This window comes from Aotus nancymaae, unplaced genomic scaffold (genome assembly GCF_030222135.1).
Source record: "Aotus nancymaae isolate 86718 unplaced genomic scaffold, 86718_ANA_hifiasm-v0.15.2.pri h1tg000063l, whole genome shotgun sequence".
NCBI lineage: Eukaryota > Metazoa > Chordata > Mammalia > Primates > Aotidae > Aotus > Aotus nancymaae.
Window position 1 is genome coordinate 1813024 of NW_026988477.1, and position 137013 is coordinate 1950036.

The 137013-nt window shown below is 60.2% G+C and overlaps 3 protein-coding genes across 10 annotated transcripts; all 3 read left to right on the forward strand.

The window, feature by feature from the left end:
- Window positions 1–14033: 14033 nt before the first annotated feature.
- CCDC187 (coiled-coil domain containing 187) lies at window positions 14034–61430 on the forward strand. The gene is made up of 23 exons (XM_064366090.1): window positions 14034–14176; window positions 14569–15050; window positions 17980–18078; window positions 20904–21005; window positions 26945–27079; window positions 27610–28748; window positions 29178–29272; window positions 32736–33331; window positions 34030–34123; window positions 37873–37970; window positions 45113–45189; window positions 45525–45635; window positions 46815–46939; window positions 47483–47574; window positions 52427–52503; window positions 53028–53155; window positions 54165–54252; window positions 56299–56417; window positions 56634–56688; window positions 57611–57762; window positions 60014–60162; window positions 60848–60933; window positions 61230–61430. The coding sequence occupies exons 1-23, from the start codon at window positions 14034–14036 to the stop codon at window positions 61428–61430; spliced, it is 4443 nt and encodes a 1480-aa protein (XP_064222160.1).
- Window positions 61431–74320: 12890 nt separating this feature from the next.
- Window positions 74321–114109, forward strand: QSOX2 (quiescin sulfhydryl oxidase 2). Of its 7 annotated transcripts, XM_064366091.1 has the most exons (14): window positions 87917–88138; window positions 88521–88583; window positions 91599–92013; window positions 93024–93124; window positions 94959–95007; window positions 95845–95950; window positions 96101–96191; window positions 98006–98151; window positions 100954–101085; window positions 101301–101430; window positions 103213–103335; window positions 104832–104982; window positions 108575–108763; window positions 111291–114109. In XM_064366091.1, exons 3-14 carry the CDS (start codon window positions 91974–91976, stop codon window positions 111815–111817), a joined length of 1785 nt encoding a protein of 594 aa, XP_064222161.1. In that variant the 5' UTR covers window positions 87917–88138; window positions 88521–88583; window positions 91599–91973; the 3' UTR covers window positions 111818–114109. The 7 variants fall into 7 exon arrangements, with proteins under 7 accessions (XP_012300662.2, XP_064222161.1, XP_012300665.2 ...); XM_012445242.3 differs by lacking the exon at window positions 91599–92013 and having other exon boundaries at window positions 87919–88138; XM_064366092.1 differs by lacking the exon at window positions 87917–88138 and having other exon boundaries at window positions 88347–88583.
- Window positions 114110–115543: 1434 nt separating this feature from the next.
- LHX3 (LIM homeobox 3) lies at window positions 115544–123177 on the forward strand. 2 transcript variants are annotated; one of them, XM_064366028.1, is made up of 6 exons: window positions 115544–115622; window positions 119782–119953; window positions 120659–120861; window positions 121518–121669; window positions 121757–121922; window positions 122756–123177. In XM_064366028.1, the coding sequence occupies exons 1-6, from the start codon at window positions 115544–115546 to the stop codon at window positions 123175–123177; spliced, it is 1194 nt and encodes a 397-aa protein (XP_064222098.1). The 2 variants fall into 2 exon arrangements, with proteins under 2 accessions (XP_064222098.1, XP_064222097.1); XM_064366027.1 differs by lacking the exon at window positions 115544–115622 and adding an exon at window positions 117531–117624.
- The last annotated feature ends 13836 nt before the right edge of the window (window positions 123178–137013 follow it).

A 137013-nucleotide genomic window follows, 5' to 3' on the forward strand; every position in this document is an offset into this window, starting at 1 on the left:
GCCAGGTGAGCGTCCTGGGGAGAGGACGCAGGGAGTGTGATGGCCAGGTGAGCATCCTGGGGAGAGGACGCAGGGAGTGTGATGACCAGGTGAGCGTCCTGGGGAGAGGACGTAAGGAGTGTGGTGAGCAGGTGAGCATCCTGGGGAGAGGACGTAGGGAGTGTGATGGCCAGGTGAGCATCCTGGGGAGAGGACGCAGGGAGTGTGATGGCCAGGTGAGCGTCCTTGGGAGAGGACGTAAGAAGTGTGATGGCCAGGTGAGCGTCCTGGGGAGAGGACGTAAGGAGTGTGATGGCCAGGTGAGCGTCCTGGGGAGAGGACGCAGGGAGTCTGATGGCCAGGTGAGCGTCCTGGGGAGAGGGCGTACGGAGTGTGATGGCCAGGTGAGCGTCCTGGTGAGAGGGCGTAGGGAGTGTGATGGCCAGGTGAGCGTCCTGGGGAGAGGACGCAGGGAGTCTGATGGCCAGGTGAGCGTCCTGGGGAGAGGGCGTACGGAGTGTGATGGCCAGGTGAGCGTCCTGGGGAGAGGACGCAGGGAGTGTGATGACCAGGTGAGCGTCCTGGGGAGAGGACGCAGGGAGTGTGATGACCAGGTGAGCGTCCTGGGGAGAGGACGTAGGGAGTGTGATGGCCAGGTGAGCGTCCTGGGGAGAGGGCGTACGGAGTGTGATGGCCAGGTGAGCGTCCTGGGGAGAGGACGCAGGGAGTGTGATGACCAGGTGAGCGTCCTGGGGAGAGGACGCAGGGAGTGTGATGACCAGGTGAGCGTCCTGGGGAGAGGACGTAGGGAGTGTGATGGCCAGGTGAGCGTCCTGGGGAGAGGGCGTACGGAGTGTGATGACCAGGTGAGTGTCCTGGGGAGAGGACGTAGGGAGTGTGATGGCCAGGTGAGCGTCCTGGGGAGAGGACGCAGAGAGTCTGATGGCCAGGTGAGCATCCTGGGGAGAGAAGCCACACAGTGTCGGATGCACATCCCAGCTCCACTTCTCAGCCTGGAGGCCCCGGCGCTCTCTGTGTTTCCCGCCCATCTCCACCTCCAGGTCGGTTTCGAGGCCCAGCAGTTAGAATGGTGGCTGGCATATGGGGGTCACTCAGTAAATGCATCTGTGCTGGGCTGCAGGCCTGGAAGGAGTCTCAGGGGCTCTTGTATCTATCCATGACCTTGCACTGGGTGGCCGGAAACGACAATTTACTCCCTTGCAGCTCGGGGCCCAGAGCCCGGAATCGGGGCTCACAGAGGAGGGGCCGTGCTCACCCAGGCCAGCTCTGGAGCTGCAGCGTCATAGGCCACGGCCGTGTTGCCGCCGTCTCTGCCTCCGGCTCCACGCAGCCTCTCCTCCTCTCCCCAAAGCTCTGGTCTTCGTTTCTTATGAGGACACTCATCATTGGATTCAGGGCCTCCCTAATCTAGGATGGTCTTAGCTTGAGGTCCTCAATTACACCCACAAAGACCATTTCCCTGATGAATCCCCACACGCGGTTCCCAGGGCCAGCCTTTGGGCAGCACCCCCACCACACTCACTTCTCCCTTGCGCTGACTGTCCCGTAACTTGGATCTGGTCACGCGTGTGGCTTTGCGACTTTCCTGTGTCACTTAGCATGTCACAACGGCTTCCCTGGGTGTCACTGCTGTGGTTTGAATTTGTGTGTCCCCAGCCTTCATATGTTGAAATCTTTTCGTTTTGAGGTGGGGCATTTGGAAGGTGCTAAGGTCACCAGGGTCCCCATCGCAGCACCTGCTGACCAGCGAAGCACTCTGCCCTTTGTCCTCTCACCTTCTGCCGGGAATGGACCAAGCGAGAGGCACCCACTGGGAGGCACAGAGCAGCCCCCACCCCCACTGAAGCTGTTGGCACCGAGGCCCTGGACTTCAGCCTCCAGAAGTGTGAGAAATGAATGTGTATTTTGCATCAGTGACTCACGCTCAGGTATTTTCTTCCGGCAGCAGGAAAGGACTAAAACACATCAGGGAAAGGTCTTCACAGCCAGGCACAGGGGCTCACAGCTGTAATCCCAGCACCGTGCGAGGCGGGCACAGGGGCTCACAGCTGTAATACCAGCACTGTGGGAGGCGGGCACAGGGGCTCACACCTGTAATCCCAGCACCGTGGGAGGCGGGCACAGGGGCTCACAGCTGTAATCCCAGCACCGTGGGAGGCGGGCACAGGGGCTCACGCCTGTAATCCCAGCACCGTGGGAGGCGGGCACAGGGGCTCACGCCTGTAATCCCAGCACCGTGGGAGGCGGGCACAGGGGCTCACGCCTGTATTCCCAGCACCGTGGGAGGCGGGCACAGGGGCTCACGCCTGTAATCCCAGCACCGTGGGAGGCGGGCACAGGGGCTCACGCCTGTAATCCCAGCACCGTGGGAGGCGGGCACAGGGGCTCACGCCTGTAATCCCAGCACCGTGGGAGGCGGGCACAGGGGCTCACGCCTGTAATCCCAGCACCGTGGGAGGCGGGCACAGGGGCTCACAGCTGTAATCCCAGCACCGTGGGAGGCGGGCACAGGGGCTCACGCCTGTAATCCCAGCACCGTGGGAGGCGGGCACAGGGGCTCACGCCTGTAATCCCAGCACCGTGGGAGGCGGGCACAGGGGCTCACGCCTGTAATCCCAGCACCGTGGGAGGCGGGCACAGGGGCTCACGCCTGTAATCCCAGCACTGTGGGAGGCGGGCACAGGGGCTCACGCCTGTAATCCCAGCACTGTGGGAGGCGGGCACAGGGGCTCACGCCTGTAATCCCAGCACTGTGGGAGGCGGGCACAGGGGCTCACACCTGTAATCCCAGCACTGTGGGAGGTGGGCACAGGGGCTCACATCTGTAATCCCAGCACAGGGTCTCTCCCCTAAGCCTCTGCTGAGTGTTTCCCACCCTGGGCCCAGTGACCCACTGCTGGGTGCCATGGAAAGCCTGCGATCTCTGCAGCAGCCCCTCCCCACTTCTGCAGGCTTCGGGGGCTCCTCGTCCCCAGGCCCAGGGCCTCTCTTGGTCCCTGAGAGTTTGCCTGTCTGCCACTGTGGCCACTTTGTGGGCGAGCCACTGGCCAGCAGGGGTGGCTGTCACCCGGTGGGCTGGACAGGGTCATGTGCTTGGCTGCTCCGTGTCTCAGCAGACGCTCTCTGGAGGGTACAGACGGTGATACAAAGACCTCACCCTGTTCTGCTCCCAGGAGCCCACCCACACCCAATATCACTCTGCCCAGGCCTCCCAGGAGCTCCCACCCCACATCCCTCTTTCCAGGCCTCCTTTCCCTGAGGGCTCCATCTTTTCCTGTAGGCTCCTAACCAGCCAGAGAGGCCATTTGCCGCTGCCCATGACTGTGTTTCTATTCTCCTCCCAGGCTGCTTCCCTTCCCCCATGTGAGGGTGACCAGGTGATACCAGAGCCCCCTCAGGGTGACTGTGCCATGGCTTCCAGGGGTTCCCCCGAGTCATCGGCATGCAGTTGCACCCATTTCGGTGTTTCCTGAGCCCACCCATCCATAACCCAGGCCTGGCCAGCTGCCCTCCTCCAGCGGTCCGCAGAGCAACACCCTGGCTTCTGAGTGACACCCCAACCACCAGCAACACCCCGACCACTAAGCAACACCCTGATCACCAAACAACACCCCAGCCACCAGCAACACCCCGACCTCTGAGCAACACAACGACCACCAGCAACACCCTGACCACTGTACAACACCCCGGCCACCAGCAACACCCCGGCCACCAGCAACACCCCGGCCACCAGCAACACCCAACCACCAGCAACACCCTGATCACTGAGTAACACCCTGACCACTGAACAACACCCCACCACCAGCAACACCCTGACCACTGTACAACACCCCGGCCACCAGCAACACCCCAAACACCAGCAACACCCAACCACCAGCAACACTCTGATCACTGAGTAACACCCTGACCTCTGAGCAACACAACGACCACCAGCAACACCCTGACCACTGTACAACACCCCGGCCACCAGCAACACCCCAAACACCAGCAACACCCTGACCACTGAGTAACACCCTGACGACTGAACAACACCCTGGCCACCAGCAACGCCCCAAACACCAGCAACACCCTGGCCACCAGCAACACCCTGACCTCCGAGCAACACAACGAACACCAGCAACACCCTGACTGCCAGCAACACCCTGACCATGAACACCCTGACCTCTGAGCAACACCCTGACCACCAGCAACACCCTGACCACCGAACAACACCCCGGCCACCAGCAACACCCCCAACACTGGCAACACCCTGACCACGAACACCCTGACCACCAGCAACACCCAACCACCAGCAACACCCTGATCACGAACACCCTGACCTCCAAGCAACACCCTGACCACCAGCGACACCCTGACCACAAACACCCTGACCTCCGAGCAACACCCTGACCACCAGTGACACCCTGACCACAAACACCCTGATCTCCAAGCAACACCATGACCACCAGCAACACCCTGACCACAAACACCCTGACCTCCGAGCAACACCCTGACCACCAGTGACACCCTGACCACAAACACCCTGATCTCCGAGCAACACCATGACCACCAGCAACACCCAACCACCAGCAACACCCTGACCATGAACACCCTGACCTCCAAGCAACACCATGACCACCAGCAACACCCTGACTACTGAATAACACACCGGCCACCAAGCAACACCCTAACCACCAGCAACACCCTGACCACTGAACAACACCCTGACCACTGAGTAACACCCTGACCACTGAACAACACCCCAGCCACCAGCAACACCCCAAACACCAGCAACACCCTGACCACCAGCATCTCCCGAACCTCTGAGCAACGTCCCATCCACCGCCCCTATAAGATGAGGCAGGCCTCAGAATCTCTCCAGGTTTCCAGCCACCTTGGCATGGTGGGTGAGTGCTGGGCACGCTGCTGCTACCGGAGGCCACTGCCCTGTTGGGTGTGTGTGTCTCTTGAAGGCCTTTTCTCACCCAGCCCTGCAGCATCAAGTCACTGAGGGGCTGTATTGATGTGGCATCTGAGGGAGGCCCCAATGGTCTGGGGCAGGGCAGGTACGCATGGCCCCAGGGCAGGACAGCGAGCCAGTGTGGTTGGCCATGTCAGGTCTGGAGTGCAGTCCATTTCTGATCACCATGGAGACTTGCCACACCCCAGGCGCTGGCCTGGACCAGTGAGCTACACAGAGCGGTGATGGCACCCGGCAGCCTTGCTCCTCCCAGAGCCTCATCCTTGCATCTCCCTCCCCCGGGGTGGGGCTGTTTTACTTTCTTTTCTGGGCCGAGAAGGGGTCTAGTTTTGTGGGCTCCCCTTCGCCTTCCCCATGGGAATCATAACAAGAGCTGTTAACCTGCAGACCAAGGGTCCAGTGTGGGGACCCCAATGCCCCTCCTACCACTTGTCAATCTCAGCTTCTCATTTAGAGCCCGGGGCAAAGACTGCTGCAAACTGCAGTTGGGCAGAGCTCCACCAATGGCTGCTCTGACGGGGCCACGATGACAATCTGGGTCTCTGGGTATCCGTGTCACCCCCACCCCACTGTCCTCAATATCCAGCAGTCCCCCCATCCCAGTGCAGGTCCCATAGATCCTTGTGGAGAAGGGCTGGCCAGAGTATTGCATGTCCCTCCCGGCCACCTCTTCAGTCAGCGGTTCCAGGTCGGAAGACTGGCTCAGGTCCAAACCCCAGCAAAGACTGTGACTTTTGATTGGGGCCACCGCCTTCAGTCCCCCGTCCTTAATTTACTCTGCTAGTACAAGTTAACAACTGTCCGTCTATCCTGCCTCAGGGACACCATGTTCTAGTCATCTCCATAACTCTCTGGGTTGATGCCCCTCTGACCCTGCCATTAATTAGAATATTTGCAACTTCCTGACATTTGGCAGTTAAGCATCACCCTCCGGCCTCTGTTATTTTAGGATCTTCTCATCTCTGTTGCTGTCTGTAACAGCTCCTGGCCTGCAGGGAAGTCCCCATTGACCTCGTTGGAAGTGCTGGTGTCTGTCTGACCAGCGCCAGCCATATGGCCTTAATCAGTCATCAGTGGTCTACCCTGGAGGACAAGCCTTTGGTGGATCTTTCTGGATACATGGTTCACGGTATTTCCAGCCTGCCATGCTGTGGACTTTTCAAGAGAACTCCGGGAGCTAGAGACAATGTGGAAAGACCTTTACACTTTTCCAGGAAAACGTCTCCCAATTTGGACTTCTATACCTAGCCAAACTAACCACCCAGTGCTTACCTTCAGGCATGCGTCCTTCCTCCTGGGGCCACTTGAAGGACATGCTACCACCATCAAAGCGGTCTAACTACAAAGAGAAGAGGGCATGCAGGAAACAGGGGGTACCCCTCGGAGGAGATGCACAGTGAACCCCAGAACGACCCTGCTGGGGAGATCCTGTGATGCCACCCTGCCTCTGGCGTCAGCCAGTTTGGACCAAGGGAGAAGATTCTGGAGGAACTTCTTCCAGTAGACTAAAGTGATAATGCCTGTCTCACACATGTGCGTGTACATGGGAAATTTACGCAATCGGAAGAAAATTTGAGGTTGTTCATAAGCCCCCAGAATTACACAAGCCAAGGGGAAAACAAGAGGAAAAGTATTCGTAGGACCCCACGAGGCCAGCTGTAAATAGTGTTTTCATGTACATTCTGAGTATGGAGTCTATCAGAGCATGATGCTGTGAGGATGGGGAGGGACACAGGTGGCCAGACAAGCTGCGAGGTCGGGGCAAGGGGACTGCCTAAACCCGACAGAGCAATAGGAGTTTGTTTTTACCAGCACAGAGTAAATGCCAAAGGAGTCAGCTGGAAATGGAGTGCTTGCTTCTGGGAGCGGGGAAGGAAACTATTTTTCATATGAAGCCCCTGGGGCACGGAGAAGCCCGCACACACACTGCGGGGAAGGACTCACTGCAGCCTCTTCAGCAGCAGAGCAGGGAGCAGGGAGGGCTCTGCTTTTTATTGAGGTGGGGTCTCGCTCTGTTGCCCAGGCTGGAGTGAGGTGGCGCGATCTTGGTTCTCTGTAGCCTTGCCCTCCCAGGCTCAAACGATCCTCCCACCTCGACCTCCCGAGTATCTGGGACCACAGGCATGTGCCACCACACCTGGCTAATTTTTTAATTTTTTTATAGACATAGGGTCTTGCCATATTGCCCAGGTTGGTTTCAAACTCATGGCATCAAATGATCCTCCCCCGAACCTCCAAAAGTACTAAGAATACAGGTGTGAGCCACCACGCCCAGCCAGGGGCTCTCTTTTGATCCACATGAGGCCACACACAGCTCCTGCCAGAGCCCTCCCCTGAGCCATCTGCGGGGCCTCCCCCTGTGGACATGGAAGGAGGCTGCTTTGGGGCTGGCACAACTGCTGGAGTGCACGGGGACCTTCGGCCTGCACCTGGAACGCTGGCCCCGGGGCCCGGGTGGGAGTAGGGCCTGCTGAGGGCTGGGTGAGGTCTGAGCTCTGTGACCACGCAGGCTCTGGTTGGAAACGCCGTGAACCCTCATGAGCCCAACACCCGGGGCAGGCCCCAGTGGCCGCTCCCTCTCGTCAGACAGCAGGTGAGTGTAGGGAGGAGCTGGCATGGCCCCATGGCAGCTCTGGCGTCTCATCTTGTCCCCTTGGGGGCCATAACCCAGCATGGAGGGACGCGGGGAGGGCGTGGTCCGGACACGCGCAGTAGGATTTGCCTCTTCCTGCAGGCCCAGCTCTGTGCTCACCCTGTCCAGGTGGATGTCCTTCGGCTTCTCTGACATTGACGGACAAAGTCAGCCTGTCCCCAGCAGCCCACCCAGAATGGCACAAACCCGAGCCCATTCTCGGTGGGAATAAACCCTCAGGGGCCTCATCCGGGATCGCCGGACACCTCTTGGCCTTGTGGCAGAGGCGGAAGGTCCAGGAAGCTCCTGCAGGGGCCGCCCCTCCCCAGCCCCCTGCCCAGGGGTAGGGGCCACCTCCAGCAGGACCTTACCTGGGGCAGCATCCAGCAATCTCCGGAGGCCCAGGGACTGCTGCCCCCCAGCTGCCTGCAGAGGGGCAAGGCACCCAGAGTGCTGGAGAGACCAGGCCACCTCCCAGCCTTTGGCCCCAACCCGTCTGAACACCAAAATGAGTTTCTTGGCAACAGCTGTTTTCCTAGGGTGCTTTTCTGTGTTGGAGGGACACATTTTCTTGGGGGCAGGTGATGGGTGGTAGGGACCCCACCCCCTCCATTTGCAGCACAGCCCTGCAGGAGACCCCACCGGGATGGGGAGAGGGTGCCACCTGCTGGCACCCCATGGCCTTGCAGGTCCCCTGGCAGAATCTTGGATTTTCAGGGGTCAGACAGGCTGCCTGCCCATGAGGGGACCCCTGGGCCCCAAGGCACCAGCTTTGGGAGTGGGGCGGGGAGTGGGGGCAGCACATCCTGCCCCACCCTTAGTTGAAAAACTGAAGTCTAACGGCCTATGGGAAATTCGGGATCCGAGGACCCAGAAACCCAGCACCCTGAGTAAGGGCAGTGGGGCTTAGCAGGAGAGGGCGGCGGCCCCCACAGCCCCCCTGTGGCTCCTCCTCCCTGACTGACAACCCAGCCTGGCTCATTTTTAACTTTTTTTGGTAGTAGATAGGTTCTACCCCAGAGACGAGTGGCCTTTGGGTTGGGTTTGGTGTCAGACTCAGCCGCGCCTCCGTAAGTCCCGCATCAAGCCGGAACTGCCCCACGGGCCCCCCCTCAACCTCGAGGTTCAGAAGCAGCTCCGGGCTGGAAGACTGCAGCGCAGGGCCCTGCTGGCTGGGTGGGGGGTCCCTGGGGAGGATATAGAAAGGAGGGGTGCAGCAGGCTGGGAGGGCTCGAGGGCTCCGGCGGCCCCACCATCCCCTGCTGTTCTTGGGGAGCACAGCGGGGGCATGGGTGGGGTGCCCCAGGTGTGTGCCTGGCCCCTGCCAGCCAGGGTAGGGTCCTCGGTGGTGCCTGGAGACCCTTCCCCTGCTGTGCCCCCCACGGCCCCTCGGGGCGTAGTAGGGTGGAGCTCCCAGGTATGTGCCCCACCCCATCCTGCCCACAGTGGGGCTGGGGGGCGGGGCGGGGGGCAGAGCACAGGTGAGGCCCCTGGCGAGTGCTGGGGCTGCGGCGGGGCTCTGGAGCCGCCAGGGAGGAGCCCACACAGACGCCTCGGGGTTTCTCTGGCAACAGTGTCCCTCCCCTCCCTGGGGGTGCCGCTCTCAGGGTTCTTACGTTCCGTGGGCAGTGGCTTTTGAGTTGTGGCTGCCTCCCATGAAGGACACGGAGCCTGGGCCTTCCAGCAGGTGAGTAGAGGGCTTTCTACCTGAGCCCCACTCAGGCCTTCCCAAGCGCCAGCGGAGGGGCCTGGGGCAGGAGAGCCAGCGGGGTTGCTGGGTGGGGCTGAACGGGCACAGGCAGGCGGGGAGGAGGCTTCCACTCTCCTTTTTCAGGGACTCAGCCGGGAGAGACCAGCCCGCAATCCTCTGTCCGGCTCCCCTGGGCAGGGAAGGGGGTCTTCCCACCTAGGGGCTCCCTCTGAGGGCTTGGGGCCTCCTCAGAGGCAAAGGCAGACCACCCCGGAAGAGGAATTTCCCCCTCCTGACCAATGGGCTGCCCAGCGTCTGGGCTCAGGTCCGCATGTGTGGCCTTGGCATGAAGTCAGCCTGTAATGCACGATCTGTTTCCCCATCTGTGAAATGGGGATGAATGCTGCCCAGCCCGACGGCACTGATGCCCAGTCCTGCATCTGGCCCTGCTGGGCAGCGTGTGTTAGAGGTGGAGGCGGCTGGCTGAAGGAGGCTCACCACTGCACCCCACAAAAGGAGCCCAGCTGCCTGTTCTGCACCCTGGGGCGGGGGTCTGTGGCTCCTCTCCCGATGGCATTCCATGCCAGCGGCTGCCGGGTCTCAGGCTCCACAGCTGCACGGTTGCCTGGGGAACGTGCTGGACACAGGGCTGGGTGCCCTGGGTGGCGCTGGCTTGGGAGATGTTGCTATCCACAGTGGCTCCGGGGGCTGTCGGGTGGCTGCTGCGGCTGTGGCCTCTCCTCGGCGAGGCGGACGGTGTCTCCCAGCAACTGAGCCACCCCTGCGTGCTGTGGGCCAGGGCCTTTAATTAGGGGCCGCATCACCACACCTGGCGGCTGGCTGAGGGCGCTGCAGGGGTTGGGGCCCAGAGGTTGGAGGGGAGCCGGCAACTGTGACCCCGGGTCCCACCTGTCACTCCTGCAAGGGCAGGGCCCCCATCCGTGATTTCTCCCCCCTCATCTCACCCTTTCACTGTTTCCTTCTGGGGTCCCCCACAGCGCCCTCCCCAGGGTCTTCCCACATCACAGGCTGTTGTGCCACCTTGTTCCCACCCTTGCATCTGCCACCTCTGTGTGGCCCGGTCCCCTGTGCCCGGCCCTGTCCCAGGGGAGTGGCCGGTGTCTGCAGCCTTCTGCAGCGTCATGAGGCAGCCAAGGCTGGAGGGCCAGGTGCCCAGACTCAGTCACCCTAGAAGCCCGGGCAGGTTTGTGTGTGTGTGTGAATGTGTGGTGTGTTGTCTGGGTATGTGCATTATGTGATGTGTGTATGTGACGTGTGGTCTGTGTGTGTGTGCCTGTCTACGTTTTGTCTTTTGTGTGTGTGTGTGATGTGTGTATTGTGTTTGTGTGTCTGTGTGTGTTTGTGTGTGGTGTGTGTGCACTGCATGTGTATGTATCTGTGTGTGCTGTGTGTCTACATGTGTTGTTTTCGTGTTGTGTGTGTTGTGTGTTGAATATCACAGGGGGGCACGAGGTTTCAGGTGTGTGGGTCCCAAGGTGCCCAGGTGGCCTCGTCCCCTGTGGGTCATTTTCCCGTACCTGGGTCAGCCCCCGGAGAGCTGGTGCTTCTGGAAGGGCTTCTCTTGGGATGCTGGAAATGTGCCCCTGTCTTGGGTGCCTGGTGGCCTCGGGGCATGGCCTCGGGTGCTGGAGCCTCCAGCCATGGTGCAGGGCCAGCCTGGTCTGTCTGCTGCTGGGGCCCACTGCTTGGCACCCAGGGCCGGGGCTGGGGTCATGGAGGCTGGGCGCCACGCTGGGTGCCATGCCCACGTCCAGGCCTGTGCCTGGCTACGGTGACTGCGGAGGGCTCTGTGGTGTCCGGCACCGAGCCCCGAGAGGCAGGGGCGTGGCAGGCGCCTCTCCTCCACGGCCCACTGGCTCCGTCCCCCAGGCCTGCTCGGGCCTGCCCAGGTTTGCTTTCCAAGGGCGAGGTGGTGGGAAGTAAACAGTGTCGCTCATTAGAGCAGAGCTGCCGCCAGCTTCCAGGAGGAAGCCCCCCACCCTGCCGCCCACCCAGCCCTGCCAGCCGAGATGCAACAGAAGCCTGGCATATGCCACAGGCTGGAGTGCCAACGGGCTTCACTGTGCCAGGCGGCTGCGCTTGCCGTGGGAGGCACCACCTGCGGGCTACGCCTGTGCTGAGCTGGGCAGAGCTGTGTGGTGCGAGGTGTGAGGTGTGAGGTGTGTGGTGTGTGTGTCGTGTGTTGTGTCGTGTGTGTTGTGTGGTGTGCAGTGTGTGGTGTGTGTGGTGTGTATGGTGTGTGTGGTGTGTGTGTCGTGTGTTGTGTCGTGTGTGTTGTGTGTTGTGTGGTGTGTGGTGTGTATGTCGTGTGTTGTGCCGTGTGTGTTGTGTGGTGTGCAGTGTGTGGTGTGTATGGTGTGTGTGTCGTGTGTTGTGCCGTGTGTGTTGTGTGGTGTGCAGTGTGTGGTGTGTGTGGTGTGTATGGTGTGTGTGGTGTGTGTGTCGTGTGTTGTGTCGTGTGTGTTGTGTGTTGTGTGGTGTGTGTTGTGTGGTGTGTATGGTGTATGTGTTGTGTGGGGTGTGTGTTGCGTGTTGCCTCTGTGGTGTGTGCATCACCTGCATGTGTGGTGTGTGTGTGATGTGTTTTGTCTGTGTGTGTGTGTGCTACGTATGTGGTGTGTCTGTGTGTAGTGTGTGTATAATGCGCATTGTCTGTGTGTGAGATGCGTGTTGTATGTGTTGTATGTTCTCTGTGTGTGTTGGGTGTGTAATGTGTGTCTGTGTGTGTAGTGTGTATGTAATATGTATGTAATGGCCAGGCACGGTGGCTCACACCTGTAATCCGAGCACTTTGGGAGGCTAAGGCAGGTGGATCATGAGGTCAAGAGATCGAGACCATCCTGGCCAACATGGTGAAACCCTGTCTCTACTAAAAATGGAAAAATTAGCCAGGGGTGGTGGCACGTGCCTGTAATCTCAACTACTTGGGAGGCTGAGGCAGGAGAATCGCTTGAACCCAGGAGGCAGAGGTTGCAGTGAGCCAAAATTGCGCCACTGCGCTCCAGCCTGGTGACAGAGCAGGCAGAGGTTGCTCGGGAGGGCCCTGCCCCTGTCCCTTTATGGGGGCAGGACTGAGAGCCCAGGACCACTGCCGATTTGGGAGCCTGAAGGCCTGGCAGGGAGGTGCCGACCCGTCAGCAAAAGGGCCAGGCCTGTGAGTCACTCGGATGGCCCAGGGGCACAGAGGCTGCAGCAGGACCCCCACCCCACCGGGCGTAGCGAGGCTCTGTGGGAATGGAAGGAGGCTGGAAGCGGAGCTGCATTCTGGGTGCCTGAGAGCTGTCCAGGCTCTGAGGCTGGTGGGGTCCCCGTGTCACCCCACGTGTCCCCTGAAGCTTCCGGTAACATCCCAGACGTGCTCCCCAGGGCGTGGCAGCCCAAGGGCCATCCTTGTCACTGCCTGGTCCCAGCAATGAGCTCATTCCCTGGTGCGAGGAGGGTTCGGCCAGGTTGGGTGGGGGTGGAGCTGGCCGCACCTCACGTTACGGGCAGGGCCTGCTTGTCCTTGGGCGCCTCCTCTCTGCTTCCCCTCCGAAGCTGCGGGTGGCTGATCCTCTGTGCCCTGGATGCCAGTGACTGTGCCTGCTGGTGACCAGCCTGTTTGGCTCGGAGCTTCCCTGGGCCTGGGCCTATGTGGGGCTGGGCTTGGGCGGCATCTCCAGGCGTTCGCATGGTGGTTCCTGAGGACAGGTTCCATGGAGCGAGCCTGGAGGAGGGCCTCCATCCTTCATGCCTGCCTAGACTTCCGGGGTCTTTCGTTGCAGACCCCTCTTCTCTGGGGACACCTTAAGGGCCACTCCTGGAACAAATCTGTATTCAGCCTGACCTCAGCTCCATACCACGCCCCCGTCCCCCGGAGGGGTAGACTCACCAGCCAGGCGAGCACAATCCCCAGAGGCAGTGGGGTGGGTCCCCAGGCTCCCGGGTGGCACTGCCAGTGGGGGTGGGGCGAGAACTGGGAGGAAACTGGGATCTGAGTCCAAGCTTCCCCTTGGGGACCACAGGGCCGTGTCCTCCCCACCACACTGCCCTGCCAGGGCCCCACCCAGGTGTGCGGGGGCTGAGGAGGGTGACGGGGGTTCCTGGCCTGAGGCCGCACCTGGCATCTCTGCCACCATCACTGCGGGCAAAGGGTGCCCTGGCTTGCACCAGGGTGAGCCCACAAGCCAACGCCCCCTCCCCTGCCTGGCCCCATGGAACCGAGAGACGGCGGCTGATGTGTATCCATTGGGATGTCTGGGCTGGGCTCCGTAGCTGCCGGGACCTCTGTGCCTGGGACTGAATCAAGACTAACCCTGACCTGGGGTTTGGCCCCACCCCTGCCAACCAGAACACTGCCCAACACTGAGCCCACAGGCGCAGCCCGGCCACAGTCCCTCCCTTCGTCTCATTCTGGGCCTGGGAGGACTGGGTAGGGGTCGCTGAGAGTCCCAGCAGGAGCTGAAGGCCCAGGCTCTGTCGCTGAGTGACAAGGTTATTATGCTATCACGGGCCAGCCGGAACTCTCTCCCGCCCCACCAGGAGACAGCTCATTGGGAAGCCCCCAGCTGCGGCAGCCCAGGGCCGGGCAGCCCACCGTGCCAGCCCAGTTTCAATGACCCACCTGAGAGCTTCCATCGTGGGCCAGGGGACTGGCACAGGTGGGCATCTGGAGCCACGCAGTGGCCAGCCCACCCCGAGTAGGGCAGGTTGGGCTGGCCCTGCACCTGCTCACCCTTGGCCCTTCGGCTATGCCGACCCTGGTTGTGGGCACGCTGCCCACCCACCTGGGGGACACGCCTCAGCCTGGCCCTGAGGACAGCCCGAGGCAGGGCCTCTTCTCTCATGGGGCCCCTGGGAGAGCAGCCCACTGGGAGGCTGGGGCCAAGCCCAGGTAGCGTCTGCGTGGAGTCGGGCAGGGGCTGCACTGTGGCCAGACTCCATGGCTGCCCCGGGAGGCAGCAGCTCTGTGCGAGGTACAAGGGTATGGGGTCAGAGTGCTGCACCTGCCTCTGCTGCCTTTGGGCGGGAGGCCTGGTCTCTCTGAGACTCAGTTTCTCCATCTGTAAATTGGGCCAATCACATCACCTTCCTCAGAGGGGTGTGGTCAGGGTCCGAGAGAGAACGCTGCGGCCGTCCTCCAGGTGGGGTGCGTTCCTGCTCCCTCCTCTCTGCCTCCAGTCTGTGGGAGCAGGGATGCCCGGGGAGGTAGGGCCGGTCTGAGTGGCTCTGCTGGGCACGTCTGCGCCTGCGAGCCTGACCATCGTGTCTGCTGCTCCCTCCCAGGCTCCCTGCACCTGCGGCCAAGGATGACATGGCGGCCCTGAGATGGCCCGGGCCCTCCTGGCAGCCGGACCTGCCCTGGGCAGCTCCCCACATGGTTGAGTCTGATGACCTCAAGGAGCCAGGCCCCCAGGGGAAGGCCCACAGCCTGCCCGTGTGGTCTGCAGGCCCGGATGCCCGGGATGGGGACAGCTTGGTGTCATCGGGCCGGCTCTCGGGCTCCTCAGGGGGCCACGAGGGGCATGTGTCCTGGAAGGAGAGGCCGCCCCAGGTGTTGGGGCCCTGGTGGCAGCCCAGAAAGAGTGACCCTCGGCTGGAGCAGCTGAGAGACAGGATCCGGGCCCAGGCACGGTGGCAGGGGAGCTGCTCGTCCCTGGGTGCCTCAGACCCCTCCAGCGCCTCCAGCCTCCACAAAACCCCCGAGCTGGCGCTTAGGAGGAAGACCCAAGGGACGACAAACCCCTCTCCAGCCTCTGAATGCTCAGGTCAGTAGTGGCTTTGCCAGAGAGGGGTGGGAGGCCTTCAGGCCATTAGGAGGGTGGAGAAAGGGCAGGATTGGGCTGAGGGGTGGCCAGCTGGGTGTATGCAGCCTGCCCCAGGGTGGGGTTAGGGTCCTGAAGGGGTGGGGGTTGGGGGGTCATCGATGGGGGAATTAGTGTCCTGAAGGGGTGGAATTGGGGTCCTGAAGGGGCTTCTGAGCCAGGGCCAAAATGAGGATCCCTCCCTGGAGAGGGCGGCGGGAGTGGTGGGGACATTAGAGCCTGGGAGGGAGGGGCACACAGGGAGGGCCTGCAGGGCTGACAGAGGGGACCTGGTCCCTGGGCCTGGAGTCTGTGCCTTTGTCCCTGCGGCCTCAGGGGGCTGCATGGTCAGATTTGTGGGGACTTAGGTCAGGAGCGCCCTAAAAAGTCAGCCTGGGATTTGGAAAGTCTGGCAGCTTCCCTCCTGCAGGGACGGGGCGTGGGAGTGAGGGGTAGGTTAGGGTCGGGGTTAGGGGCCAGGGGTGGGGGTGGGGGGCAAGTTAGGGGCGGGGTGGGGGACAGGTGGGGGTGGGGGGCAGGTTAGGGTCGGGGTGGGGGTCAGGGTGGGGGTGGGGGGCAGGTTAGGGGCGGGTGGGGGTCAGGGGCAGGGGTGGGGCAGGTTAGGGTCAGGGTGGGGGTCGGGGTGGCGTTGGGGTAGGTGTGGGGGGCAGGTTAGGGGGTCAGGGGTGGGGGTGGGGGGCAGGTTAGGGTCAGGGGTGGGGATGGGGGCAGGTTAGGGGCGGGGTGGGGGGCAGGTTAGGGTCGGGGTGGGGGTCAGGGGCAGGGGTGGGGCAGGTTAGGGTCAGGGTGGGGGTCGGGGTGGGGTCGGGGTGGGGGTGGGGGGCAGTTAAGGGGCAGGGTGGGGATGGGGGGCAAGTTAGGGGCAGGGTGGGGGGTCAGGGGTGGTGGTGGGGGCATGTTAGGGGCGGGGTGGGGGGTCAGGGGCGGGGGTGGGGGCAGGTTAGGGGCGGGGTGGGGGTCAGGGTGGGGGTCGGGGTGGGGGTGGGGGGGAGGTTAGGGGCGGGGTGGGGGAGTCAGGGGTGGGGGTGGGGGTAGGTTAGGGGCGGGGTAGGGGTCTGGGTGGGGGTCGGGGTGGGGGTCGGGGTGGGGGTGGGGGCAGGTTAGGGTCGGGGTGGGGATGGGGGGCAGGTTAGGGGCGAGGTGGGGGTCGGGGTGGGGTAAGTAAAGAACCTGGAAAGGGTTGGAATGACGTTGAGAGCCAGTCCTTCGGCTTCTCTCGGTGTCCAGGTATTTCACTCTTTTCCTAAGAAAATAGGGAAGATGTTTTCCTCCTTTGTTGTTTTAATTTATTTTTTATTTTTTTGAGACAGAGTCTCACTCTGTCGCCCAGGCTGGAGTGCGGTGGTACAGTCTTGGTTCATTGCAACCTCCGCCTCCCAGGTTCAAGCGATTCTCCTGCCTCAGCCTCCCGAGTAGCACCCGCCACCACGCCCGGCTAATTTTTGTATTTTTAGTAGAGACAGGGTTTCATCATGTTGACCAGGCTGGTCTTGAACTCCTGACCTCAGGTGATCCTCCTGCCTCTCAGCCTCCCAGAGTGCTGGGATTACAGGCGTGAGCCACTGCGCCTGGCCACCTCCTTTATTTTTAAGATAACTTCTTATTTTTTAAAAAATTGTAAGATATGCCGAACATAAAATGCACCGTCTGAATCATTTTAAAGTGCACGGTTCAGTGTCACTGAGCACATTCACAGAGTCCTGCACCCACCACCACCCTCCATCTCCGGAACTCTCCATCTTCCCAGGCCGAAGCTCTGTCTCCGCGAAACACTCACTCCCGTCCCCTCCCAGCCCTGGACCCTCCCTCCTACTTCCTGTCTCTGTGGATCTGACGACTCTGGGGACCTCGTATCAGTGGAATCACATAGAATTTGTCCTTTGTGACTTTGTTTTTTTAAGGCAGGCATATTTTTGGGGGGGGGGGCACGTGCAATAAGCACAGGAATGGAATGAAAATCATTCCTACTTCCCGCGGACCTTCCTCCCCGACTGTCCGAGCGAACGCTCTGGGGGGCACCGCTCTAAGTCATGAAGTCCCTTTGCAAGAACAGAAGTTGAGGCCATGTTGTGCTACCTCCTTCCGGGTGCTACATGTTCCCAACCACACTCAGTGCACGGCCCGGGGGCGTGCAGGTCCTGACTCACTCCTGGGGGCTCCATGGAGCCACGGCTAGAGGCGGCTCTATACGAGATGCTGGCACTGTGCCCAGCACTGGTGCATGTCTTGATGGGCCTCATGGATGCATTCTCAGCCTGAACCATTGGTCAGAGGTGCTACTGAAAGGTTTTTGAGGCCGGGCGTGGTGGTTCACACCTGTAATCCTAGCACTTTGGAAGGCTGAGGTGGGCAGATCACTTGAATTCGGGAGTTTGAGACCAGCCTCGACAATATGGTGAAACCCTGGCTCTACTAAAAATACAAAAAATTAAGCAGGTGTGGTGGCAGGTGTCTGTCATCCCAGCTACTCGGGAGGCTGAGGCAGGAGAATCACTTGAACCCGGGAGGCGGAGGTTGTGGTGAGCTGAGATTGCGCCACTGCACTCCAGCCTGGGTGACAGAGCGAGACTCCACCCCACAAAAAAGAAAAAGGCTTTCAAAATACAAAAAGTAGCCAGGTGTGATGGTGGATACCTGTAGGCCCAGCTCCTCGGGAGGCTGAGGCAGGAGACTCACTTGAACCCAGGAGGCAGAGGTTGTAGGGAGCTGAGATCACACCACTGCACTCCAGCCTGGGTGACAGAGTGAGGCCCTGTCTCGAATGAATAAATAAATAAAATGGCTCTTCGGCTGCTGCCAAACTGGCACCTTCTCCTGGAGATTCTCTGTGGGTGTCTTCTCATGCTGCCTTCTGCTTTTCACCCTGTTCCAGGTTTCAGCATTTTGAGTGCAACTGAGCGCAGAGTTGAAGACAAGGCAACCCGTGGCCAGGGGCGCAAGCTCTCCGGGCCCTCCCAGCACCAGGTTCCTGGTGAGTGGCTCTGTGGGTGGCTGCCCTGGCGCTCCGGGTTAGATGCTCAGGCCATAATGTGGGCAGCACATGCTGGGCCACACTCACAGACAAAGACACCGAGGGTCAGGGAGGACCCCAAGTGGAAAGAGGCCCAGTGGGGATTTGGAGCCAGACTGCCATTATCCGGAGCCTGTGTTCTAAGCCTCTGCCTCTCCAGTGGGGCTGGAATCCAGGCAGGCCCTGGGGAGCTGAGCAGGGGCATTTAAAAAATTTTTTTGGGCTGGGTGCGGTGGCTCACGCCTATAATCCCAGCACTTTGGGAGGCCAAGGTGGGTGGATCACGAGGTCAAGAGATCGAGACCAGCCTGGTCAACAAGGTGAAACCCCATCTCTACTAAAACTACAAAAAATTAGCCGGGCATGGTGGTGCGTGCCTGTTATCCCAGCTACTCGGGAGGCTGAGGCAGGAGAATTGCCTGAACCCAGGAGGCGGAGGTTGCGGTGAGCCGAGATAGTGCCATTGCACTCCCGCCTGGGTAACAAGAGCAAAACTCCGCCTCAAAAAAATAAATAAATAAATAAATAAATAAAAATTTTTTTCCCAAGAGATCTCCTGTACAAAATAGGCAAGGGGTTTCCTGTGTGGCCACGTGGCAGCCACAGGGAGTGGGCCTGGGGCCCACCAGGTTTTTGCTCACTCATTTGCTTGACAAACGGGAGGGGTGAGGATGGAGGGGGCAGGAGCTGGTGCTGGAGGCTGGAGGATGTGGCCTTCATCCCGGACAATGGGAGCCACGGAGGTCTAGGAGGGGAGTGGCCGTGAACCGGCTTGGGCAGGCCCGGGGCAATATGGATGCAGGGAGCTCTCTCCAGTCCAGAGAGAGGCAGACGCGGGCAAGATTCCTGAGACCCAGAACGAAGGAGGGGGAGGGGCCTGGGGAATCACGTGCGTCTTCGTGGGGACAGTCATTGCCCCTCCCAGCCGTGCAGCGCTGGCTGGGTGGGGCCGGGTTGGTGGATTCTCCATGATGTCTGGTTGGGCAGCAGCCATGGGCACGCATTTGGGGGTGTCCCTCCCGTGTGGTGTGTGAGCCAGTGCAGATGTGGGCGGGGTTCAGGGCCGGCCCCTCGGAGAGCAGGGGGCAGAGTTGGTTCCTCGAGCCCTGCAGTTCCCGGCACTCCTGCCCCTCCGGATCTGGTTCTGCCTCAGCCCGCGGCCGGCACCACCTTGCTTCTTCCTCCTCCACCTTCCAGGGGGACCCCCATGGCATCGGCTTGCCCAGGAGGCCACCCTTCCTGCCCCTGCCCCTGCCCCAGGGAGGCCACTGGGGCCCACTGGTCAAGTTCAGGACCCAGCAATGGGTCACTTAGGGATCTCAACCACCCCATCCTATCGGTCACCAGCTCCTGGCAGCCTCGTTTTCACTCTCCCAGTTTGAGAACTTTCCGGAAGCAGGCATGGAAGAGGGCCTTTTTCTTTTTTTTTTGAGACGGAGTCTCACTCTGTTGCCCAGGCTGGAGTGCAGTGACGTGATCTCGGCTCACCGCAACCTCTGCCTCCCAGGTTCAAGTGATTCTCCTGCCTCAGTCTCCCAAGCAGCTGGAATTACAGGCGTGCACCACCACACCTGGCTAATTTTGGTATTTTTAGTAGAGACGGGGTTTCACTATGTTGGTCAGGCTGGTCTCAAACACCCGACCTTGTGATCCGCCTGCCTCGGTCTCCCGAAGTGGGAGGGCCTTTTTCTAAGTGCAGAGTTCAGTGGCGCTAAGCACATTCTCAGAGCTGTGGACCCATTGCCACTCTCCGTTTCTAGAACTTTCCATCTTCCCAGCTGAAGCTCTGTCCCCACTGACTCCCCGTCCCCCTCCCCTAGGCCCTGGCACCTACCTTCTTGCTTCCTGTCTCTGTGGACCTGGCAACTCTGGCGACTGCGTAGAGTGGGGTCACACAGTCTGTGTCCTTTAAAGAGGACCTACCTGGCCCTTAAGGATCCTCCTGCCAGCAGGGTCGGGGCCTGGAAAACCGAGGGACAGGCCCAGCCTGGCCCGAGTGGCATTTGGAGGCCCAGAGACGCCTTTGGCCAGGGTCCTCGTCTGTGAGTCCCCACCTGTGGGAGACCTGTCAGACACTGTAGCTTCCCAGATGTGCCCCCACCCCAGCCGTGCGGAGACTGAAGGAGGTGGCATGCAGGGAAAGACGAGCAGCCAGCCTCGGGAGCCAGCCCTCTGGGTGGCCACTGTCCTTGCTGAGCGACTTTGAGCAAACTCTGCCCCCTCGGCTCTCCATCTCCTCCCGTCAGCCAGAAGGGTCCACCCGCGGTGCCAAGGTCCCTCCAGGTCTTGCCCTCCCTCTTCCTGCCTCTGGCCTCAGAGGTGTTCAGTCTGGACGCTGCTACTCTGTGCATTCATTTGGGGCCTGGCCCATTCAGTCGTTCCTTCACTCAGCGAATAGTCCTGAGTGCCCACGGCCCCGGCCCCTAGCTGGGTGCTGGATTCAGAGATTCGAAACTGGCTCCTGTCTTCAGGACCTCTGGGCCGGGAGGGGAGGCCGCTGGACACCCGGGAGAGAATTTGAGTAGGTGTGCCCGGCTCTCTAGGGAGGAGTGCCTCGTGGCAGTCCCCAGGGAGAGCTCTGCAGGGGACGTGGCAGTCAGGCCGGGCACCTTGTCCTCGGCGTTAGCTGCCTACCCTGGCTCTCGCCGACCGGGGAGCAGGACCGGCAATGTTTATGGCTCTCGTGACTGTTTGCACAGGACCCCAGGGTGGCCGAGTGGCGGGGCCTGTGTGTGGTTTTACCGCTCACCTTCCCCCCCTTCCTTCCCTTCTCTTCCTCACTGAAGTTCTAAGGGAAAATCCCAAAAGGATCAGAAGCAGTTCTTGCACAAGAGAGAAGACCCCCAAGTCTCCCTCCCCTAGAAGAGTGGCCGAAGACAAGGACGAAGGTAAGATTTGCTATTCCGGGCCCTGGCAGGGCTTGGGGATGGGCATGTATGATATTGGCACACTAGGTAGGCAGATGGCTTTCATTTCTGGGGCTGGGGCTGCGGCTGGCCACCTGGACTGCCATGTGCACAGGCTTCCTCAGGGCACCTGCGATCGGCAGGTCCGGCTGGAGCTTCAGGACCCGTGTCCCAGGCGACTGGTGACCTTGGCCGCCACTGGAGTAGCAGGTGGTTCCTGTCTGGGCAGGGTGTGTCCCTTGAGACAAAGTGAAAGTCCACAAAACACCAGGCACTATTGTCCTCTCAAAACCGGGAGGCTGAGCGAGACTGTAAGAAAACAGAGCTGTTCAACCACAGCGTAGCACACACCGGCAGCTCACGGGACCCGCAGCTCACGACACCCACAGCGTAGCACACACCGGCAGCTCACAGCACCCGCAGCTCAGGGCACCCACAGCGTAGCACACACCAGCAGCTCACAGCACCCGCAGCTCACGGGACCCACAGCGTAGCACACACCGGCAGCTCACAGCACCCGCAGCTCAGGGCACCCGCAGTTCATGTCGCTTGCAGTGCACAGCACCCAGAGCTCCCGGCACCTGTAGCTCACAGCACCAACAGCCCAGGACACCCACAGCTCCTGGCATCCACAGCTCACGACACCCACAGATCATGACACCCACAGCTCAGAGCACCCGCAGCTCAGAGCACCCACAACTCACAGCACCTGCAGCTCCCAGCACCTGCAGCTTAGGGCACCCACAGCTCGTGGCACCCACAACTCACAGCACCCACAGCTCAGAGCACCCACAGCTCAGAGCACCCGCAGCTCAGAGCACCCACAACTCACAGCACCCACAGCTCATGGCACCCACAACTCACAGCACCCGCAACTCAGAGCACCCACAACTCATGGCACCTGCAGCTCAGGAGCACCCACAGCTCAGAGCACCCACAGATCACGACGCCCACAGCTCAGAGTACCCACAGATCACAGCACCCACAGCTCAGAGCACCTGCAGCTCAGAGCACCCGCAGCTCAGAGCACCCGCAACTCACGGCACCCGCAGCTCAGGGCACCCACAGCTCATGGCACTCACAGCTCAGAGCACCCACAACTCACGGCACCCACAGCTCAGAGTACCCACAGATCACGGCACCCGCAGCGCAGAGCACCCACAGATCACGGCACCTGCAGCTCAGGGCACCCGAAGCCCACAGTGACAGATACTGGCATGGGTGTTCGTGTGGTGGGCAGCTCGGGGTGCGCTTGGCTGAGGGAGCCGTGCTTGCTTGCTTTGTCATGAGGTCGTATTTAATAAGCAAGCCCAGGACATCTCCTTCCACCTGCACACTTGGGGGTGGGCAAGGGTCTTCCGCAGACCCCACTCTCCAGTAGCTTGGGGACTCCGCGCAGGCGCGTGGGGGTGCGACTCAGCCATAGGCTTGCATTGCGCTTAATTTCATTCGTGTTTCCTGGAGAGTCCAGTCAGGCAATGCTGTGGGTGGATCCCAGTGGTCAGAGGAATTTCTAATCCAGGCATCTCCTACCTGAGGACCGGGCAAGGGTGTCAGTGCCCTGCAGAGACCCAGCGGCTTAGCCTGGGCATGGGTTTCGGAGCTTGCAGGGCAAACCTGAGAGCCGCCCTTGCCCTTCAGTAGGGTTGCAGGGGGGGCGGGTGGCAGGCAGCATCCCTCCGGGGCTTCCCTCTGGGGCGTCTTCAAAGTCAGAGGAGTGGCGTGGCCAGCGCCCACACTCCGTGGGCTCACTGAAGCCTCCTGGTTCCCTTGCTCCCATTCTGTAGATGAGGCAACTGAGGTTCCACGGCCTGCCCGGCCTGCACAGAGGCAGAGCCTCCCGCCCGTCCAGCCAGAGGCTGGCGTTCCTAACCTGGGAGCCCAGCCGTGTGCACCTGGGGCTGAGGCTGGGCAGCTTGCCAGGCCACCCTCCAGGCTTGGGTCCTGGGTCGCCAAACCACGGGGTCTGGGGACACCAGCGAGAGCCCCCAGGTGCTGAGATTGGCTTTGTGGGACCCTTACCCTAAGTGTGAGCAGCGCCAGCTCGCGGCCACTCCCGTGAAGCTCCATGCCTCCTTCCCCACACTGCGAGCGATCACAGCCCTGGGGCCGTGGGGACGGGCACCGCATGGCGTGTGCTCTGTCTGTGCCCAGGTGCTGAGCGTCTGTCTGGTGTCATCAGACACTGGCTCCTCTGTTCTCAGGCAGAGCGGCAGCTTCCAGCTGAGAGCAAATGCCTCTGTGCCCACGCCCAGGGAGGACTCGCGGGTGGGGTGGGAGCTCCGCAGGGCTGCGGGGCCACCGTGTGCATTCGGCGGGGCCAGAGGACGTGCAGGAGGGGAAGGAGACTGAGGTACCCAGGCACCGAGAAGGTTCTGGAAGGCCGCAGAAACACGCGTACAATATAATAATTTTCTGCATGATCATCCCCTCCCTCCCCCAGGTCTTTGGTTTGTTTTATTTTCATGGCTCACTTGAAAAATGACCTGCTTTGTGCCTGACACCGGGTCAGAGGCCGTGCCACCGGCCACATTCATCATCGTAAGCAGCGTGTCACCCTGACAGTGCTGACCATTAGTTTCTGTCAGTGACGAAGTCACAGCTGGGCCTAGGAGAGATGAGTTTCGGTTCAGGGGTCAGAGCCACAGGACTTGGGAATCGGATGAATTAGAAATTTGCTGTAGTTAACAAAAAATTAAATCACAATAGTTATAAAATATTCATCCATCCGGGCCAAAGGAAAATGAAGCCTGATATTTAATTTCAGATTATATCACCTCACTTTGCATTTTTTATCATAGATTAGGACGGCCCCAGAACTTTGACAGGGCACTTGGGGACTTCATCCATTTCCACAGATTAAAAATCCTCTCGTAAAAAAATTAATTGCCATTAAACTGCTCAGTGGAAGAAAAAATGTGCCCACCAGGACCCATTTATCGAGCGGGACCCTCTGGCGGGCTAATGGGGAAGCGAGCGGCCGGGGATGGAGGGGCCGGGCGGGCAGGCGGGGAGGCCCTCCCCAGGCGGGTCCCTGGCCCAGCACCCCAGCGAGGGGGGCCGGCTGGCTTTGTGTGGGGGAGCAGCTGTAGGGACTAGGATGGAGAAACCTCACCAGGGCTCCCCTCCACACCGGGTCCCCCACCCTGAAACCTAGCTGCGGGAAGTTGGGTCATGCTGGCCTCAGCTCCGGCCTTCGACACCGCCCTGAGCCAGCTGAATCCTGATCCCCTTGCAGGCCCATCTCCCACAATGATCGTCACTGCCTTTTCATCCGTGTGGCCCTGTGGGAGGTGCTGTGAGATATGCACCCCATTTTACAGAGTGGGAAACTGAGGCATAGATAAGTTACATCATTGGCCTGAGGCCCATGGCTGGTGGGTGACGGAGCCAGACTTCAACCCAGCTCTGGGACTCCTGAGACCACACCCTTGCGGTCCTGTCCTAGACAGGGTACAGCCTTAAGGGGTCCTGCCCTAAAGTGGGCATGGGCATGAGGTGTGGCCTGGGGTCCTGTCTTGGAAAGAGCGTGGCCGTAGGGAGCCTGTCCTTGGGGATGTGGCTCTGGGAGGGCATGGTCCGGTGGGGGTGACTGCACAGCCCATTCCCCTTCCTGGAGAGGTAGCTTCAGGCCTGTGGCTGATGGCCAGGGGGCAGGGCAGTGCAGGGAGGGTGCCGTGGCTGGGTGGGGCTAGGGAAGTCCCTGACTCAGTCCAGGAGCCTGCCCCTGGGTGCTCAGCTCTGGATGGTCCCTGCCCAAGGCACCCTCATTTGGCAGAAAGTCTCCCTTCCTGGGGGACAGGACGAGCCCTGGCTGATACTCCATGGTGGTCTCGACCCCAGGCCACATGGTGGAACCGCCCTGGGCTGGGCCTTAGGAAGGGGCATAGGGGCCAGCGATCCATGGCACGTGTGGTCTTGGCCCTGTGGAGCCAGCTGGAATAAGCAGCGTGCGTGCGTGTGTGTGTGAGAGAGAGCGTGCGTGTGTGAGCGTGCATGTGTGAGTGTGTGTGAGCGTGCATGTGTGAGTGTGTGTGAGTGTATGTGAGAGCACATGTGAGGGCGTGTGTGTATGAGTGCTTGTGTGTGTGTCTGAGAGCATATGAGACTGTGGTAGCATGTGTGAGTGTGAGAGCAGGTTCAGAGCATGTGTGTGTGAGCATGAGACCGTGTGAGCATGTGTGCAAGTGTGTGCACATGTGTGAATGCATGAATGTGTGAGCGTGCCAGAGCATGTGAATGTGCAAGCATACGTGACAGCACGTGTGAGAGCATGACTGTGTGAGCATGAGAGTGAGTGTGCCAGTGCCTGCCAGCATTCGATTGTGTGTGAGCCTGTGAGCATGTGAGTGTAAAGGTGTATGATGGCATATCTGTGAGTGTGAGAGCCTGTGAGCACGTGAGAGAGTTGTGAGCATATGTGAGAGTGAGCATGAAAGTGTGTGTGATGGCATGTATGTGTGAGCCTGTGAATACATGAGGGAGTTGTGAGCACGTGTGTAAGCACCTGTGTGTGAGCATGTGTGAGTGTGTGAGCAGGTGTATGTGAGAATGTGTGTGTGAGAGCGTGTGTGCATGTGAGCATGTGATTGTGAGAATGTGGGTGATTGTGAGAGCATGTGTGAGCGTGTGTGTGTGTAAGCGTGTGTGAGCATCTGTGAATGTATGTGTGAGCGTGTGAGCATGTGTGTGTGAATGTGTGTGCATGTATGAGAGCGTTTGTATGTGTGAGCGTGTGTGAGCGTGTGTGTGAATGTGTGTGCATGTGTGAGAGCGTTTGTATGTGTGAGCATGTGTGTGAGCACGTGTAAGTGTGTGTGTATGTGTGTGTGAGCGTGTGAATACATGAGGGAGTTGTGAGCACGTATGTAAGCACCTGTGTGTGAGCATGTGTGAGTGTGTGAGCAGGTGTATGTGAGAATGTGTGTGTGAGAGCGTGTGTGCATGTGAGCATGTGATTGTGAGAATGTGGGTGATTGAGAGCATGTGTGAGTGTGTATGTGTGTGAGCGTGTGTGTGAATGTATGTGAGCGTGTGTGCATGTGTGTGTGTATGTGTGTGCATGTATGAGAGCGTTTGTACGTGTGAGCGTGTGTGAGCCTATGAGCATGTGTGTGAATGTATGTGAGAACATGTATGTGAGAGCATGTGTGAGTGCGTGACAGCACGTGTGAGCATGTGCGTGCGTGTGAGTGTGAGAGTGTGTGAGCCAGGGCCCGCCCTGCTTCAACCTTTGCCTGGGCCCTAGGTGGGGGGCCTGTGGGTCTGGCGTGTCTGGTGTTGGCACAGGTGACGGTGAGCTGGGCTAGGAAGTGCCACCTCGATGATCGGCGCTCGCCATGGGATGGCATTGGTGGGTGAAGGCTCACCCGTACTCGGGATGTGGGGCTGTTTGTGGCTGCAGTGACCAGGACGCCCCGTCCTGCCGGCCGGGAGCCTTCACTGCTGCCCACCCGTGTGACCACTGACTCTGCTGGCTTGAAAGCCGATGAATCTCCCGTGGCTCGACTCCCGTGGCCCGTGGCAATGGGACCTCCCATGCTGCGTGCGGAGCCTGGCCGAGGAGCCGAGGGCGGCGTTGTCACTCCTCTGGCTGCCGCTCCCGTTTCTTTCGCATGCGCTGCAGGCCTGGCCTGTGCTGAGAGCTTTGCCAGCAAAGCTGTGGGGCAGGCTCTGTTCTCCCGACTTTCCTGAAGAGGACTCTGAGGGTCAGGGAAGCCACTTGCTCATGGCCGCTTGAGACTCAGCCTTGCCCCGTACTGGCTGAGGGTCCCACTCTGCCCAACAGGGGCCTGGACGTGAGGGATTCCCCCTCCCACACTGTGCCCTCTGGGCTGCACGGAGCCACCAACCTCCCTGCCCGGGCCAGTGCCCAGAGGGTCGTGGGGAGCCCGGCTGTGCGTGTGTTTTCTCTGTTTAAGATTCGGAGCTGGCTGGTGTGTACGCCTGGAGGAAGGGACAAGCTCTAGCAAGGCTGCTGCTCGGGCCCCCTCCCGCCCTCCGCCGCTTCCAGAGCAAGACCCCCTGCAGAGACCCGGCTCTCGCCTCGGACTTAGGTACCTGTGCCTCTGCCACGGGCTCTGCCCTGCTCTGCTGTGGCATCTGGGGGGCGGGGAAGGGGAGGAGATGCCCAGGCTCCAGGTGGTCTGGAAGCAAGAGGTGTGGGTGCCTCTCACGGCAGCCTGCAAACACCCTCCAAACCCGCCATCCACACTGGACTTCGGGCAATATGTGTTTTCAAAGCCTGAGAACAGGGTTTCTGTCCCCAGGAGGCTCCCTTGCCAGCTCCCAGGGCAGGCACGCTGCCAAGGCCTTCTCTCGGCAGGAAGGCAGGGTGGGAGCTGGCAGGAGCTCCTCAGACACAGGCACCCTCCACCCGTGCTCGGCTAGCACGTGCAGAGCGGCAGCTCATCACACAGGCACAGCGCCCACCCTCAGAGGGCTTCTGCCCATGAGGGGCCAGGTCGTAACTGGAAGGGGCAGGGGCCCGAGGGCCTCCCCGACGTCCCCACGCTCCTCACCTCTGGCCCGGTGGAGGAGCCGGCTTTGCTCTCCCCTCCTCGCCCTGACGCTCCTGTCTTTGCAGGAGGCAGCAGGAAAGTCGCAGCTACGAAGCGCTCGCCTGTCTGCGCCCGGTGGCCCAGTGCCCCCTCCGCCCACAGTGACCAGCAGGCATCTGGGAACACACCCAGCCTGGCTTCCTTTGACCAGCCGGCGACCATCCAAACAGCCATGGCCATCCTACGAGACCCGAGCCAGCAAATCCAGGCTGGGCTGGAGCTGGCCCAGAGCCAGGAGGGAGGCCGAGAGTTCGGGCCATCAAAGCGGAGGCTGCGGGACGTGGCAGGGAAGGGCCCCCGCAGGGACCCGGGTGCACACAGCTCCTTCTCTAAGAGTCCCTGGGCCGTGACGGAGGGGAAGCGTTCCTCTTTAGAGAGGGCTAGGAGTTTCCACTCCTGGCAGCCCCGGAGCTTCTCCACTGAATGGGAGTCCTGCCCGCAGCGGGTCTGGGGGGCCCCAAAACAGGACCGCTCCTCCCAGAGGTCAGAGAATCCCCGTGAGAGGTTGAGCCGCTTCTCTCGGTGGCCCTGGAGTACATCGAGTCCACAGAGGGCCTGGGGGGCCCAAAGACAGGGCCCCGCCTCCCAGAGGCCCGGGAGCCCCCCTGAAAAGCTGAGCCCCTCCCCCCGGCAGCCCTGGAGTGCTGTGGCCACGCAGCCCTGTCCTCGGAGGGCCTGGACTGCTTGTGAAGACTGGGAGGCCCCGGTCCCCAGTCCATGGAACCCTCTGGAAAGGCCCGGTCCTCCAGCCCAGCGCCCCTGGAGCAGCTCCTGCGTGCAGAGGGCCGGCCCCCTGGCCCAGGGCAGAGGCACTGGCTCCCCTGCCTCAGGTGCCAAGCATACCCTGCCAAGGCCCACCGGGAGCTTCCCGCAGAGCCCACCTGGGAAGGAGAAGGACGCGCCGCGGCCCTGCCCCAGGCCCCGAGGACTCCCGGGACACAGCCCCGAGTCCCTGCGGGAGTTCATGCGCCAGAAGGCGCAGGCGCGGCGGCGGCAGGCCCTGGAGGAGAAGGCGGCGGCCCTGCGCGCCCGGGAGCTGAGGAGCCGGAGGCTGCGGGAGGTCTACAGGCAGCAGAGGGAGGCCGTCCTCGGCACCGCGGTCCCCGTGGTCCCCCGGACCACCCCTGGCATCGTGACCTTTGTCCCCAGTTCTGCACAGTCTGGGGTACGTGCCGAGGGCGGGTTGCGGAGACTCAGCTCAGCCAGGGGCTGGAGGCTCAGGTGCTCGGTGCTGCTGCCGGCCCCCTGGTGCCCTCCGGGGAGTGGGCGGGTGAGGGCTGCAGCCGGGGCCTGGCGGCTGTGTGGCATTGCTGACACTGCCTGTAGAAACGGAGGGTGTCCGTGAATGACCCCCGGGAGGCCCTGGTGAGGCACAGGGTCAGACCTGGGCGCCTTTGCCCCTGGGTACGATGGGGCTCCTGGGGGACGGACTCCCTTGCCTCTCATAGCCCCTGAAGTGGGACCCCCGATTCCTGCAAGGCTCTGGGGAAGCAGCCTGGGCCCCCAGAGGAGGTCAGGGCCCAGCGCTGAGGCTGAGGCCGGGGCATGTGGTCTTTCTGCCGGGGGCTCTGATGGCAACTGCCCCCCACGCTAGGATCTGGAAGCCTCCGGGAGCCTGGAGTCGCCCGTGCTGGAGTGGAGCAAGGTGACCTCTGGCGTGGTGCTGGGGGGCCAGGAAGCCCCAGGCAGGTGGGTGTGAAAGTGTGGGCACTGTACGTGCTGGGGAGGGCCGTGGGTGGGCTGGGCCAGGGCGAGGACAGTTCTGGGCGTATTCTGAGGCCTCGATTCATTGCCTCATGACCAAGAGTCTCCTCAGGTTGGATGGGCTCTGCCCACCCCCACCCACAGTGCCACCCAGCTGCTTGGAGCAGGTTCTCACTGAGGCCAGAGTTACGTCACACTTACATTCACCATGTTAAAGTGCACATTCCGTGGCATTTAACACCCTCACCGTGTGTGTGCAACCACCACTTCCACTGAGTTCCAGAACATTCCATCCCCCATGAGCCCCCACCCTCAGGAGGCAGCCCCTCCCCCAGCCCCCGGGGTCACCAGTCTCCTTTCTGGCCCTGATGGATTTACCTGTTCCTCTTTTTTTTTTTTTTTGAGATGGAGTTTTGCTCTTTTGCCCAGGCTGGAGTGCAATGGTGCAATCTTGGTTCACTGCAACCTCCACCTCCTGGGTTCAAGCGATTCTCTGGCCTCAGCCTCCCAAGTAGCTTGGATTATAGGCGTGCGCCACCATGCCCAGCTAATTATTGTATTTTTAGTAGAGATGAGGTTTCACCATGTTGGCCAGGCTGGTCTCGAACTCCCAACCTCAGGTGATCTGCCTGCCTCGGCCTCCTAAAGTGCTGGGATGACAGGTGTGAGCCACTGCCCCCCGCCCAGATTTGCCTATTCTTGACATTTTATCTAAATGGGATCACCGGCTCAGGTCTGGCTTCTCTCGCCGAGCACAGGTTTTCCAGGCTCATCTGTGTTGCAGCTTGAGCTCATTGAGCTCGTGGCTGAATAATGCCCACTGTGGGCCGGTGACCTCGTCTTCACAGCCTTGTGGCCGCCCCAGCTGTGGCTGCCGTGACCTGGGCACATGCACCTGCTTCAGCCGCTGCTGCACTGTGTCTCTTGGGTCCACGCCTGGGAGTGAGTGGCACCGGCATGGGCACCTCTGTGTACAGCTTTCTCGGAGACTGGCACCCTGTTCTCCACAGCAGCCGCCCGGGTTCCCGTACCCCGACAGCGCCAGGGTCCCGTTCTCCCCAATTCCTCGCTGTGCTGACTTTTCGGTTCTTTTCTGCGTTTCTGTTTTGCTTTGACTACTGTGTATTTTAATTTCTGGAGGCCCCTTCCCGGGGACATCGTGAATCACACACGTGGGGTCTGAAGACCGCCCCCCATTTGCTTGTGGGAGTTGAGCCTGGGTCTCACGCAGGTGCGAGTTTCCAGCCTGTCTCTCGCCCAGGAAGGGCTGTGGATAGCCCCAGCTTCAGCCTGGTGGCAGACACTCTGGCCTGGCCTCACACTGGGCACCTGTAAGGAACTCACGGCCAGGCGTCCTGCGTGCCCTCGGTTCCGGCGGGCAGGGGGAGCTGGCTCAGAGGCCGGGAAGGGGGCTCCCACCCGCCAGGAACGCCCCACCCTGAACTCCCTCGGGGCTGCCCATGGCGCAGCTTTGGCAGCTGGTGTTGGGGCTCGGGCTGGCCCTGGGAGCTCAGCTCCCACCCTCTCTGTGAGACCGACCCCTCTCTCTGGCTGCTTTTGGGTCCATTTGGTCTTGAAGGCGCTCGTTTTGGGATCAGTCCCCGAGAGTGTGGGTCAGCCCAGGGGCGGCGCCTGTCAATGTCTAGTGAGATGAGGACACAGGGCCTGAGTGTGCCGCCAAGTGAGAGTCCCACGCTGGCCCCGCTGTGCCACGCCTGCCCCAGGGGCAGCCCCTCCCCTGCTGCCCACCGTCAGGCTCTGTTTGCACGACGGGACGCTGGTGAGCTTGGGCCTTGCGTCTCGAGCGGCTGCAGGGCCTCATCTCTCTTCATCTCGGCCTTGTCTTTTTTTCCCACCTAAAACATTGCAGCCAGGAGCAGCGGCTCACACCTGTAATCCCAGCACTTTGGGAGGCTGAGGCGGGAGGATCACTTGGGGCCAGGTTTGACACCAGCCTGGACAACACAGTGAGACCTCATCTCTATTCTCTCCAGAACTCTTCATCTTCCCAAACTGACACTCTCTCCATAAAACGCTGACTCTCCATTTCCCCCCAGCCCTTGGCAGCCGCCATTCTCCTTCCTGTCTCGACGGACTTGCCTGTCCCCACGGGAGTGGGAACACGCTTTTCATTACTGAAACACCGGGGATTCGGTCTCAGTCCTGCTCCTGCCACACAGAAGGCCCATCGCAGAGACGATGCACTGCCGGGGAAGAGGCTCGATCGGGTGCCACAGCCGAGGGGATGGGGGCTCAGTCTCACAGCCAACTCCCTGACTAAAGGTGGGGGCTTGCCTCTTGGGGAAGGAATGTAGCTCCAGGCAGGAAGCAGGACCTAGGGAGGGATAAGGAAGCAAGCAGGACCAACGAGGGCTCCGGTGTCTCCTTGTCCAGAGGCGGTGATCTGGTGCATTTCAGCTCCTTGACTCTGTCTGGGAGGCCTGATGGTAGGTTTCCTGAGAAAGGAACTCAGATAAGACAAACGAAACTTTCTCATGTGTTAAGACCGGCAGGGCTCATTTCTATGTTTATTCAAAAGAAACCATGAACACGAGTTTCAGGGGACCGTTGGGCCAGTTTCACTTTGTGCCTGACTCATTCTACCAAGGACAATGTCGTCACCTGTGTCGGGCCTGCTTTCCTTTTCAAGGCTGAATACTATTCCCCTGTCAGTGGACTTCATTTAGCTTCTCCGTTTGTCCCTTCATGGACACTGGGTGGCTTCCACCTTTTAGCTGTTGTGAATAAAGCTGATGCAAACATGGGTGTGCAAGTATCTCTTTGAGACTCTGACTTCAGCTCTTCTGGGTACATGGTCAGAGGCAGAAGTGTCAGACCCATGGGGGTTCTGTGTTTGACTTCTTTTTTATTTTTTGAGATGGAGTCTTGCTCTGTTGACCCAGCTGGAGTGCAGCAGTGTGATCTCGGCTCACTGCAGCCCTCGCCTCCTGGGTTCAAGCAATTCTCCTGCCTCAGCCTCCCAAGTAGCTAAGACTACAGGCGCCTGCCACCGTGCCTAATTTTTTGTGTTTTTAGTAGAGATGGGGTTTCACCATGTTAGCCAGGATGGTCTCAATCTCCTGACCTTGCGATCCGCCCACCTCAGCCTCCCAAAGTGCTGGGATTACAGGCGTGAGCCACCTCGACCGACCTTATATTTGACTCCTTGAGAAATCACCAAACTGCCCGTCGCTGCAGCTGGACCATCTTACACTCCTGCCAGCAGTGCTCAGGATCCAGTTCCTCTGTACCCTCACCCACACCTGGCCCTGTTCCTTGCAGCAGCTGCGTGGTCTGTTGTGTGGATACCGTCGCCGCTTCCCTGGTCCCTGTGGACAGACACTGTTGGTCACAGACGCTGCTGCAATGCTCACCCCCGAACTCGCCTGCTTTGTGCGCCCTGCTGGGGCCATCCCGGGCTGACCTGTCCACGCCTCTCTCCCTACAGCTTCTGCCTGTGTTTGAACAGAGTCTGGAACCGTGCTGAGACCCTAGAGTCCCCAGGGACAAGGGGCCCCCAAGATGGCCGGGGTGCCCCTGCACTGCAGTTAGCCTCACCCTCACTGGGATCCCTGGAGCCCCAGGACCTGACTGCCCGCTACCTACCCCGGGGGCTGTGCGTCTACCTGGACCCGAAGGAGGCCGAGCACCTGGGCATTTCCAGCCCCCTGCACCTCCAGCATAAGCAGGCACGGCTGCAGGCGCTAGAGACCACGGCCAGAGTCCTCAAGCAGCGGGTCGACAGCCTCACCGCCAAGCTGCAGGGTGCCGAGGCGCCGGATACCGTCAGGGACCCAGCCTTGGGCCTGCCATGCTCACGGCCCTACACCCTGCCAGCCGCCCCCACGCTTGCCGCCCCAGCCTGCCCTGGAGGCTTGAGGCCCAACGGGGGCAGAGGGGCACCCGGGGACTGGGCCAGTGTGCAGCTCCAGTCCCTTCTCCCTACCACCTGCTTCCTGGATGGTGAGACACTGCCATGGGGCTCCAGCTGGGAGCAACAGCAAAGCATGAGCCCGAGGGCCCACCACGAGAGCAAGCCCCGAGGTAGGCCAGCACCTGGGCCATGGTGACCGCTGGGTGGCCAGGGGTTCCTGTGGCTGGGAGGAATGGGGGCCCCATTTTCTCTCAGCCTTGGTTTTCTTCCTGGAAGTGCGGATAGGAGGACAAATCAGGGGTTGTCCAGGGAATCTGAGCAGCACAGTGTGCCTGGGCCCTCCCACGTGGCATGCATGGGCTCTCTCCCGTGGCGCGTGGTGTGTGTGCTCTCCCGTGGCTCATGGTGTGCCTGGGCCCTCCCACGTGGCATGCATGGGCTCTCTCCCGTGGCATGTGGTGTGTGTGCTCTCCTGTGGCGCATGGTGCGCCTGGGCCCTCCCACGTGGCATGCATGGGCTCTCTCCCATGGTGTGTGGTGTGTGTGCTCTCCCGTGGCGTGTGGTGCGCCTGGGCTCTCTCCCGTGGTGCGTGACGTGCATGGACTCCCTTGCGTGGTGCATGGCACCCGCAACAGCTGTTGCCCCTGTCTTGTCCTCTGGCAAGAGGAAGGGTGAGGCTGCTCTCATGGCTCCTTCCCTCCACCTCCCTGCCCTTCCTCCAGCAGAGAGGCCTGAGGGCCAGGGAGGCTCCCCACACCCCCAACCCATGTCAGGTGTGGCCCCGGCTCTCCCACTGTGGATGGTTGGGTGCCCCATCCCGCGCTCCTGGCTGACCAGGGAGTGCAGCCAGGTGTCCTCTTCTCCAAGGTTTCCCAGAGGAGGGACTTGTGGACGTGAAACCGGACAAAAGGCTGCAGAGAGGCGTGGCCCCCTTCCAGGCCCTCGGCACCTCTGCGGGGAGGTAAGCCCACCTGCCACCTGCGCTCAGGGGCTGCCTCTCATGTCACCCCCGTGTGTCCCCGTCATGCTGGTCTAGAGGCCGCGGCCAGGGACCTGGAGCAGGAGGTGCTGGCTTGGACACTGGCTGGGGCAGCGAAGCCCCACGTCAGGCACGCTCCCTACAAATGCCCCCTGCTCTGGCTGCTCCAGGCTGAGTGCAGGGGCAGTGAGTTGGGTGCTCCTCGCCATCCCAGCCCCCACCTGAGCTCTCAGGGCCCCTGTCCACAGAGTCTCACACCTCTCCTGGCTCCCATCCCCAGCGCGGGCTTCGGCCTCTCTGGGATGCATCTGAAGCCCCTTCCCAGGGACACTGTGCCCATCCTGCACCCCAGGCCCCTCTCGGCCCCAGCTCCCTTCTCCTGGGGAAGCATCTATCCTACCCCAGCGCCTGCAGCCCCACCCAGTGAGCCCCAGGCTGAAGCGGAGCTCAGCAGGCTCAGTCCACGGGGACTTTGCAGGTGGAAAGTGAGTGAGATGCTTGTGGCGGAGGCTGCACTACCTGAGCCTCGAGCACCTGAGCCTCCTCGGCAGCAGCCGTGGTCTCCAGTCCCTCCTGGGGATTTGTGAACACTTCTGGATCTCCTCTCCTGAGAAACTCCCCACCCCTGCCAAAAATCTTCCTCCAAACCCACCTGCCTGGCCAACCTCTGGCTCTTACTGGGGTGGGCTGGGATCCAGGGCCTCCTGGCCAACGATGCCTCCCGGTCCCCGCGGCTCCCTGCATACCATGTGCTGCCAGGCGTTCTTGGGTCACTCCTGGTCACTCTCACCCCTCTGTCCTTGACGTTGACAGAAGTGCCCTGGGTAGGGGACCCCAGCCCGGCCTGAGCAGCTGCTCCCCAGGCAGCCCCAGAACCCAAGCTCAAAAACTCAGCACTACGGGTGGGGCGGGCAGGAGGCCAGGCTGGCAGCTGTCTCTCAGGAAGGCCTCTGCGCCTCCTCAGCACGTGGCCAGATCCACCAGGGACACCGAAACATCGGCTCCCTGGACTCCAGGGCCTGCGTCACACCACCCACCTCCACCAAGCTGTCCTCTGCTGGGTGGCTGAGGGTATGAGGGCAGATGCCATGCATAGCACTAGGATGGCAGTGGGCATCGCAGGCAGAGGGACTGTGGCTCAGAGTCCATACGTAGGGGAAGGGGATGCCCCTCCCCGAGCTCACCCTTCCCTCTCCTCCCTTCCCCTCCGCTCCCCTCCCCTCCTCTCCTTCAGCTGGGACATTTCCTGGCATGATGTCTCTCCTGCCCATCCTTCCGAGGAAACCCCACCAGCTTCCTCTCCTGAAGCCCCCCTTGACTTCGGGGATGGTGGGCTTGGTGCCTGTGCCAGGGCCTTTGAGTTGCACCCCATCTGGCCCCTGACCCCACCCGCTGCCCAGGCCCAGCCCAGCCTGCGGAACTGAGTCATTGCGACCAGAAGAGGGCAGCATTGGGCCAGCCCTCACCTCTGCCACCTGCGTTCTGTCCAGCCCTTGAAAAGAGGTGGGGGTGGTGCTTGAGAAGGGGTGGGGGTGTGTGGGAATTTTTGGAGAGGTTAATTTCAGTGCCTCGGGCTCCTGGGGGACCAACTAGATCTGCCTCCAAGGGCAGACCCGGGCTGAGGTCTCCACGTTCCTGGCCCAGCCTAGGTCCAGCCAGAGGGGCCGAGGTGCGGCCCGGGTGCCCTGTGGTGCTGGCGTCAACATTCCCACCAGAGCCAGGCACTGGGCTGCGCCCTCTGCTGCACAGCCCTGCCAAGGCGGTGGAGAGGCAGCAGGAGGCAGAATCATATTCATGAACTGTGGCCTCGAGGGACCCAGGCTGGTGGAGAGCAGGGATTAGGGAGAGGCTCAGAGGCTCACTGGGGCCTCCAAGGCTTCCGCCCCTGTTTGGGCAGCCAGGAAAAGGGCCTGGCCTGTTTCTTCTGAAACAGCCATTGCCACGCACCACCTGACAGGCTGGAGCTTCAGGACAGGCTCACGCAGCCTCTGCTCATTCCACCTGCAGCCCCCTCGCGAGTCTCCCACGCTGAGCCTCCCAGTGCCCCAGATCCTGGCCGCCTCTCAGACTGTTTTTTTTTTTAAATTTTTGAGATGGAGTCTTGCTCTGTCGCCTAGGTGGGAGTGCAATGGAGCAATTTCAGCTCACTGCAACCTCCGCCTCCCAGGTTCAAGCGATTCCCCTGCCTCAGCCTCCCGAGTAGCTGAGACTACAGGTGCACACCACCACATCCGGCTAATTTTTGAATTTTTAGTAGAGACAGGGTATTTTCACCATGTTGGCCAGGCTGGTCTCGAACTCCTGACCTTGTGATCCCCCACCTTGGCATCCCAAAGTGCTGGGATTACAGGTGTGAGCCACCATGCGGGCCTCAGACTCATTTCTGAGTCAGGGGTGGGTCCTTGCTCTCTGTCCCATAAGCACTCAGTGGTGGAGGCACTTCCAGTCACCCAGCCCGGGTTCCGGAACACTCTTCTCCAGGCCTGTGCTCCTGGGCGCCATGCAGCCCCTCATGGCCTGGGCACACGTCCAGCTCCCCTGCAGCACCGGGAATGTGGGTGGGACTGGGTTGGGGGGAGTCACTGCTATCACCGGGCCCCGCACAGCCCCTGCCCACAGCAGGTGTGAGTCAAACACCTGTGGGCCCCGTGGGCTGCTGGGGGAGGGCATGTCCCCCACCCACAACCCCTGGGCCACAGGTGTGGGCAGCATCTTCAGCCATCCAGTGGGTTCTGGGTCCCTGTGTACCAGGAAGCACAGATGAGGCCCTGATGAGAAACGTGCAGTGAGACTGGCCATGCTCTCGGATGCAGGCTCAGCACGTGCCCCGCCCACACACCCGTCTCTCTGTGCACTCCAAAGTCCCCTCACCCCAGCAGCGCTGCTGGCCTGCGCCTGGCAGCTCTCCCTCACCGCTTAGCCACCGACTGGGGAAAGGCCAGCGGCCGCACCTGGCTCCTAGCTCTGTCAGCCTTGTGTGCTGGCTGGCCTGTGTGGGGGCAGGTGTGTGGGTCCAGCCATGCCCGCCTCCGTGGCCACAGCCCCAGGTGCTCTCCAGATAGGTCGCCCTGCAGCCTCCAACACCAGCCTTGAGCAGTGGGGTGAGGGCCACAGCTGATGCGGGGCCCCGTTCTGCTCTGGGCCTGGCAGGCAGTGCCCTCAGGAGATGGCTGAGGTGGTCCCGATGAGCACGCTGGCCTCGGAGACTCTGATTTTGGCCCTGGGGCCTGACGGTGGCCTTGGAAGCTGGCCGTCCACACCTCTGCTCCCCCTGGGGTCTGAGCGTAGAGCCCCGAGCAGCCAGGCTTGGCACCAAAGCTTCTGCAGATGAGGGCTGGCAGACTTGGTTCATGCTGCCATGCTGGGACACATGCTCAGACCCCTCCCCCTCGCCCCTGCCTCCCCCTCGCCCCTGCCTCCCCCTCGCCCCTGCCTCCCCCTCGCCCCTGCCTCCCCCTCGCCCCTGCCTTCCCTCGCCCCTGCCTCCCACTCCTCCTGCTCACCCCTGCCTCCCCTTTACCCCTGCCTCCTGGCCCCCAGGACTCAGACCCTTCCCCAACCAGGCTTTTGGCCATCAGGTCCCACCCTGGGCACACTGTTGGGGGTCTGAGAGCAGCTCCAGGCTATGGGAGCTCTGGTTCCTGCCCAGTGAGGGGCTGTCCCCCAGACTTCCCTGCCAACCACCTCCTCCGCGGGCCTGGCCCTGCCACGAATGCACCTGTGTTTTCCAGCTCACACACGGATCCCATCTGGGGCTCCCTGAGACTGGAGGAGATGCCGTCGGCCGGAGGGGCAGACTCCGTGGCGCCCTGGATCCCCCGGAGCTACCGTAAGGGCGACCCTGCGGACAGGCCCCGGGGTAGGCTGGCTGGCTGGGTGGCCAGGGGCATCTGCGGGAAAGCCTTTCACTGCCTGGCACTCGAGCTTGGCCCCGAGGGGTAGAGAGACCCTTTTCCATGTGGAGAGCATCCCCACCTCGGTATTAAAGGTTTTTGGGGCTTCCGGGGCCCTCTGTGTGCTCTGCGCTGGCTGCACCTGTGCGGATGGGCGCTGGGTGGAGACCAACGAGCTTATTCCGTGACCGTCACGCCGGGGCCGCCTCCTGGGGTGCGTCCCTACAGTCCCATCAGCCCGGATTCGACTCTTCCTCCTGCTGCTGCGTGTTTTTATCCCACTGCCTGGTGCCCACGAGTGGCCCAGACGCTGCTGGGCTTGAGGGTCTTGTCCTCGTGTGCGCTGTACTGTGGGGCTGTCCTGGTCGGGGGCTGGTGGGGCAGCTGGAGGGGCGGGTGCAGCGTCGGGAACTGAGCACAGGGTCTCTGAGGAGGCGGGGGTCTCTGGGGAGGCGGGGGTCTCTGGGGAGGCCGGGGAGTCTCTGGGGAGGCGGGGGGTCTCTGGGGAGGTGGGGGTCTCTGGGGAGGCGGGATCTCTGGGGAGGCGGGGGGTCTCTGGGGAGGCGGGGGGTCTCTGGGGAGGCGGGGGTCTCTGGGGAGGCGGGGGGTCTCTGGGGAGGCGGGGGATCTCTTGGGAGGCGGGGGTCTCTGGGGAGGCGGGGGTCTCTGGGGAGGCGGGGATCTCTGGGGAAGCGGGGGTCTCTGGGGAGGCGGGGATCTCTGGGGAGGCGCGGGGTCTCTGAGAAGCGGGGTTTCTGAGGAGGCGGGGGTCTCTGGGGAGACGGGGGGTCTCTGGGGAGGCGGGGGTTCTCTGGGGAGGCGGGGATCTCTGGGGAGGCGGGGGTCTCTGAGGAGGCGGGGGTCTCTGGGGAGGCGGGGGGTCTCTGGGGAGGCGCGGGGTCTCTGAGAAGCGGGGTTTCTGAGGAGGCGGGGGTCTCTGGGGAGACGGGGGTCTCTGGGGAGGCGGGGGGGTCTCTGGGGAGGCGGGGATCTCTGGGGAGGTGGGGATCTCTGAGGAGGCGGGGGTCTCTGGGGAGGCAGGGGGTCTCTGGGGAGGCGCGGGGTCTCTGAGAAGCGGGGTCTCTGAGGAGGCGGGGTTTCTGAGGAGGCGGGGGTCTCTGGGGAGACGGGGGGTCTCTGGGGAGGTGGGGATCTCTGGGGAGGCGGGGGTCTCTGAGGAGGCGGGGGTCTCTGGGGAGGCGGGGATCTCTGGGGAGGCGGGGGGTCTCTGGGGAGGCGGGGGGTCTCTGGGGAGGCGGGGATCTCTGGGGAGGCGGGGGGTCTCTGGGGAGGCGGGGGTCTCTGGGGAGGCGGGGGTCTCTGAGGAGGCGGGGGTCTCTGAGGAGGCGGGGGGTCTCTGGGGAGGCGGGGGTCTCTGGGGAGGCGCGGGGTCTCTGAGAAGCGGGGTCTCTGAGGAGGCGGGGTTTCTGAGGAGGCGGGGGTCTCTGGGGAGGCGGGGGGTCTCTGGGGAGGCGGGGGTCTCTGGGGAGGCGGGGATCTCTGGGGAGGCGCGGGGTCTCTGAGGAGGCGGGGTCTCTGAGGAGGCGGGGTCTCTGAGGAGGCGGGGGGTCTCTGGGGAGGCGGGGATCTCTGGGGAGGCGGGGGTCTCTGGGGAGGCGGGGGTCTCTGGGGAGGCGGGGGGTCTCTGGGGAGGCGGGGATCTCTGGGGAGGCGGGGGTCTCTGGGGAGGCGGGGGTCTCTGGGGAGGCGGGGGGTCTCTGGGGAGGCGGGGGGGTGTCTGGGGAGGCGGGGGTGTCTGAGGAGGCGGGGGGTGTCTGAGGAGGCGGGGGGTGTCTGAGGAGGCGGGGGTGTCTGAGAAGGCGGGGGGGTCTGAGGAGGCGGGGGTCTCTGGGGAGATGGGGGGTCTCTGGGGAGGCGGGGGGTCTCTGGGGAGGCGGGGGGTGTCTGAGGAGGCGGGGGTGTCTGAGGAGGCGGGGGGTGTCTGAGGAGGCGGGGGGTGTCTGAGGAGGCGGGGGGGTCTGAGGAGGCGGGGGGGTCTGAGGAGGCGGGGGTCTCTGGGGAGATGGGGGGTCTCTGGGGAGGCGGGGGTCTCTGGGGAGGCGGGGGGTCTCTGGGGAGGCGGGGGGTGTCTGAGGAGGCGGGGGGGTCTGAGGAGGCGGGGGGGTCTGAGGAGGCGGGGGGTGTCTGAGGAGGCGGGGGTGTCTGAGAAGGCGGGGGTGTCTGAGGAGGCGGGGGGGTCTGAGGAGGCGGGGGGGTCTGAGGAGGCGGGGCGTGTCTGAGGAGGCGGGGGTGTCTGAGGAGGCGGGGCGTGTCTGAGGAGGCGGGGCGTGTCTGAGGAGGCGGGGGGTGTCTGAGGAGGCGGGGGTGTCTGAGGAGGCGGGGGTGTCTGAGGAGGCGGGGGTGTCTGGGGAGGCGGGGGTGTCTGAGGAGGCGGGGCGTGTCTGAGGAGGCGGGGGTGTCTGAGGAGGCGGGGCGTGTCTGAGGAGGCGGGGCGTGTCTGAGGAGGCGGGGGGTGTCTGAGGAGGCGGGGGTGTCTGGGGAGGCGGGGGTGTCTGAGGAGGCGGGGCGTGTCTGAGGAGGCGGGGGTGTCTGAGGAGGCGGGGCGTGTCTGAGGAGGCGGGGCGTGTCTGAGGAGGCGGGGGGTGTCTGAGGAGGCGGGGGTGTCTGAGGAGGCGGGGGTGTCTGAGGAGGCGGGGGGTCTGAGAAGGTGCGGGGTGTCTGAGGAGGCGGGGGGTCTGAGAAGGTGCGGGGTGTCTGAGGAGGCGGGGGTGTCTGAGGAGGCGGGGGTGTCTGAGGAGGCGGGGGGTGTCTGAGGAGGCGGGGGTGTCTGAGGAGGCGGGGGGTGTCTGAGGAGGCGGGGGGGTCTGAGGAGGCGGGGCGTGTCTGAGGAGGCGGGGCGTGTCTGAGGAGGCGGGGCGTGTCTGAGAAGGCGGGGGGTCTGAGGAGGCGGGGCGTGTCTGAGGAGGCGGGGCGTGTCTGAGGAGGCGGGGCGTGCCCTGTTTGCTGCTACATGTTATTTGTTGATTTTCAGAAGAACAGGTTTTGAGCATTGGAGTAAAACACGCTCATGTCTGGCTGGGGGAGACGTGGCGGGAGGGTGTATTCCGAGTGAATGGGGGCGCCCATCCCACCTCTATCCCAGACCACCACCCCAGGGCAGCCCCAGATACCACCTGCACCCTCCTCAGCTGGCAGCCGGGGATCCTGGGGGCGAAGGCTTGGGGGAGTGGCGGAGCCCCAGGCATTCCTGCTCCAGCGCCAGTGCTGCGGGGAGGAAGGGGACTTCAGTCCTGGGCTGTGGACCCCCAGGGGCTGGGTTCAAAGCCTGGGGCTGGAGCCTTCCTGGAGGCTGCTTCTGAGAGGGGGAGCGTAGCTCACGGGGTCTTCCAGGGCCATGGAGCCAGACCTGGCAGCTTCAGGGAAGCTGTTCTCTGTGGACCGGCAGAGAGGGTCCTGTGTGTGTGCGTGCGTGCATGTGCGTGTGTGCATGCTTTTTGTGGGGGGGCTCTCGGGCTCACACCTGGAGCCCTCTGAGGGAGGAAGGGTCTGCGTCTCTGTCACCCCGGCCCCTCCCCGGGGAGACTCTCCCAGTCTCCAGGGTGTGGGAGCCTCTGCAGCTCTGGTGCGCACCTGCCCCTTCCTTCCACACACACCCTCTGAGCGTCACTGCCTGCTGGGCACTGAGGGAGCAGGCCCTTGCAGCACCTGTTTCAGGGAGCGTGGGCAGTAGGAAGACCAGCAAGTGAGGGCACACAGTGTGTGGGATCTGAGGCGTCACCGCAAAGGGAGTTCAACAGGAAGGGGTGGAAAGCGCGTGCGCCGGGGGTTCAGAGCTGGGAAGGCCCCTGTGGGCCTCTGGCCTTGGTTGTTCGTCTGTTGTAACAGAATCCCAGAGACTGGGTGAATTATAACGAACAGAAACATATTGGCTCACAGTTCCGGAGGCTGGGAAGTCTGAGAACAAGGCGCCGGCATCAACACGGAGAGGAAGGCAGGGGGGCGAGAGGGGAGAGGGCGAAAGGGGATGGGACTCTCCTTTTTCTAACAGCCTGCTCCCACAGCGATGGCACTCATCCATTCACAAGGGTGGGGCCGCCGTGGCTGAATCGCCTCGTGGCTGAATCGCTGTGCATTTCAACGTGAGGAGGGACAAACGTTCAAACCACAGCACCACCTTCCCTCTCCCCAGAAAGTGCAGCCCAGGGAGGTGTGTCGAGCTACCCGGGGTGCCCAGGGATGAGCTGGGACGGGGCTCTGTTCTCCCCCTGCTGGATTTGCTGACTGCCCTTCCTGAAGGCTGGATGGGCAGGGGCTGGCTGCTGTGACTCACAGACAGTTCCCGATGGCCACAGGACAGCCACCTCTTTGCCAGGCTCTCCCAAGTGCGTGAGGTCAGAGTCAGGCTCTGCCTTCTTCTTGGCAGATTTTACCCCTATACCTCATTCATCATCCTGTGGGCAGAAGGTGCAGTAGCCCCGGGCGACAGGCAACAGGAGTCTGCTGGGTCTAGCTTTTATGACTGCGGGCAGCACTGTCCAAGAGAACCTTCTAGACATAAAGACCTAGACCAGAGCTGTCCAGTGGAACCTTCTAGACTTCAACACCTAGACCAGAGCTGTCCAGTGGAACCTTCTAGACTTCAACACCTAGACCAGAGCTGTCCAGTGGAACCTTCTAGACTTCAACACCTAGACCAGAGCTGTCCAGTGGAACCTTCTAGACTTCAACACCTAGACCAGAGCTGTCCAGTGGAACCTTCTAGACTTCAACACCTAGACCAGAGCTGTCCAGTGGAACCTTCCAGACTTAAACACCTAGACCAGAGCTGTCCAGTGGAACCTTCTAGACTTAAACACCTAGACCAGAGCTGTCCAGTGGAACCTTCTAGACTTCAACACCTAGACCAGAGCTGTCCAGTGGAACCTTCTAGACTTAAACACCTAGACCAGAGCTGTCCATGGAACCTTCTAGACTTAAACACCTAGACCAGAGTTGTCCAGTGGAACCTTCTAGACTTAAACACCTAGACCAGAGCTGTCCAAGCAACTTTCTAGACATAAATACCTAGACCAGAACTGTCCAATGGAAGCTTCTAGATTTAAACATGTAGACTAACTCTGTCCAGTGGAACTTTCTAGACTTAAACACGTACACCACACTGTCCAATAGAACCTTCTGCGAGGAAGCAAAAGTTCTGGATTCTGAGTTGTCCAGTATGTTAACCACCAGCCACATGTGGCTGTCAAGCCATGAAAATGTGGCCAGTGTGACTGAAGAGTGGCATTTTATGTTTTATTTTCTGTTAATTTAAGTTTAAATGTAAACGGCAGGTGTGGCTGCCAGCCGCCGTGTTGGACAGCAGAGCCGTGGCTCTCAAACTCCACAGCCCCCACGGAGGTCAGGGGTCCTGTCAGCTTAATTCCGGTTTGAGGCTGTGGTTCTCCAGGACCCAAGCCACGTGACTGAGAACATAGCTAGTTACATCATCCTCTCCAGCTGTGATGGCAGCTGCCACGTGCTGAGATCTGTGAGACTACCAGGGACTTTGGGGTGGCAGGTGGAGGTAGACTCTTGGAGCTCCTCACCCATTGCTAGAGGAGTTGGGGTACTCACTGGGGTGACTCCTGCAGTCTCTGTCCAGCCAGGGCGGTGCTGAGCTCGGGGACAGCTCACTGTCTCCTGGGTCACGGCTCAGAGCTCAGGAACAAGCAGCTCATGTCCCCCCATGTTCCCTGATCTGTTGGGTGCTGACGTGGCTGGCGATGACCAGGACTCCCCCTCCTCAGGCCACAGCTGGGAGATCTGTGGGGACCTCAGGACTGTGAGGCTCCCAGGTGCTGGAGAGGCATTTGGTGGGGGCTGGGGCCCCTTCTCTGGTGTCAGCCTCTCTCAGGGCTGTGAAACAAAAGCAAAGGATGGTTTCTTCCCTTTGCAGAGGAATTTCAGCTCAGAACAGACGCTTGAACCAAAACCAGGAAGTGTAAGAGTGTCTTCCCATCATCACCAGTTGGATAGGGGGCCGGGGTGAGCCCGAATGCTCAGCGCACTCCAGGTGGCCAGTGCTCCTGCTGCTCACACTGTCTGGGTGCTGTGGGGTGTCCTCTGCTGCTGTGGAAACGCCCAGGATCTGGCCTAGCTGTGGTTCACGGCTGAGTGCTCCGTGAAGGCAGCCAGTCTGCTGGAGGAGCCGCGGTCTCGGGGCAGTCCGAGCGGGGATCTGGTCTTGGCTCCGCCCATACACGAGCCAACAGTGGCCAAGGGCTCATCCGCCAGCGGTCATCCGCGAGAGCCCCACCATCGCAGACCCCGCTGTGTGTAGCACCTCCTGGTGGCAGCCTCCATGGGGCCAGGAGCTCCAGCAGTGTGCAGAGTCAGAGCTGGGACCCTGGGGGCCGCCAAGGAGAAAGAGAAGCCCCTCCGTGGCCATTGGGGACTTCACTATCCAAGGAGGAGGCGGAGGTTTTCAATCCATGCCTGGGATCAATCACAGAAATTCCAAAGAGAGCCCTGGACTCTGGCCGTGTGTTTATGTCTGCACTCACCCACCCACCCCTCCCTCATCACCACCCACCCCTGCACACCATCAGCAGCAGCTTCTACCCACTGAGTGCGCAGCCAGCCTGTACCAAGCCATGTCCTCAACCCTCACACAAGGGAGGGAGGGACCTCTGTGACCCCACTGGGCTCTGACAAGTGATTTGTTCAAGGTCACATGGCAAATGCATGACGGACCTAGTCTGTCTGGGGGCAAAGCCCATGTCCTGGGCGCCACCCTCCCCACAGACTCCTGCCATCCGTCCTGGAGTTGGTCGTGGCTGGGGTCAGGCAGACACAGCCTTAGCGAGGACAAGGAGATTCAGCGGCCCTCTGTGCCCTTCTGTGGGGCTGCAGCCCTGCCAGCCTTCCTTCACATTTGGGGCAGGGGCTCTTCTTGATGGAGTGGATGCCAGCTGGGCTCAGGAGTCAGCCCGCCTGCATTCCTGGCCTCTGTGCCTCAGTTTCCCTGCAGGTGGAGAGGCTGTGCTAACCCGCCATGCCATGGAGCGGCGAGGCAGTGGCGAGGGGTGGGCTGGAGAGGGTCCCGGGCCACTCAGCTGCCCCCTCCGTGGTTCCACAGGTCAGCAGGAGGACGCGTCCGTGAGACACCTTCCCAGCACCCAGCAAAAGACCTCCAGCTTTCTGGATTCTCTCCAGGTTTGCCCCTTTAGGGCTCTTCTGCTAAGCAGTGAGCTGGGAGCAGCCTCTGTCCCCCAGAGGCCAAGCAGAAGAGGCTCTAACACACAGAACCATAGAATTTAAAAACAGCTGGGCCAGATGAGAGGGAGGGGAGCTTGGAGGTGGGAGGAGCAGACCCAGGGCACCTGGCCTTCTGGGGTGAGGGGGAAGTCCCTGGCAGGGAGAGAAAGTTGGTGGGCTGGAGGGAGGGGCCCTGCCCAGACATAGGGTCCCTCGGGGTGACCTCCGCAGAAGGGGTCCACCCACCCTGGCCGGGGACGGCAGGAATTGTGAGCCGGGGGCTCTCCCTGCAGCTGGAGCGGCAGAAGCAGGCGCTGGCCTTACTGCAGCAGCGGGCAGAGTTGGAGGCCTGGGAGACACAGCAGGCGGCCCTGGACGGGCTGCTCTTCAGGAGTCGGCTGGAGGTAGTGGCGCTGGCCGCCGGGGGAGCACCTGTCTGCAGGAGGTTGGGTGGGAAGGTCAGTCATGCCGGGGAGGAGTGCAAAGACTGCCACGGGAACTGCCACCTGTCCACGTCCCAGGCCTGGCAGGCCCCTTAGCCCTGGGCGCTCCACGGGAGCCTGGAGCTCACCACCCAAAGTGCGTGTGGCGCTTACAGACCTGACAAGTCTCTCGCCAGAGGGAAGGGGCTTAGTGTCTCCTGAGCCGCTGCTGCTGGGCCGTCTGGCGCCAATAGGGTCCCCTCCAACAGGCAGCTCCCACTGTCTGGGGTGGCCCAGCACCTGCGCCATGAGGGACAGTGTCATCCAGGCCTACAAGTGGTGACCCTGGCAGAGCATTGACTGGGCGGCTGATGGCCGTGGCCTGGCTGGAGGGGATGATCCTTCTGGGAGGTGGAGCTTTCTCCTGTGTTTGATTCAGGGGCCATTGGTGGGAGGGACATTCATGGTACACATAGGGCATCTCCAGGAGTGTGACAGAAGTGTGTGCCTGCACGTGTATGTGAATGCATGAGTGAGTGCACAAGGGTGTGTGCACAAATGTGAGTGCACAAGTGTGTGCGTGAGTGTGCACATGCGTGTGCGTGTGTATGAAGTGTGCATGAGTGCACGTGTGTGTGTGCACGTGTGTGTGCGTGAGTACACTTGTGTGCACGTGAGTACACACTTAGGCAGCCTCAGATCCACCGCAGCGCAGATGCCCGGGCCAGCATCCCTGTCTGTTCCCTCCCTGCTCCCCTATCATGGGCTTTGCTGCCCTCCTGTGCCTGCTCTCCAAGCACTCCCAGCCGGGACCAGAGCTGGGGTTCCCTTTTCACCCATCTTCTGTGCAGCTGGCCCCTGGCTCCCACACCCTCCAGCTCTGGCTGGGCATCGGCCACCCCAGCTTCCCTGCAGCAGCCTCTCTGGGAGGCAGGAGGGGGCTGTCCGCTCCACTTGGAAGATTGGCAAAGAGGCCCCTGAGGGGATGTCAGCATATCAGCAGTTCCATGCCTGCTGATATGACCACCTCTATCTCTTGGAGGCTTGCCCAGCTTCAGGCTCCTCCTTGGGACCGGGCGTGGCCTGGCTGTCCAGACCCAATGCCCAGTTGTGGAGTCAACTCCTGCATCCTCTGCAATGCCCCCCTCCAACTTCCCACAGCAGCTGATGGAGAGACATTCAACCCAGGCCAGGCCAGAGAAGGTGTGGAAGCTGGAGGAGCCTCAGATTTTCGAGGACAGAGAGCAGACCACAGCCTCTCGGAGCACGGTAATGGCCACACCCAGGTAAGGCCAGAGGCTAGGGCTGGCCACAGCCTCCCGACGTGGAAATGATGGGTGGGAGTCTCTCGGCACAGGCAGCGGGGTGGGCATTGCAGGCACTGGTGTGGAGCGGGCACTGCAGTTGCTGGCATGGAGCAGGCACTGTGGGTGCTGGCATGGGGCAGGCACTGCGGGCATGGGGTGGGCACTGTGGGCACTGGCAGCGGGGTGGGCACTGTGGGCACTGTCAGCAGGGTGGGCACTATGGGTGCTGGCATGGGGCAGGCACTGTGGGCATGGGGTGGGCACTGTGGGCACTGGCAGCAGGGTGGGCACTGTGGGTACTGTCAGCAGGGTGGGCACTGTGGGTGCTGGCAGCAGGGTGGGCACTGTGGGTGCTGTCAGCAGGGTGGGCACTGTGGGCACTGGCAGCAGCGTGGGCACTCTGGGTGCTGGTGTGGGGTGGGTACTGTGGGCATTGGTGCAGGGTGGGCACTGCCAGTGCTGGCGTGGGGTGGGCACTGTGGGCACTGGTGCGGAGTCTCCTGGGTGTGTCCTCACCTGCAGGTCACACCCACCTCTGGACACAGACGCTGCCACATCCTCCCAGGGTCCCAAGGACAGATCAGAGAGTGTGATGGCCAAACCAGCCTCTGCAGGTGACAGTGTCCTCAAAACTCCACCCAGCCCCTGAGGCAGGCAGAGCCCTCAGCCAGTGTGAAGCAGAGAGGGGGGAACCGAGGCAGGTACACAACGGGGAGGCACAGGGGGCCACAGCGGCTGCCCAAGGCCATGCCGAGCGGAGCCGGTATCCGTAGGCAGGTCTGTCTGACTCCAGTGCTCGTCTGACTGATCCTCGGGCAGCCCCAGCCCCTGGCATCCCTTGAGCCTGGGTAAACTGGGTCAGACAGCTGGCAGATACCATCTCCACCCACCCAGCCTGGGGAAGCTGAGTTAAGGTCTCAGTAGGAAAGTCTCCCTAGAGCTGGGGGACCAGCCCGACAGGGAGGGAGGTCCACAGCCCAGGGAGGACAAACACAGAGGCTTGGCCATCCAGGCGAGCACAGGCTGCTGTTGGCCCTGCTCTGGGACAGAGGGTCTCAGCTCCCCTGAGCTGGCGTGACCTCCAGGCTGGCCTCTAGATGGCTGCCATCTCCTGGAAGCCTGGGTACAATGTGTTTCAGCATCTTCAGGAACAGGGACCCTTCCCTGGCTCCAGGCCTGCTGATACAGCCACCTCTATCCCTTTGAGTGGCTCTCCCTGGTGGGAAGGGTCTCTGTACAGCCTCTCCATGTGGGCTGAGCGGAAAGCTGGTCAGACTCCCCTCCTGTGGATGTGTGTCAGCAAATAAGGGTCCACGTGCAGGCCATCGGGCAAGACCTCCACGAGGTGCCTTCAGCCCTCAGTGTGATCACGGCAGATGTGGCGACTTCCCAGCTGGGCACGGTCCCCACATCTCCAGGCCGGGCTCCTGCGGTGCGTCCCTAGTTTGATTCCACATCCGTGTGACTCTCATCATCAGACTCGGGCTTTAGCCTGGAATACGGTCAGCGGGTGCTCCTTGGAAACGACGTACATTCTGTTGTTTCTGGGTGGAATGTTCTGTGGCATCGCCTAGACCAGGGTGGTGGATCGTGCTCTTCAAATCTACTGCATCTTGGTGCATTTTCTGCCTAATATCCTCTGGATGAATACAAGACGGTATTGAAATACCCGACTGTGATGTCCTAGTTCTCCCGGCAGTTCTAGTAGGTTTCCCTTCATCTATTTTGAAGCTCTGACATTAGGCCCACAAACGCTCGGGATTATGACGTGCTCTCGATGGACCAGCCCCTGTGCCATTATGCAGCAATCCTCTTATCCACAGCAGCATGCTTCGCTTCGAAGCCGACTCGGGCCGATACTAACACAGCCACTGCAGCGCTCCAGCTGGTGTTCGCGGCATGTCCTTTGCCAGCCTTTTACTTTCAATTTATTTGCATCTTTGCATTTCAAGTGTGTTTCTTACAGGCAGCCTAGAGTTGGATCTTGCTTTAAAAAAAAATCAGCCTGGCAATCTCTGCCTTCTAATTGGGGTGCTTAAGCGTAAGGATCAGATGACTTCCAAGTCACTGCATTCACGCCGAACGTGATGGCTGACGTGGTCAGGCTGGAGTGTCACCTGGTTATCTTTCTCTCGTTCCGTCTGTCTTTTATTTTCTTCTTCCTAGATTCTGCTCCCCTGGCGTTCAGAGACATTTGTTATGATTCTGCTTTATCTCCGCCATTGGCTTCGGGGTTTCTATAGTATACACAGCTGATCACTTCTAGTGTGAGGCCAGTTCTTCTTTCCTGGCCGTTAAGTGACTGCGAGTCTCACTCTCGTCACCCAGGCTGGAGTGCAGTGGAGTAATCTCGGCTCACTGCAACCTCCACCTCCCAGGTTCAAACGATTCTCCTGCCGCAGCCTCCTGAGTAGCTGGGATTACAGGTGCGCACCACCACACCCAGCTAATTTTTGTATTTTTGGTAGAAATGGGATTTCACCATGTTGGCCAGGCTGGTCTCGAACTCCTGACCTCAGGTGATCCACCTGCCTCGGTCTCTCAAAGTGCTAGGATTATAGGCGTGCGCCACCGGGCCTGGCCATTTTTGTATTTTTTGTAGAGATAGGGCTTCTCCACGTTGCCCAGGCTTACTTTAAATGTTCTACAAACTCTGTGGTACATCGTTATCATTTTGTTTAACAGCCAATCATCTCGTTAACAGTGTGTTTGCACTTCCATCTGCACGGGTCAGGTCTTCCCATTTCTGGCAGCTGTCGTTGCTTCGGGCGGATCTAGGTTCCTACGCGGCCCCTCTTCCTTCCGCCGGGAGGCTGCCTGAACGTCTCTGGTGCTGCCTGTCTGTCTGCTGGTCTTCAGCTTTTGTACGTCTCAGGACATCTTCAGCTCATCTCTGACTTTGGTATACCTTTTCCTGGACGTGGAATTCTAGGCCAGTTTTTTCCCTGTCAGTCCCTTGACGACACTGCCTCATCTTCTTGCTGCATTGTTGGTGACAAGAAATTCATTGCCATCCTCCTCCTCGGTCCCTCGGTGCATCAGCGCGTCTGCGTTTCTGTGGCTGCCTGTAAGACTTCCTTTGTTACTGGCTTTGAACGATTTTATTACGACGTCCTTTCTTCTTATTTATTTATTGAAGACTGAGTCTCACTCTGTTGCCCAGGCTGGAGTGCAGTGGCACAATCTCAGCTCACCACAACCTCTGCCTCTCAGGTTCAAGTGATTCTCGTGCCTCAGCCTCCCAAGTAGCTGGGATTACAGGCACTTGCCACCATGCCCAGCTAATTTTTGTAGAGATAGGGTTTCACCATGTTGGCCAGGCTGGTCTTGAACTCTTGACCTCAGGTGATTCGCCCACCTCAGCCTGCCAAAGTGCTGAGATTATAGGCATGAGCTACCGTGCCCGGAGTTTCTTGTCCCTGGGGTTTGTTGAGATTCTTGGACCTGTGGATTTATCATTTTCTTCAAATTCAGAAATAGTTCAGCCACTATTTGTTCTTTTTGCTCCTCTTTCTCTCACCTCTCCTTCAGGGACTCCAATTACCCATATATTAGGCCACTTGAAGTTGTGAGCTGACTGCAATTCTTTTTATTCTTTTATTTCTCTGTTTCTTTTTGGCCAGTTTCTAGTGCTGTATCTTCCAGTGTGTTCGTCTCTCCTCTGCCCCTAATCTCATCCAGTGCGTTTTTCATTGAGTGTTTGAATTTTCATCAGTTCGCACATTCCATTTGGATCTTTTTGTTTTATATCCTCTGTGGCTCTCCGTAACATCTTAAACGTGTGGAATACAGTTAGGAAACTTCTCAGCTCCGCCTCTGCCAATCCTCACGCCCACATCAAGCCTGGGTCAGTGTCAATAAACGACCCAGCTCATTATGGAAGCTCATTACGGACTGGGGTTTTTGGTTTCTTTGCATATCTTCTGGACGTTGTGAATTTTACCTTCTTAGCACTAGATATTTTTGTATTCCTATAAACATCCCTTTTTTTTTCTTTGAGACAGAGTCTCACTCTGTCACCCAGGCTGGAGTGCAATGGCACGATCTCAGCTGAATGTTGCAACCTCCGCCTCCTGGGTTCAGCAATTCTTCCGCCTCAGCCTCCCAAGTAGCTGGGGCTACAGTCGTCCACCACCATGCCCGGCTAATTTTTTGTATTTTAGTAGAGACAGAGTTTCACCATGTTGGTCAGGATGGTCTCGATCTCCTGACCTTGTGATCCGCCCACCTCAGCCTCCCAAAGTGCTGGGATTACAGGCGTGAGCCACCCGCACTCCACTCTAAACACTCTTAAGCTTTGTTCTGGAATGCAGTTACTTGGAAGTAATTTGATCCTTTCAAACTTTGTGTTAATAGTGTGTTAGCTTGCTCTGGATCAGTGCTCAGCCTGGGGCTAATTATTTCCCACAGTCAAGGCAAGAATGTTCTGTGTCCGCAGCCTGCCCAGTGACCTGGCAGTCCTCAGGTCCTCCAGCCTGGCTACTGGAAACAGGAACCATTCCCAGGCTTCTGGTCCCTCAGATGCTTCTATCCCTCCATCTGGCATCTGGTAGCTTCTGGATGTGCACATTCCTCCATCAGTTCTCTGATGAATATTCCAGGGGGACACTTCCTAGATCTCGGAGGCCCTCTCCTGTGTGACCCTCTCTTCTCTGACATTCTGCCCCCATGAACTCCAGCTGCCTGGTCCCCCAGACTCTGGGCTCTGTCTCCTCTACTCAGGGAGTCCATCTTCCCCTCCCCACACATAGCTTAGCAACTCTCTCAGGCAGTAATCTGTGAGCATCGTGGGTCTCACCTCCGTTGTTTTCTGTCTCTCGGGGATGACTGTGCTATGTTGCCTCACGTCCAGTGTCTGGAAAACTGTTCTTTCATATATACGTGTGAAAATACATACATACACACACCATATATCTACATAACCACACATACGTGTGTGTATAGTTATGTGACTTTTTTACTTGTGGCAGATGGGATGGCAAAGCCGAAATCCAGTCCCTTTTGCCCTCTCTTTGTGGGGAGGGCAAGTCTGTAAGTGTCTTTTGAAGTAGAGGCTCCTTTTCCATCCCTCCCGGCACGGAAGCGTGGCCAGCAGAGGCTGGCAGCAGGGTGGCTACTTCTGCTGGGGATCTGGGCTCTGCGGTCACCTGCCAGCTCCTTGGTACTGGACCCTGAACAGCCGTTCCCCCTCTCTGGGCCTCAGTCTCCCCTCCTGTAGAAGCAGAGTCGCTGGGCTGTCCTCCCTGAGCTCCCTCCACTTTTGGAGCTGGTCTTTCCCACGACTGGTGGGTCACATGAGACTGCCGGTCCCTTCCCGCGTGGTCTCGTGAAGATTCTGTGTGAAGCCTTGTGTGTCCGGGAGGGGCTGGGGGCATGAAACTGCTGCAGACCTACTTTCGTGAGGCCCTCCTGTAGAAATGGTCCCTGACCCCCTACATGACCCAACCATGGTGCCTCCTTCCTCAGAGGTGGGGGGCCGTGACGGAACCCTCTCCCAGCTGTCCCCGGCCAAGCTCGTCCCTCCGGACAACCCTGCCCACCAGGTACGTGGAGAGGTCCCTGGGGGAGGGGCACAATTTCAGGGCCCAGCTGGACCCAACTGTCCCTCCATTGCGCAGCGCCAAGGCAGGTCCTGGGCTGGGAGGGTCTTCCGGCCATCGCGTCACCCAGTCTTCCAGCTGACAGCTTCCCAAGCCCGTTCCTCCCGCCCTGGGTGACACAGGAGGGCAGTTTTCAACGTGTGGCTTTGGGCAGATTTACGCCCGCCCAGGTTGTACATTTTAGGGCAGGTGGCTGGACCAGGGCTGGGCCGAGGCCGAGATGAGGAGGATCCTGCCTGCCCCGCCTGCCCCGAGAGCTCACAGTCGGGGAAAGACGGGCGCGGCATGGGGGACGAGGGGGCGGGCAGTCCGAGAGGGCTTCTCGGAGGCGGCGGCCTGTGCCGGGAGCGGCTTAGAAGCTAGGCGGTGACAAGGCCCGGTCGATCGGCCCGCCCTAGTGGAGCCCCGCGAGGCCCGGAAGCGCCGAACGTGGAGCTTTAGGAGCCTTGGGCCGCTTCAATCTGCAGATGTGGGAGCGGAGCCTACGGGAGGAGGAGCTGCGAGTGCAGCACCAGGCCGCGCTGCTGCGCCTGCGCGAGATGGTGCTCCGGGAGAAAACGCTCGCCGAGCTGGCCTTGCTGGAGCATCGGCGAGGGTAAGCGCATGCGCCCAGCGCCGGCCCCGCCCCCTGTGGCCCCGCTCCCTGTGGCCCCGCTCCGTCCCGTCCGGGCGCATGCGCCCAGCACCGCCCCCGTGGCCCCGCCCCGCCCCGCCCGGGCGCATGCGCTCAGCGCCGGCCCCGCCCCGTCCCGTCCGGGTTCCTCACTTGGCTCCCGACTGCGTTTTGAAGAACGGAAAGTTCTGGTCCAAATAATAATAGGTGTTTGCGGAAACTTAGATGAGGCAGTAAAGTACCCAACAAACAAAAACCCCATCGTCCCAAGGATGACCTCTGAGATCATCTTTGCGCATACTCTGTTTTGGGGAGAAGCACAGGCTGCTGCGACGTTGCACATGGGCCGCGTTTCCAAACCCTCCTCTGTGGCTCCGTGACGGCTGTAACACACAGGGTGCGCCGCGGCGACGCGGGGCTCTAACTCCCTTAGCCTGTCCCGGGTCTCGGGGTTCTGGGTTGTCTCCAACGTTTGGCCATCGTTAATGACCATGGAGAGATCATTTCCTCAAGGTAAAGCCTTACAAGTGGGATAACCGTGTCAGTGAGAACGCATTTGGAAGCCTCTTGATAATGCCAGGTTGGTCCCCAGAAAGGTGATTCCAGTTAACATCCTCACGCGGTGTCTGAGCGGGCCAGGCTGAGGGTGTCGTGTTCCATGATGGGAGGTGACCCCCACCTCCCTCCCCAGAGGACCCACTGGCCTGGGCTGGGTCTCCGGGGTGGGAGGGGCTCCTTTTAGCCTTTGTCTCTAGACCCAAAAGTCCAAAAGTGGCTGCGAAGGGTGGAAGAGTGACAGCCCGGCCTGGGGCCATCTGGCCACCCCAAGGCTGCTGATCCTGTCCACGCTCGGCCGCCTCCTCCCCAGTGCCCACACCTTGGGAGAGCATTCCAGGTGGATGTGGCCGACCGGGGCTGGCTGTGTCTGTGACTTTCTATATCCACTTGCACGGGCTGTCAAGATTGGCAGTGATGCTGCCACCTCCCCCAGGTGCCTGGACAGCAAGAGGGACAGAGCCCTGCTGGCCGTGCTGGTGGAGAAGCAGAAGCAAGCCCTCAGCAGATTCGAGAAGGAGCAGGTGGGGGCAGCACAGGCCTGGCGGGTTGGGGGAGGCGGCGCAAAGAAGCGGCGGCCCTGTCCTCTTCTTTCCGGGAATCTAAAAATCCCCCGGCACCACAGCTAAAGAATTCCCAAGCCCTTGCCACCTTCCGGGGCCACACAGGATCCTGCGGTACATGAGGAGTGTCTACGGCCTGAGGGGGCATCACGGCCAGGGTGGAGCTCGGCACCGTACACGAGGAGTGTCTGTGGCATCAGAGCCAGGGTGGATGGTGGCCCTGTGGCCTTGGCTCCAGGCCAGGCTCAGACTTTTGCTGGATGTCACCTTGGGCAAGTGGCTTTGTCTCTTGGAGGCTCGGTTTCCTCTTGGAACAGGAGAATAATTGTTGCACCTGTAAGCAGGGGTTTGGGAGAGTTTGGTGCAGCCGGCACTTCCCCGGGTGGATGTGTGCCCGTGTACGACGTCAGAGGACTTTCCCCTCTGCTCTGAGCCCAGTTCCTTCATCTGAAAAATGAGAAACCTGATGTGCACATGAATGGGGGCCGTGAGGGTGGAGCGGGCTACTCCCCAGATGCGCCTGGCAGGGTGGGTCTCAGTCGGTGACTGCTCCTGCCTTCCAGCCATCGTTGTCACCAGGCCTGGAGGAAGCAGACCCCCAGGGAGAGTCAGTGCTGGGCGCACGCGTGGAGGGGGACAGCTGCCCAAGTCAGGGCTGTGCTTGCAGCAGAGAGTGAGACTGGGGAGCAAGCCTGAGAGCCAGGGCGAGGACCCTTGGGGGCCCCTGCTCAGGTCACAGGCTCGAGGGCTCCTCACAGGTCAGGCCCTCTGTGTCTGCATCCTCACTTCAGTGCCCCCAGGCTGTGGGGCAGGGGCTGGTGCCAACACCCTTGGTACAGATAAAGAAACCAGGCCGAGTGAGGCGGTTCACACCTGTAATTCCAGCACTTTGGGAGGCCAAGGTGGGAGGATTGCCTGAGCCCGGGAATGTGCGACCAGCCTGGGCAACACAGCAAGACCCCGTCACTACAAAAAATAAACCTGCCACTACAGGTGGCCGATGCTTGTAGTCCCGGCTACTTGGTGGACTGAGGTGGGAGGATCGCTTGAGCTCGGGAGGTCGAGGCTGCAGTGAGCTGAGATTGCACCACTACACTCCAGCCTGGGCAACACTGGGCAACAGAGTGAGACCTTGTTTCAAAAAAAAAAGAAAAAAGAAGCTGAGGCTGGGGTGGGGGACTTACTGTGCCCAGGACCATCCTCGGGGAAGTGGGGGTGTGCTGACTGGAACACCTGGGATCCCCACCCTGCCCCGGATGCCCTGTACACGCTGGGACTTGGGGTGTCAGGTGCGGGGCATCCCAGGCAAAGGAGCTGGGGGTGGAGACCCAGCCGCAGACCCAGGCACGGTCCTCTTGGATATAGGGAAGCAGAAAAAGCCATGCACCGCAGGGAACAGTGAGAGCCACGGAAATAAAAGGGGCTTAGAGGGGATTCACTTATCACCTGGCAAGGCGGGAGCCTGGAAGAACAGGCCCTGCCCGGGGAGCCCAGGCAGGAGGCCTAGAGCTGGCCAGGGGCAGGGACACCCAGCCGTAGCCCGGCTGTCACAGGCAGAGACGCCGTGGTGGAGGTGGGGCCGTGGATGAGACACTCCCTCAGCACAGCCTCAGTTTCCCATCTCAGTGATGCGGCTGCCATCTCACAGGGCGGATGTGCAAGGGCCTGGCCTGGGCTCTGTGCAAGGTCACAAAGGTGCGTCCACCGGGGACGCTGTGGGGAACAGAGAACACAGTCGTAAAAGGAGCGACAGGGTGGGGGCAGCGCCCAGAGCCGGGAGGGAGGGAGGGCGAGGCCCAGCCGGCCTGTGAATATGAATACCTGCCTCCCTCCCCATCCCGCCGTCCGCAACTGCCTCCTCCACCAAGCCCAGGGAAGCCCAAGGCCATGCGGGTATCCTAGGCCCGGCAGGAGGGGTGGGCAAAGGCCAACTGGAGGGAAAGGGAAGCCCCCCAGTGCAAGGCCAGGGCATCCCACCAGATAGCCCTTCCCTTTCACCCGGCTCAGAGAGAAATCCAATACCTGTGGCACACGCAGCTGCTCAGGCACCGAGATAGGACGCGGCTCCTGCAGCAGCAGAGGGATGTCTCCACCCAGAGGCCCGAGGATGACCTCCCCACAGCGAGGCCCTCGGACGCCCTCCCCACGCTGAGACCCGAGGACGCCCTCCCCACGCCGAGACCCGAGGACGCCCCCCTCCCCACACCGAGGCCCGCAGATGTCCCCCCCACGCTGAGCCCCATGGATGTCCCCCCTACATGGAGCCCCTCGGACATCCCCCCGACACCAAGGCCCACAGACGTCCCCCCCACGTCGAGATTGGACGTCCCCCCGACGCCGAGGCCCGTGGACGCCCTCCCCTTGCTCGAACTGCAGGCCCAGGCCAAGCTGCTGCAGGTGGGCGCTCTCACCTGTGCTGGGGCTCAGCCCAGGAAATGCTGTCCACCTTGGCCGCTTCCTGGGATCTTGCAAATCCCTTGTAAAAATGCCTGTGGCCCCAGGCTGACTTGCTGGCGGGGGAGGCGATGGAGGGACGGAGGGGCCACAGCTGGGGGGCCGAGGAGGCTTCCTGGATGGGGTGGTCCTGGTCAGGCCCTAGAGCAGAGCCAGTCTTCAGGTGGGGGCAGCAGTGGATGGGGCGGGAGGATGAGCAGGACTGGGGATCTCGTGGGACCCAGGCAGGAAGGAGAGTGTGGCTGGGGGCTTCTCAGGGAGGCCAGCCCGTTGGGGACCCCAAGCAGCAGCTGCGTCCTTGGAGGGAGGCTCCTGCTCCCACGTCCTCTGGCTGACGGAGTGGGGAGCTGTGTGGATGAGGGTGGGGGACTGTCCCCTCCTGCTCCCATGTCCACCAGCTGACTGCGGAGCTGTGTAGACGAGGCTGGGGACCATCCCCAGGCAAGCCGTGTGCCCCCCTGACCTGCACGTCTCCTCTGTAAGGTGGGGAGGGTGGCTGGCTCACTTGGAGGGTGAGGGCGAGGATGGAATGATATGAGCTCTATGAAGCATCTGCTCCAGGCTGGGCCGCAGGAGAGGGGACCCCAGCAACCTGATTCGAACCCCCAGAGCTGGCCGTGGGGGTCTCCGGCTGGCCTTGGGCAAAGACCTCTCACTCTGGGCCTCCCATCCACACCTCTTAGTGGGGGTGCAGGACCCCTGCTCAAAGGGGAGGCCCCATTTCAGCCTGGCATCCTGAGGGGGAGCAAGCGGCCGGGGCACCGCACCAGCCCTGCCTCAGCCACTGCCACGTGCAGCCCAGCGCCGGCTTTTCCGAGGAGGAGTGGGCAGAGGCGGCCACGCCAGGCTCTCCTGTTTCTCACAGGGTCCCAGCCCCACAGTCAAGGCCACCTGGGAGGGAAGCTTAGAGACAAGCCTGAGGCCGGAGCCCTCCCCACGTCCCCTGACACCGCGCAGGCCCAGCAGCCCCGCCGACCGCCACCCCCAGAGCAGCCTTGCGAGCTCGAAGGACGCACGGTGAGTTGGTTGGTCTGGGGGGTCCCGGGGGAGGGGTCTGGACCCTCATGTTGGCCTGAGAGGCCTTTCCCACATAGGGCGGCCGGTGCTCACTCAGCCTCATCCCCACCTGTGCCTGGGAGGATGGAAGGGGGTGGGCATTGAGGGCACCGAGCGGGCCCATTGGGTGCTGGAGCTGCCCGAGCCTCATGGGAGGAGCCCCAGCAGCTGGCAGCACTTTCCCGGCTCTGCAGCTGGCCAGAGTGTGGCCACAGGAGGGACCCTCTCAGCCTGTTTCCTCGCCTGGGGAATAGGGACAGGTGCTCTCCCGCCCGTAGCTGTGTGGGACACTGTGGGGCACAGCTGGTGGACAGACCTGATTCAGGGGCCAGGAGTGGCACGTGTACCCCTAGGTACCCCCTCCCAGGGCGGCTTGGGGTGGCTTGACCTTCTCTGAGCCCTGGCCATATGGCCATTGGCTTTGGTTTGCAGCAAAAGCGCCTCGTTAGAGGGCACCAGGAGCTCTGCCTGGACTGTCCCCATGGAGCGGGGGAGGGTGTGATGACCGGGGTCACCTGCCCGAGAGCCTGGCCGTGCGAGGAGCAGCTGCTTCTCCCATCACGGGCCTCCTGGCTTCCTGATGCTGAGAACGGCTTTTCCTGCTGGGCTCAAAATGGCCCTGGAGGGCGGGGGAGTCCTTGTCTCCCCCAGGCTTAGGCCCCCAGGGCTGGCAGGCCTCAAGACTCTATCAGGGAACCCCTAGAAGCAGCAAAGGCGGGGGGGGGGCAGTGCAGACGCAGCGGAAGGGGAGCAGCCTTTGCAGGCCCCTGCTTGCCTAGGGGAGTGCCCCGAAGCTCCTTCCCAGCCCAGAGGGGCCTCTGCAGGGAGGGGAGTCGGCCACTCAGCCTCCGCCATTAGCTCTGTGAGCTCTTCCCGAAGCTTTCAAAGAAGCCTGGGCACAGACTGATCAGGCATCCAGTCCCAGGAGTCTCTGAAGAGGCTTCCAGGCCGACTGCCACCGCGAGGTCCCCCAGAGTTTCCTTAGAGGGCTGGAGGGGGCAGGGGCTGGTGGCCCCGTGGTTGTAGGCCCAGACCCTGCGGCGGGGTCAGCCCATCCTCCTGGCAGAGGGGAACACCCTGGGCTCTGCTTGTCATGCCAGCAATGTGTAGCCCCGTCCACAGCTGGAAAATAGAGAAACGTGAGGCATTCACGGGAAACTTGGGCTCCCTGGGCCCCCAGCCCCGAGAAATCGCCTGTGGTGTTCTGCTGGGGCTCCTGCCACTCGGGAGCAGGCGCTTCCCTCCTTCACTGCTTCGGTGGAGAGAAGCCCCTGGGGTGTGTCTGTGAGCAAGTGTCTGCACCCCCAGCACGGGGAGGGAGAGCCGGGAGAAGCCGCGCAGAGCAGATGGAGCTGCCTCGGGGTCCTTGGCTGAGACATGTGTGCCGGGGAGAGTGCGAGGAAGGGAATGACTCCTTTAGAAGGGGTCAGGGGCTCCTGTTCCCATTTTTATTCAGCCTGTTCTGTTTCTGGGGCAGCTCCGGGAGCACAGTGCCTTGCTCTGCTTTGCGGGCTGGGTGGCGGGCCCTGGGGGCACTGCCCCGTCTCCCTCCAGAGCCTGCGTGGGGCACACACTGGTGTTGAGGGGCCCTCTGGGTCCTGCCCCAGTGAGAGTGCGGGCTTCAGCCCCTCAGCCATCTACCTCGGGAGACAGGGCTTCCAGACCCTTAGGGCCCACCTCTGAACCAGCACCTCCTGCCCACCCCTGACTGCCTGTGAATCCAGGGGAGATGCTCAGGGGCACCCTTGGGTGGGGCAGCGAGCTGTGCCCAGGTGTGGCCAATGCCTGGAGAAGAAAGGGAGGCGCATGTCGTGTTGTGGGGCTGGCACCTGAGAGCAGGGAGGCTTCTTGCCACCCCAGCAGTGTGACCCAGGCAGAGGCAGACCAGACGGGGGGGCCTGGAGGTCAGCGCAGGCTGGGGGTGGCGTCGGGCTTCCCGGAGCCCAGCCTGTGCGCCTGGGAGGGACCATGCGTCTCCAGGCAGAAGCCTCAAGGGCCACACGCTGGGGAGCCGCAGGCCTCTCCCACCTACCTTGCTCGGGCAAGGGGGTCAGAATCCTGTCTTCTGCTTGGCCACTGACCAAGGCCACCCCTGGATGTGACGTGAGATTGTTCCCAGGGACAGGGTGCTGGTGGAGGTTGTGGCCAGGGCTGGACACCTGGGAAGGCGCAGCTGGGCGGGTAGTCACCTCCACTCGGCATGGCCCTGCAGCCCTCCTGCAGAGCAGCCCCAGGATGTGACGGTGCCCCAGACAACCTCCCACACGGACGGTCACCAGCAGCCTCCGAGGTTGGCGTGGGGAGAGGACGCACTGGACCTCCGGGGCCCGCTGGTGGGGAATGGCAACCACGTCAGCCAAGGTAACAGAGAAGCCATGGTGACCACCCAGGGACAGATGGCCGCGCATTCAGTGGGCCCTGGGCGATGTGGGGTGGCATCAGGCTCAGGGTCAGGCAGGCCTATGTTCTGGCCTGCTACACCCCGAGTGTGACTGGGCCTCCCCTGGCCTCCCCATCTCTGTGTCCCAGTGTAGCAGAGCACACAGTGGGCCACCCCGGTGCACAGGCTCCAGCATTCCCAAGATACAGAGCGGGTGGGTGCGCAGGCCAGAAACCACCCAGACAGGCTCTGCTCGAGGAAGGGCTCCCGATGGGGAGCCCCCGGGCCACGTGTAGGCCTCAGACTGTTGTCAGGCAGTTCCCAGAAACACAGGCTGGCAGAGAGCCTCTGCCCAGGCCGAAAGGAAGATTCGAGGGTCTCAGAGGCCGCCTTTTCCAGGCCTGGGGCTGAGCAGACCCTCGGGCCTCCAGGCAGGGGACAGGGCAGGGCAGAGGGCCGGATGTGGCCCCAGGCCGTCACCGTCTCCCTCAAGGTTAGCTTGTTTGCCATCCATCCTGCCTGGAACAGGGCAGCATGTGGTGACACCCTCCCCATGCCCCACACGGTCAGCCCCCGCCTGACAGCTCATTTGCCCCGACTCACCCCCTCCCTTCCTGGCCTCAGTCTGTGGTCACTGCTGGTGATTCCCGGGACTGTGTCTTTCAGAGCCTGGGGAGCAGCCTTGGGTCCCTCTGCCGGGCCTGCAGCACGAGAGCCCCCCTGACAGACGGCAGCTGGGCCCAGCCTTTCCCGTACGTGCAATCCCTGGAAGCCCTTTCCTCAGCACTGCCTGTTTCAGGGACCGCTTCTCCCCACCATTCTGCCAATCTGCAACTTGATCTTGGTTGGGGGCCCTTGGTTCCCATGTCCCGTCCTTGGTTCCTGCAGTGGGTCCCTGTCCGTCCCCATCTGTCCCTGTCCGCCCCTGTCGGTCCCATGAACCCCAGTCTGTCCCCATCTGTCCCCAAACATATCCGTCTATCCCTGGCCCTTGGTGCCCTCCCCCCAGGGCCCTGTGCCATGTCCACCCCCCTGTCTCACCATGGAGGCCGAGGAGGCCGAGGGGTGCCTCCCCACAGCTCAGCGCAGGCCGCGGGAGGCGAAGGAGCCGCCGCCAGGTAAGCACCCTGGAATCAGCATGTGGGGCTCTGGAGCACCGGACGCTCTCCCCACTTCCAGTGGGTCCCATCCAAGGCTGGAGCTCAGCTGCTGGACAAGGAAGAAAAGCGAACAAGACCGGCCCTGGTGACCCGCCACCCTGGCCTTGGACCCCTTCACGGCAAGAAGAGTGGCCGGCTCCATCTCCTGCTGGAGGTGATGCAGTGGCTTTTCTGGGGAAACTAGAAGTCGTAACTGGCTGGGGTTGTTTTAGCTGCGACTTCATTAATCTGGGGCAGATTTTTAAGCATTTGGAAGCCAGCGCTGCCTGAGCGTCTTCTGTGGATGGGGGTTTTTGCACTGATGACATTTTTCTCTTTCTGAACCTTCCACGTGGCCCGGGGCCTCCCTGAGAGCCACGTCCCCCATTTGCAGGTTGGGCGGGAGGAGACGCGCTCACGGTGTGGGGGAGCCCCGGTAGCCACCGGCTGAACAGTGGGGGGGTCTCGTGTCCTGCGATACCACCTCGGAGCTCCCTGACCAGCCCCGGGTGCCAAATTCAGACGGCCCCCACCCAGCGTCCACCCTTGGAAGCAGGGAGACCATTCATACCTGAGGGTCTGCCGGACTGGGGGTTCCCTGCAGTCGGGGCCAGGGACAGCAAACCTCACAACAGACAGGTTGAGATGGGAAGAGGTTAGAAACACTTGTGGGTCGCCCAGGAGAGCGTGGCCGGCGGTGGGGAGGGCCCTGGAGAGGTCAGTGGCGCTGGGAGGCGGAGTTAATACAGAGCTTATTCCTCGGAGGCCTCCCCCGTGTCCCGCCTCGCCCCCGGGCGTGCTGCGGTTCAGGCTTCTACACCCACCGTGAAGCTTGCTCAGCCCGAAGCCTCCCTCACCACACGGCCACGTGAACCAGCTCTCACCATTCCGGGGACCAGCCGGGCACCTGCACCCACTGTGGGTGCTCGTGGCCTCTGGATTCACGTGCTCATTGTGCCCACCCTGCGGAGGAGGTGACTGAGGCCCGAGCTCTGTTCTCAGGTGGTCTGGGGCTCACCCTGGGTCTGCCTGGCTGCAGTGCCGGCCGCTCTCTGATCGGAAGACTGCACTCGCAGGGGCCCCATCGTGTCATTGGGGTAGCTCAGGGCCATGGGCAAGAGGGCAGGTGTTCCCACTGATGAAACTTCCACCCCCTTCCGCTTTAGCCTCACGGCCCTGGGTCCCTCAGCCAGGTGGCCTTGGCCCTCAGAGTCCCCCGACCCTGCCGAGGCCCAGCACAGAACGAAAATCTTGGGAGACGGAGGCGAAATGCAGGGAAGGCCCAGTGCTCCTGGGGGGCTCTGCTGCAGCCCCGCCTGCCCCATTTTCCCCCTTTGCGATCCCCTAGCCGTGCACTGGTGACCTTGGTGTGTCTGAGGCCTGTCCCCACAGCCCTCTGCGCCACCCCTGCCTCGCGTCAGTCTCTTTGGATGGCAGCGAGGGGGAAGGACAAGCTCTGGTAAAGGGTTTCCCCCAGGGAGGGAAGGAGGCCCCTAACTCCGAAGTGACTCTTCTCTAAGCTGTTGGCTGGGACTTCAGATCACTGAGCATCCAACGACAGGGTCATTTTAGGAGCAAACTACCGTGTAGGTTTCATCCTCATACTAACCGAGTCCTGCAGAAAGGTGTGCGTCCACTGTGGATTTTAAGATTTGTTTTCATGTGGCTTTGGAATTCCTGGGAGCCGCTCCGTGTGCCCCCTGCTTCTGGCCCCACCAGTGCTGACAGTCCCTTTGGCCTGCAGGAGACCCTCAGACCAAGCCCAGCCCTTCCTTAGCAGGGAAGCCCCTGGCTCTGACAGACAGCCATGTGGGGAGCTTCAGGGAACGCAGCCGTCGCTCTGGGGACAGAGAGGGTCCTTGTGGCCCCCAGGAAGCCAGCGTGAGTCGGGTGTGGCCGTGCACTTCATGTGGGCTGAGTGGGGTCCGCCTTGCTGTGGCCCTGGGGGTCTCCTGGTCCATCCCATGAGTGCCTCAGGGCCCTTCCCGGCAGCTACCTTCAGTGCTGAGGTTTGCCACTTCTCTGGGCTCACCCTAAGACTCAACACCTGGGCAGAAAAACAGACTTTTTTCCATGGCGGCAGGGCCCACTGAGGGTGGGGGGGATCTGGCGAGTGGGGGTCTCCATGGCCCTCTTTCAGGGTGGTCTTTGTTCCTTAACCACTCATGGTTGCTGGAAGCACAGGGGCTGCATCCAGCTACGGGAGGTGGACAGAGACAGAGGCCACACCCCGACTGTGTCATTTCTCCTACGTGTCTCCGGCAGGTGGCTGAGGGCAGCATGAGCCAAGAAGGCTGGGAACTGGCTCTGGATTTTGCCGAGAGCCCCGTGGAGGAGTCCCAGGAAACCGAGAGCTGGCGATCGGGGGAGCAGAGGTGTGGGGCTGGGGTCCCTGGAGCTGGCAGGACCTGGGGCAGGGGTCCCCAGAGCTGGCGGGACCTGGGGCAGGGGTGGAGCCTGAGGCACAGAGTCGGGTTTGGCCAGCACTCCTGTCCTCCTGCTGCGGGGCCTCACTCTCTCCTGGCACCCCTGTGCTGCCGGGGCACAACTGTGCACTCGCCCTGAGCCCTCCTGGGTCTGACCCACTTTTGGAAATAAAGATATCACCCATGAATCGGCCTGAGGTTAGCAGAGGAGCCCTGGAACCCGCTGGGAGTGGCAGCCCCACCCCTCTCTGCCACCTGATCCGGTGGTTCTGAGACTGGATACCCCCAAAGACAAGCCCCCGGGCCCTTGTGCTCAGGGTCACCTCAGGTGGTGGCAGAGGACGGCTGGGGTGTTTTTCGGGTGTGGGGTGTGGACTGAGCCTGGCAGGGTCCCTGACAGTGGGACCTGGGGAAGAGGCTGGGAGGACAGGGATCCCCCACGGTTCTCCACGAATGTGCTTGCAGGATGGAGGCCTGTCAGCAGGAGGTCCCCGGCATCTCCTCCGTCGGGCTGGAAGCTGCCCAGGCAGCTGTCTCCCCAGGTGATGCCTCAGCCCCCAACCCCTCCCTCAGCCATCGAGTCCCCACTAAGGGCTCCCCAAGGCCACTTCTATGTCAGAGCCAGCTTCTCCCCACAGCACGCAGCCCCTGCCTTCCCCGCTGCCCAGCTGGGGGCTCGCCCACGCACCTCCCCATCACAGGGTGTCAGGGGAGGTGAATGACAACCAGGGATCCTCTGTCTGGATCCACCCACACCCCAAATGAAAACACAACAAGGCAAAGTCAGCCAGTCAGTCCTTGAACCACCCCTGCGGTGCTGCAAGGCCGGTCCCGAGGCTCGGCAAGGTCCCTGGACGTGACTCATTGCACGTGGGTGGGGGTGGGGGCGGGGGTGGTGAACCGCTGTGTTGGAATCATAGGGTCGAACACACTGGCACCCTTAGTCGCTTTTCCTGTTTCACCAGGGTGTTTCTCTGTTCTGATCTCCTGGCTTTGGGGGCCGTGGGATATGCAGGGGGTCCGGGATGCAGAGGGTGACAACTGCTGATCGTCCCCTCTCTCGGCAGCTCCTGAAGAGGTGGCACCCCCCATCCTGCTCCCAGGCAGTCCCCTGCTCCCCGCCTTCTCCTCCTGGGCGCCAGGCTCTGAGTCTGCTTCCGGAACCTGCCCTGGGCCTTCAGAAGAAGCCCCGGAGTCGTCCTGTACCTCCCCAGCAGGCTCTGTGAGCAGCCTGTCCTGTCCCTTTCTCTGGGAGTTCCAGAAAGCAGCGGCCACCCTGATCCAGCTTTCTGACAGCTCCAGCTCTCTTCCTGGCTTGGAAACTGAAGACTCCCCAGAGGAAGGTCTCAGCTGGCCTGGGGAGCTCTCTCCCCGACGCTCCTTGGAGGAAGCTGGGTCGCCTTTGTCCTGGGGGCCAAACCGGGGTGAGCCTCGGCCAGGCGGCATTCCTGGGGGTGGAGGACTGCTGACCTGGCAGAGGCCTCGGGGCAGTGGGGGCGGACCCCTGCAGTGCCGCTCCGTGGACGTGGCCATGGCAGGAGATTCAGAGCCTGAGCAAAGCCCAAAGGTGGGCCAGCTGCTGCCTTTCCCAGTCCCCTCTCCAAGGTCAGGGTCAGAGCTGTCAGAGGCCTCCAGCAAAGTCTGGGGCAAGGACAGCGAGGAGGACCTGCCGGAACCCTGTCCCAGTGCCGACCCAGCCTCGGGGAGCTCCCTGCCTGCAGGTGGCTCATCAGACCCCGAAAGTGGCATGGAGCCCCAGATGGCTCTTCCCTCCACACAGCCCGGGAAGGTGCAGGAAGCTTCCGGAACCAGCAAGAGCCTGACAGGGGTGTCAGACACAGGAGAAGCCCAGCAGGCACCCCCTGAGGCTGCCCGTGTGGGGTTCCCACCCCAGATCCCTTCCCCAGGTGACTCAGACTCACTGCGGCCTTTCCTTTGGGGACCTCTGTGAGCGAAGGGGCAGATTTCGGCAGAGGAGGAGAGACTTCCAGCCGCTGGGAGGAGACTCCGGATGCTGAGCCAAGTCCGTCCACCAAAAGCAAACCCCCGTGCCTCATGCCAGAGCCCAAGACCCTGGTGACGCCGCAGGCTCCTCCTGGGGACCCTGGCAGGCCGGCACCCCCAGCAGCTGAGAGCCGCGCACCTGGGCCTGGCGGGAATGGAGCCCCTGCTGTCCTGGAGGAAGCCTGTCCCCCACTTGCCGGCGGCGTCCTGACTGAGATCCTGTCTCCCGTGGACGAGGTGCTGTCCTACGGCAGTGCCGACCTTCCGTCCTCCCTCCACAGGGAGGCCCCGCTGCCCCCACCCCCTCCCACCCCCCACGCACCGAGTGACGCCGAAGACACTACTACCCCAGGCTCAGATACCTTCCCTTCCCCGCCCCCGGGGCCCCTTGGGGAGGACACCGCTGTCACCACCCAGGACTTGTCCTCCTTGTCTGAGGAGAGTCTGCTGGAGGCCCTGTTCCCCGAGCCCCAGGAGCCCGAGGCACCCCAGGAGTCGGGGCTCTGCCCAGGAGCAGCTAGACCGGGTGGAAGCCTTGAGGACCAGTTGGGAAGGTCTAGTTCTGTAGCAGGGGATGAGGCCGGAGGCAGCCAGTGGCCTGAACCTGTCAGCTGGCCAGGGTCTCCCTCGAGTGCAGGGTCAGGCAGAGGCCCTGGAGGGCTCCCAGCGCCACCAGTGCAGCCTGCAGCTCCATCCAGAGTGGCCTCTGTGGCCAGGGAGGGTCTGTCAGGGCTGCTGGCCGCTGGCGACGCAGACATGATGCTCCTCAGTTCCTCGGGGGAGCAGGATCCTGCTTTGGGCACAGGGTTCTGGGCCGATGTGGCCTTGGCGGAGGTCTCCGGCAGTCGGGGAGAGCCCTGGGAGGGAGTGCAGAGCTTTGGGTGTGCAGAGAGCCGGGGAGGGTTGGGGCAGCTCTCGGTGGGTCTGGACAAGCTCCCAGACACGGCTTCGTCTGCTGTGGGGTCCCTGAGCAGCCAAGCCTGCTTGGCCGAGACCCCCACCAGGGGCCGAGCCCCCAAAGAAATGCTGGGTAAGAGCAGGAAGGCAGCCACACCCACACAGACAGCCATGCCATGCCCCCAGCCAGCAGCTCCAGCAGCCTCTCCCCCAGGCCAAGTGCCCTTCACCGCCCACGGACAGGCTGGGTCCCTTGAGCACGCTGGAGAGGACCCTGAGGGAGGCCTGAGCTGCCAGCTAGAGGACCTGCTTGGGCCCAAGGGCTCACTGGGCAGAGAGCCGCTTCTGGAGACAGATTCAGGCCGCCGTGCCCATCTCCCAGGTGGGGCGAGAGACCAGGTGGTGGACTTGGTCTCCACGCAGCTCACCAGGAGGGTCCTGCTCCAGTCCTTAGCAGCTCTCTGCACACTGGCCCCCCGGGGCAGCCCCTAGGGAGTGTTTTCTGGAACTACAGAGATGCACAGGCGTCCTTAAGGTCCTTGTGAGCTGTGTGTGGCACACGCGTGCGCACGTGGGAACCTGGAGGCCTGGACCTTCCCAGGGTGGCCCGGCCAGGTGGCTGGCTCTGTGGGACGGTCGCCTGGACCTTCCCAGGGTGGACCGGTGGGCAGCTGGCTGTGCGGACGGTCACCTGAAGCCGGGCCCAGACTGCACACCCACTCCATCACATCAAAGCCATAAAGAAGCGCCCCAGAAAAGGCATTGCAGCCCAGAGGCGAGGTCAGAGTCGTCTGGAGCCGGAGTGGGGATGGGGCGGAGCAGCACCTTTGCCAGGAGGGGTTCGTGGAGCTCCGTGAAGGCCAAGAGAGGAAGAGAGAGCATCTGGGGAAAGAGGAGCTGGGGTGCGTCCGGCTGGTGCTGACTCGCACCCCTGAGCCCTGCTTAGAAGATAGTTGGGGGGGTCTGCCTGCTTTGACTTTGGAGGCGCCCCCGCCATACACGCCCCCCACTGCTGGCAGATGACGTGTAGCTGGGGGGACTGGCGTGGGTGTCTCACACCTGAGCTGAACGGACCAGAGGCAGCGGCAGCTCAAGGGCCCGAGGCCATTTCCCCTGCAGCCCGCACCAGGCTTGTCCTCTGGCGATCAGTGGCCCAAGGTCTCTTCCTGAGCGTGTTCAGGACTCACTGTACCTGGAAGGCCAGGGCGTCCGATTTCTCCTCATGCCATGCACTTTTCTTTGCTTCCAGGGGATCCGCTGGGACCCCTGTAATTTCTCTGAGACCCTTTTGAATGTGAGGGTCTCTCCTTGAATGGGGAGTTGATGAGCAGCATGTTGGCCTTAGGGACGTCTGTGTCCCGGCACTGATCCCTCCAGGATGCGGCTTCTCCGGTCCAGGGCCTCAGGCTGTCTCCACTATAAGAGCAGCGCCCTCCAGGCTTCATGTATGCAGTCGGAGTGGGAGACATCACAAAGCTGGCCCGGCAAAGCCCAAGGCACCAGGTCACGGGACACATGGAGCTGCCAGGGCCCTCCACGCCAGAGCTCTGCGAGAGACCCCAGGCCCCCCTAGATCCCCTTTGGGCCCCCTGCTTCGAGGCAGGAGCCCCCGTCCAGACACCCCTCGCGGGCAGCAGCTGGGCCCAGCCTGCCTCCCCCAGTCCCAGGGCAGCCGCTCAGCCCCAGGTGCGGTCACCACAGCCGGCCTGTGTCAGGGCCCCCATTCAGCGCGTTCGTGGGGACCCAGCTCAGGCCATGCACCCGATTTTGCGTGGATGCTCCCCAGCCCAGCCCACCCGAGCACGCAGGGAGATTTGGATCCAGGGGGGAATGTGTTCCTGCTCCGTGCTCACCATTTCAGAACAAACTTTGAGCCGAGCTACAGCTTTCGCGTTGATTCTCTTCTAGTCTTCTGAACTAATTAGTCTGTGATTTTTTTATTTTTTCCCATTTATGGCTGACCCTTTTGGATTTATGAGGCCGTGTGGGAGGAATGATGTATTTCACACACATACATCTGGCGTGGCAATAAATCTCCCCCACCGACGCCCCGCAGATTTGCGGTGAATCCGATGGCTCCCCGGCTCCCCGCCACATGGCTGGTGCTGATGTGGGGTGCGATGTGGTGGTGGCTGCACCCACAGCCGGAACCAGAGTGACTTTCCCTGGGAGCCTGGCAGGTGCCCTTAAAGGGGGATGCACGTGAGGAATGGAGGAAAACCCGGGCTGGGGCTTCCAAGGACAGTGGAGCTGGAGGGGGCCAGAACCCTCAGGTTACTCTGACTGCAGGAGAAAAAGCGGCTCCACCTGGGGTGTAAACACAGTTAATCTCCCAGCACGATGTAGACGGAGTGGAGGGCTTTGGCATTCAGATATATTGACCTGGCGAGATGGCAGCCAAGGCTCCTCCCCTTCAAGGTCTCCCAGCATACTTGCCTGGGCTCTGATCTGCCATCACCGCTTGGGCCAATAAATCTTGACACCAGCCTCCAGAGAAGTCATTATCTTTCATAGAAAATGATTATTTCTCAGTTAAACCCTACATTTAATTTTCCCGTGATCTGTCTCTTTCGGCTTCCCAGCTTAATGGTTCCCTTCTGCATAAAATGCCCATGAACGCGTCCGCAAGCGCTCCGAGTCCCAAATCATCAGACAAACTTTACGAGTCCTTTTGATCCCCGGCCCCGTGTGGCCATCACGGCCACCCTCATAAAACACACGTGAAGGCCAGGGGCCCTCTATGAAGGTGGTGGCCGCACACTCTCCCGGGGATCTGGAAGCACTCACTCACTGCCCACGTGGAACGGGGTCCCTGCGGTTCATCTTCTCTGCCCCAGGGTTGAGCCTGGCCATTTCATGTCCAGCAAAGCCAGGCTCAGGGTCCTTTTCCTGGCTCCCCAGCCAGCTATGGGGTCCTGGGAGAGTGTTGGCGGGTCCCACAGCAAGTCCGTGGGTCTTGTCCTGCCCATCCACTGCCTGGCAGCGTCACAGCAGGGGGCAGAGGATGGGATCACACCCCCCATCAGCCCTTCCCTGGGGCTCCCTGCCCCTGCCTGCTGTAGCTGGTGCAGCATGGGCTGTGCCGGTGCTGAGAGCCACCCGTGCTCTGAGGTTGCCTGGGCCCAGCTCCACCTCTCACCAGGGGTCTGGCAGGGAGCTCCTGCCCCCAGACGTGCCTCCATGTCCACAGTCTCTGGAGGGTGGCCACCCACCTCCTCATGGTGTCCTAGTGAGGACACATGGGATTGTTCCCGCCGACAGCTGTCTCCGGCACGCGGCCAGTGCTCGGGGCTGGTGCAGGTGTGCGGAATTCCTCCCCAGAATTTTTCCCAAAACGGGTGGTGGTATTAAGCAGCGGAGCCCTCCATGGCAAATTCCTGCTCAAGGTGGAGACGGAGACAGCAGGGCCAGTCCCGGAGCCAGACCAGCTTAAGTCTGTCTGGCCTCATCTCCGCTCTCCGCATGTGAAAAGCAAGCAGGCTGAGAGCTGGGGTCCTGCCTTTGTCTGCAACACGAGTGTCAGAATGGGCCCTCCTGGGCGCTGGGAGCCATGTGGACCTGAGACCCTCCCCTCTGTCACATACATGCCCAGTGCCCTTCACCTCACACAGGAGTCAGCCCTCTGAGCCTTGGTTTCCCCCTCTGTAAAACAGTAATGCCAACACCTGCTCCACAACGGGCAGGCCTGTGCAAACCTGCCCCAAGGCAGAGGAAGCTGAGAGGCAGAGAAAGAGGCTGACAGGTGCAGTTTCTGGGGAAGAAACATTTAGTAGAGACTTACGAACAGAAGCCACATCTGTGTCTCTGGAGGCACAGACAGACGGTGGGTCCCACCATCACCCCAGGCCCAGGGCTTACCATCAGGGAGGCTGGTTCTGGAGGACGTGCAGGAACCTGAAGTAGATGGCATCAGGATTCTTTGCCCTGAGGGCACCCACTCTACACAGGGTGGAAATCGTGGAGGCCTTCCCAGAATCAGGCTCATCAGGAGCCAACCCAGCAGGTGAGGTCCAAGACGGAGCTGCCTCCGCCTGCACAGCGCCTCACTCCATCGGGTCTGACATGTGATCTCCCCACATTTTGATCCTTTGAAGCCAGCGCCGTCTCTCTCGGGGCACCTGAAAATGAGCACCGGCCACGTGTTTTCACGCTCAGTGGCACGCATGCTAATGCAGTCACCTGGCCTCAGCCACAGCCTGTGTGGACGCCTCTCCTGCACGTGGAGGGGCAGATTTCACGCGGGCTTTGGGCAGGACCTGGCTCAGCACAGAGAGCTCTTGCCTAGACTCTGAGATTCAATCGCAACCCCTTCCCCTCTCCTGCCCCGCCTTGGCCTGGAGAAACTCTGGTTGTTTTGGGGTGCGGCCTCTAAGTGCCGGGCTGAGCTTGGTCCCATGGGTGGCTCCATTTCACTGAGCAGGTTTGGGCTGAGGTGTTGCCCTGACGTTCTGAATGTGCCCCTCCCATTGGGCTCTCGCCATCCTCTGTCTCAGCCGGGTCAGGCTCCTTTTCTCCACTCCTGGGTCTCTGCACACGCTTGGTCCCCTGCCTCATCGTCGCTGCTCCTTCTGGAGGCCTGGGGCTGAGCGTGTGGCCCTCCCCTCTGTCCCGCAGCCTCCCCGGGGGACCGCAAGCAGCCTCAGCAAACCCTCTGAGCTCCAGACTCAACTCCCCCTTCCAAATCCTGACCTGACACCTCCCTTAGGGGCTGAAAAGTCCACCAACATGTAACAGGTCCAAAGGGAACTCCTGGCATCCTCCCCGGCATCGCTCTTCTGCGTCACCGCCGCAGGCTTCTGTCTCGGCCGTGAGCAGCCACCTTCCTCCAGTTGCTTTGCCCCAGACTCTGCTGAGGTGACACCCTCTGCCTCCACCCAGGCTTGGCCGACCCTTCCGCCAGCACTGCCACTCACCCCTCCCCTGAGTCCCGCCAGCTACTGCACGGAGGCGGTGGCCCCTCCCGGGTCCCCTGCTTCCCCTCCTACCGGGTCCCTGCACCCATCCTCCCATGGCCGCCCCCACATTCGGCATCAAGGCCTGACTCTCCCTGGGGCTTGTGAGGCCCACGGGTCTCACTCAGGCTCTTGGCTTTTCTTCCCTCCCACGCTTCCCCAGCTTCCTCCAGCCCCACCAGGCCCGGCTCCTCGATGTTCCTCCAGTGCATTCAGCACCCTTCTGCCCCAGGGCATCTGCAACTGTGGCTCCTCCCTCGCCTCCTTCTCCACTTGGGTGCCTTCTCAGAGATCTCCACCCCACCTCCTGTGTACGGCGGCCCCGCCGGCATCTGCCTCCGTGTCCCACTCATTGCTTTTCATGGCACGTGTTGGCTGCTTTACCCCTCGGTTTGCTTTGGGTCTGCCCGAACGCAGGCCAGAGGCACTGGGGGCTCGGCTTTGTTCGTCTCCAGGGCTTGGCATAGAGCAGAAGCCAGGAAATGTGCGCCATGGAAGGAAATGTGAACAAGGGCGTGACAGAGAGGGAGCAGGCGCCTCGGCCCGGCCCTCTGCGGAGGATCCTCTCATCTGCCGCTAGCCATTGTTGGCAGCAAAACCTTTTCTCAAACGAAATCTTACACAGAACCCACAATGCAGTTATGTATTTATTGTGAGACGAGGTCCTGCTCTGTCATCCAGGCTGCAGTGCAGCGGCGGAGTCACGGCTCACTGCAGCCTCAAACTCCCAGGCACAAGCCATCCTCCCACCTTAGCCCCTCAAGTAGCTGAGACTACAGGTGCGCACCATCATGCCCAGTTATATATATATATTTTTTTTTTTTAGAGATGGGCTCTCGTTATGTTGCACAGGCTGGTCTGGAACTCCTAGGCTCAAGTAATCCTCCCGCCTCAGCCTCCCAAAGTGCTGGGATTACAGGCGTGAGCCACCTCGCCCGGCTGGATCCCTACAATATAAAGAGCAGACAGATGCCCGTATCAGTGTAAATGTATTTTACGTTCAAATAACAACATTTACTTATTAATAAGTTAATCACGAGGTGGGCTAGAGCGTGAGAACCTGAACTTCCAGCCGCTGGGTGGCCACGGTCCGCTGGGACCAGCTCCGCACTCCCTTTCTTTTTTGTTATGGTCGCACAGTTCAGAGAAAATCTTGACGTGTAAAAATTAGAAATAGCAACTAAAAAACCAGGTTTCCTGTTCAATGATGCAAAAAAGTCATATGATTTCATTTCTTTTTTCTTTTTTTTTTTTTTTGAGACGGAGTTTCGCTCTTGTTACCCAGGCTGGAGTGCAATGGCGCGATCTCGGCTCACTGCAACCTCCGCCTCCTGGGTTCAGGCAATTCTCCTGCCTCAGCCTCCTGAGTGGCTGGGATTACAGGCACCCGCCACCACGCCAAGCTGATTTTTTGTATTTTTAGTAGAGACGGGGTTTCACCATGTTGACCAGGATGGTCTCGATCTCTTGACCTCGTGATCCACCCGCCTCGGCCTCCCAAAGTGCTGGGATTACAGGCGTGAACCACCGCGCCTGGCATATGATTTCATTTCTAAATCTTGAAGCTGCGTTCGACTGGAACACCCTAAAAGGCAGCACGCAACACATCTGACTTTGAGTGGGTGTTGGCTGCATTTTCTAAGCACTCAAACCTCATATTAAAAGGTCAAGGTTGAGGCAGGCATGGCGGTTCACGCCTGTAATCCTGGCACTTTGGGAGGCCGAGGCAGGTGGATCATAAAGTCAGGTGTTCGAGACCAGCCTGGCCAACAGTGAAACTCCATCTCTACTGAAAATACAAAAAATTAGCCAGGTGTGGTGGCAAGTGCCTGTAATCCCAGGCGGGAGAATCGCTTGAACCTGGGAGGCAGAGGTTTTGGTGAGCTCCGTCTCAAAAAAAAAAAAAAAAATGTCGAGGTTGGGTTGCAGACCTTCTCTCTGAAGCCCCAGGTGGGGTTGCCAGGTAAAAGAAAGGACGCTGGAATAGTTTTTTATGTCTAAGAATGTCTTGTAGGCCAGGTGCGGTGGCTCACGCCTGTAATCCCAGCACTTTGGGAGGCCGAGGCCGGCACTTCACGAGGACAGGAGTTCGAGACCAGCCTGACCAATATGGTGAAACTCCCTCCCTACTAAAAATACCAAAATTAGCCGGGCGTGGTGGTGCGTGCCTGTAATCCCAACTACTCGGGAGGCTGAGGCAGGAGAATTGTTTGAACCCAGGAGGCGGAGGTTGCAGTGAGCGGAGATCGCGCCACTGCACTCTAGCCTGGGCGACAGAGTGAGACTCCGTCTCAAAAGGAAAAAAAAAAAAAAGTCTCGTTAATTTGCATTTCGGGTATGGCACAGACCTAGGCTGAAAAACCGACTCGCTGTTTATCTGAATTCACAGTGAACCTAGCTTCGTGCACGTCCTTTTTCTGAATCTGGCGACCCTGGCCCGGCTCAGGGAGAGAGTCTCCGGGACCCGTGGCGGGGCGGGGCGGGGTCTGGGCGGAGTCTGCCGCGCATGGGCGGGGCGACGGCGTCACCAGACTCTTGGGGGAGGGGCTGCCACGCACGGGCGGGGCGGGGCTAGATGCGTGGGAGCAGGGAGAGGGCAGGTCCAGACGTGCGGGGGCGGGACGGGACGGAAGCGGGCGCGCGGGGGCGGGGCCGGGCGCGCCGGCGCACGTGACGGTGGTTGCCAGGGTGAAAGTTCAGCGCGCCGGCGGCACTTCCAACATGGCGGCGTCCGGAGCGGCGGTGGCGCGCTTCCCGGGAGTCGGAGCGGGTGCTGCGCCAGGAGCCCGACGCTCGCCCCCGCCGCGGGCCGCAGGGCTGCCGCGGCTGCTAGTGCTGCTGGCGGCTGCTGCGTTAGGGCCGGGCACGGGCGGTGCGGCGCGGCTGTATCGCGCGGGCGAGGACGCCGTGTGGGTGCTGGACAGCGGCAGCGTGCGCGGGGCCACTGCCAACAGCTCGGCCGCGTGGCTCGTGCAGTTCTACTCGTCGTGGTGCGGCCACTGCGTCGGCTACGCGCCCACCTGGCGGGCCCTAGCCTGGGACGTGCGAGGTGAGGCGCGCCCCCGCGCGGGGACCCCCGACTCCTGGGACCGCGGCCTCCAAGGACCTCCTGCGTCCGCCCCAGAAGGCGGGTCCCGCGGCCCCTCCCAGGCCCCGTTTTTTTTTCCTTACCGCAGAGCCAGCCTCAGGCACCCCACTCTGACCAACCCTGGCCTTTGCAGGGGCAGGGGACTAAGCCAGCTGCTCTCCACGTCTCCCCCAAGTAATCCCCGGTTAGATCCTGGCCAGTTGGGCTGTCTCAAATCAAAATGAAACCATTCTCCCGCCGCCCTCACCGCACACTTGGGGATTGGGAAGCCCTCCTGTATCGCACCTCTCAAAATTCCTGTTTTGAGCCCCAACAACTTCATTGACCTGCCAGGCCTCCTACCGTAGCGGTTTCCTGCTGTCCACACACCCCATCCCCAGTTATTCCACTTCAGTGCCTAGAATTCCTGTTGTCTGAGGATCCCTCATCTTATTCCACACTCGTCGCCACCCCTTTCCCTTTAAACCATCATTCTCTTTCTGGTTCGGATAGCTGGCCCTACAGTGGGTGCTCAAAGTGAACCGACAGCTTAGCAATCCAAATACTCTGGAGGCTTCTCTATAAAACCCAAAAACAACCTACAAAGCATTTTTTTTTAACTCTGCAAAGCATTTCATTGGTGGGTTCCTTATTGACAGATGCACAGCCTTTGAGAAATCTTCCGCCAAACTGCTGGTCGTTGAGTGCTTCCATGTGGTCGCACATTGTTAATCAGTCATCAAGTTGCTCTCCTGCTCTACAGGTCAGGGTTGGCGTGGGAGGGGGCAGTCACAGCACCCTTCCCTTACAATAGTATTTAAATCACTGAAGTAGGAGCTCCTCCCGACCAGAGTGAGGTCTGGCAGGACTTCCTGTGTGTGCTAACCTCCAGTTACCTGTTTCAGTGGGCAAGAGCTGTAACAAATTGCTACTCTGTCTTCTAGCACCTTTGTTTTCTATGTCTTATACCCAATCTTGCTGTATTTTTCTCATATCCAAACAGATTTGTAAAACTTTTTTTCAAGTTTAAATAGGCCTTTTGTATGTCATTGTAAATGGTTATCTTGAAAATTCATTCTCCTCTTATCTTAGGGTGCTGGGGCCTTTTGATTCTACTGGATTCCTTCTCTTTGATGTCATGTTTTCTTATGTCCCTGTTGACCTGACTCAGAATAGAGGTCAGAGACTGGAATAGACGGACAGAGAAACCCTCCGTGGGCTTTTTAGACTCTGCTTTTAGGGAAACAAACAAAGCGACAAGTAATTCAATCACGTAGAGAACTCTTCAGTTCTAGTGTGTTACTCAGTGGCAGAGACAGATATGTTCATTAAAATGCAGGTGGCTCTGGCAGGACTTTGTCACCTTTTTTATGGGTTTTGGTTTTGATTTTTTTTTTCGGTTGAGTACCTGAGGTCTAAAGATCGTAACCAGATTCAGATATTGCAGATTCTGTAGCTGAAGCAGCACATAGGAAGCCTTGAGAACTGTCCACAGAGCTCAGAAGGAAGGTCACTCCTGACAGCCACACAGTAACGTCCCTACCCAGGGGTGTGTTAGCTTGCCTCAGTAAGGCTCCTTTAGAGGGGCTGACTGTCTTCCCAGTCACAGCAGGAAGAACAGGCTTGGCCTGAGACCGAGACTGGAGGAGGATATGGCTGAAAGTAAAAGACAGCGGCGGCCTGGCCAGGCAGCAGGGAGAGGGTCCCGTTGGCTAAAAAGCCAAACTATAAAATATTGAAAGAGGTTTGTTCTGAGCCAGTGAGTGGCCATGGCCCGGGGAACAGTGTCAAGAGGTCCTGAGGAAGTGTGCTCCAGGCAGTCACGTTGATTCCATTGTAGGGAGACAGAAGTTACAGGCAAAGAGACAAATCAGTCCATGTAACGTGTAGGAAGGGGTGGGTTTACAGATCGCAGGTGGATTCTGATTGGCAGTTGGTTGAAAGAGTTAAGCTTTGTCTAGAGACTTGAAGTCAGCAGAGAGAAATGCTTGGGTTAAGCTAACTGGGCTGTGGAGGCCAAGGTTAAGTAGATGAAGCCTCACAGGTAGCAGCCCTGGGGAGAACAGAGGGTGAATGTCTCTTTTCAGACCTTAACCCTGTCAGATTTATTAAATGTCTCCTAGATCGAGGAAAGACCTAGAAAGGGAGGGAGAGTCTCTGCAGACGCACATCTCCCCACAAAAGACAGCTTTGCAGGACCGTTCCAAATATGCCAAGGTAACACGTGTGTTTTGGGTGAACTCTTGATTTCCTTCGGGGTTTGCTGCCCGTCGTGTGGTGCTGTACCTGAGTCAGTCTGGAGTTTGGTGTCGTTGCTGCCAAGCCTGGGTCGTCTGTCTGATCTGTTTCACTCACGCTGGTCAGCTGTGCCTAAACTCCAAAGGGAGGTGGTGTAACTGGGCGCGTCTGACCTCCCTTCCCATCAGGGCCTGGAATTTGTTTTTTCAGATTGTTCTGGGGTCCCCTTGCCCAAGAGGGGGATCTGTTCAGACAGGGGACTCAGGATTTCATATTTAGTTGGCAGTCCTGAGAGCCAGGCTGTGCCCATGAGGCTTGTGGGAGGCAGAGGCCGGGTAGAAAGGGGCGAAGAGCCCTCGGCACTGAGGAGACCCCAGAGCTGTTCTAAGGCTGTGGCTCTCAAGTGGGGCCCCTGGAGGACTTGTTAGAAATGCCTGCTTCTCGACAGCCCCAGGCCAGACCTGCCAGGTCAGAACTGTCTGCTTGGTGCCGGGCTCCCTGTCCATCATCCCTGCACTGAGCTGTCCCAAGGGATAAGGTGCCCGTGACCCGTGGCAGTGCAGGGGTCTGGCTGCAGGCACTCATTCCTGTTGTCGCCACTGTGGCCCTGGTCAGTCACCTGTGACTTAGGTCATCCTGCTGATCCCCAAGGGTACACAGGCCATGGCTTGGGCCCCCCCTTTGACCTAGAGTGTCCAGCCCCAGGCCCCAGTGCCTCATCTTCCATCACAAATCCAGCAGCCATCGCTGCCAGGGAGATCTTCAGGAACACAGCAAGGTTTTGTTCTGCAAAGTAGCCAGTTCCCCCTACCTGCCCCACTGGCCGGCACCTGCGGAGTAGCCAGCTCCCCAACCTGCCCCGCTGGCCGGCACCTGCGAAGTAGCCAGCTCCCCAACCTGCCCCACTGGCCGGCACCTGCGGAGTAGCCAGCTCCCCAACCTGCCCCGCTGGCCGGCACCCGCCACGCCCTGTGGTCTCCACACCTGTGACTGCCGGAGAGGGTGGTCAGGTGTGGGCTCTGCTCCCTGGGAGCCTCCAGCTGGAAGGAGCAGGACAGGCCAGGGCTGCTCCTAGAGGCCCGCTCCCCACAGCTTCGGGCATCTTTCTTTTCCTCAAAGATTTGGATTGAACTTTAGCTCTTGACTGGCTTTCTCAAGGTTGGGAAAATAAATGTTTTTCCTGATTAGAAAGTGGCTTAACAAACAAAAGGTGACTGTTTGGTGAAACCAAATGTCATTCTAGTGTTTGTGGAGATTTGGCTGAAGTCTGTCACTCCTAAGTGCTGTGCAGAGCAGAGCCTTGCTGTGTTCCTGCAGATGTGCCGGGCAGTGATGGCTGCTGGACTTGTCATGGACGATGAGGCACTGGGGCCTGGGGCGCACGTCGGCCTGTCTGACCAGTGAGATCTCTGAAATAACTCTGCAGTGACTCGAGTAGATGAGAGTGTGGACCCTAAAGGCAGGGCTTGCGTCCCCGTGCGCCCTCTGTGTCCCTGGCGCCCGCTACGTCCCATCTGCTTCACTCAGTCAGCCTGAGAAAGCACAACAGACCCTTGGCCACTGGCCCTGGGATTCCCGGTGAGGGGTCCAGGGGGAGCAGGATCCCTGCGAGCCGCCCCCCACAATGGCTGGGTTCTTCCAGCCCTGTCTTGCAGGAGGCGTGAGCGCTCACGTTGCAGGCGTTAGCTCGTGAGGTTGCGGCGATAGTTACCGTCACGTAGCTGAGTGACAGGCTGGGATGGGTGTCCAGGCGTGGTGACCCTGGAGCCCTGACAGTTCATTCCTGTGTCTTTGTGGAGGACGGGTGGGGTTTGGGAGCTGGGCACATCCTGTCTCCTGGTGGAAGGACAGGGCACTCTGCCATTGCTGCCAGCTCCTCTGTCCCACTTGGCCTGGCTTCTTGTCTACTCAACGAGGCTACAGGCTTCTTGGAGGTGACTTAGAACTTGGTGTTCCCCACAGGCCCATTATCTGTTTACTGGAAGAAGAAACAGGAAGGGCTGGAGGGAGGGGACATGCAGGTGTCGGCGGGCATCTGGCAGGGGTGATGGCCCGTGAGCGCTGCTGGGTGCTCACTGGACTCTCAAGGATGGAGAGGGTGGAGGGAGGAAGAGTGGGGCAGTGGCAGCCTCCTGTCTCCTTATAGGCCCGGGAATGGCCTAACAGCCCCGCTGTGGCGACCACATGGGTACTTTACAGAAAGGGTGATGCATCGGAGCCGCCAGGACTCCGCGCCGGCCTCCCTAGTGGCTGCGGTCGGTGCATCTGAGACTCTGCCAAGAGACCGGGCCGCTTACTTGTTGAAGGAAGACGGGGACTGGCTCGCTGAGAGGGCCTCACAGCCGCGACCAGGGAGCCGTCTCCACTCCGTGATGCCGGGCTCATGCCGTGGCTGACCCAGGTCGCAAGCGTTGCCTGGGCTTCCCTGACTGAGGGCAGCTCGAGGGACTGTCATTCCTTCCCTAGACATAAGCAGCATTGGAATTGCTGTCACCCTGGAGCACCCTTTGAGGCCGAAGACCGTGTAGTTTTGGTTTAACAGAATTGAGCTAAATGCTGGGGCTCCAGAGTCCACGGGACCCAGCCCTGCCCTCAGTCCCCAGATGAGGTGACCGGAGCGTGCGTCTGGGTTTTCTCAGACCAGCCGTTGGCAGCTTATAGGTGATTTGTGTTAGGCTCTCCTGGTTGCTAGGTGAGTTATTCCAAACTTGTGGCTTGAGCTTGGAGCTTAGCTAAAAAGAACTTTGCTTAGCCCAGAGGGGGCTCCACCCAGAGAAGTCTTCTCCGGGGACTGGCGTGCAGGGTTCGAGATCCCAGCGTGACCCTGGCCCGGGAAGGAGAGGCCGCAGTGCAGTCTAGTTGCGTTTCAACTGTAATCCTTTTCTAGAACTCACTGATACCTGACCATACGTCAGACTTTTATAGACTTTCTCATTAGAACATGACGAGCAATGGTAAAAGAGTTAATCTTGTTAGGTTCAGTAAAAGAGTTATTGGACCAGTAAATCTGAAATAAATGTTAGTCATCTACATACAGAAGCCTAATGATTTCACAGGTATTTTTAAAACTGGAGTACTAAAATAGCCAGGCTCTCGAGCGGAAGTGAGACTCGGCCTGTGGTCCGATTTCTGCTTCCCTTTGGAAGCCCCTGGCCGCTGGGTGGGGCACCCCCGCCCCGTTCGCCTCAGCTGGCTCTAACCCGGGGGCCCAATGAAAGCAGGCCATTTGCATTCTGCTTTAGAGACTCAGACCTAGACAGGTGGGCAGGGCAGGAGCAGGGGAGGTTCCAGTTGGAGGAGGCCAGTGCCCTGAAGCTAAGCCTTTTACGTGTGTTGTGTTTTATTTGATAAGATGGACTGCCGTATCTTTTGTCTTGCCATGAATACCGTCCATCTGCCAGGTCTTGCTGGGACTGCTGGCGCCTGTTCAGCTGCTGAGGGCGGCCCGTGTAACCGAAATTCTCCCTCATCTGCTCCGCCTTCCCTGAGCACACGGGCTGGCGTTCTTTCAGGGACAGACAAAGGCGTCATGGGTGCCCGCACCGCCCTTCTCCAGGGCTGACTCTGAGTGGGGTGGTGGTGTCGGGAGCATAACTCTGCCAAGGCAGGTCGAGGGCGGCCTCTGCAGAGTCGGGGAGCCGGACTTTCCTCGCCCCGCCAGCGTGCGCAGAGGATCTGTGTGAATTCACGCTAGGGGATGAATTTGCACTGCGTGCTTTCCCAGCCCCGGGCTTGGGAGAGCTGGGAGGAACAGCAGGGAACAAAGCAGGGAGGTCCCCGCCTGAGGAAGCCTGTGCGTGAGAGGCAGCAGCAGACAGTCAACAGGAAGACGAAACGAGGAAGTGTCTGGGGCAGTGGCTCAGCCTGTAACCCCAGCACTGTGGAAGGTGGGAGGGCCACTTGAGCCCAAGAGTCAAGACCAGCCTGGGCAACATAGCAAGACCCCCGCACCTGTGGTCTCGGCCACCTGGGAGGCTGAGGTGGGAAGATCACTCGAGCCCAGGAGGTTGAGGCTGCAGTGGGCCGTGGTCGTGCTCCTGCAGTCCAGCCTGGGTGACAGAGCGAGACCCTGTCTCAAAATAAGATAAAATAAATAAAATAAAATAAAAAGTTACCTCTAGGTTATAAGTCCTAGAAAAGCATACAGTCTGGTTAGAAAGGAACTGGAGTGGCCCTGAGTGGCAGAGTTAAGTTGTCAGAGGGCAGCGACTTGGGAGAGGAGCAGCGAGGGAAGGCCCTGCCAGGGCCGCGGCCGGCACAGAGGCCCTGAGACAGCCACGACTGCAGTATCCGGGGGACCTTTCGTTTTAGAGACCGGTCTCGTGGTGTGGTCCGGGTTGACTTTGAACTCCTGTGCTCAAGGGATCCTCCTGCCTCTGTGTCCTGATTAGCTGGGACGACGGGCACGTACCACTGTGCCTGGCTAAAAGGACTTTGATAGGGCCTTGGTCACTCAAGGGGGCAACCACGAGGTCCCTGAGTGCCTGGCAGCAGGCAGATGTGGGCTCAGGGCTGGGGGCCTCAGGAAACAGCAATTGTCTTCTTCCTGAGCAACAGGGCACCAAAGAACGAATTTGAGCAGGGAAACCTGGTTTCTAGGTAAAAATCTCTGGCTGCTCTCTGAGAACTGAGGCCCAGAAACCAGCGGAGGCACAGTGGAATGTGAGAGAGGCCAGGCCGCTCGTGGCAGCTGGGGGCAGAGGGAGAGTCGGCACAGCCAGGCGGGTGCTCAGGGCCTGGATTGTGAGGTGGGAGGGAGGCACGGGGAGCAATGTCTTCGGAAGGTGAACTTAGGGTTCCCTTAGGTCTGAGGGGTCCCAGGGAGCAGAGGGGAGACTGTGCCTTCCTCGTAGAATTGTGGTTTCAGGTCATCTAGGCAGTTTTGTGCAAAAGTTACCGAAGACGATGTCTTGTCTCCTGGGGGCACGAGAGGGTATGGGGAAGTGGGCACGTGCCTGAGGTGGGAGCAGCGTGTTTCGCTCCTGCCCAGGGCACGGCCCTTGTTCCCGGCCCCTGGCCAGTCAGTTTCCCGGTCTGCTAGTTTTCTGCATCCTGCTGCTAAGGAAATATGAGTTAAAGCCTGGACGTGTGACAGAAGGGTGGATCTTGTCCCCTCAGCATCATGCTGGGGAGTTGCACAGACTGGCTGAGGCTGTGACCTGGGGGCATCTGTGTTTACCCTGCTGCTCACAGCTGATGAAGGGCCAGGCTCTGGGTTGCTCGGGAGCTCGCAGACCTCCTGGTAGCGGGGGTGAGCAGCATCCGTCCGGTACAGAAGGGAAGCCGGAAGCTTGTGGCTTTCTTGCCCCGTGGACCGACCCTGGGAGCAGGTAGCACGATCCTCTGTGCCCCTACCCGGCCTCCTGCTTTCTTCAGCGGTCCTGGTGGAAGAATGTCTTTGGCGCACATTCATTCTGCATTTGTGTGAGAATCGTGTGTTTAGTTTTTGGAACATTCTACTTTGACACCGGCATAGGATGGGCTCCAGGTGTGCACTGCTCATGCTGGGAATTCACCCGGTGTTCTGTTTATCAGAGGTGTCAAGGTGGGGTGTGCCCGCGGAGTCTTGGGGTACACGCTGCGTTTTGGGGCACCGGTGTGGCCACCAGGCCCGTGGTTCGGGGAAGGTGGAGTGTGCCCGCGGAGTCTTGGGGTGCACGCTGCATCTTGGGGCGCCGGTGTGGCCACCAGGCCCGTGGTTCGGGGAAGGTGGAGTGTGCCCGCGGACTCTTGGGGCACGTGCTGCATCTTGGGGCGCCGGTGTGGCCACCAGGCCCGTGGTTCGGGGAAGGTGGAGTGTGCCCGCGGACTCTTGGGGCACGTGCTGCATCTTGGGGCGCCGGTGTGGCCACCAGGCCCGTGGTTCAGGGAAGGTGGAGTGTGCCCGCGGAGTCTTGGGGCGCACGCTGCATCTTGGGGTGCCGGTGTGGCCACCAGGCCTGTGGTTTGGGGAAGGTGGAGTGTGCCCACGTGAGTCTTGGGGCATGTGCTGCATCTTGGGGCACCCGTGTGGCCAGCAGGCCTGTGGTTCTGGTGATGCTGCGGCGCTGGCTCTTCCTGCCGTTGTGAGGAAAGCCTCAGATTGCCCAAAACTCGGGAGAAAACAAGGTGGATTTTTTCTATCTCCTTTATTTAAGCTGGCAGCTGCCACGTGTTTCAGTGGGTGAGTTCCCCAGTGGATGCCCAGTCCAGCTGAAGGAGAAGCATCACCGTTGCTGCCTCGCCTCTGCCCATCTCTGCACACCGTGCGTCTCCCCGGGCCTGCTGTGCCCCTCCCTCTGTGCTTGGGCAGCAGCCAGCCCTGTCTCCGGGTGCCCCATGGAGGAGAGCTGTCTCCCCAGCTCTCCGTGGGGAGGAGGTGGAGGGTCAGGAGCCTTGGGACGACGCCTGGGACAGCTGAGTGGAGGTGGCGGGTGACGGGTGGCTTGCAGAGTCTAGACTGGGAGAGGCCGGGGTTCACTTGGTGGGGCGCAGCACCCGACCCCGGCCCTGACCCTGACTGCTGGTGATTTCAGACCCAAAGGGAGACTGTGGCTGCTCCCTCAGCTGAGGTGGCTGGGAAGTTCCATACACGATATTTAGGATGGAAGCTGCTCTCAGGAGCCCAGTTCCTCCCAGAGCCGAGACCAGAGTGTCGCTGGTGACATGTTCACAGAAGAAGTGACCTGCAGGTGCAGAGCTGTGAGGCCCGTTCCTTTCTGTGTGGCCAGAGTCCATGGCCTTGAATGTGGAGAGGAGAGGGCTCAGCCTCGGACACCGTTAGGCCACGCTGCCTCCGTAGCCAGCAGAGCTCCACGGGTCGCCTGGGCGTGACCCAGCCCGAGGGCGAGGGGAGCCGGCGGTCTTCCCGGCTCCGGCTGATGCCCGTACTCTGTGCTCGCCGGCTGCCCGTCTTCCTTCACTTGAACGTCCTGCTGTTTTCAGTTCTCCACACACATCACTGGCTGCCTGTGGCTGTTGGGACGAAGAACAAAGTCCACATCAAGGTCTGCAGCCTCTTGCGAGCTGGCCCGGGCCCTGCTCAGGGTTGCCCTTGTCTTCTCTGCGACGGTGTCCCCGACTCCAGGTGCTTCCGCCGCCACCTTCCCTCCTGCTCTGCTAGCCTGAGTTGTCTTCCCTCCTTCTCTCCTTCCTTGGTCATCACCCCCGTACGGGCCTGGCAGGGTCCCTGGTCCAGCATCCCTGGCACACGCTCGTCAGTCCTGCAGGTGTGGCCTTGGTTCGGGCATGGCCTTTGAGTGAGCATGTTGGTCCCGGCCCTGCTCTGGGGCTTTTGCTGTGCTGGCACGTGCGGCTCCAACCCAGCCGATCCTCACGCTGCCCCTGGGGGATGGTTCTCCCTTGGCATCCCCATTTTACAGATGGAGCAACCGAGGCATGAAGAGATTGTAACTTGCCCCAGTTCTCAAAACCCAGTAAGCAGCAGAGCCAGATGTGAAGCTGGACCACCTGGCTGGGTCTCCACCTGGAAGCAGGGCCTGCTGGGCATGGGCCGTGGGCGGGGACCCAGATGAACAGCGGTCGAGGTAGATTCCCTGAGGAAGCGGCATTCGGGTGGAGATCTGGAAGGCAAATAGGGATGAGCCAGTAAAGGGAGCTGCGGTCCACGGTCCAGATGTGTGAGGACCCGACAGAGCCAGGGACACAGACGCACCTGTGGCCTCCGGGTGTGGCATGGTCAGGCTGCGGGCCTCGTGGAGACCGGCCTTGCTCCCAAGCTGGGGGTGGCTGTCGGGCTTCCTCCAGGGCCCTGCTCCTGTCTCCACTTGCTGATGCCGAGTCCACAGGAAAGGTCTTGGTGACAGCAGCCTCACGCCCAGAAAGGCTCCCTGGTGCCAGCTTGCCGGCCCTCAAGCTGCATGAACTCTGTCACCTTTTTCTCCACTAAGTGTCTCTTTGTCAGGCCAAAAAGAATTTGCCGCCTTTGCACTAGGATGGTGCGTTGTCAACGCTGAGCTGGAAAAGGTGTGATAGGTGGTTTCGTCTGGGCTGCCCTCCAGGGGTTAGTTAGAAGGGCAGCACTCCCGTTACGTGTTCACTTGACCCTCAGACAACTCAGGGGCTGTGGGTTCCAGCTCCTGCACAGTCAGAAGTGTGTGTATGAGCTGCGACTCTCCTAAGCTGAGCCCATAGCCCACTGTTGACCGGAAGCCTGATGTTACACGTGTTCCGTACTGTGTTCTTGCAGTAGAGCAAGCTAAAGAAGATAATTGTATGAAAAGCTCAGGAGATGGAAGCGGGCCCTCGTGAAGCGCTTGGTCCTGGCCATGCTGTCCCAGGCGGCAGCGGCAGAGGAGGTGGAGCCAAAGGAGGGAGGCAGAGGAGGTGGAGGCGGTGGGGAGGGAGGCGGTGGAGGTGGGGGCAGTGGGGAGGGAGGCGGCGGAGGCGGCGGAGGTGGGGGCGGCGGAGGTGGGGGCGGCGGGGAGGGAGGCGGCGGAGGTGGGGGCGGCGGGGAGGGAGGCGGTGGGGAGGGACGCCATGGGGAGGGAGGCGGTGGAGGTGGAGGCGGTGGGGAGGGAGGCGGTGGAGGTGGAGGCAGTGGAGGGAGGCGGTGGAGGTAGAGGCCGTGGGGAGGGAGGCGGTGGAGGCCATGGGGAGGGAGGCGGCGGAGGTGGAGGCGGTGGGGAGGGAGGCGGTGGGGAGGGAGGCGGTGGGGAGGGAGGCGGTGGGGAGGGAGGCAGTGGAGGCGAGGCAGGCATGCTCCATGTCATGTCATGGAGCTACGTCATGACTTCTGTGTAGCCTTTTTGTTTTTTATTTCACTAAACTGTCTCTTTGTGGTTCCAGTCCTCCTTCCACCGTTTGCTTTCATTTTATTGCCCGCGTCTGAGAAGGGTCCCTGTTGTAAAAGAAGCTGAAAGCTGTCTTGAGTGATGAGAGCCCCTCCGCCACGTGATGTAGTGCGTTTGTTTCTGGCACTGGTTAGGAGGCACTCAGCTCCACTTCGTCGTCTCCTGCTCTTTCCCCTGGCGTGGCGTCCTCTGGCGTGGCGTCCTCTGGCGTGGCGTCTTCTGGTGTGGCGTCCTCTGGCGTGGCGTTCTCTGGCGTGGCGTCCTCTGGCGTGGCGTCTGTTGGCACTTGAGTTTCTTTATCCCTGCCCTTTTGGCTGCATGCACGGTCTCTTTCGTGGCTTCCTTGATTGGCTGTCATAAACCCTGTGGAGTCAGGCGCACCTTCTGGACCTGATTTCTCCAGCGGGAGTGTGTTTTGGGCTTGACGGCCTTCACGGCTCTTCCTACAACAACAACAGCGATGTCACCTTCAGTGGCTCAGTCCTTCCAGTTCTCATGACGTTCCCTCGTTTGGGTTGTCTGCCACAGCGCTGACCGTCCTGAGTGCTGTGTGTCATGAGCCCTGAAGGGCCCTGTGACCCCAGCTTTAGAGTAGGGCTCGTCGTGTTGGGGCAGATGGACTGATGAAGGCTTCGGTGTTGTGCTCGTGAGTTCTTGGGGCGGGGCATTGAGCAAGGGGACATAGCTGTGGAAGGCAGCCGCTCGTGGAAGGTGCTTCCTGGCTTCAGGACCGTGGAAGCAGTCCAGAAAGGGTTTTTCATTGGCGGGGCCTCCTGTGCAGCCAGAAGCCTGGCAGCTGGTGTTTCTCTTTCTCCTTCAAGGCTCAAGGGTCAGCAGCTTTAGAGATAAGGGCCGTCCTGCCGAGAAGCAGCGCACGTGGCCTCTCCCGGCCCTCAGTGCCGGTGCCCGCTGCTCTTCCTTCCTAATCAGTGTCCTCCGTGGCAGCTTTTTCCAGAATAGGGCACGTTCACCTGCATGAAGATACCTGTTCAGGCAGATGTCCTTTCTCCTCCATGATTTTCTTTTTTCATTTTCCTTTATTTTATTTTATTTTTTTTGAGACAGGGTCTCACTCTGCCCAGGCTGGCGTGCAGTAGTGCAATCTGGGCTCACTGCAGCCTCGCCTTCCTCAGCTCAAGCAGTTCTTGAGTAGAGAACTCAGCCTTCTGAGTAGCTGGGACTGCCATGCCTGGCTAGTTTTTAAGTTTTTTGCAGAGACAGGGCCTCCCTATGTTGCCCAGGCTGGTCTTAAACTCCTGGGCTCAGGTGATCCACCCGCCTCAGCCTCCCAAAGTGCTTGGATTACAGGCGTGAGCCTCCAGGCCTGGCTCATACTGTAGCCTCACAGTCACTTACGTTTTCTCCACTGTGAACGGTGCTGTGTGGTCTGTAAGGGGTGTGTGTAAGTTTTGAGATATTGTAACTTTTTATAATAGGTTTGTGTATATTTTGTGGTGGTAAATGATAAACTAGGCCAGGACCAGCGGCTCACGCCTGTAATCCCAGCACTTTGGGAGGCCGAAGCGGGTGGGTCACGAGTTCAGGAGTTCAAGACCAGTCTGGTCAAAATGGTGAAACCCTGTCTCTACTAAAAATACAAAAATTAGCCAGGCGTGGTGGCGCGCACCTGTAATCCCAGCTACTCGGGAGGCTGAGGCAGCAGAATTGCTTGAACCTGGGAGGTGGAGGCTGCAGTGAGCCGAGATTGCGCCACTGCACTCCAGCCTGGGTGACAGAGCGAGACTCTGTCTCAAAAAATAAATAAAAAAGATAAAATAGCCCCTACGTGTGGTCTATGCATTCATGACATACCTTTTCTAACTTTGTGGATGTTTCTGGGCTATGTGGTTTATCCACAAGTTTTTTCAAATTGTCACATAGCTCCAAAAAGTTTTCCAATGTTTGTTGAAAAACGTGCGTATTTAAGCGAACACACACAGTTTAAAGCTGTGTTGGGCACGGTGACCCTTCCCGTGCGTCACGGAGAGGGGGGCAGGAGGTGAGGGAGGCGGCCCGCCCCGCGTGGCCTCCGCTGTTCCCGCAGACTGCCCGGTGCAGCACCAGGAATACGCAGGTCCTCGGAGAACGGGGTTTCCTGCAGTGCCATTTCCTCAGCACGCCGATGAGGGAAACACTGCTTTTGTTGTGCGTCCTTCCGCTTCAGGTCGCCGTTCCCAGGAGCCTGTCGGTGACAATAAGTGACGGCTTCCTGTAGTTTTCTCTGCCTCCCTTTTGGTGTGTCTGAGGGTCAGAGGGTGGGACAATTCTAGAGCGGGGATTCCCCCTCGCTGGGAGAGCCTGGCGGACGGGACCCGCGGAGGGGGCAGAGCGCTGGCCAGGAGACTCACTCTCGGACCTGGAGCTCGCTCGGTGTCCTCCTCTGCCAAGTAGGAGCAGTGACGTTGATGTCACAGCCTTCGATGGATGTTCAAGAGAGATAAGGTGGGCCCGAGTGCTTCTAAAACAGTGAGTGCTGAACAGACTGCACAGAGGCCATGGGGGCGGGCTGGGGGGGAGGTGGTCAGCACGGGGCTGTGAGGGACGCTGCCTTCCGCTACGTCCTGTCAGGCACCCCCGAGCGCTGGCCAGGTCCTCCTGTATGCGGGGACGTGCTGCCGAGCTGATGAGACACGATCCCGGCCTTCGGAGGGCGGAGCCTTCTGTTCCGGTGTGGAGAGAGTGTGAAACATGCTGGGAAGATGGAGATCGTTTGCTTTCCCAGAGCATCGGTTTTCTGCACGTTTGAGGAGGCGGCACGTCCTGCGGAAGCCTCTGTAAAGGGATCGGTGGAATGATTTCTTCTCTCTGTGGGTGTTTGCCTCAGGATTAGTGGCTACCTGTGGGGCTGCAGCGTCTGACCTGCGTGACTGGAGTCTCCATCGCCACGGTAGGATGTGGGGATATTCTGGTCACGCACTAGTTGGAGTCGGGCACACCCGTCAGGGCGTTTGCTCTCCACGCTGGAGGCACGTGCTGTGGGGACGTGATGGGCTTTGGAGCCTTCCTTGGCCTCTGTGGTCGGGTACACCTGTCAGGGCGTTTGCTCTCCATGCTCGGGGCGCGTGCTGTGGGGACGTGATGGGCTTTGGAGCCTTCCTTGGCCTCTGTGAGCACCAGCCCCCGCCACCATAGGATCCTGTGTTTGTCACCAGACCACTCCTGCGGTAGATAATTTCATTAGAAAGCTTTGTCGAGTGTAAAGGACTGTGCAAATTCACTTCCTGTGGAAACAAAGCTGGTGGGAGGCTTTTCCTGCCAATGAAACTAGGCCTGGGCAAGGGGTCAGGGAAGGCCTCGCTGTGGAGGTGCTACCTGTGTTCCGATAGTGAAATAGATGGGAAAGCGACCAGGAACATCAGCGGAAAGAGTTCCACCAGGGAAGAGCTGGGGCAGAGGCCCCGGGGCGCTGGGTGGAGGTCAGCGAGAGGAAGGACAGGTGAGCCGAGAGATGCGGGGTCTGGCGGGTCCCGCGGAGGCCGGGCTCCCTCCCAGGTGCCTTCCAGCTGGGTCCAGGATGTTAGAATTACGCACTTAAGTCTTGATTTGAATGTTTGCTTTCTTATCATGGAAGAGTAACCGGCAGGAAAAAACAGACATTTGGTCTTGGGGGATGTGAAGGCTTGTTGGAGAGGCAGAGCCTTGAAAAGCCAGTGACAAGTGGGTTTGTGGCCGACGTGATGAGGATGAGGAGGCCGACTGCTGAGGTTTTGGGGCAGCGCCCTGCGGTGGATGAACCGGTAGATGGGAGGGGCACAGGAATCGGGGAGCAGTTGTGAGGCCTGGCTCAGATCGTGCCTCCGTTCCTGCCAGGCTCAGCCCTTCAGCACCTGGGATTCTGCATTCTGGGTCTTACAGAGCTGTTTTCTGCAGGGCTGAGAGCCATTCCCACCGGCCACATTTGAACTCTTCCCCTTCTCTGTAGTGCCCTGTGAGCTTCAGGAGGGTTATTTAAAAAGCACTGCCACCTAGCCTGGGCCCAGACTGTCCAGGTGGCCTTCGACCGCGGGGACAGGAGTGCTCTGCAACCGCCGTGCGGGGGCTGTGTTGCCACCTTGTACACGCAGGAGAGGGGGCCGCGGAGGACAGGGTGTGGGGCGGCCAGCGAGTGCCTGGGGCGGCGGGGACGTGTTTTATGTTTGTTTTTGTAAGTACCACGCACTAAGAGAAATCTGAGAAACCACAGATGGGACTAAGACCCCACCATGAAAATCAAATCGTGGTGAACGTCTTGGAAGGTTTTCTTCCCATCTTGAGTTTCTGCTGTTTCTGGGCCAGCTCGATTGTGTGGCGCCCTGCGGTTCTGCGCCGCGCGCTGCGGTTCTGTGCTGTGCGCAGTTTTGGCTCTCAGAGCAACTTCTTGTTTTCTTACATGTTCTTTCTGGGCACAAAGGTGCTTTTTTAAAAAAACGTCTTAAATAAAAATGTGTCATAGAAATTCTCAATACACAGAATGAAACCTTGTGGAATTGTGAGCTATATAAAAGGCCACAGAAGGCCGGGCGTGGTGGCTGACACCTGTAATCCCAGCAGTTTGGGAGGCCAAGATGGGCAAATCATGAGGTCAAGAGATCGAGACCAGCCTGGCCAACATGGTGAAACCCTGTCTCTACTAAAAATACAAAAATTAGCTGGGCGTGGTGGCGTGCACCTGTAGTCCCAGCTACTCGGGAGGCTGAGGCAGGAGAATCCTTTGAACCCAGGAGGTAGAGGTTACAGTGAGCCAAGATCGTGCCACTGCACTTCAGCCTGGGTGACAGAATGAGACTCCGTCTCAAAAAAAAAAAAAAAACAGCCACAGAAATGAGACACTTTGCCAGGATGCATGGGCTGAGGAGCCGAGGCTGTGGGGCCCTCCCGGGAGCAGCCCACGGTGGGGCTGCTGGGAACGACTTCAGTTTCCATGTCCTCTGCCGCCTCCTTGCTGATTGGATGAGAGCATTCGTGTTCCTTCTCAGTTTCATGTAGCCTGAGACTTCAGGAAGGCGTGGCCAGGGTGCAGGGGGGCTCCTGGGGCTTCTTCCCTCATCCGTTTAAAGCGGCCTGGAAACACGAATTGGTTTCACTTAGAAACATGAATTGGTTTCACTTAGCCAGTGTGGGCAGGAGTGATATTTGGTCATTGTTTCCGAAAGATATTTCTTTGTTTTGTTTTGTTTTTAATTACAGAGAGAAAAGGCCAGTATCTTAAAGCTGTGGTATATTACGTATCTGAACCACCAACACGCAGAAGCCTTTGTGATTTGTGCAGCGTCTGGTGATGTTTTCTGTCTGTTCCAGGCATACGTTTCACAGAACTCTCAAGTGTGAGATCATAGCTTGTTCTCAGAGAAGACGTCTTACTCTTTACGTGATTCATAGTCCAATCATTGCTTTAGACAGTGGTCCGAATCAGAATACAAGGCAATAGAGAGCCTCATCAGTATCTCAGTGACAGGCAGACGTACGTTCCCGTTCAGAAGTCGCTGGGCTCCCAGTCGCGAGACTGTGCCAGAGTGTGGCTGGCTCCGTTCCTCCAGGCAGGTCTGTTCGCGGGGCGCCTGGGTCTCACCTCTGCACCTGCTTCTCCCCATGGCACGGCATGTCCTGCCACTCTGCCAGCCAGCTCTGCCAAGGCCTCCAGGCTCGAGGACAGCCAGCGCCCGTCCCTTGCCCCATTGATGCCCCCTTAGGCTGTCCCCTGAAGCCCCAGGGCCTGGAGGGACCCCTACCGGGTGAGGGGCCAGGGACTGTTCGTGAATCGTTGGCAGTACAATTTTTACATCCCAGAGAAAGAACACAAACCTTTTAAAAAGAAAACCTCACTGGTCACCTTGGGAAACCATGACTTTGACACTGGTGACTGGCATGAGCCGCGCGCTCCGCTTTCTCGTGTGAGTCATTGAGGGCAGGTCTCTCTTTACAGAAGTGTCCCGGCTTATCACGAGCAAACAGGAGGAGTGAGAGATGACACATCACCGTTTCGCTGCAGCCCTAGTGCATTAATGCATTTAGGTCGTGATCACGAGGGAGAGAGGTGTCGCTCGCCTCTGCGTGGAAGCGTGCCCCACCACCTGCGAAGTAATCGCATCAAAAAATCTAGATCTCGGTACCGTGTTATAGATAATCCAGGCGTCTGGAGTGCTGTCGGCCAAACCCAGAGAAGGAAAGTGCCAGGACCCGCCAGCAGCAACCAACAAGCCTTGCTGGGATCTCGATTCAAATGAACTTTAAACAAATGGGGACTTTTTTTTTTTTTTAAGACAGTCTCCCCTTGTCGCCCAGGCTGGAGTGCAGTGACATGATCACGGCTCACTGCAACCTCTGCCTTCTGGACTCAGGTGATTTTCCCACCTCAGCCTCCCAAGTAGCTGGGACCACAGGTGTGCGCCACCAACGCCTAGCTAATTTTTTGTATCTTTTTTTAGAGACAGGGTTTTACCATATTGCCCAGGCTGGTCTCAAACTCCTGAGCTTAAGCGATCTGCCTGCCTCAGCCTCCCAAAGTGCTGGGATCATAGGCGCAAGCCACTGTGCACAGTGGAGGGTCTTCATCTTTCAGAGGCACAGCCGGGTGGATTCCATGAGGAAATGGTGTGCCCTGAGATTTGCTCTGGGACAGGTCTGGAAGTGGGTGGAGACTTGGCAAAACGGGCTTCACCTAGAGCTGTTAATTACTGATCCAAGAGGTGGGATGTGTGGGGCTTGTTATATTTTTATCTCTATTTTATTTGCATGTTAGAAACTTTCCATAGTAAACACTTCATCTAGAGATAGGAGAAAAACATGTAAATACGGCTCCTTTAGCCCCAAAAGTGGCACAGGTGTCCAGGGTTTGCGGGCAGATCTTGGGGTGGTGTTGAAACTGCTTCACGTGTGCCTGTGGAGGCGACCTTCCTGGAGAGACCCTGGTCAGATGCTGCCCATGCCTGCTCGTTGGAGTGAGAACACGGGAACGTTCTCACCACACGGCCTGGGCCACATCTGATTAATCTGCGTGCTTGCTGTCCCGTGAAGTACTGGCGGCTGACAGCTGCTTCTGTCACCAGCGCTTTCATCCATCAGGGTGTGGTTTAATTAGGGACCACAGCCTCGTCCCTGCTCTGTGACCTGCACGTTCAGCACAAGTCCACTTGTTCTGTGATCATCTGTGGGAGGAGAGGCACCGTGCTGCTGGTGGAAATCCTCCTCCTAGCTCCACACAGACACTGCGGAGAGGGCCTGACTGATGACCTAGAAGGGCCGGGGGGCTGGTCTTTCAGGGGCGGCAGCCTGGAGTGGGCCCTCTGGGTCCTGGGCTTCATGGGAGTCCAGTGCTCGCCACACTGAAGGTCATGCTCCTGCGTTTTAGACTGGGCCAGCGCCATCCGTGTCGCCGCTCTGGACTGCATGGAAGACAAGAACCAGGCCGTGTGCCATGACTACGACATCCACTTCTACCCCACCTTCCGCGTGAGTACCGTGGGGCCTCTGTTACAGTTCGCCACACTGCGGTGCCTGCGTTTTGGCTGCTCTGGCTTTTGCTGCCTGAAACTCAGCAGGAATTGGAGGAGCTGATGTTTGCGGGGGCAGCTCTCGTTCACCTCGTTGTGTGGTGGAAGCGTCTGTGGGACTGTCCGTGCGCACACAGCCCTGCTCACACGGAGGGTGCGTGAAAAGACCCCTGCAGCTTGCACAGCCCTAGGGCGTGAGGACTCTGGGAGTGTGAGGGCTGGCACTCTGGCCTGAGGCCACACGTGTGGTCTGTGTACCACGGGGCTCCTCGGTGGACCACACACACATACTCTCACACATGCACACTCACACGCACCCATATGCATTCACACACTGCTCATGCACTCACACACACTCACACCGGGCGCGCACACACGACCTCTGCCTTCCTGAGCTGAGGTCAGCCGGCAGATGACGCTGTGCCCATTGCTCCCACTAGGGGGCAGAGGTGCCCGTGACCTCGTCTTGGCCGGCGCAGAGCTCACGTGTACACACGGTGCCGCCACCTCCTGCACACCTGGATACGGACATCTCCAGAAACGTGGGTGCCTCGGGCCCACTTCGCAGGAAGCTTTGTGGCCCGTCCTTGTCGGCCCTGGCACCCTGCTGCGTGGCGCGGTGTCACGTCACGGTGGCTTCCTTGCTTCCTGGGCTGCTGTTTTCACTGTGCCGGCAGCGCCTGCGGTCCTGCCCCAACAGGTGGCACGCTGGGCAGCCTGGTGTCAGCCCCGCCCCAGGGCCTCTCGGGGCCTGTGTGGCACACTTGCTCGCCTGCCCCGACGTGTAATCACATCAGGATGGCTTCCTATTTTGTTTTAGCTTCAGACGCAGGCCATGCTGCTGTGTGGAAACTTCCGGGCCTTCTTTCTGTTACTTAAGGAGACGTCCGTGTCCACCGTGATGCCCATTGGATGATTGGATGGCATTGTCCGGTGGCGTCACTCTGAGGACCAGAACCCCTCCTTGCCAGGCGTGTGGGCTTTTCCAGGCTTTGGTGGCTTTGAATGGCCCTGCTGTGTGCATTCCCAGGCGCGGGAAGAGCTGACACTGGAAGAGAACCCCTGGGCCTCGCGCCAGGCCTGTGCTCACCCACAGAACAGCCCGGCAAGAAGCACCGGCGTTTGCATTTCCCCGGTGGCCGTGGTGCCCGCACAGCTGGCTTTGCGGGCCATGGGTGTCACCGTGGGGAGTGCCCGTGCCCGTGGGTGTCACCGTGGGGAGTGCCCGTGCCCGTGGGTGTCACCGTGGGGAGTGTCCGTGCCTGTCCTCTGCCTGTTTCCCTCTTGGTTCCATGTGCTTTTCTTACCGATTTCATCCCCGCCCATCCTGTAACCTTGTCTCGTCACTGTCTGTAATGTGCCTTTTGATGCAGAAAGGTTTTAATTTTGACATGAGAACCCTTTTCATCCACTCAGAGATACTGCATGGCGTCTCCTCCTCCTGCAAATCTTTTGTGTCATTATGGCTCACCGTTAGGTACACGCTCACTGCCCAGTCCCAGAGAGCAGTGTCCTGTATGATTCCAGCCCAGCTGAGCTGTGTGGCTTCTACCCTGCTGGGTCAGAAAATGTAAACGATGGCAATGCTGATTGGAAATCAGCCCCTTCGTAAATCTGACAGGAAACGCTCACATGCACAGAGACACGGAGAAGCCTGTGCTTTCATCAGTTTATAAAAACTTCCCGAAGGAAATTGAGTAAAGCTCTCTGAGGTGACAGTCACTTTGTTGCTTAGACAAATGTGCAGATGCCCACGGGAGGCTGCCTCTTACTTGTTCTGTTTTTCCTCTTAGTATTTTAAAGCATTTACAAAGGAGTTTACAACTGGAGAAGCTTTTAAAGGTAAGGACAAAAGCATTTATTTTAATTCCTGAGATTCCCCTCTTAAACCTGCTGAAGACACACGGTCCCAGAGCCTGGGGAGCTGCCGGCCGGGTCAGTGCCTTTGCCTCTGCTGAGCTTCTTCCCAGTTTTCTCTTAAGAGTTCAAACGTTAATAGCTTCAGAGAGAAGTTTTCATTCTATGCTTTGCCTTGCTTGGCAAATATGGTAGTAAAACCTTTTTCAGAGTGAATTTGTTCTTGTAAAAACATTCAGAGACGTGCACAGATCACATGTACACATCCATGGAATTTTTACAAACGATCCCACGCAGGTGAGCATAGCCCAGAGTGTGAGCAGACCCCGCAGACCGCACCCTCGGGGGGCTCTGGGTGTGAGTGACCTGGTGGCGTTGCCGGGCCTGCTCCTGGCTGTGCTGTGTCTCGCCATCCGCTGCTGTTGCTGTATCCCTGTGGCCCATCCACGCTTGTGGCCCATCCACCCTTGTGGCCCATCCACGCTTGTGGCCCATCCACCCTTGTGGCCCATCCACGCTTGTGGCCCATCCACGCTTGTGGCCCATCCACGCTTGTGGCCCATCCACCCTTGTGGCCCATCCACGCTTGTGACCCAGCCACGCTTGTCTCACTGCTGTGTGGTCTCCAGGCATGTGAATCCAGCGCTGTCTATACCACGCCTGTGGGTGGCATCGGCACACCGCTGGGATTGTACTCGCCGCTGCCACCTGCACTCTGCTATCTTTGGGCTCGGGCGTGGGCGGGACTGCTGTCCCTGGGTATGGGCCTGCCCCACAAGGACAGCTGCACACACAGCTCTGACCCTGCTGTGCTTCCGGCAGGACCTGATCGTGAGCTGCGAACAGTCAGACAGACCATGATTGACTTCCTGCAGAACCACACGGAAGGGAGCCGGCCCCCCGCCTGCCCACCCCTGAACCCCATCCAGTGAGTAGCTCTAGGACGAAGGCAGCGTTAGACTCACGTGGAACTGTGTGAGAAACTTAATAGGTTTTATTAAGTGATGTGGCTACTGGGACGTGGTGGCCAGCTCGATGCTGTTGACAGCACTAAAAGCCTCTTTCTTTCTCTTAACAGGCCCAGTGATGTTCTTTCTCTCATTGACCACCTTGGCAGCCATTACGTGGCTGTTGTCTTTGAAAGCAACAGCTCCTACCTTGGGCGAGAGGTATTGCATCTGCGTGGGCTGCGCGTGTTGCCGCGTGGCGTGATTGGGGGTGGCGGTGGATCGGGTGCTGGTCACTGCTGGTTTCGTCTCCTGCCCGTGGCTTTAGTCCTCGTTCATGATCAGAAGCATCGTTGGTGTTACTCAGCAAAGTCACTGGTGTCTGGAGAAGAGGGTTAGGAGGAACGAGCTTGGCGGTGGGAGGGTTCAGAAGCTGGCCTCACCCAGGTGTGAAACTAAGCGAGGGCTTTGCAGAACAGCCTGTTTTTATGACCCACGCATCTCACCCTGAGGTCATTCTGGGTTTCTTAGACGTTATCACTGAGATGTTTTCCTTGCCATATTCTGAACTCTCAACATTTTTGCCAAATCCGGGATTCTGTAAAACATGGTTTCTGTCATTATGGTACTTTGATTTCACACGAACAGTCAGTTCTGAAGCCTTGCTTTTGGCCAAGTCTAAATAAGATCCGGGGACCAGGTGCAGGGGCAGCTCACGGAAAGTGGTCACTGCCGCCCGTCTTCCCGGAGACGAGAGATGAGGGAAGGCCTCGTCGCACGCTTGTTCGCCCGGCACTCGCCTGAGCTGCTCCTCCTCCTCCTCGCAGCTTGCTGGGCGACTGCTTTTCTGTCCACTGCGGAGGGGCTGGCGGTGGAGGGAGGGAACAGCTTTGCCCCTGGAAGGGCTTTTGGAGGCGCACTTAGGAAGGAAGCTGCAGACACCTGCGCTGTGGCCGTCTCGCTTCATGCCCTGGATGCCCTCCTGGCACCCCAGCACCGCTCCTGCAGGCTTGGTATGATGCCAGGATGCCTCCCCGTGGTTGGCTAGAGTCTCTGTGGAGGGCTGAGGAGCCGCTAGCGGTGTGTTGTTCTCCCAGCCCCCTCGCCCCGTCCCAGGGCCCCCTCGTGCACTCACTGTCTCACACGGGGCCTCCGCACACGCACACACACATGCAGACCAGAGGCAGAAGTTCCCTCGACAAGGGGGGCGTGCGGGCCCATCTTGCTGCTGGACCCGCTCTCCTGCCTCCCTGGCATGCAGGAGCGTTCAGGGCAGCCAGGCTCTACCCATGCGGGAGGAGTGCTTTTCAGCAGTCACGGCAGGGCCCAAGCCAGAGACCAGTGTGGCTCCAGAGTAGTGATCAGCTCTCAGCAGACATGCCCAGCTCAGGAGAGGCACAGCCACTCAGGGTGCGCCCCTCCACTCTTCTAGCCAGGGCCCTGGATTTGAGAAGGAGCCGGTTTTGTTGCTGTCTAAGAGAAGGAGAGACATATGCCCCACGTGGCGGTGGCACACACGGGGTTTCCTCTGAGATCCTGAGATGCCACTCCTGTGGTCCCTCTGTCACAGACCCCACTGCTGCCCCTTCGGCCCGAGCAAAACCAGACAGGAGCAGGTGGCTGGGGAGGAGCGGCAGCTTGAGGCCCGCTGCCCTGGCCACAAAGCTTCCACACGCGGGACAGGTGCGCGAGGCCATGGGGCATGGCTGGTGTGTACAGGGCCCCACTTGACCAGTGTCGGTGTTGTGGGGGGCACACTGGCTTTAGAAAGTCAAGTGCAGATTCATTAATAAGTGTTTTCTTTGACTGGTCTGTGAAATTGCCAAATAAGACTAGTTTCTGCCCGTGGTGTGTCCCATCGTTTGCCCTAAAGTGTGATAAAAATGAAGGCGTGTGTGAGGGTCTTGCCTGTAGTGGGAGAAGCGTCCTGTCCGGTTGTGAAAGGCTGCCTGCGAGGCCGTGTGTCTGCACAGCGCCGCGTTTTCTGGGAAAACTGTCCTCCCCTGTGGACGTGTCACTATGTTCTCATCACCCAGGTGATCCTAGACCTGATCCCGTATGAAAACATCGTGGTCACCCGAGCGCTGGACGGGGACAAAGCGTTTCTGGAGAAACTCGGGGTTTCTTCAGTTCCCTCGTGTTACCTGATCCACCCAAATGGGTCACGTGGATTGATTAACGTGTGAGTTTCAGGGTGGGATCCGGGAAACCCATGCTGTGCGGTTACCGGACAGAGGCTCCGAGCAGACAGGGCGAGTCTGGTGTGAGATCCGGGGAGCCCCGGCCCCTCCGCCTCCCTTCCCCGGGCAGATTTGCACCCCGGCCCTCAGCTCTCGGATCTTGCTGATCTGCGCTGTTTTCGTGGATTTCTCTTTTCTCGCTGCACCTGGGAGGAGCCTGGCGTGGTGACTCACCAAGAGCCGCAGAGTAAACTGTGGCTGAACCAGCACGTGCTCGAGGGCTGCTGGGCCGGGCTTAAGGAGCAGCGGGTGCTCCTACCCTGCTCCCTGTGGACTCTGGGCTGCAGTATGGGCTGTGTCTCGGGGGCTGTCAGGCAAGCCCACGCGCCCGCCTCCACAGAACGAGAGATAGTGTGGGCGCCAGGCCCTGCCCGCAGACAAGCCCACGCGCCCGCCTCCGCAGAACGAGAGGTAGTGTGGGCGCCAGGCCCTGCCCGCAGACGAGCCCACGCGCCTGCCTCCGCAGAACGAGAGGTAGTGTGGGCGCCAGGCCCTGCCCGCAGACAAGCCCACGCGCCCGCCTCCGCAGAACGAGAGGTAGTGTGGGCGCCAGGCCCTGCCCGCAGACAAGCCCACGCGCCCGCCTCCGCAGAACGAGAGGTAGTGTGGGCGCCAGGCCCTGCCCGCAGACGAGCCCACGCGCCCGCCTCCGCAGAACGAGAGGTAGGGTGGGCGCCAGGCCCTGCCCGCAGACGAGCCCACGCGCCCGCCTCCACAGAACGAGAGGTAGGGTGGGCGCCAGGCCCTGCCCGCAGACAAGCCCACGCGCCTGCCTCCGCAGAACGAGAGGTAGTGTGGGCGCCAGGCCCTGCCCGCAGACGAGCCCACGCGCCCGCCTCCGCAGAACGAGAGGTAGGGTGGGCGCCAGGCCCTGCCCGCAGACGAGCCCACGCGCCCGCCTCCGCAGAACGAGAGGTGGGCGCCAGGCCCTGCTCCTCTCGTGCTGCTGCTCTCTCCTCTGAGAGCCACAGAAGCCTGACAAGCCCTTTGCCTCTACGCGAGTGCCTGTGTGCCCCTAAGATACGCCCAGCTAAACAGTAGAGACGGCTACAGTAAGGCTGGAAAAAGAAAAATGAGGCTGGGCACAGGTGAGTCATTTGAGTCTAGGAGTCCAAGACCAGCGTGGGCAACATTGTGAGACCCCATCTATACTAAAAATAAAACAGCCGGGCCTGCTGGTATACGCCTGTAGTCCCAGCTACTTGGGAGGCTGAGGTGGGAGGATCACTTGAGCCCCACAGATCAAGGCTGCAGTGAGCTGAGATTTTGCCACTGCACTCCAGCCTGGGCGACAGAGCCAGATCCTGTCTCAAAAAAAAAGCAAACGATAAATGGTTGAGAAAGTTCAGTAACATGCGGAGGCTGGAGGGGACCTGGCCTCCCCTCACCCGGGGGAGAAGGGCGGCGTGAGGCCTGCCGCACACGGGCCGGCCCCTGCCCCAGCCCACATCCCTCCGGCACGCGCTGGTTCAGCCGCACTGTCCTCTGCAGCTCTTGGCGAGTCCCCAGGCTGGGCTCCTGGGTGCAGGGACACAGCAGCAAGAAGACAGGACGTGTTTCCTGTCTCTGGCGGCTTCCAGTCCAGCCTCTTCTAAAGCGACTGGGGCAGAGAGGGAGCCGTGCAGAAGCCCTGAGCACCGCAGCTGCTTAGCTGGTTTTCTGTCCTTTTGAGAAAGAAACCAGGCGCTGTGGCTCACACCTGTCATCCCAGCACTTTGGGAGGCTGAGGTGAGAGGATCGCTTGAGCCCAGGAGTTTGAGAGCAGCCTGGGTTGATAGTGAGACTCCATCCTATGAAAAGTAAAACATTAGCTGGGTATGGTGGAGGGTGCCTGTGGTCACAGCTACTCAGGGGGCTGTGGTGGGAGGATCATTTGAGCCCAGGAGGTTGAGGCTGCAGTGAGCTGAGACTGCACCACTGCACTCCAGCCTGGGCAACGGAGCAAGATCGTATCTCAAAAATAAATAAATAAATAAGTGAAAATAGAAAAGATAAAGCTGGAATTCAGGGTAAGCGCAGAGGCCATTGAGCTTGTTGGGAGATGCTCTGAGTGCTTGGGGACCCCGCCCTGCCAAAGAGGTGGCCCTTCCCGGCCTGGGGCACCCCACTGCCCTTGGCACAGCTGCCTGAACCGCTGCCAGGTCTGTTCAGCGTTTAAAGTAGCCCTTAGACAACTTCTTTATGTAAAATAATGTTAATGTTTTTATAGGTATTTTAATAGTTTTGCAAATATTACCCTTCCTTTCTGTCTTCGGAAATGGCAAGCTCCGAGTGACCCTGAAGCTCCGGGTCACGGCATCGAGCATGTCCTCAGAAGGGCGGCTCCACGCTGTCCACACAGGGCGGGTGTGCAGGGAGCTCGGGGGGCTGACATCCACCCAGGCCCTACTTCCAGATGCCCCACTCAGGGCTGACAGACTGTGGGCGCGTCGGCGAGCGCTGTTAGGCGTGTTGGGAGCCGCAGTCGGAGTAAAGCTGATCTTGGCAGATGCTCAACCCAGCTTCACCAAACGCCTTAGGATCCCCACAGACATAATGAGTCACAGCACTTATCACAACTGGAACTGGTTGTCAATCTGTGGATTTGGTGTGTCTCCTCTTATCCCTCAGGTGGCAGCTCAGCCCGGCCCAGGCCCCAGTAAATGCCCGAAGGCTGAGTGGGGTGGGCCAGAGCTTTCCGGAACCCCGGGCTCTGACTGTAGGGTTTATAAATCTTCTCACGCTTGCCCTCTGCTTTCTCGCAGCGCGAAGCCGCTTCGGGCCTTCTTTTCCTCTTATTTGAAGTCATTGCCGGATGTGAGGAAAAAACCACTTTCCTTGCCTGAAAAGCCAAACGAAGAAAATTCAGAAGTCGTGGTTTGGAGGGAATTTGACAAGCAAGTATTCCTCTTGAATGGAGTCCCGGGAGACAGCGCGTGCAGACCGAGGGCTGCGCATCTGCGGGGCGGGCTCGCTCAGAAACCCATCCCGGCCGCTGAGGGCCTCTAGGAACCCTCCCGGAGCCAGGAGTCCGAGGGGAGCAGCCGGGACGGGGAGAATTGCCATGAAGGGAAAGGCCAGCGTGCCCTGACGCCGCCGCATTCCGTCCTAGGTCGAAGCTGTACACGGCGGACCTGGAGTCGGGGCTGCACTACCTCCTGCGGGTGGAGCTGGCGGCCCACAGATCCCTGGCCGGAGCCGAGCTGAAGACGCTCAAGGACTTTGTGACTGTCGTGGCGAAGGTGCGGGGCGGTTCTGGTCTGGGCTGCCTGTGGGAATTTGGCCCTGCACAGGGTGGGTGCCCATGGCCGTCGGACACTGCGAGGGACTCCGCCAGCCTCTGTTGAGGAGGTGTTCACCTCGCTTTGTCCGCCCAGGCCCGTGCCCCAACCCATTCCACCAGTTTCCCAAGTGCCTCCTGCCTGCTGTGCCGTGCTGTTCCCAGCACTGGGGCTGGGGCGGTGGATGTGGAGAGGGCCAGGGGGAGGGGCAGGGGGCATCAGCTGAGCGCCTGTTGGTAACGCCCAGCTCTGGCTGCCTGGAAAGGAGACGGAGGCACACACCTCAGCTGGTTCTCAGGGGCCAGTGTACAGGGCTTGTGGGGAGAGGAGAGGCCGGGCAGTGCAGATCCAGGTGGGGGGTGCACCTGCTTCACCAGCCAGGTTCAGGGAGCGGTCCTGGGGGCTTCACACTCAGCCTCGTCACCAGCACAGCGTGGTGTCTGAGACCACTGAGGGGCTTACCAGGACCAGGCAGAGACACAGCCCAACAGAGCTCAGGCTTGGCTGTGCCCAGAGGACCAGCCGGGGAGGTGGCTGGGCAGAAGGCCACTACCTCAGTTGCTTGTTACTGTCTAAATGACATGGAGGCTTACGCTTAAAATATTTCTCTTGCCAAAAATAAGATGCATGATAGAATCATTTATAGTGAGCACTTTGGGTGGTTTACTTAAGAGGTGCTTCAGATGCAGGCACAAACATTGCCCGGGCAGGTTTTTACCCCACGGTGCCATTCAGAGTTCAGAAATCTCTAGCTGGCCTCATTTCCTTTAAGAAAGTGTCCTGCTAATTTGTCCATCATATCAGCGGGGGACAGGGTGGCTTTTAGTGGTGGCCGCCGGCCAGCTAATTCGCTGGAGTCTCACAGCTGTCGAGAGGCCAACCCGCCCTCCTGCCCCCGCCTCTCAGTCTCGCCCCTGAGTCTAGCTGGGCCCGGAGCTCTTATGCCTGTGCTCTAGGTAACTCCTTAGGCCAAGGTGTTAATCAGCTCTTCTTAGTATTTTTCTGAAGTTTACTTGGATGTCCAAAATGAATCTGATACTGGTAAACGAATCATGGTACTTTTTAACCTACATGGGAGAAAATATATTGGACTGAGCTAAGGATGCCCACGTTTCTGCTCCAGCATCGCCACCGTGAGGTTTCAGCCCAGGTTTTAGGAGCTGTCTCGGCGACCTGTGTTTTGCAGTTTGTGGTGCAGCAGCCTATCAGAGTTCCTCCTAAAAAGACAGAGCCCTGAGGTCTTCTCAGCCAGACACTCCCCAAGCTGTCGTGATGTCGGCCAGTCTCACGGCCCACACGAGCCCACAGGCAGTTAGCCCAGGCTGCTGGTGATGGCAGAGGGGAAGCTGAGTGGGCGGGTGGGCGGGGTCAGTGGAACTCCTCGTGAAGAAGGCAGAATAAAATCAGCAGGCCCCCGCCAGCTCTGCGATGAGTCATGCACCATGACCTTGCCTGTCACCTGGTGGGAGCAACGCCATGGGCACAGGTGGGTGAGCCGAAGACAGGGCTGGGAAAGGGCATGGCCATGGGAGCAGGCTGTCCTGGGGAGAGGTGCTGGCTGGACGCCCATACCACAGCCCCTCAGGTTTCCTGCCTCCCATCAGAGTTCTTAGAGAGGTCCCCGTCCTAGATTCAGTCCCTCTGTGGACGGAGGGCTTGTCCTTGGAAGTGCTGTGCCCCCGGCGGTGGGGGCGGGCCCAGGTTTAGGCCTGTAGCCCTCAGGGTTGCTCCCTCCTCGTGCAGCTGTTCCCCGGACGGCCACCAGTCAGGAAGCTGTTGGAGATGCTGCAGGAGTGGCTGGCCAGCCTTCCCCTGGACAGGATCCCCTACAACGCCGTGCTGGACCTGGTTAACAACAAGATGCGGGTGAGCCCAGAACCCTCGCCCGCCGCGCTGCGCCCTCCTTCCCTCGCCCTTAGCTGGTGCAGCTCCTCCCTGCTCAGGGCCCTGGCTCCGCGGTGAGGAAGGGAAGCAGTGACCGTTACTGTTCCTGTTTCCGTGACAGCGTCATGGCCACAGCCTCACGTCTGCCTTGGCAGCGTCACGCCCAGGCCTCGGTTTAAGGACAGCCCACCGAAAGTGCACTGTGACAGCCCGTCCTTTGGAGAAAACGGGGTTTTCTCAAGCAGTGTAGTACTTGGACTTTCAAAATTGTAGTAAGCCAATCTAACGAAGGATGTGGCAGCCCTGCTGGAGCTTTCCCCAAGCCCAGGTGCCAGCCTTCGCTCAGGGGACCAACACCCTGAGAGGTCTGCACTGCCGCCTGCTGCTCCCTCCTTAGTCCAGATCAGCAGCTTCTCTGCGGCCCCCGGAGTGTTTAGTAGCGGGAAGCAAACCCAGCGTGCTGCTTGTCAGTGGCACACAGCAGATCTGGGAATCTTTTAAGGGGAATTTATCGTGCCGTGATTTTGCCAGCCTTGCCGTTTGCTGGCTGCAGCTGAGCAGCGGATGGTGCTGGGCTCCTGACCTGAGTGTCTCTTCCACCTTGAATCCACTCCGAGCTTGAGGCCGTGGGAGCATCCTCTCACGTGACTGTGATGTGTGACACCTCCCTTGAGAGCACACCACAGGCTCAGGAGCCCTGAGGTAGGGAAAGGTTGATGAGACACGAGACCAAACTGAAGGGAATCTGCCCGGGGCTCACAGCCCCCCTTGCCCCCATGGCCGCCTCCACCTCCTTGCTTCTTAAAAGTGAGCACACCTTCGGCCAGGCGCGGTGGCTCACGCCTGTCATCCCAGCACTTCGGGAGGCCAAGGCGGGTGAATCATGAGGTCAGGAGTTCCAGACCAGCCTGGCCAACATGGTGAAACCCCATCTCTACTAAAAATACAAAAAATTAGCTGGGCGTAGTGGGCGCCTGTAATCCCAGCTATTCAGGAGGCTGAGGCAGGAGAATCACTTGAACCCGGGAGGTGGAGAGTGCAGTGAGCCGAGATTGTCACTGCACTTCAGCTTGGGTGACAGAGCGAGAGTCTGTCTCACACGTTGTTTTCTGGCCGAGAATTACTCGACAGTTGAGCTTCTCTGTTAACTTGCCTTTTAATACTGTCATCATAGCAAATTCTAATTTAGAAGAAAAGGTAGCTACGTTTTATGCTTAACATTACTAGTTTATCAAGATACAGAAAAACTTTCTCTTCTCTCCGGAGGTTGGCTTGAGAGCTGCTTTAGTAAAGGAAACCATGCCTCTGTTTGTTTTCCTGCATTTAAACTTGCATGTGGTGGGAGGCCCAGGTCTCACGTGTACGGTTGGCACAGCTTCAGTGAACTACCCCCCACCACCAGCCCTTAGTCAAGAAGGTGTCTGGCGGCTGTTGTTAATTTCAACCATTATCTTTTATTCTTTGGGTTTTTTTCCCAGATTTCTGGAATATTCCTTACTAATCACATAAAGTGGGTTGGATGTCAAGGAAGCCGGCCTGAGTTGAGGGGTTACCCATGTTCTCTCTGGAAACTGTTCCACACTTTGACTGTTCAAGCCTCGGCCCACCCAGACGCACTGGCTGGCACAGGTGAGCTGTCCCTGCACAGGCCAGAGAGGCTGATCGTCTGCCCCACACGCTACCCCAGCCAGCGTGTGCGAAGCCATGTTCTGCTGTATGTGAGGTAGCGTGTCGCCAGGGCACCGAGGCGGGGAGCGTCGCCTCAGACTCCTCACACATGAGCAGCTCACCCAGGGCTGTGCCCTCAGGGTGCCAGTGCCCCTCGTTAGAACTCACAAGGATGTGCGTGGCTAAAATGCAGGAAATAAACCACAGAGAAGAGAGAGAACCCTGGCTGGGAATTTCCCTGCAGTGTAAACTCCCTGTTTTTGCTTTAAAAAAAAACGGGAGAATAAATGAAATCTATTTGGAGTGGTATATTCATTATCAGCTGTTGCATGACAAACCACCCCAAAATTTAGCAGCCAGAGCCACCCATGGTTATGAGCTTACAGTTTCTGAGGTCGGGCATGGCCTCATCTGGGTCCTCTTAGGATCGGTGAGGCTGCAGTCAGAGTGTCAGCCAGGCCTGGAGGGCACCCGAGGCCCACCTGGAGAGAGTGGCTTCCCAGCACCCTCACGGAGCAGAGAGCAGGGCTCGCCTCCTTGTACATGGCTTGCCTAAGGCCCCGAGCTCCAAGCTGGCTGCTGGCCGGAGGCCATGCCCAGGGCCTCTCTGTGGTGCAGCTTACATCATGGCAGCAAGCTTCGTCAGGGAGCCAGCAAGAGGGTGCCCACCTGAGGATGACATTTTTGTCATCTATGCCAGATTCTGCTCACTAGTCAGTCACCAGGCCCAGGCCACTCGCAAGGGGAGGGGATTGCAGGAGGGGTGAGTTTAGGTGGCTGGATCTGTGGGGGCCAGGACAGAGGCCGCCCACCACGAGGGGTTAAAAGCCTATAAAGCTTTAAAGTTGTATTTAATAATTTTCAATTAGTAGGAAATAGATAAAATGAACTGTTCTGTACGTCACAGAACACTGAAGTATATATTGGCTTTTTTAATCCCCTCTGAATTTGGCAGTCATTCAGATTCAGTGACGTTCACTTTAAAGCCAAGCTGGAGTCTTTTACACAGTTCAATCCTGTTTCCAAGAAAATCGTCAAATTCTTTTACAGTTATTTTTCGCCATGTCACGAAGTAACCCAAAATGCTGGGGCTTAAAGCAGCCTCCACTGTGTTTGCTTATCATGCTGTGGGTCAGCAGTTTGGGCTGGGCTCAGCTGGGTGGTTCTTCTGTGAGCGCTGCTTGGGCTCACTCGTGTGGCCACTTTCATATGACGGCAGCTGGTCGGTCCAGGGGACCTTGGAATGCCTCATATTCCTGAATGTGGCTTCCCCACCAGGTAGCACCAGGCTGAGGCAGGACCTCCTGAGAGGCCTCAGTATGGAGTCACATAGCCTCGCTTCCGCCCCCTCCTGTTGAGCTAGCCTACATTTGTGCTGGGAGAAATAGATTCCACCTGGTAATGGGAGAAGCAGCAAAGTCATAGTATGGGAGAGCCCCCCGGGATTGGGGCACTGCGGTGGCCATCTGAAAATCTCTTCTGTCCTGGCTTGCAGGGTGACATTGGATTACTGCTTCTCAGGGATCTGGTTGAGGGAGAGGGTGGTTTTTAACCTCAAATCATTTTCATAATCATGCAGTAAAAAGAGGTGTGTGTTTCTTGGGAGAAACCTCGGGAGCTGCCCAAACAGAAATTGAAATCCGAGCGTCCACACTGCCTGAGCGAATGCCCAGCCAGACCATATAAACCCGATTTTGGGCTGGGCACAAGGCTCACGCCAGTAATCCCAGCACTGGAGGCTGCAGCAAGCCGAGATCATGCCACTGCACTCCAGCCTGGGCAACAGAGCAAGACTCTGACTCCAGAAAAGCTGCTTCTGAAACACAAGCCCGAGTTACGAAACCGTGTTTACACGGGGAAAGTTGTGGTGAGAAGGAGCTGTGCCATCACACCGTCTCCCTTTCCATCTGCTTCGATCACACAGCATGAGGAACGGCTGCTCCAAGGCAGTGTGGGCACAGTGCAGACCAAGGAGAAGTTGGGGGCCAGGGTATCTGATTTTTAACTCTTCTAGGAGCAGCCCTAGTGTAGTGGAATTGTGAGAGCAGCGTGATGGCAAAGCTCACAACTAACAAGACCCTCAGCGCTCCTTCCTCCCGCAGTGTATTGGAAGCAGCCTCCAGGAGGAGCCTCCTGCCAAGAGAATTGGGTCAGAGGCGGCCACGGGATTAAGTCTTGGAAGGTTTTTCTTCTCTTTGCTGTACGTTTAAGCCCCATCTACTAAAATGCCTGCGAGGCCTCTAATCCCACCCCCACAGGTAGAGGTTGACGGTGCTTGTCCACTCTGAAGATTAGGGGGGCCCCGCACCCACGGTGATGTGGTGGGAAGAGGAGGGGGATTACATGGTGACGCGGGGCAGATGTCTGTGGAGCCCTCCTGGCAGGAGAGCAGGGCAGACGGGCCGGGTGGCAGGGCCAGCGCCTGCCGTCCCATCTGCATCATCGCCCAGCTGCTCGTGGACGTGCTCGAGGCCGAGGAGGAGGTGGTGGTCTGCTCTGCTCTCGCCTTCTCTGGGTGAAATAAACGAGAACCGTCTGGATTAAGGCTCGACCCGGACGCTGAGATCAGGGCCTGCGCACAGCTGTGCTCTCAGGGAGCCACGACAGGCGTCAGCCTGCACCAGCGCGGGGAGCACCCCCAGGGCCTGCTGTCGATGAAGACGGACTCATTCTCGAAAGCGTGTCTTTTTTTAATGCTGACATGTAATCTGTTTTAATCTCGTGGGTCTCCTATCTGGTGTTCAGGCTCCTTTATTAGTTGTCTGAGTGGGGACTGCCGAGCCCCACCCCATGCTGCCCTGTTGGTTTTCTTAGGGGCTCCCCTTTGGTGCGGTGCTGGCCTCTTCTGCCACCTGTGGGCAGGGGTTGCTTTCCTGAGACGTGTGTTGTTCATTCACAGCGTCTGTGCAGGCTCCCCGGCCTGTCCATGTCTGTTTTTATCTACCGTGGCACGAACTTTGGCTTGTGGGTGCACCCATCCCTGTGCCCGCCCACCCACTCTGCATCCTCACGCCCACAGCTGGTGACAGCCTAAAGTCACTTCTTAAGGCCATGTTCCCACTTTCGCTGGTGTCCTGCGGGGCTTTCAAACACGACAACTACAGATTTAGAATGAGTAGTGTCATTGCCCTGGCATCAGCCTCTGGGAGTTGCTTGTAGGGCAAGAGGGACTACACCCAGCTGGCAGATCCCGAGGAAGAAGCATTGCTCGGCAGTCCAGGCATTCTGGCACAGACAGCCGGAAGCTTGGTGGGAGATTCAAGGTGCTCCCGGAAGGGCTCCCTGGGGCCCGGGTGGCTCATCCTCCTCGAGCTCTTCCGGCCTCTGGGCCGTGCACGGTCATCATGTCTCCAGAGCCTCTGGGACCTGGGCGTGTTGGACATCTGGGCAGGTGCTGGCTCCTAGTCTATGCCCACAGCCCGAGGCTCCTGTGGAGACATGAGGGGGCTTCGCGATGTGTAAGAAGCAGTTCCGCCCAGGCTCTGTGGACAAGCGTGGGGTCAGGTGACCCCCACGCACCTGCTGTTGTCAGTGGCGTTTTTTTCCCCTGCAGGCTTTGAAGACGACCCCCAGGCCGTGCTGCAGACGGTGAGGAGGTACATTCGCACCTTCTTTGGGTGTAAGGAGTGTGGTGAGCACTTTGAGGAAATGGCTAAAGAATCCATGGACTCAGTGAAAACCCCAGACCAAGCTGTCCTCTGGCTTTGGAGGAAGCATAATGTGGTGAACAGCCGCCTGGCAGGTGAGAAGCGCCTGGGTGTGGGGTCTCAGCATGGGCGTGGGAGGCCCTGGTACTGGGACAGTGGGGATGGCATGGCCATGTCGGGGCCTGCCTCTGAGCTTTGCGGCCTCGTGCCACCTGCTGTGCTGACGGGATCAGGACTTGGGTGGCCAGGAGCCGCCAGAGCTACAGCCTTTCCTACGCTGCTTCTGTCCCTGGCTTTCCAGATGGTTCTCTTGCTACGGGGGGTTCTTGGGCCCTTGTCGACATGGGTGTGGCTCTTTCCTCCCGTCGTACCCTTGGGAACCCCACTAGACCCTGAGGGTATTTGGCTCTGGAAAGCTTGGAACATAATTTTTTTATCTTTTTTTTTTTTTAAATAAAGATGGGGTTTTACCATGTTGGTCAGGCTGGTCTTGAACTCCCGACCTCAGGTGATCCACCCGCTTTAGCCTCCAAAGTGCTTGGATTACAGGCGTGAGCCACCACGCCCGGCCAGAACTTAATTTTTGATGAGGAATTTTAGTATGAAAATCTGTTGTCCAAATGTAAACCAAACCGCTCAGAGGTTTTGTTAAAAAAAAAATTAAATAGGGCACATGTATTTTCTCAGAGTTAAGTACTTCAAACTATCCTAAATCAGTGGCAGATTAAAATTAGGCTTAAAAATAATTCCGCTGAGAAATCTTAATAGAGATGAAAAGAAAATGCCGCTCAACTATGGGTTTTTCTTTAATCTGCTGTATTATGAAAACATATTACACTAAAGCACTAAGGAAAATGGGTTTTCTCTGCGCCGAGCCTGCCTGCCGAGGCCCGGGACATGTGGCTGCAGGCGCCTGTGTCTGGGGGATTTGTTCCCTGGGTCAGCACAGCGTCTCAGCCTCTCCGCCCTGGCAGCCTCTGCGTTGCTGCCACCCACAGAGCTCCCTGCACTTTTCCGAGCCCTCAGCTCTAAGGCAGTGGGACCAGGACCCTCACCAGGCCTGCCTGGACCTGGAGGCCCTGCTGTTGCCTGTGGCCCCAGCCTGCTTGTGTCTCTCCTGCCCCCGTCGTGAGGCTGCAGCAGAAAGGGGCCTCACCGCCCAGCGTGACTGTCACTCCTAAGAGTCCCACCCCACCCAGTCCCACCTCCAGCCTGTGTATGGAGACCCAAGCTCCTGGGAGGCCCCTCGGAGATCTGCCAGGGGTCTTCCGCCCAGGGCGGGTGCCTTACTCTAGGTCCTACTCGAGGCTCTGGCAGCTTCTGACCAAGCGCTGCTGGTCCATGCTTTGTCCCCTGTGGGACTCAGCGCCCTCTTTGAAGAGTGGCCGAGCACTGGGCAGCAATACCTTACGAAGGTGGGTCCTGTCTGCATCCCCTCCTGGCAGTCCGTGGCGGGCGTGCAAAGCTGTGTCTACAGGGATGCTTGCTGCAGAGTTGTGTGCACGGCCGCCCACAGGGAATGGGTCAGATAAACACCCAGAACACCCATGCCGGCACACAGGTGTCAGAAGTATGTGGTAGGTTTGTGTTTACGAGCGCGGAGCTGCGTGGGGGCACGGACCCCGGTAGAAGGGCGTGTGGGTGGTCTCACACAGGACAGACGTGTGTGTTTGCAAGTGCAGAAGGGACCCGCAGGCCTCTCCTGCCGCAGCGTGTCTGGGAGGAGAGTTGGGGGCAAGCTCCGCTTGTCTCTGCAGGTCAGTATTTCTTTTCTTCTTTTCTGATTTTTTAGAGAAGTACTGATCTTAGTTCAGCATAGTGGAGGCTCTAGGCGCCCGTCGCCTTTCAGCCTGAGTGAGCGCACTGCGGAGACACGAGCTGCCGCCTTCCTCCTCCTCACGTCGCAGCTCCAGCGACACCGTTTTAATGAAAGCGTTAAACATAAAAAATAGAAGTTTGAGGGTTTTTTGAAGGTGTGTATAAAAAGTCCCACGGAAGGTGTCAACTTTGTTCCTTGTTCTACAAAGTAGCATCAGTAGCAGTGTGAGGTGATGCACAGCAGCCTTTTGGAGGGGCCGCCGGCGTGTCCTGCTGTTCCCCGGAGTGGGCACGTCACTACAGAAAGGGACTTGTAGTCTGGAAAGGGCCAGTGTGCCTGAAGTGCAGTGGGAATGCCTCGCCACCCACTCTGCCCTTTCCTGAGGGTGCGCCTGAGGCCCCCTGTCCGTACAGCCCAGGTGGCCGGGGCGCCGGGGGCAGTGGGCCTCAGCTGCACCCTCAGGAAAGGGCAGAGGGGCTGTCACCTGTTTTGGAAGTGGAGTGCCAGGTGGTTTGGGGCAGGTGCGGTCCGGGAAGTGGCCGAGGCCGAGCCTGTAGCCTCTCCTTACTTGCAGGCGTGGGAGACGGCAGAGGGGACACGTGCGCAGAGACCTGCGGAAGCAGGTGTCCTCTGGGCCGCACTGCAAGGGAAGGGTGGGAAGGACAGGGAGGGAGGCCCGGCAGGTCGCAGACCTGGGGCAGCGGAGGCCCGTGGTGGGTGGAGTAGCAGTCTGCCGGCTGGATGCTGCACCTGGCCCCACAGGCCTTCTTCCCTCTGGCTCTCCTGCTTCCTTTTCTTCCTAGGCCATCCGAATGAGGATCCCAGGTTTCCAAAGCTTCAGTGGCCCACTCCAGACCTCTGCCCAGCCTGCCATGAGGAAATGAAGGGCCTGGACAGCTGGGATGAAGGCCACGTGCTCACATTCCTGAAGCAGCACTACAGCCGTGACAATCTCTTAGACACGTATTCCGCAGACCAGGGGGATTCCGGTGAAGGAGGAGAGGAGAAAAGACTCACTCCCCCAGAGAAGCCCCACGGAGACCGAGACGCCCAGAGCGTTCGTCCCCCCAGTGCGCTGGGCCCCAGGCCCGCCCTTCCGGAGAGCTTGCGCCACAGGCTGGACGTGAGACTCCAGAGTCTGGATGGGCCCGAGGTCCACAAGCAGGTGGAGGTGGCCGTGCCCTTCCTCGGGGTTGGCTTCTCCAGCCTGGACATGAGTCTCTGTGTGGTGCTGTACGTGGCCTCGTCCCTGTTCCTCATGGTGATGTACTTCTTCTTCCGGGTGAGGTCCAGGCGCTGGAAGGTCAAGTTCCACCACCCGGCCGTGTGAGTGCCCTCGGAGAGGCAGCCCCGCCCCGTGCCACCTGCAGCTTTAACATTGGATCAGGGATTTTACGCGCGGGCCTGGTTTCACATCCGATGGCACCTTTTGGCTTCCGAGTCCTCGTTTTACAGACGCTCTTCTGACGGGAAGAGGTGGGGTAATTTTGTGGGGATGTCTGCATTCCCGGCGCGCTCAAGTCTGTTCATACTCCTTTCACAGGTTCTACAGCAAAAAGGCTTCTGTTTCCTCTAAAAGAGGGCGAGGAGTCCAGGCCAAATAGTGTTCCCCACACACTTCAATCTCCAGTTTCCTGGGCTCCGTCTCATCCTGCAAGGCCTTGTTGCCCCGCCCTCCAGGCTGCCACGTGTTCTCCTTTAGCCAGGCGGGGCGGAGCAGAGCCGGAAGCGCAGGCGTGCGCCCCTCCAAGCAAGTGCGGCTCCGGTGACCGTCCGGTGTGCGGTCCACCGCTCCCCTAGGGAAGGGTTCCTGAGGGCTCTCTGCGCTTCTGCAGGTGTTTTCACTCCAGTTGTGCGGATTTGAACGGGAGGAGCCGAGGAATTTCGTGGCTGTGCTGCATTTCAGAAGATAACCCCCAGAGGCCTTGTGCTGTGGACTTGGGGATGGGAAGGATGGTGGCTTATTTAACCCTCAGAGGCAGCGCCTTTGTTTGTTTATCTGGTGACAAGAGAGAGACAAGTAAATGGGGGCCATTTGGTCAGCTGGTCCCCAGAGGGCAGCTCTGGGCTCAGCGGGCAGGCGGCGCTCAGAGCAGAGGCCCGTCTGTTGGGGGGTGGGGAGGAGAGTGGTCTGCCCTTGGGAGCACAGGCCCCAGGGAGACGTCTAAAGCCCCCTCTGTGGTCTGCTCTTCACCCAGCACCACAGAGGCCTGCAGGTCCCAGCCATACATGTGCACCTTGCCCTGGGCCCACGGAGGGGTAGGGTGGCAGGCGCTGCAGGTCCCAGCCACACACGCACTTCGCTCTAGGCCCGTGGAGGGGCAGGGTGGCAGGCGCCTGTGCCAGGTTTCCTTTGCCTAAAGCTGCTTTGGGAAGGATCTCCACACAGGCACTGGTTCCCAAGCTTTGGTCATGATTTCTTTTACCATTTAATAATTTTAAACCTTGTTTTAAACCCAAAACGTTTAGTGGTCAGTTACCTCTGAAGATTTAAACAAAACGAATACACTATTTCTGGGAACATTTATATTGAGCTTCTTTGTGGCTGTTGGTGTGTCTCACAGGCTCAATTTGATTTGGCTAAAGTAGGCTCAGATGTGTTTGTGTGACCATCTGTGTGTGTGTGTGTGTGTCTCTGACAGTTGTAAATATTTTTTCCGCTTTGCCTCCTTGGTGTTGTGTACTCGTGTTTACTAACTGTTGCGGATCACATGGTGTATTCGTAAGACCCACCATAATATTGATGTTACTGTTGCAGCTTGAGGAACACGGTCAGCAGCTGATTCCTTAAACAGCTGTCACAGAACCGCTGTGCTAAGCATGCTGCCTACAGCCCCATAGCTGGTGGGAGAGGTGTCTGATGCCTTGCCCTCCGGCTTCATGGCTCTCACGTGAGCATTTCTTCTGGTGTCACACTTTTAACCCCTCTGTGCTTGGACAGCTGTGACGTTGCCCTCATTGCTGGTTAGAGACCTGGGTTATTGAAGACACCGAAGTGTTTCTCTTTCAGCTTGAAAACCAGGCGGGTCTACACATGGGTTTCAGTGTATTTGCCTTTGAACCCTTAACTAAACTGACTTTTGGCTAGTGTTGAATGTCTTTAGCTGGGGCGACCTGAGGCAGTGTTAGGTTTACCATCTCCAGCTTCGGCCTTTCCAGAGACCTATGTGGAGCGCAGTGTGGCTGCAGTTTCATCATCCTATTACAGTCTGGGGTCACCACTGCTTGGCGGACAAGCTTGGGACCTGCTGAGGGGCAGGGTTTTCAGCAGTGTCAGTGGTGGGGATCTGAGCCGCTGCGGAGGTGGCCCCAGGGGTCACATGTCCATGCTCTAACACACCTCGTGTGACCCGCTCAGAGCTGGATGCCACCTTTAGGCAAGGTTTAGAGTCTATTTTCTCAAGTTTTAAATATTTTAAGAGGTATTGAGACTAATGAATATAATAGTTCAGTAATTTAAATGTTTATTTATTTTTAACGGAAGGATTTTTATTAAAAATAAGCTAATTGATATGGAAATGTCAGTGAAATTTCTTACCTGCAAGGAAAGTGAACGTTTTGTATTTAAGTAAACTATAATGTGCACATTTTATGAATAAAGGAATCTGACATTTGAAAACAATTGTGATTCTTTTGAAATGTGAACCAGCTCTACCAATGAGAGTGTGGTGGGTGTGGTGGGGTGCAGAATAGACCCTTCTTTCTGTTTATGGACTGGACATCTGAAATTCTAGAATTTCTTATTTTGAACCATTGGCTTTTGGGAGACAGCCAAAGGGTCACATGGAAAGTGAAAGATGGAAATCAATGATAGATTATCTCCTTGGAGCTGATCTGGACGGAGAGACAGGACAAGACCCTGGATTTTACAGGTAGAAGAAAGGCAGCTGAGTCGCATGTAAATTACACACTTCAAAGGGCACTTGCAGCAGCCCAGCTTGAGGGCACCTCAGAGGAACCCCAGCCTGCATGAACGGCCACCCCTCTGCTTCCCGGGTGTGAGTGTCCCGCCATGGCTGAGTTTGCGGTGCCCTGTGGGGTTTCGTTTTCTTTTGCCCCCCCCCCCCCGAATTTGGCTGTGCCGGTAGGGGCAGGGGAGTGCTCTCCAATAGTCTTGCCCATGGCTTCGGAGGAGTCTGGTTGGCACCTCCCTGGCCAGGCTGTGCAGAGGCTGGCAGGGAACTCAGGCCCTGCCTATGCCCAAGGTTTTGAGTCCTGAGCAGCGTTTCTATTAGGGGGACTGCAGGTGCCCCTCCTCCTGGCAACCTGGGGGACTCGAGCTGAGCTCCCAGAAGTTGAGGGCTGAGTTCAAGGAGGTTATGAGCAGGAAGTTCCGGCTGGGAGCGGTGGCTGACGCCTGTAATCCCAGCACTTTGGGAGGCCGAGGCGGGTGGATCACAAGGTCAAGAGATCAAGACCATCCTGGCCAACACGGTGAAACCCCGTCTCAATTTTTTTATTTTTAAAAAAAAAAAAGGAAGTTCCTTGACCAGCAAAATACCTGCATGAGGGCCTCAGTGAGCCCTGGGTTGGAGGTTATCAGGCAAGGGGCCATCCTGGGGCATGGCCTGGGCACTGCCTTCCAGAGGCTGCCTGCCAGAACGGTAGGATCAATGGCCTCCTGCCCCGCGGCTGGACGACCCGCTTGCTGCGAATCCCGGCGCCTCAGCGAGGCCTGGAGCTTGGGGAGGAGGTGGAGCGGGCACTGCTACCCTGGCCTGGAGCTCAGGGAGGAGCTGGAGCCGGCGCTGCCACCCTGAGTCTGGGGCGAGGGCGGAGACTGCCGAGTGCGCGTCCGACGCTGCCTGCCCGAGCACCGGGGAGGGGGGCAGGAGCGGGGGTGGGGACCGGGGAGGCGAGAGGGACCCCGGGAGGTGGGCGGGCGCGCGGGCGGGGCAGGCAGTGGGCGCCTCCTTCAGCACCGCGGACAGCGCCCGGCCCAGTGGTTCTCAGGCTCCCGCTCCACACTACGCGGCGGGACTTCGGAGACCCGAGCCCTCCGGGGAACGTCGACCTACGAGGAGGGCGGCTCGAGCCACTCGGCCTGGTGGCCGCGATGCTGCTGGAAACGGGGCTTGAGCGCGACCGAGAGAGGCCCGGGACCGCCGCCGTCTGCACCTTGGGCGGGACTCGGGGTAAGAGCCCCGGGGTGCCCGCGGCCTCCAGCCCGGGCAGGACACCGAGGACAGAAACGGCAAGGGCGGCAGAGATGCTAGGAAGGGGGTGCTCAGGGCTAGAGGCCAGGCCAAGAAAGTCCCACCGCTCTGCAGGCGGGACACAGAGATGGGAACACAGTGCAGGGAGAGTTTCCAGATCCCAGGGTGGCCGGGAGGGCCTGGCGCTGGCCTGCAAGAGTGCGGGACAGCGATGGAGTGGAGGCCCCAGAGAAAAGGGTGCATCGCAGGCACAGCTGTGGGGCGATGGGGCCGAGAGAGAGGTGCCAAGTTCCCCCGAGACTAGTGCCCCTCAGCTCTTGCACACAGCCCCACCCAGGCCTCTGGACGCCACAGCAGGGAACCCAAGCCTGGGTCTCCCGCCTGAACCACTCTCCCCAAGGGCCATTCCATCACCACGGACGCTGGGAAATAATGGAGGCATTGTTGGAGGGCCGGCCAGATGCCAGCAGCGTGGGCCGCCTCCTTGACCTGCTGCCGCCCCTGCCCCTGTCCAGCCACACACGGCCCCTGCCCGCTTCGTCAGCAGCTGACACCCGCCGCCTGCACCCGGCACAGCCCGCGCATACTCGGCTTTGTGCCCTCGGGTCTTTGCCCTGGCCCTTCTCGGGTAACAAGTGCTATGTAAAGTGAAGGGTCAGAGAGCTGGCTGCATGGGCTGCTGCTCAAGATGGGCACATCGAACCTGCTGGGAGCTGGCAGGGGGACTGTGGTTTTCTTGCACCCATCCTTCTGGGCCTGGCCCCTGAAAGCTCACAGTCCAGAATCCATAGGCAGAGTGGACAGAGTATTACCGTCAGACCCACAGGGAGAGGGACCTGGAGGATGGCATCAGTCCCTAGTTCCCCAACCCTTCCTGGGTGTTTCTGCACTGCCAGGGCCCTCCTGTCCTCACCATGTCCCGTGCTGTGAGGGCCGCCCACTGCTGTGTTCTTCCCTGGGTGGCTGCCCAGGGCTGGCGCTGGTCCAGGGCCCTCTGGGCAGGGGTGGTTTCGCCCCTCTGCCTGCAAGGACAGCGTGGGTTCTGGAGAGCTCGCCTGTGTGGACTGGGGCAAAGGGCTGGAATATCAGGTAAAGAAACCGTGTTCTGATGGAGCCAGAGTGCTGGGGGCTGGAAATGGAGGAGTGCCCTGGACTTCCCAGCGCTGACGTCCACGACGCGAGGTCTTAGCTGCGTGTCCAGGACACAGAGCCTGTTCTCTCTCAAGGCTTGCTATTCTCCCCTGAGCCCACTCCGGGGCCGCAGTTCCAGGGGTGGAGCCCAGAAGCCTGTTGGCATCTGGGATCGGGTCCTTGCGGTTCCGGTACGCAGCCTTCGGCGCCACACTCACCCCTTCCGCGTTTCGGGTTAAGCTCCTGCCAACCAGCTTCTTCTCCCAAGGCCAAACCTCAGCGGCGTGAGGACCCGGCTGCCTTCTCGACCCCTCTCCCGGGAACCTTAGCCCTCCTGGCGTGTGCTCGAGCCCAGGCCTCTGCCCGCGGCCCGCTCCGGCGCAGGAAGCTGCGAGGCGGGGAAGAACGCTGGCGGGCAGCCCTGACCTGAGACCTCCCCTACCGGTGCCCGCCCTCAGGCTGAGCACGCGGTGCGGCCTGTGGGCACCGCAGGTCCCGGCGCAAAAGTGCGCGAGTCCGCGGTCGCCCCGGGCTCGTCTCCGCGACCCCCGGCCCCGCCCCGCGCCGCGGCCCCGCCCCCTGGCCGCTCCGCCCTCAGCTCGGCCAGAGGCTCCGGGCCCCCGGGCAGCCCGCGGGCGCAGCGCCCAGCAGCACCGGGAGTCGGTCAGACGCCGGTTCGCAGCCACTGCGGCGTGGCGTCGCCGGGCCCGGGAAAGTTCGGGACCGGAAGAGTGGCGACGCCGGGCGGCGGGACCCATGGAGGCGCGCGGGGAGCTGGGCCCGGCCCGGGAGTCGGCGGGCGGCGACCTGCTGCTAGCGCTGCTGGCGCGGAGGGCGGACCTGCGCCGAGGTGGGTGCCCTGGCCGAGCTGCTGCACCGGGGAGACCCGGAGAACCTCGGGCCTTTCCGGGCCTGACCGCGGAGACTGGCAGGAGCTAGAGGACCCGGGCTGGAGTCGGTCCGCGCCTGGGCGCCTCCTCCTGAGTTTGTTCCGGGGCCCCTGGCGCTGGGTTGTCAGGGAGTGAGGCTGTGGCGCGGCACTGCTCAGGCCAGGAAGCTCTCGGGGGTCCAGGGCGGGCTTAGGAGACCCTCTGAAGCCCTGAACCGGCCCCTGAGCTGGAGGAGGCGCAGGTAGCAATGGCGGGGCAGTGAGGGTCCCCAAGAGGGGCGCCCCACCCGGACTCCTTCCACGTTCCAGGGGAACAGAGTCAGATGCAGGGGCCAAGGTCAAGCTGAACCTCGACCGTCGGTCTCCCCTAAGTCAGGTTTCAGCGTCTGCACCTACAGACACCTGCTCGGTTTATCCCTGTCCAGGGCCCGTCGATAGGAAAAAACCTCGCTTCTCCGGGGCCCCCAATTTCCTGGAGGCACCACTCTCGCTCCCAGCACGTAGGTTCTTAGAGAACCTGGCAGTTCTCCGCGACTCCCGGGCCAGCTGGAGCCGCAGGATGGGGAAGGAGGCCCGGGACCGTTGGGGAGTGGGAGGGACCGGTGGGGAGTGGGAGGGACCGGCTGGCGGGAAGGGGGCTTCATCCAGGTTGTGAGGGCTCGAGGTTCCCTACTTATTTATTTATTTATTTATTTATTTATTTTTCGACGGTCCCTGGGAGGGGTTGGCCGCAGGGGCTGGGAGGCGGAGAGAGGGAGGGAGGGAGGAGGGCTGCGCGTCCGGCGCTCGGGAGAGCTGGCCGGAGCGGGCGGGCTGGCGTCCAGGCTCCGCCGGCCCCGCCATCCCCGAGAGCAGGAGACCCCTCCGGGGCCGGAGTCGCCATGCAGCGTAAGGCCGGGGTTGCGGGCGCGGCGCGGGGTGGGCTGGGGCGGCTTTTGCCTGATGCGGGCTCCGGCGGCGCGTTGCGGCCGAGGCGCTGTCCGGCCGGAGGTGCTGAATCCGCGCTGCGCGGGCCTGTCCGGCCACCCCGCTCGCTCTATGCCGTGTCCTCGCTGCCCTGCGATCGCTGCTCACGTTGGGGACCCCGGGCGCGCCGCGGCGGTTCCTGAACGCTCCTCACCCGGAGCTGCGGTTTTGCCGGATGCGGGGCGCATTCATCGCGGGTTTCCCGCCACTGCGGGGGACGGTTTTCTCCGCCAGAGGTCGAGGGAGCCCCTTCCCGGTTTCTCTCAAACACCGGGAGACGGGCTGGAGTCGGTGGGATCCACAGCCAGGGAGGTAGGTGCAATGTTAGGGGGTCCCAACCCCTCCGCCGTGCACCCCCGTCTTCCAGAGACTTCCTTTAAGTGCAGAGGGAGTCCTCAGCCCTTTGGCACCTAAAAAAGCCACTCCTGGACTCGCGGCTCCCACAGGACACCAGTGGGCCTCTCCAGCGTGGTTCCTCCAGGGGGCCTGCAGTCCCGAAGTGGGGCATGGGGGGCAGAAGCGGCGGGAAGCCGGACGTTTGAGTAACTGTGACAGCGTTGGGGGCACCCATGCCTGACACAAAGGCAGGAGATCGGCTTGTCCAGTCCACTCATAAGTACTTTTGCAGCCACCCAACGATGGGGACGACATTGTCATTTATCTGCCGGCCTGCAGACAGGGCCACCAGGTGGGGCAGCCACATTTTCGGGGAGTCCCTAGAAAGAGTGGCCACGACGCTTAACGTGAAGGAGCCCCCGATGGGGTGCCCCAGCTCTAAGCTCTAGGTGATGGTGAGGACCCGTTTCCCTATTTTTCCTGCCTGTCTTCGGAGAGCAGATCCCCTGGGATAGGGTTTTCATTTGAGCTCCACATGCAGCTTTCTTGGCACTGGGAACATTTTGTAATTGAGTATCCGGTCTCATGGAACGGCCCGGGCTGCTTTCCTTCTCACAGACACATTTTTAGACGGTTGTCAGTTTCCCCTCAGCTCCCGCGCACTCCCGGAACTTGTGGGGCCACTTAAGCTGGCTGGGGAAGAGGGTGTGCAGGGAAAGGAGGAGCCCTCAGCAGCCCTGGCTCGGCTTGGGGTGTGAAGATGACTTTGCTGCCTCCTGGTCTAGGAGGTGGCCCACAGCTTCCTCATGCCCGCAGAGATCCCACTGTGCGCCGGCTGTGACCAGCACATCCTGGACCGCTTCATCCTCAAGGCTCTGGACCGCCACTGGCACAGCAAGTGTCTCAAGTGCAGCGACTGCCACACGCCGCTGGCCGAGCGCTGCTTCAGCCGCGGGGAGAGCGTTTACTGCAAGGACGACTTTTTCAAGTGAGCCCCGGAGCCTCGCCTTGGTGTGGGAGCGGAGGGCACACCGGCCCTGGGGAAAGGAGGCCTGGAGTTCCGCCACCTCAATCACCGAGGCCAGGCCCTCAAAGCCCACGTCTCCCGAGATCCCAGCCCCATCCTGTCACCCAGGCAGGGCACCCTGTGGCCCGGCCAAGCTAAGGGTGGGGCCTCTCCATGGGTGCTCCCTGGGTGGCCGGGCCTGGCTGGGACATCAGCAAATACTATTTGGAGAAAAAGCAATTTATTTCTTAAATGACAGAATCAGTCATTAGAGAAGATAAGCCCACATTTGTAGAACTCTATTGAACTTAGTCCCCCTGAAATTGGTGGTGTTTTTGTCCCTAATGCTGAGGACTCAGGGGCTCTGGCCCAGTGGCCTTCATGGCTCCACCTCTGGGGTCTGAGAAACCGGCCCCAGATGGGTCCTCTCCCTCCCGATTCACCTTCCCAGATCCAGCATGGGTCCTGCAGGCAGTGGAGACCGGGCTCCCCGAGGTCCTCCTGACCAGAGGCTGAGGTTTCCTTCTCAGTGGTAGTGGGCGGCCAGGCTGGTTGACCAACCTGCAGGCTGGACAGAGCCTTCCTTCGGGACCGCCTCCCCAGGCACCCGATTGCCGCTCTCCGACCCGCTCGGGGCGAAATGAGCCTCGTGCTGTCACGCTGAGCCGGGCCCTGTGCGTCCCGCAGGCGCTTCGGGACCAAGTGCGCCGCGTGCCAGCTGGGCATCCCGCCCACGCAGGTGGTGCGCCGTGCCCAGGACTTCGTGTACCACCTGCACTGCTTTGCCTGCGTCGTGTGCAAGCGGCAGCTGGCCACGGGCGACGAGTTCTACCTCATGGAGGACAGCCGGCTCGTGTGCAAGGCGGACTATGAAACCGCCAAGCAGCGAGGTCAGCGGAAGGGACGATGCCCCCACCTTTCCTGGTCTGAAAAAGTGGGACTGAGACCAGGCCCGGGGGTGGGGTGGGGTGGGGTGGGGGCTTCCTGGGAAATCCTCACTGCCGCGCGGTCCCCCCAAGCGCTCTCTAAGGGGCCCGGGCCAGGGCGGTGGCGGCAGCAGGAAGCCGAGGCCGGGAGCGGCGGAGTCATGGACAGACCCGCAACCCAACCGACTCATTGGGTCCGAAGTGTGCGGCTTTTTCACCCCAGTCGGAATTATTGCGCTAAATCCTTGGACGCGAAGACTGGGCCATACCCACACCCTTAGAATAAAGGGGAGCCCGCGGGGAGAGCAGAGTGTTTGGAGTAGGGGGGCCAAGGCTGAAGGCGGGGGCGCCATCGAGGGTGGTGGGATTTTAGGGAAGACGCCGCCCCCCGCCCCCCGCAGCAGAATCTGCCCTCCGCCGGCGCCCCCTCCACCCCGCCCTGGGGGCCGCCGGTTTTCGCCAGTCGCTCCCAGCGCCCCCGCATTCGGAGAAGCCCGTGGGGTGGGCTGGAGGTGGGCACCTGGGGCCCCGACGTCCCCGCGCCGGCTGGAGTGGGGCGCGCTGGGGGTCCGGCTGGGACCGGAGGGGCGGCCAGGCCTCACCGCTCACCCGCCGCGCAGAGGCCGAGGCCACGGCCAAGCGGCCGCGCACGACCATCACCGCCAAGCAGCTGGAGACGCTGAAGAGCGCCTACAACACCTCGCCCAAGCCGGCGCGCCACGTGCGCGAGCAGCTCTCGTCCGAGACGGGCCTGGACATGCGCGTGGTACAGGTCAGCGCTCGCCCCCGCGCCCCTCCCGCCCGCGGCCTTGGGGGCCCCCGCAGAGCCGGGCGGCCGCTCACCCCGCCCCGCCCCCAGGTTTGGTTCCAGAACCGCCGGGCCAAGGAGAAGAGGCTGAAGAAGGACGCCGGCCGGCAGCGCTGGGGGCAGTATTTCCGCAGCATGAAGCGCTCCCGCGGCGGCTCCAAGTCGGACAAGGACAGCGTCCAGGAGGGGCAGGACAGCGACGGGGGGGTCGCGGAGCTCGTGGAGGGAGGAGCGCGCGTCGGAGGGGTCGCAGGGAGCCTGCGGGTCTGAATTTCCCGTGGGGTTAGTGGACGCCTTCAGCTGTACTTTCAGAGACATTTCACTTACAGAACCTGGTCCCCGAGCACCCTCCCCGCCCTGGGTGGCCATTCCGGACCACTGCTTTTCTCCTGGTGGGGACAGAATCCCCGTGGCCCGACCTGTCCCCAAGCTGGGCGCCTACGGGCTTTCTCATGCGGAGGGGTGGGGTGGGCGTGTCCAGGCCGTCTCTGGCTCCTAGCCCTTGCAGTGATTTTTAGGAGAATGGGCAGCGCATATGGGGAGGAACTGAGTCAGAGTCCCAGCTGCTTGGAATTGGGGGAGGGGCTACCTGGGGTCAAGGAGACGAGGTTCCATACCCTTCTGTGGAGCCTGAATTATTTATTTCCTCTCCGGCGCTGAGGATGCTGCGCCCCCATCCCTTGATGCCCATCCTGACAGAGTGTACAAGACTCACTCAGCCTCTCTCGAATTTTATTTCCTTGTCTGCAAAATTCGGGTGGTGGTATCCGTGCCCTCCCCGGGCTGCCGTGGCGCTGGTCCTGAAAACTTGGGCCCTGGCTGGGCTGTTCCTGACTCTGATCCCACCAGGCCTGAAACAGCCTGGGCTGACTCAGGCAGTGGAGGGCCAGAGGCAGCCAAGTCTTCCAGGAGCAGAAGGGGCCTGCGCTGACCTGTCATGGTCGTGGGGCAGCCGCTCCTGCCCCGCCCAGTAGTGCCTCCGCCCGCAGGACGGGACTCCGAGGGGCCGCAGGTGAAGGTCAGGCACGGACTGAGCCTCTGCTTCCGTTGCAGATGAGTCTTCCTTGGTGGAAACGGGCCCAGCCAACGGCCTCTACGGGAGCTTGGGGGAGCCCACCCCAGCCTTGGGCCGGCCCTCGGGATCGCTGGGCAGCTTCACACTGGAGCACGGAGGCCTGGCAGGCCCAGAGCAGTACCGGGAGCTGCGCCCCGGCAGCCCCTACGGCGTCCCCCCATCCCCCGCCGCCCCTCAGAGCCTCCCCGGCCCCCAGCCCCTCCTCTCCAGCTTGGTGTACCCAGATGCCAGCTTGGGCCTTGTGCCCTCGGGAGCCCCAGGCGGCCCCCCGCCCATGAGGGTGCTGGCGGGGAACGGACCCAGTTCCGATCTCTCCACGGGGAGCAGCGGGGGTTACCCCGACTTCCCTGCCAGCCCCGCCTCCTGGCTGGACGAGGTGGACCACGCTCAGTTCTGACCCAGGCCTGGCTCCACCCAGCACCAGACACGAGAGAGCTGCCCCTGCGTGGGTGGCTCGGGGCTGCTGGGGCCTCGGAGGAAGTGGGGCCAGGGCGTCAAGGGAGGGCTGGTGCCTTCGGAGCCTCCCACCGCCGACCGGGCACCTCCCTCCCTGGCGGGCTGAGGGACCCACCTGACCCCTCCTCCGACACAGGGCTGGCCCGTGGGTGGCTGCCCAGCAAGCCGCCTTTTTTAAAAGCAAACTTCTCCCCTTTCTTGACCAATTAGCTGAGCACTTGCTGCTGTTTCTAGACATGAAATGTCACCTTGCTGAGGCCCAGCCCAGCATAGCCCAGGGGCTGGAAAAGCTCTTTCATTTCCAGAACTGAGGAATCTTCATGATCTCACCTTCACTTCCCAGGCTCCATCTCTCTCAGAGCCGTTACCCAAGCCTCCCTCTTTAAGTCAGAGATTGGCCTTGCCCATCCCAGGAGGAGGCAGCAAAGGTGGGGACACACCTGAGTCCTCCGGGAGAGGCCCCCTCCTCTCCCCAGGGCCAAGGCGGGGGGCCTCCCTGCCTCCAGCCCCACCTTCCCTGGGACCAGCTTTCCCCAATCCCAGGTCTCTAGATCTTTCTGTCCTTAAGTACTCTGCGGAGAAGGCAGAAAGGCCTGGGGCCCCTTCTCTCCAAGCTCAATTCTCTAAGCCCCTCAGGGTCTCCCCCGCCACCCCACCCCAGGCCCTCGGTGTCCAGGCTGTACCCACAGAGGTCGGTTGCCAAACAGCCTGCCCTCCCTGCCGAGCCGGCTCGGTCAGCCCCAGATGGGAAGTCAGGCTGGGGCTCCTTTGAGCCTGCCCTGCCTCCTGCATCAGATCCTTTGGGAAGAAGTTTCTGGGAGGCGCCTGCAGCTGTGCGTGCCCCAGACACAAAGGCTGGCCCGCGTGTAAGTCAAAGTCACTCCCGCAAACCTCAATCTCAAGCTACCTATTGGTTCTGTGAATGTTCTGTGTCTTTTATTTATTCTCGGGTGATCAGCTCTTTCCAAGACTTCAATAAATTTGTCAGTTACGGTCAAAGCCCTTGTCTTTCTGAGGCTGCAGAGGTGGGGGGTTGGGGTTGGGTGTGGGGTACGTTCTTTGAACACTGAGAGGCAGCCCTGAAGGGGCCTTGGGTCCTCCCTAGTTCCTTGCTTGGCTGGCTCCTGGTATGAATTTGGGCTCACTTTACTCCTGGATCTTGGCCACACTCCTGAGCACGGGAAGGACGTGTGCGGGAACAGCCCATCCATTCCTGGTGAAGGGGAGCGGTTGGGGTCTCCGCACTCTGTCCCTGGGAGAGGCAGCGGCTGGGATGTCCAGAGAGCATGACAAGGGTAGGGGGTGGGCCGTGTGTGCCACTCATAGCTTGCAGCTGGCACCAGCCCCAGGACAGGGGTGCTGGCATAGGCTGTAGGGTGACCAGCCTCATGGTCGTGGAAGTCTCTCCAGCTTGGATTCCGATCCTGACTCTTCTAACTTGCTGTGTGACCCTGGGCTGGTCTCCCACTCTTTTCTCCCCAGTTCCCCTCCCTCTTCCCACTCTTCCTTCCCCTTCCCCCTCTTCCCTCCTCTCTCCTCCCTACCCCCTCTTTCCTCCCCTCCCCTTCCCCTCTTCCCTCCCCTCCCCCTCTTCCCTCCCCTCCCCTTCCCCCTCTTCCCTCCTCTCCCCTTCCCCTTCTTCCCTCCTCTCCCCTCCCACCCTTCCCTCCCCTCCCCTTCCCCCTTCCCTCCCCTCCCCTTCCCCCTCTTCCCTCCCCTCCCCCTCTTCCCTCCCCTCCCCCTCTTCCCTACCCTTCCCTTCCCCTCTTCCCTCCCCTCCCCTCCCCCTCTTCCCTCCCCTCCCCTTCCCCCTCTTTGCCCCTCTCTTCTTCCCCCTCCTTTCCCCTGGCCTGAGCTTTCTCGTCTGTGAGATTGAGGGAAGCAAGCCCTCTGAGCCCTGCTTCCCCTGCTGTAAAGAGAAGACAGTGGCGACAGTCCCCTCAGAGGGCGGGCAGAAGGTGTATGTGCCCCACCCCCACCCCAGGTGAGTGCTCCTATAGGGGCAGTGGTAGAAGCAGGCAAGGTTGACCCTCCCAATTCTGCCTTCCTTCCTGCCTTCCTTCCTGCAGGATGGCAGGGCTGGGCCTCCTTCCTGAGGGTCTCGCCCTCCGAGGGTCGCCCTGGAGCAGAGCGGGGGCTGCAGGAGGGAGCCCCTTTGGAGCCTGGGTTTCCTATTTCTCATTGGAGGGGAGGGACAGTGGAGGAGCGGGGAGTGCCTTTCATGGGGACCTTTGCACTGGTCTCAGTTCCCCCAGCGAGGGCGGGAGCCCCCTGCAGAATGCGGCCGAGGGAAGCTGCTCTGAGCTGCAGGACCAGAGTCTTCCTCCTTTTTTGATCTCCCCCAAGTGTCTCCAGGACCAGCCATCTTTTGGGGGGAACTGGTTGGGACCAGTTGTCTTGTTTTTTGTTTTTTTGAGACAGAGTTTTGCTCTTGTTACCCAGGCTGGAGTGTAGTGGCGCAATCTCGGCTCACTGCAACCTCCGTCTCTCAGGTTCAAGCCAGTCTCCTGTCTCAGCCTCCTGAGTAGCTGGGACTACAGGCTCCCACCACCACACCAGGCTAATTTTTGTATTTTTAGTAGAGTTGAGGTTTCACATTTGGTCAGGCTGGTCTCAAACTACTGACCTCAGATGACCCGCCCTCCTCGGTCTCCCAAAGTGCTGGTAGTACCCCCACACCCGGCCAGCTAATTTTTTGTATTTTTATTAGAAACGGAGTTTCACCATGTTGACCCGGCCAAGGGACCAGTTGTCTTTTGAGGGACATCCTTTTCATCCTTTTGGGATGAGTGTCAGGCACGTCCTCTTCTGAGTTCCATAGCTGCTGCTTCCCTCAATCTCACCGAAGAGAAAGCCAGGGGAAAGGGGAGGGAGGAAGGAGAGAGGATCAAAGAGGGGGAAAGTGAGAGGAGGGAAGAGGGGGAAGGGGAGGGGAGGGAAGAGGGGGAAGGGGAGGGGAGGGAAGGGGAGGGGAGGGAAGGGGAGGGGGAGGGAAGAAGGGGAGGGGGGAGGGGAGGGAAGGGGAGGGGAGGGGAAGAGGGGGAAGGGGAAGGGGGAAGGGGGAAGGGGAGGGGAGGGAAGAGGGGGAAGGGGAAGGGGGGAAGAGGGGAAGGGGAGGGGAGGGAAGAGGGGGAAGGGGAGGGGAGGGGAAGAGGGGGAAGGGGAGGGGAGGGAAGAGGGGGGAAGGGGAGGGGAGGGAAGAGGGGGAAGGGGAGGGGAGGGAAGAGGGGGAAGGGGAGGGGAGGGAAGAGGGGGAAGGGGAGGGGAGGGAAGAGTGTGGAGGGAGGAGAGAGAAGGGAAGAGGGTGAAGGGGAAGGAAGAGGGGGAAGAGGGTGGGGAGCTGGGGAGAAAAGAATGGGAGACTGTCTTCAGCCTTGCAGGCTTGGGCAGCCCTCGGGTCTAGCAGCGATGGGTCTGGGGCAAAGGGGCTCTGAGAAACATCACAAGGAGATGTCCAGGCTGCCATGACCCTGACCTCTGCTGACCTCTAGGTGCCCACAGACCCCAGGTCTGCTGGGCTGAGCCTGGCAGGGGCTCTGGCGGGCTCCTGGATCTGTTCACTCCACAAGCCTTTATAGAATTGCTGTGCTCCCCAATCAGCCCCTGCCTGTGGGGAGACTGAGGCCCAGAGGGGGAAGGGGCCTCCCGCCACCGCCACCCCGAGGCTGTGGGGAAGGAGGGGTGCTGCCCAGGCCAGCGGGGATTCTGTCCTGTCCTCCCAAGTCCCATCCGCCTCAGCGCCCCCCTCCCTCCCTCTGGCACTTGGCTTTCGGCCCCCAGGTTCTGGCAGCCCCTCCGTGTCTAGGAGGCACCGGGCAACCGTGGGAAGCGGAGAGACGCGCAGTCACCAGGGTGGCCCTGGCACAGGAGAAGGGCCTCGACGGCCACGGAGGATGGAGGCGACCAGGGCCCAGTAGACGCGCGCCGAGCGTGGAGGCCGATGGGGTTGGACGGGGGGTGGCGCCCGGGGACCGAGACCCGTGCGAGTAAAGGCGAAGGCGCGAGATTCGGGGCGGCCGGGGGTGGCGGTGCCTCCAGGGCAAAGACTCCGGCTGGCGGCCCCGCGGCCAGGGACGGGCCCTGGGGGGACGACCCCAGACTCTCTTCCTGGGCAACGGGCCGTGCGCGGGAGAAAGCGGCTCGGGGGCCCGGGTCGGAGGCGGGATTTAGGGAGGGGCGCGGCCGCGGGGTGCAGCGCGGGCTGGAGGGGCAGCCCCGAGGAGGGGGCGCAAATCCTCAGGCCCCACCCCCACCCGCCCCGGCCTCGGGTCCCTCCTCCAGGCCGCCAGGGACCTTTTAGGCGCTGACAGGTTAATAAAGTGCCGAGTGTTCCCGCGGGGCCCCCGCCCGCCCGCGCGCAGCCCCCGCCGGAGCCCGCTCCAGCTGGCGGCGCGTCGATAATCCCGGAGCCCGTGGCCGCCCCCGACGCCCCCCGGGGAGCCGGGGTTCGGGGGCGCGGCTGGATCGGCGCGGGGAGCGGGGCCTGCGGAGGTGGCCTCGGCGACGGGAGACCCGCGGTGCCCTGGACAGCTTGTCTGCGTGACCTCGCTGGCCTCAGTTTCCCGATCCGAGCGGAGCGCGCGCCGCTCGCTCTGGCAGAATCCGGTTCCGCCCCACGAAGGCCTGGGGGTGCCTGTGACCTCCCCGCGCCCCAGGCTCCGACCTCCTCCGGCTCCCGTTCCGCACCCACGAGGGCGAACCCAGAATCAGGCTTAGGGCCGCGGCCCCAACCGTGACCCCCGCCAGGCCTTAGGGAGCCAGCGAGGGCCGCAGACCTCAGGCGGAGAGAGACCTCGGACCGCGGGGCTGCCTGCAGGCTCCGGGCGGTAGTGAGGCGAAGGGAGGGAGAGGGCGGACCCCCATCATCCCTGGGCCCCCGTCCCGAGACCGACGCCCCTTCCTTCCAGGGTGGAGTCGTTTCTCGCGGAACGTGGATGCTTCAGCTGCGCTCCTGCGGGTTGTCAGCCACTAATTCGGGGCTCCTAGGGGTTTGGGGTCAGATCGAAGGCTGAGGTCCCACCCGCGGCTGGGGTCTCCCGGTCTGGGACCCTGGTGGGGTGGTGGGCGAGGCGGGGGCCCAGGGTCGCGGCGGGAGAGGGTGGTCCGGGCGGAGGGAGACCCCGAGCTGGGACCTGCCAGGCTCTGCTGGCGTCGCTGGCCCAGGGAACTCAGAGGGCCAGGGTTCTGCGCGGCCGGCCCGGGGTGCAGAGAGCCGGGGCGGGGCGTGCGCCCGGGAACGCGTTTTGTCTTTATTTCCGGCTCGTTGGGGTCCCGGTCCGAGAGGCAGCGGGGGTCCCTGACCAGGGAGGACCGACCCTGGCCCAGGACGCCATCCCCCTTGCAGCAGGGGCGGGGGTTGGGGGGCACAGGGTTCTGGGCGGGGGACCCTTGGCAGGACGGGGGAGGAGCTTTTAACTCTGAATCCGGCAACTGTATTACACCATCAAACTTTAATATCTGAATAATAAAATAATTTCAACCAACACATGAAAAGGGCTTCTTTTAGCTTAAATATGAAATTCACGCGAAGAGCTTCTTCCAGCCCAAAGGAGCTTCCCAAAGCAGGGGATGCCTCAGAACTCACAGCGACACGCCTCCCTTTCCCTAGGAGCAGGGACACCCCTGCCCTCCCCTCCTCTCCCTCCTCACCATCTGCCGGCAGGTCCAGCCCCCCTCCCCGAGGGTGGACAGGAGCGGGTGGGGGCCCAAATCCGGGGCTTGCCTGGTCGAGTAGCAGTTCTGATAAATCAGAGGTTTTTCAAGGGAATCAACCTGCAGCGCTAAATCCCAGGGGCTGTAATGATCAATTCTTTAAGCCCATAATTGTTTAAATTACTTGGAGCAACATAAAACATTAATTTTAAGAAATTTAATAGAAAAAAGCTCTTTAAATCCACAACGAGATAAATGACACCCAGTATGGCGACCTTTTTCCATACCTTGGTGACATTGAATAATCTGAAAGTTATTTACATTTTCATTCTTCGTGGAAAATGTTGACAAGCTTTTGGCCGTGGGCGAGGTGCGTGGTGGCGCTGGAGCACCCCCCTCCCCCCTAATTAATGGGGGAGCAGCGACTTCATAAGCAGAATTTTCATCACTCTGCCTGTGCGACCTCGGGTGACGGCTCCCACCCTCCTGGAGCTGATGCAACTGCAGCTCATTTTTTACCATAAAAATATTCCGTCCTGACCAGCGGAGCCCCCTCTCGGCATTCAGAAGTAGGTGTGAGACGAAGATGCAGCTGTCATGTTCAGGGCGTAGGATAGAGCCCAAGGCCAAACCTAGGAGAAAACTCCGGATTCTGCAGTCCCCGCCCCCCGAGAGTCCACGCCGCTCGTGCTCTAGATGCGGCCTCGCTGTGGGGTCAGCCCTGCCCGGGAGCCACAGGCGCCAGATGCCACACAGCCCTCCACACCCAGTTCCACACACTTTCCCCCACACCATCTTGGGGTGCCATCTCAGGTGGGCTGGGTCCCCCAGGTCACACCGTCCGGGGTGGGTGGGGCCGGGAACCGGGAGCCCAGGTGGGATGCCCTGGGCAGAGCAGGCCCCAGAGCACAGACTCAGAAGAACCGGCCCCTTGTCCTTCTCATCCATGCGATTCACCGGCCGTGCTGTGTGTCCTTGGGCGAGCCGCTCAGCCTCTCTGACTCTGTGAAAAGCGAGTCTCCTTCCCAGGGTTACCGCAGGGCTTGCCGAGGCAAAGCCTGAATGGGTGGGTGAATGCACACCCCCCACGCTCGTCTGCTCTCCAAGAGGTCACACACCCACGGCACGGCACAAGCACACACATCCCCCACACGCTCCCAGAGCACAGGTGCGGGAGGTGGCGGCTGAGGAGTTTCCTCTCCAGGTGGTGGAGGATGGGAACTGGCCCCTGGCGATGGTTGCACGGGGCTCACTTGAAACTGGTTCGTTTTATGCGATTCGAACTTGACCTCAATTTTCAAGGGAGGACTACTCCCTCCCAGGCAGCCCTGGAGGATGAGCCTGGTTACCAGCGGGAGAGGCAGACTGAAAATCTTGTGGGGAACCTGGAGCGTGCAGCGTCCCACCTGGCTCCAAAAGCTCCCATCTCCCGGAGCCGCTCCCCGCCTCACCCCTCCTGGGAGTCTTGGCCCAAGGCAGTGGGAGTGAGCCTCGATGGCCTCTCCTGTCCAGGTCAACCACATGGGTCTGGGCTGCAAACGGCGCTGGGCCATGGGCAGTGTGTCTGTGCCTAGCGCCTGGTCACAGCCAGCCTGGATGTCGGTAACCCACCTCCCACAGCCCCAGGGCTTCCCCGGAAGGCTGGAGTCTCCACAGGGTTGCCTTGACTAGGGAGAGCCCATGGGGGAGGGGAACTGGGGGCCTTGTGGCCCAGCAGGGATGTGCGTTTCCAGCGCCCCAGCCCCACGGACGGGTGGTCATTTAGAGAGTGGCCCTGTCCTGTCCTCAGCCAAAAGGTTTGCAAGAGCTTTGTCCTCGGGCTGGCCCGGCCTGACCACCGGCTCTGTCAGACCTTCAGAGCGGTCAGAGGCTGAGACCTGCCATGTAATGGGGTGACGCCGTGACTCCGACTCCTGCCACCCTCCCCATTTTCTTCCTCTGCTTGGGGAACAACGCTGGCTGCAGATATGGTGGGTGGCTGGGCATTAGGGGTGGCCACACTTGAAGGCTCAGCTAGGTCTGGCAGAGGACAGAGGTGGTGGGACCAGCCAGCCGCCACCTGCTCTGAGCCTGAGAGGGCTGGCCCTGGTTGGGGCAGGAGGTAGGGAGGATGGCAGAAAGGGCGGTGGGTCTTCCCGGAGCCACTGCCTGAGGCGGTTCCTTACAGCACTTACTCCCCGTCCTTCTTCCCTGGGAGCTGGGCACCCCGCCCCATCGGGCACCCCGCCCCATCCAGCACCCAGGAGGCGTGTGGCCAGAGGGCGCTCAAAGTCACTTCCTCACAGCAAAGGTCCGTCCTGGGGGCTGCCTGGGGATCCAGGGCCCTGAGACTCCTAGGCCTGATGAAAGCTTCCTTTTCCGCAGTGGCAGCCGGGGGCCCCTCTGGGGTTTATCAGGTCCTTCGGGCCTAGATCGGCGAAGCCAGCGGGGAGCTCCGGCCTCTCCTAGGGTGGGGGCTCGCTCCTCTCCCCCAGCAAATGCTTTGTTCAGAGCTCCGTAATCCTTGGAATGACAAGGTTTAAAATTTAATTAGCAGGCTCCTCTTATGCAAACTCTCCTCATTAAACTAAGTGTCCCATTAGTTAAAGTGAAACCGAATGGGGTGGGATTGGGGTCGTGGTGGAGATGGATGAGGCAGCAGGAGTTTTATGGGCGGCGCCTTTCCCATGGCCCAGGCTGGCTTCGAAACAGGGGTCCCCCCAGTCCTTCATGTGACACCGGCCTCAGAACTGAGGGAGGGCTGGGCCGGCTGTGGCAAGGCACTCGGGGGGCGCTGAGACATTCGGGCCGGGACTTTCACAGCCAGGGTGTGTGGAGAAGCCACCGCCTGGAGAGACGGCATAGCCCGAGCCCCGACCCCACCGGGCATTTGAAAGGCAGTGTGGCTGGCAGGGGCTGTCTCCTTCCCCCCACCCCCGCCGGGTGACCACTGGGTTCCCCCAATCCCATCTCCCAGGGCCGGGCTGGCCATGCTTAGCAGGTATAAACTCACATGCTTGGTTGATTTTTTTTGTTACGACCGTGACAAATGCTCCTTGCGGAAAATTTGGAAAACAGAACCCCGACGCTGCCCCACGCGTCCTCCACCCACACCCCATTTGCTGGTGCTCCTTCCAGAGTTCTCCTAGGCGGTGCACCTATGTATCTTGCCCAGGGTGGGTTTATCTTTTTTAATTAAAAAAAATTTTTTTTGAGATGGAATCTCACTCTGTCACCCAGGTGGGAGTGCAGTGGCTTGATCTCGGCTCACCGCGACCTCTGCTGTCCATGTCTGAGTGATTCTCCTGCCTCAGCCTTCCGAGTAGCTGGAATTATAGGCGCCTGTCACTGCCCCAGGCTAATTTTTGTCGTTTTTAGTAGAGACCGGGTTTCATCATCTTGGCCAGGCTGGTCTTGAACTCCTGACCTCGTGATCCACCCACCTCGGTGTCCCAAAGTGCTGGGATTACAGGCGTGAGCCACCGCGCCTGGCCCAAAATTTTACTTTTGTTTATTTATTTTGAGACAAGGTTTTACTCAGTTGCCCAGGCTGGGGTGCAGCGGTGCCATGATAGCTCGCTGCAGCCTCCAACTCCTGGACTCAAGCGATCCTCCTGCCTCAGCCTCCCGAGTAGCTGGGACTTCAGCAACTAAAACTGGGACCACATCCAGCTCTTTTTTTTGAGACTGAGTTTTGTTCTTTTTACCCAGGCTGGAGTGCAATCGTGCGATCTCGGCTCCCTGCATCCTCCACTTCCCGGGTTCCAGCGATTCTCCTGTCTCAGCCTCCCAAGTAGCTGAGACTACAGGCACATGCCACCACACTCGGCTAGTTTTTGTATTTTTAGTAGAGATGAGGTTTTATCATATTGGTCAGGCTGGTCTCGAACTCCTGACCTCAGCTGATCCCCCCCTTCGACCTCCCAAAGTGCTGGGATTACAGGGGTGAGCCACCATTCCTGGACTTTTTTTTTTTTTTTATAGAGACGGGGTCTCCCTTTGGTTCGCTGGCTGGTCTCCAACTCCGGGCTTCAAGCAATCCTCCCGCCTTAGCTGCTCAAAGTGTTGGGATTACAGGCACAAAACCCCATGCCCAGCCGAGGGTTGGGTTCAGAGGAGATGTATTGCTTTGTTTTGAGACAGGGTCGCTTTGTCACCCAGGCTGGAATGCAGTAGCAGGATCTCGGCTCACTGCAGCCTCCACTTCCCAGCTCAGGCCATCCTCTTCAGCCCCTTCCTCCCCACAAGTAGCTGCGACCACAGGCACACAACACCGCACCCAGCTCATATTTAAAATTTTTTGTACAGAAGGAACTCATTATGTTGCCCAGGCCAATCTTGAACCTCTGGCCTCATGCGATCCTCCTGCCTCAGCCTCCCAAAGTGTTGAGATTACGGGCACGAGCCACTGATCCCAGCTGTGGCATACGGCTTTGAAACCTCCTCTTTGCTTGAGTGTCACCTGTGAGCATTTCTCGGGCCATCAGTGACCCTCCAAAGATGGGGTGGCAGAACCTTCTGAGGTCAGGCTGGCCCTTTAGACCTCTCTCCTGGTTTCTACCGGGCAACTGTGGGCCACGTCCAAGCTGGGCGGGGTAGGGGCAGCTCACCAGTTCAACAGGGCCATGCTGGCAGCATCTGGGCTCATGAGTCCCCAACCCGCACACACACAGACCAGACGTACCCAGCCTAGAGTCTGGGCGCTGGTCCAGGACTCGCCCTGGGGAATCAGCATCTCCCTCCCCAGGGCACCTCCCTGACTAAAGGAGCAATCCCTGGGGAGGACTCTCCACCTTACAGCCTTCCTCTTCATTTCTAGAATGTTCCCCTGCCCAGGCCAACACCCCTATCCGAAATCCTTCCCATCTCTGAGGGGGCCTCTGAGCATGTGGGGACCCCGTTTACGGTCGACATCGTGTCTCTGCCCGGCCCCCGCTGTCCCTCCTTCCCTGCCCTGGTTGGGTGGCTTTGAGTTTCTCAAACTGCAGCCAAGAGGCCACTGTTCCCAGTGTGCCCTGCGTGCTCTGCCGGAATCTTTAATATGTTGCGTTTGGAGTTGACCCTGCCTGCGCATTAGAACCACTTGACGGGGGAGACACACATCGCGTGGCTGCTGGGACCCCACCCAGGAAGCTCAGCATTGAGGTCCGGCACCCGGGGCTCCCACGGCTCCCAGGCGGCAGTGACGGTGGGCCGGACGCTGGGCATGGACGTCTCGGGTTCGACAATGACTCGGCTGATAGAGGGGGGAGCCTTTCTGTCACTGAAATTCGAGGTTAGTTGGAATGCACTGTTCTGAATTTTAGCCAAAGCTGTTTTCATTTTTTTTTTTTGAGACAGCATTTCGCTCTTGTTGCCCAGGCTGGAGTACAGTGGCGCGATCTCGGCTCTTCACAACCTCCGCCTCCCGGGTTCAAGCCGTTCTCCTGCCTCAGCCTCCTGAGTAGCTGGGATTCCAGGCATGCGCCAGCACACCCGGCTAATTTTGTATTTTTAGTAGAGACGGAGGTTTTGCCACGCTGGTCAGCCTGGTCTCAAACTCCAGACCTCAGGTGATCCGCCTGCCTCGGCCTCCCGAAGTGCTGGGATTCCAGGCGTGCGCCCCGCCCGGCCGGCCGTTTCCATTGTGCAGGTACTGAAGGTCACAGGCACGGGCTGTTCACCTGCCTCCTGATTCTCACATATGAAATTATAATGAAGACAGCTGAGTTCAGCTTGGAGGACCTGAGGAAAGCTTCCCTCTGCAACGCTGTCCCCACGGCCTGGAGCCCTCATGCTTTATGGATGCGCCCCCGAGCAGCTGGCCGGCTTCGTCACCTCAGGAACTTTCCGAAGCCCCATTTCCTCACCTGCAGTGTGGGGCCAGGAATTCCTCTATCTCGTGGGCTGTCCTTACGGCTCAGGGAACAAATGCTGTTCCCAGCCCGGGAGGTGGCCTTAACAAGGCAGCAGGATCCCTTCCAGGGTCAGAGGTCAGGAAGGGGCCGAGCTGCAGTGATGGCCGAGGAAGACTCCCCTGAGAGGCTGTGCCCAACGAGGCCTGAGGCTTCCCTGCCTGGAGAACATCCCGGCGGGAGCTGCAGTGGGAAGAGCTCAGGGCCACAGAAGCTGAGCCTGGGCGGGGTGGGAGCCCTGGGGTTGCCCAGAGGGCGCCCTGCCTGGCTCAGGATGCTCCATCCGGGCAGCAGGACTATGGTTGGGGCCTGGGTTTGGGCGTGTAAGACGTGGGTGGATGTGGTCATGAGCTTGTGAAGGATTTTGGGGGGGCACTGAGAGAAAGTGTGGGTCTCTCTCGGGGAGGGGGCAACTGAGGGAAGCCCATTTGCCCCATCCTGGGACAGGGGCTTGGGAGGGCCAAGGGGAGCTGCACGTTTGGGGTTCCAGGCGGATTTTGGCAGCTTTGAGTCTGACCTCTCCAAGCACAGCAGCCATGTCAGGAGGTACCCGGGGTGAGGGCTGGGTGGAGGGGTGGGGAGGAGGGGTGGGCAAGAGGCGGGTCCTGGAGAAGGAGGAGAACCACGTGGTGTGTCCCAGAAACCCAGAGAGGGAACTTGGAAAGGCCGATGCCTGAAAGCGTTTCCCACAGTAACGGCCGGCCCACGGCAGCTGCCACCAATCCTATTAACAGCGTCATCGCCACTGCCGCCACCATGCCGGACAGTGCCCGCCTGCCCTCCTGCTGCTCAGAGCTCACCTCTGGGCTCTGGGGCTCGCACTCTGTCCCCTCCACCCCAGGAGCCACCCTGGGTGCCGCTGCCTGCCATTGGCCCCGCTCCCTCCTCCCACCCTGATGCAGGACCCTCAGGGGACGGGCTGGGAGGGTGCCCAGTGGGCCTGAGGCGCTGGCTCCGGAGTGGGGCTCGGTCACCTGCAGGGCAGGTGCGGCCTGGGTGGCCAGGCGACTTCGAAGAAGGAAGGCCCTGGTGGCCGCCTGGCCCATCCAACCCCACGCCCATCCAGCCACTCGAGCCCCCACGCCTGCATCTGGCTCTCCATCTGTCCCTTTGTGTGCGGGCCCCGGGCAGGAGGGCACTACATGAGGGTCTAGAAGGGTCGGACCCCCGAGGCCTGCCCAGACCCGCCCCCTGTCACTGTTCCTTCACAAACCTTAACAAACGCTCTGAGGAATTTTTAAACGCAACGGTCTCCTTTCACTCCCACAGTCACAGCCCGCTGCAACAAGAGGTGTTAATGTGCCCGGGGGTCGAGGGGACGGCCGGCTGTGGGGGTCGGGGAGCTGAGACAGCCGAGGAGATCTGCTGCCTCTTCCTCCTGTTCCTGGGACTCTGGGACACTCAGCCTGTCCCAAGCCCCCACCGAGGGCCATGCAGGGGCGAGGAGGGGGCAGGAGCTGACCAGGATGGGGGTCAGGCTTTCCAGAAGGGGGAGACGTTGGCAGAGGTCGGGGCTCAGAGAGCAGAGGCTCCAGTTGGAGGAGGCGTTAGGAGAAGGCCAAGCTTCGGACGGGCTGTGACCCTTCGCCTGGCCTGGTGGTCGGGTCCACGTGGTCCCCGCCCCGCACCGCCCCCCCGAAAACAACTCGTCATTGTTTCATTTGGAGTAGGTGTAATTTAACTCAACAAAGCAGAGAAATGGCTCCAGGAACGGTTATGTGGGGTGGAGGAACCTGCCTGTTTGCTCACTTGGTTAAAGTAACTGGTCCCGTTAGTCAGAAGTTCGCTGCGATTCCAAAGGAAATGGTTAATTAATCGACTTCAGCTTTTAGGTCAATCCATGCTCAGCCTTCTAAACTATATCGAAAGTGTAAGAGGACCGAAGAGGCTCGTGCTTGCGATCCTAACGTGTTTTTAGGATCTGTAAGAAAGCCTGACGCTCGTGAGATGTTTGCTCCAGGTCCAGCAGCTGACGCCATTAAAAGGGAAGCCAGATTTTGAGTTTCCATGTTGAAGGGAATTTAAGTGAATAGCAGAAGTTCCTTAACATTGTTTTAAAATGTACTAAGATTCCCAGTGGAATCACATTTGTAAACTAAATGCAAAAGCTTAATGAACAACTAGAGTTTTAAATTAATTGAATATTTCAAAAACCAAAATAATTCTACTGAATAATCTTTTCTGTGCAAAAAAAAAAAAAAAAGAAAGGAAAGAAAAAGAAAAACATTCAAGGGCATGGAACACTGATATTT

Coding starts and splice junctions, on each gene's coding strand:
- CCDC187 (XM_064366090.1), top strand. CDS start 14,034: ATGCCGACCCTGGTTGTGGGCACGCTGCCCACCCACCTGGGGGACACG. Junction 45,636..46,814: donor TCTTCAGGAGTCGGCTGGAG/GTAGTGGCGCTG, acceptor AACTTCCCACAG/CAGCTGATGGAGAGACATTC. Junction 52,504..53,027: donor CGGACAACCCTGCCCACCAG/GTACGTGGAGAG, acceptor TTCAATCTGCAG/ATGTGGGAGCGGAGCCTACG.
- QSOX2 (XM_012445239.2), top strand. CDS start 74,321: ATGGCGGCGTCCGGAGCGGCGGTGGCGCGCTTCCCGGGAGTCGGAGCG. Junction 93,125..94,958: donor ACTTCTACCCCACCTTCCGC/GTGAGTACCGTG, acceptor TTTTCCTCTTAG/TATTTTAAAGCATTTACAAA. Junction 95,951..96,100: donor CCACCCCTGAACCCCATCCA/GTGAGTAGCTCT, acceptor TTCTCTTAACAG/GCCCAGTGATGTTCTTTCTC.
- LHX3 (XM_064366027.1), top strand. CDS start 117,531: ATGGAGGCGCGCGGGGAGCTGGGCCCGGCCCGGGAGTCGGCGGGCGGC. Junction 117,625..119,781: donor GAGGGCGGACCTGCGCCGAG/GTGGGTGCCCTG, acceptor TCATGCCCGCAG/AGATCCCACTGTGCGCCGGC. Junction 120,862..121,517: donor TGAAACCGCCAAGCAGCGAG/GTCAGCGGAAGG, acceptor CCCGCCGCGCAG/AGGCCGAGGCCACGGCCAAG.